Source organism: Macrotis lagotis, chromosome 5 (assembly GCF_037893015.1).
Source record: "Macrotis lagotis isolate mMagLag1 chromosome 5, bilby.v1.9.chrom.fasta, whole genome shotgun sequence".
Classification (NCBI taxonomy): Eukaryota; Metazoa; Chordata; class Mammalia; order Peramelemorphia; family Peramelidae; genus Macrotis; species Macrotis lagotis.
In genome coordinates this window covers 151,134,652-151,278,830 of record NC_133662.1, presented here as the reverse complement: position 1 = coordinate 151,278,830, position 144,179 = coordinate 151,134,652, and positions in this window count along the sequence as shown.

Sequence of the window (144,179 nt, the reverse complement as noted above, 5' to 3'; positions counted from 1 at the left end):
AGTATGACCCACTCATAGGTCATCATTAAAATAAGTTCAAGTGCCCTAGGTTCTAGTTCTAATTCGGGTTCATTCATGGAGAATGTTTTTTCAATTGCTATTTCAATTTTTTCTCTCTTCCCAACTAGCAAATATACTTTGTTACTTAGGAAATCTTGTGCAAGTTGAGGTACTCAATTTATGTTTTATAGAAATTACAATGGCCTGCAAACATCATTTTGTAAAGGAGTCAAGCAAAGAAGTCACCTGGTGGCTGCTGGATTAATTAAACTTTAAGGTTAAACTCCAGCCACAGGCTAATGTTCAATGCTAGAGAAACACATTCTCACTTGTTAGTATATTGAACAAATATTGATCTTCATTCCTAAGATTTAATTCATTGAAATTTTGATAAAGTAGGGTATATAGCATTGCCATTTTCCAATCCAATTCAATCCAATAAACCATTATGAACTGTCCAAAATGTGTCAGGTCCTAAAATAAGACTAGGGATTTAGTTGACAAAAAGACAATCTCTGCTCTCAAACAGTTTACAATATTAAGTGGGAGACAACTAATGAGATGAAATAGAAAAGCTTTGGTGGAAGGTTGAAGGAGGTAAGAATGAGATAATAAGTAACTTCTTCTCCCATATAGTTGAAACTGGGCAGAATAGTACAGGAAAAGTGAAGTATGCTGAGATAGTCCAGTTTCTGCCTGCTGTAAAAGAAGGCTTTGGGAAGAGTTTGATGTCCACCAATCTCTAATCAAAGGAGAGAGGAGACTAAGGGGAAGTGATGATAATTAGGGTTTGAGTTAGTGGCATGAATTTATCCTGGGAGAGGCATTCTGTGGAGTAAAATACAGTGAGGATAGTAGATGCAAAGTGCAATGAGCTCTCTCCTGTTCTATCCCTTAAAAAAAGCTTTTAATAAGCATTTTTAATATGTAGCTAAATCAAAGAAATTCTAGAGATTTAATCAACCATAGCCAGCTTGTCAGTTGTAAGAATTCTTTTTTTTCTGATTCAGGATATTTCCATGACAAGGTCCAGGTTCTCCCAGGATCTTTGAAAACTTTATCTACTATTCCAGGACACTGAAATGGCAACTTGAAAAATCAGAAAGTTTTAATCTAGATATAGCCTTCAAGATCAAATTCATAAATGTGAACTAAATCTGCCATTCAAATTTGCAGGGAATTCTTGGAAATGTAACTTCATCAAGTTAGAGCTGTAAAGGAATCAGAGCAATCTAGTCTAGCAACATCACTTTACAGATGGGGAAATTGAGATAAAGAGAGATAAAAGGACTTGCCTAAGGTCACATAGGCAATAACTGAAGGAGGAAGGATTTGAACTCAAGGTCTCTAACTCTAATTTCACTGCTTTTTCCACTGTATCACACCACCTTTAATATTACAGAATTCATGTATGTGGAATCTTTGTTTCACATATATTATATATATATATATATGTATATATGTATGTATGTATTTTATAATACATGTAGAAAAGTATAAATCATTCCACCCATTGGCAATTTGTTGATATTTTAGAGTTGTCTAGTAGAACAAAAGTTTAAATAACTTACCTATATTTCAGGTGACTCTCAAAAGAATATTTTCTTGACTCCGAATACTATATATCTCTATAGGTGTATAACTACAATTATAAATATAGGTACCTATACATTTAGAAATAGACATAAATAGCTCACTTTAAACCTTTAATTTTCAATTTTTACAACATTTTAGATTTTCATTTTATTTTTTTTTTTGCTGTTGTAAATAGTGAAGCATAGAGACACTCACTTAGCTGCCTTACATTGCAGAGCTGGTAGAAGTCACAAGGAGATCCATTTTCATTGCTATCTGCCAAATAGAATATAGATGATATTATGTAATTTGATTCATAGTGTCTTAATTATAGGATATAAAATGTACTGTAAATGGGCCTTTCGCCAAAATACATTTTATGTGGTATTGCAATGAATAGAGACTTCAAAATGAAACAAATGTTTAGTTGGCATGCAGGTCATATTTGGTGAGAGGCACTGTTGTCTAATGAGTAATACAATAAAATGGAAGTCCAAAACTTGGGGTATATTTTACTTGTGTTACTGTCTTCCTGTGAGATCTTAGGAAAGTCACTTAATCTCTCAGTGCTTGTCTTTTCTCACTATTAAGTGGAGAGGGTGTACTTGTTTAAATTGAGTCCATCGAGTGTTTTAGTGGTTTTAATTATACTAGTCTATATGTTGTATTAAGCTCCTTGGGGGTAAATGAAAGACAAAAGCAAAACAATGGTATTATTGCTCCTACTTGTATGTGAGTGTGTGTGTGTGTGTGTGTCTGTGTGTCTGTGTGTGTGTCTGTGTGTGTGTGTGTGTGTGTGTCTATTATTAGCATTAGTATTATTTGGGAAACATTTTTTACAATGACAGATTTGTGCAAAAGGGAGCTGTTATTTACTTGACATAATAACTTATACTTATACTGAAATTTTTGCTTTTATGTTAAGGCATATACCCACATAAACACAACTTTTTCCTGTAATTTTCAGATTCTTTGAATTTTATTGAATTATTTAAGTAGAAAAATTCCATTTTTCCTTAATCTCTGGGAATACCTTATTGAAAACTCCTGTCTCACATTTCCCTCTTCAATGATAAATTGTCAAGTACAAACATATTGTAAGAGATCCTTAAATGCCAAATATTTTTATTGTAAGGTAGAAAGGTAAGGGAAAAAAGAAATAGACAAAACCTCCTTTGAAATTATGTTTTCCTGTGAAGTTGACTGATGATACAATCATACCTTTGAGTGAGAGAGGATTGGTATTCTAGAGCACAATGCACTGAACACCTTATTAGTTCAGGCAAATAGTTAGATTGCAAAGGGTTGAGGTTAGACCCAAACTCTGGGTTTTGGTTTCTTTATAGTTTTACTCTGTGTTAGATCTCCTAATTTGCCTCATTATCAAGATGGATCATAATTAAATTTAACTGCTGAGGTTTTGAAGCATGTTATTTATTTGGAATAGATGACCTTTTGCTGTTTTCCCTTTTAACATTTCTTTTTTATTTCTCCAAATGAAATATAATTAATGTTGCAACTCAGAAGAAATTTAACTAGCCCAGGTAAGAGATAAGTATGAAAAGGATCTTTGAGACATATATTACATTAAATCAAGATTAAATTAGAGTTTTTATAGTTTCAGCCACACCATCTTTGGTAGAAAGAAATAACAGGAAGATATGACTTGCTTGCAAACCCCTTGGACTTAATATAATTTAAAACATATATGATAAGGAGTATGAAAGGTAAGGTGGCAAAGTGTCTAGAGGTCCAGCCCTGGAGACAGGAAGGTCTGAGTTCCCATTGTGCTTTTAACATAAACTAGCTTTCTGACCTGGGGAAAGTGACTTTAACCTAACAGTGCCCCAAGAATTCTTGAAGACTATAAATTATAGATGATCTACAACCATGGGGGGGGAAGTTTTTACAGTAAATTCTCAAAATAATAAAATCAAAGGCTTGTACCATAGATAAGATGTCATTGGGTATTTGTCAACAAGGATATGAGTAAATAAAAAAGGGTTAAAAGATAAATTTGGAAGAGAATACCTACCAGCAGTTCCCCTAACACCACGAGAATTAAATATGAAATCTTCTAGGAGGGGATTGTTTTGAACAAGATGCTCTAATCTCCTGACTCTGAAAACTTTTACTTACTTCAGTTTATTCCTGGAATGTTTTCCCTTCTTTTTCTCCTGTATTCTCTTATAAACTTTAAGTCACAACTCAAATCCCTCCTTATATGCAAGAAACCTTTGCCAATCCCACTGAATTGGAATATTTTTCATCTTTTGATTATAATAAACTTGTCTTGTAGAGAACTTGCTTGTACATATTTGTTTGCATGACGCCTTCCGTTTTAGAATTTTAGCTCCATGAGACATAAACTATCTTTCATCTTTTTGTATACCCAGTGCATTGATTTATTATTTTGTTGTTTTTTAGTCATCTCCAACTTTCCTTGTCTCATTTTGTAGTTTTCTTGGCAAAGATGCTGGAGTGTTTGCTATTTCCTTCTCCAGCTCATTTTCCAGATGAGAAAATTGAGGCAAACAGGGTTAAGTGACTCATCCAAGTTCACAAAGCTAGCAAGTGTCTGAGATCAGATTTAACTTAGGTTTTCCTAACTCCATGTCTTGTACTCCATATACCCCAACACTGCCTGCCATCTAGCACACAGTTTATGATTAATAAATATTTGTTGGTTGATTATTTTCTTATAGTCTGATTCTTTGCATGTATATCTTATTTTTTCCTACTAGATTAAAAAGTCATTGAGGATATTATAGCAAATAATCAATGAATAAGCATTTAAGAGATCATTGCGGGGGCAGCTAGGTGGCGCAGTGGATAGAGCACCGGCCCTGGAATCAGGAGTACCTGAGTTCAAATCCGGGTTCAGACATCTAATGATTACCTAGCTATGTGGCCTTGGGCAAGCCTCTTAACCCCACTGCCTTACAAAAAACTAAAAAGAGAGAGAGAGAGAGAGAGAGAGACAGAGAGAGAGACAGAGACAGAGACAGAGAGAGAGACAGAGATCATTGTCTTCTAAGAATAGATCAAAGTGTAACAGTCCTCACTCTCAAAGAGGTTATATACTAGTGCATGTGCATACATATATATATATATATATATATATATATATATATATATATATATATATATAAAAGCATGATATATATGATGAATGAAGATCAGATGATTATCAGATAGTTTAGAAAGGGAGTATTGTGTCTAAGAGGATTAGGGAATGCTTCACATTATTCTAGTTTATTTTTCTGTACTGCAAGTCTCCAAATAGCATCTCCTGCATAGCTAGCAGGTCAAATACATATATGTTTTATATATATGCATAGACACATCTGTGTTTATATGTATCAGTATGTGTATATACTGGTGTGTGTACATACATATAGACATATAACATGTGTTTGTTCTTTACTTGTTCCAAGTAAAAAATTCTCTTATAATAAAAATAGCTAACATTTATGTAGTTTGTATTATTTTTCAAGCACTGTACTAAGCACTTTATAATTATCATATCTCATCCTCTCAACAACCCTGTGAAATAAGTGCTATTATTTACTTTTGAGGAAATTGAAACAAACCTATTTAAGTGACTTGCCCAGGTGACACCGTAAATGTCTGAAGTTGGGTTTTAATTTAGGTCTTCATGACACCAGACCTGGCACTCTATTGACTGTGCCACCTAATTGACCTCATGACAATTTCAGTTTCTTTCTTTGATATTTCATTTTCTATGGAAAAACCATTCATGATTTTATTTTTTAACATTTATTTTTTTAATTATTTGTTTATATATAAACAAATACATATGTATATATAAACAAATATTTTAATTCTAATATTAAAAATTTGAATACAAAACTTTCTTCCTCCCTCCTACTCTAAGAAAGTAATTGCATTTCTGAAAGATTCAAGAAAAAAATAGAAAAGTTTAAGTTGAATAGAAGAAAGTTATAAATATAAGTACATACATACATACATACATACATGGAAGTAGGATAAATACAGAGATTAAGTATCTGCTTATTGGGAGCAAATATAATGTTAACCAAAGGATAGATGTGATTATAAAAGATAAAATGTGTGTCTTTGATTATATGGCATTAAAAACTTCTGCATAAAAAATAGTTCTTCTAGAACAAGTAAAAATATCTTTGTATCACATTTAAATTATAAAGATTTGGCACCAAAGGTATAACACAATTATTTCATAAAAGATGAAAAGTTATTATCCAAACCATATAATGTTGGAAAATAAGGAGAAAATTAGCAGAATTGCAAGTTATTGGCAACTACAAGGGCAGAACCAACAAGGCAGAGTAAAGGAAGGAAATGACTGAGCTGTCCCAAATTCTCCTCCCTTTAAAATGATAACTCAAAATCAATTCTGGAGTGGCAAAACCAAGAAAAAAGGATGGGATGAAAAATTTTTCAGCCCAAGTCAGCTTAGAAAGTTGGCAGGAAAGATTTCTCTGGACTGAGAGTTGATGGTAGAAAACAGCTTGACCAGTCAGAAGGCTCTGAAGGTGACCAAAACTCTCACTCCACAGAAGGTAATAGATTTTATAACTAACTGGTCAAAAGAAAATTACAATGGAAAATTTGAAGTCATTGAATGCAGAACTCTGTTGCATTGTAGATATAAGTATCCATGAGGTCGGGTCACAGACTAACAGGAGCACTAAGACATTAGAAATCACAGCCACAGGGGATGAAATGAATTTATCCATAACATGGAAGACGATAGCAAAAACCATAATCCTACAATATGCTATTTACAAGAAACACATGAAGCAGACAGAGATTTGCAGGGAGTAAGGTAAGAACTGGAGTAAAATTGATTGTGCTTTAACTGAAATAAAAAATATATCAGGAGTAACAAGCATGATCTCAGACAAAACAAAAATAAAAAGGACTATTAAAACATACCATAGACAATGAAATATTATAAACATGTATGCAAATTATTAAAGGAAAGGTTAAATCAATAAAAAGAGGAAATAGATCAGAAAATTATGCTACTGGGGGCCCTCAACTTTTCCCTCTAAGAATTAGATATATCTAATTAAAAAACAAAGAAAAAAGTTAAGAATATGAATATAGTTTTAGCAAAGATATATTTATATACATATATATATATATAGTCTGAAGAAGGTATATATAGTAAACTTCTGAAGAAAACTGAATGGGAAAATAAAAGATTATCTTTTATTCTAAGCATTTCATGGAACCTATACAAAAATTGACCGTGTGTTCTGGCATAAAAACCTCATGACATGGTTCAGAAAAGTAGAAATATTAAATGCATTCTTTCCGGATCATAATGAAATAAAAAAAAGAAATAATCTAATCCTAAAGAAACGAGTGGGTAAAAGAACAAATCATAGAAACAATAAATAATCTCATTAAAGAAAATGAAAACATTGAATTAAAATACAAAATTGGCGGGGGATGTAGCCAAAACAGTAATTAGAGAAAAAAACATATCATTACATGCTTACATCAACAAAATATAGAACTGATCAAAAATAGGCATTCATCTAAAAAAACTGGAAAAAAATTTAATTTTCCAATTAAGCACCAAATTAGAAATCCTGAAAAATCAAAGGAGGAATTAATAAAATTGAAAGATCATAAAACTAATAAATTAAAATGGTGTCTAGTTTTGTGAAAAAAAGCAATAAAAATAGAACAATGATGAATTTTATTTAAAAATGAAAAGTAAAATTAGAACAATACAAAAGGGAAAATCATGAATTTACCACCAACAAAGAGGAAATTAAAATTATATTTAGGAGACATTTTGCCAAAGTATATTCCAAAAAATCTAAGTGAAATGACTTAATATTTATATATGATACTACTTGCCCAGCTTAACAGAAGAGTAAACATAATACTTAAATAATATCAGCTTAGAAAATGAAATTGAACAAGGCATTATTAAGTTCACAAAGATTAAGTCCCCCAAGACTAGTTGTATTAACATATATACTTTAATCTAATATTTAAAGAATAATTAATTCCAATACTCTAAACTGTGAAAAATTAGATAGGCTTACCAAATTTCTTTTATGACATAAATATAGTGATTATACCAAATCAGAAAAAGAAAAAAATAAAGAAAAGATTTTGCCACAATTTGCTAATATATACACATTTACTTATCTATATAATATATAACATATATAATAGTATAAATGGAAATTTTTGAATAAAATACTATCAGAAGAATTATATAAATAAATCATAAATATTATACACTGACTCTGGAGGAGAGCATGAGATTGATAACTTCACAATTTTTGCCTCACTAAAAAACAAATTTACAGAAAAATTAGATATCCCCCTCTTGAAGTCATTGATCTTTTTTCTAGAATGAAGGATCAACAAGTGAAATACAAATCAAAACGACCATGAAGTTTCACCTCAAAGTTCGAGAATTGGCAAATATAGCAATAGAAGGGTTTAGTCAAAATTGGAGAATTAGTGGGATATAAATCAGTACAACTGGTGATGCACAGGAGTTAGTTCAAACTAGCTCCCAAGAGCTGATTGCTTAATTTTCAATCTGAGAGTTTACATCTTAGAAAATAGCAAAAATGCAACCAAGATCTTGATTTATTGTTTTGATGATTTGTTGATTTAAGAAACTTATGGAGTATACATTACTAATACATATTAATGTTACAAGAATATCAAGAGTGCTCCTGCCCTGGCCCATATTTGATTGTTGATCATTTGCCAACACACTACTGAGTATAGCAAATATAGAAATTTGCAAATAAAATAACTAAGATGTTCCTATCCTTTGACCCAGAAGTATATCATTCCAAGAAGAACACTGATAAAATAAAAGTCTGAAATACTGGCAACACTTTTTTATTATAGGAAAGAATTAGACGCAAAATAGATATGAGATATTTGGAAAATAACTAAGGAAATTGTGATAACATAAATAAATTAGGACATTTTAGGATTTTATAATAAATGATACTATGAAAAATGCAAATAAGTATGGAAAGATTTATAAGAACTATAAGCAGGGACAAATAAATAAAAAGCACCAAGATCACAACAATGTGAATAAAAAGAGCAAACACAAAATAATCAAAAGTGAATTTTGCTAAAAATAAAAGATGTTTATAAAGAAGAGCTATGAGAATGCAATCCTATTCTACTATTTTCAAGACAGAGAGGATCATAGATGCGTAAGAAAAAAAAGATACTTTGATCATTTTGGCAATGTATTAATGCATTTCTGATCAATTATTTAATCAGAATAATCAGAATTAATTAAAATGAGATTATGAGTATCTTGGAAGAGGAAGTTTCAGTTAAATAATGAGTCCTGAACATAGTTTAGAAGTTAGTGAGAGGAGAGTTAACAAATATAGATCAGTTTTTCTCTTTTAAATAAATATTTAACCAACAACTATTTTATCTCCCTTCCAACCTGATGAAAAGGAAGAGAAAACAACCCTATGTCACAATTTTTTACATTCAAACAAAAAATACCATATTGTACAGGCTGCAAAATGGATGTCTTATTCTGAAACTTGAGTTCAATTTTTTTAAAATTTAATTGTATTGTTCTAATTCCATGGCAAAATTCATGTTTAACATATTTCCATGTTATGAAAGTCATAATCATGATATAAAAGAGGAATTAGAACTATGGAAAAAGAAAAAAAAATAATAAAGGGAAAACAAATTAGAAGTTTTAAAAAATGAACATATTATACTTTGCTCTACATTCAGACTCCATAATTTTTCCTCTGGAAAAGTGAATGGCTTTGTCCAGAAAAGGTCTCTCAAGATTGTCCTTGATCATTGAATTGGTGAGAGGAGTGGCATCTATCACAGCTAATCATCTCGCACAGTTGATAATGTGTACAATACATTCTTGGTTCTGCTCACTTCACTCAGCATCAGTTCACACAATTCTTTTCATGCTTTTCTAAAATTCAGTGGCACATGATTTCTTACAGAACAGTACATAACTAGATATGAAAATTGCATCTCAGTTGTCTGCATTCCTTCTAATCTTACCTGTATTGGTTCCTTCTCCTCTCTCCATAGATTCAAATGATAGAGTAGTTCTTGTTCTCTTAATTGGTCTATGATATCAGTCTTTATGGCTAAATCTTGTATCCATTTCAACCTCATTTTGGTATAAGTTGTGAGATGTTGGTCTATGTCTAATTTTTGCCATACTATTTCACAGTTTTTCCATCAGTTTTTATCAAATACTGAGTACCCCAGAAACTAGTGTTTTGGGGTTTATTAGATAGTAGAATACTATAGTACGTAACTACGGTTTCTTCTGTACCTAATCCACTGATCCATTACTCTATTTCTTAGTCAGTATGGGACAATTTTGTGGACTGGTTTTATATAATATACTTTTAGATCTGTTACAGGTAGATCACCTTCCTTTGCATTTTTTTCATGAATTCCCTTATATTCTTGACATCTTGTTGCTCCAGATTAATTTTTGTTACTATTTTTCTTGCTCTGTAAAATATTTTTCAGTAATTTGAGTGGTATAGCATTAAATAAGTAAATTTGGGTAGAATTATCATTTTAATTATATTGGCTTGAGCAATTGGCATTTTCCCCACTTGTTTAGATCTAAATTTATTTGCATAAAAATTATCTTGAAATTGTTGTCATATAGTTTCTGGGTTTGCCTTGGGAGGTAAATTCTCTAGTATTTTATGTTGCCTACATTTATTTTAAATGTAATTTCTCTATCTCTTGTCTTTGGACTGTACTATTGACATAGAGAAATACTAATGATTTATATAGGCTTATTTTATATCCTGATACTTTGTTAAAGTTGTTAATTGTTTCAAGTATTTTTTCAGTTGATTTTATAGGATTTCCTAAGTTTACCATCATATCTTCTGAAAAGAGTGAAAACTTAGTTTTCTCATTGCCTATTTTAATTCCTTTTATTTATTTTTCTTCTCATTGATATAGCTAACATTTCTAATATAATATTGAATAGTGGTCAAAATGTGCAGCCTTGTTCCCCCCGACCTTACTGTAAATGGTGCTAGTTTATTCATATTACATACCATGATTGATGATGATTTTAGTTCAATATTGCTTATCATTTTAAGGACAAATCCATTTATTCCTATGCTGTCTAGTGTTTTTAGGGTGTTTTTTTGCAAGTCAAACGGGATTGGGATAAAGTGGCTTGCCCAAGGCCACACAACTAGGTAATTATTAAGTGTCTGAGAAAGGACTTGAACCCAGGTACTCCTGATTCCAGGGCCGATGCTTTTATCCACTACACCACCTAGCCGCCCTTGCTGTCTAGTGTTTTTAACAGGAATGGTTGCTGTTTTTTATTAAAGACTTTTTCAGCATCTATTTAGATAATCATGTGATTTCTGCTCTATTATTTTATTGATATGGTCAATTGTGTTGATAATTTTCCAAATATTGAACCATCCCTACTTGGTATAAATTCCACCTGATCATGGTATATTACCTTGGTAATAACTTGTAATATTTACTTTGCATCAATATTCATTAGGGTGATTGGTATGTAATTTTCTTTGTCTGGTTTGACTTTGTGTGGCTTAGAGATGTCAACACCATCTTGATATCATAAAAGGAATTTGGCATAATTACTTCTTCATTTATTCCCTAAGAGTTTTCATTTTCTTCTATTTTTTTAAATCTTTTGTTGTTGTTTGAAAGAGTCTTGGTGTCTCGTAGAATCATTAATTTCCATTTGTGTAATTTTAATTTTTAGGGTTTTATTTACTTTGCTTAGCCTTTCTGTTTCCTTTACCAAAAGATTACTTTTGGGTGCTATATTCTTTTTCCAATTGGTCATTTTTACTTTTAAAGGAGTTGATTTTTTTGGTCAATTTTTCATAATTCTGCATGGCTCACATTTCTTTTCTCCATTTTTTCTTCTTCCTCTCTTTGATGGTTTTTAAAATCCTTTTTTAGCTCTCCCAAGAGGTAGTGGATTTAAGACCAATTCATTAACTCCTTTGAAGATTCACAAGTAGGCATTTTGTCACTGTTTTCCTCTTCTGAGATGACATTTTTATCTTTCCAATCAGTATAGTATCTTTCCATGGTTAGCACTCTTCTTGGTTTTCTTTGCTCATTTTCATAGTTGAGCTTTCCTCCTGGAGCACAGGGACTATAGTATCAAACTTTTTATCCTGATGCCAGGATCTGGTCCCTGGCTTATCTCTTGCCAAAGCATTGACTATACAGAGATTTGTTTCTTCTCCTATGCCAAAATTTGACTATGAAGTGGTTTGTTCCCAGTTCAGTCTGTTGCACCAACATTCCCAGGTTCGACTCTGACTTCCAAGTTGGGGTTGGGACGCTCAATGCTAGACTGCTGCCATGTTGGCTTGTTGAGCCTGGGTTTGAACTGCATTGTATATAAGAATATTCTGCTACCTTTCCAGATTTCCTGCTTATGATGGACAATTTTTCCTTTATACCCAGAAGAGGCAGGCCTTTACTGAAGTATCTCCATGATGTCTTGAGATGAGAACTTGTTTCACACTTTGTTTTGCTATTGTTGAGATCTGTAGAAGTTTTATTTAAAATGTTTCAGGAAAAGTTCTAGGAGCTTCCTCCTTCCCTGCTGCCATCTTGGCTCTGCCCTAGAAGTCTTATCACATTTCAGTTTCAGTAAATAGGTAGTACATTACAGCAAAAATACTGTAAAATCATTGTTGATATATATATTTCATTTATTAGAGTTCCCCATTATCACAAAGTTGTTTGTCTGGGACAACTAAGTAGCAAAGTGGATAGAATACCAGCCTAGAGTCAACAGGAACTGAGTTCAAATCCAGCCTCAGACATTTAATAATTACTTAGCTGTGTGACCTTGGGCAAACCATTTAACCCCATTGCCTTGCAAAAAAGAAACCAAAAGAAGTTATATGTCTTTACAATGTTGTTATCATTATATAAATTTTCTTCCAGATTATGTTTAATTCTATTTTATTCTATACATACCAACTTCCCACTTTTCTTTGAACCCATTGTTTTCATCATTTCTTTTGTCACAATATTATTCCATTACATTTATACCATAATTTGTCCAGCTATTCCTCAATTGATGGATACCCCATTAATTCCCAGTTTTTTCTACCCTAAAATGGTTTCTATAAATATTTTTTTGTATATAATGTTTCCTTTAAACCTTCATCACTCTTGAAATATACGAATAGTAGAGGTGTCATGGAGAAACTGTATATATGGCTTAGTGTTTGGACATAGTTCTACATTATTTTTCCAGAATGTTAGAATTCAAAACTCTATAAAGAGAACATTAATGTTTTATCATAGCCCCTCAAATTTTTCTTCATCATCTCTTTTTTTATTTTGTCAATGTAATAGGTGTAATATGGAACCTCAAAATCACCCTTATTTGCATTTCTTTGTTATTAATGATTTGGAGACTGTTTAAAGTGACTTTCTCAAAGAGTTTAGCCATAAAGAAGATAAATACAAGATTATAGTAAAGGAAAGAATTTTTAAGCATAAAGGAGACATGGTTGTATATGTTGTCAAAAGAGTAACTTGTAGATAGGAAATAAAGGAAGATTCACAAGATTGGGGTGATAATAGATGCAATTTTCTTGAGAAATTTAAAAAAAGAAGATTTCTAGAAAAATGGGAACAAGAATATTTGTATAAAAGGGTTGCTTTGGTAAGATGAAGCTCAGAAATAAGAAACAATGGAGGAAATATTTTTTGATCTCCCTATCTTGCGGCTTCCTTTATTATATTTTCTTAGTTATTTTGTAGCTGCCTTAATGTTTTACTGATGCATATTCTGACCAGATCAGTCCCTTACTTAATAAAATTCAGTGTTTTATGGGAAACTTATGGGAACAATTAGAAATTCTTGTTTCACTTTTAAGATTTTCATAACCTAACACCCTTCCTATCTTCCAGTCTTCTTAAACATTATCCAACTCCATATACTTTCAGAGGATTCTAGCCTTTTTGTGTTCAGCATCTAAAGTATTTTTATCTTCCCTTTCATTCTTTTACAGTGACTCTCCTCTATTTCTCCTTACATTTATTTCTGGGAATTTCTGTTTTATTTTATTTTTCAAGACTCAACTCAAGAATGACCTTCTACTTTTCTTTGCTTGTCTTCTATACTACTAATATTCTCCCATTCAAAACTATCTCTAACTTGAGGTACAGTTGTTAAATCGCTGGATATGGAGTCAAGAAGACCCTAAGTCAAAACCAAATTCAGATATTTACTAGTTATGTGACTATAGAAAAGTCATTTAACTTCTACCTCATTTTCCTCACAATGGAAGTAATAATACATCCCTATTTCACAGAATTATTGTGAGGATAACAATTGGAAAGTACATTGCATTCTATATCAATCAAACTACCAAATAACTACTTTACCAAACTAGAACAAAATAGTAATAAAATTCATTTGGAGCCAGAAAAGGGCAAGAATAGCAAGGGAACTGATGGAAAAGAATGTAAAGGAAGGTGGCCTAGCTCTATCAGATCTAAAACTATACTATAATGCAGTATTCATCAAAACTGCCTGGAACTGGTTAAAAAATAGAATAATGGATCAGTAGATTAGGATAGGTTTAAAAGAAACTGCACTAGATGATTACAGCATTTGAGAAAACCAAAGACATCAGCCTCTGGGATAAAACTCACAAATTCCTGACAAAATTTTGGGAAAACTGGAAAATGGTATGTCAAAAGCTAGGCATAGATCCACATCTCATACCCATTACCAAAATAAGGCAAAATGGGTATAGGTTTTAGACATAAAGAGTGATGCCATAGATAAATTAATAAACCAAAAAATATTTGTCTGATCTATGGATAAGGGATAAATTTATTAACAAATAAGAAGTAGAGCACATTATAAACTGCAAAATAAATGGTTTTGACTATATTAAATTAAAAAGGTTTGGCACTAATAAAATCAATGCTGCCAAAATTAGAAGAAAAGCAGAAATCTGGGGAAAAATCTTCACGACCAGGAGTTCTGATAAAGGTCTCATTTCTAAAATATATAGAGAATTGCATCAAATTTATAAGGACACAAGTCATTCCCCAATTGATAAATGGTCAAAGGATATGAACAGACAGTTTTCAAATGAAGAAATTAAAGTTAGATATATATATATATATATATATATATATATAAAATCATATGAAAGAAAAATGTTCAAATCATTATTGATTAAAGAAATTCAAATTAAAACAACAATGAGATATCACCATACTTACCAGATTGGCAAAGATGAGAAAAAGGGAAGATGATCAGTGTTGGAGAGGTTGTGGGAGGATTGGGACATTAATGAATTGCTGATGGAATCATGAAATGATCCAACCATTCTGGAGAGCAATATGGAACTATGCCCAAAGAGAAATAAAACTGTTCTTACTATTTGACCCAGCAATTCTAATTCTGTCTCTATATCCTGAAGAAATTATTAAAAATGGGAAAAGTCATAGATGTTCCAAAATATTCATAGTAGCTCTTTTTGTAGTGGCAAAGAAATGGAAATTGAGGGCATGCCCATCATTTGAGGAATGGCTAAATAACTTATGGTACATGAATACTATGAAATATTATTGCTCTATAAGAAAACATAAATGGTCAGACTCTAAAAGAGCATGGAATAACTTAGAGTATCTGATGTTGAATGGTAGGAGCAGAACCAGGAGAATAATATTTTCTTATTGACCTGGGAGCTCTGAAATTTGGCTATATTCCTGCCAGTTTGAAATGTCTTTCAAGAGGTGATCAGTGGATTCTTTCCATTTCTATTTTTCCTCTGCTTCAAGAATATTAGGGAAGTTTTCCTTAATTTCTTGAAATATGATATCTTGGAGCAACTAGGTGGTGCAGTGTATAGAGCACTGGCTTTGGAGTCAGGAGGACCTAAGTCCGAATCTAGCTTCAGACACTTAATAATTACCTAGCTGTGTGACTTTGTACAAGTCACTTAACACCATTGCCTTGCTAAAAAAAAACAAAAAGAAACAAAGGAAGGAAGGAAGGAAGGAAGGAAGGAAGGAAGGAAGGAAGAAGGGAGGGAGGGAGGGAGGGAGGGAGGAAGGAAGGAAGGAAGGAAGGAAGGAAGGAAGGAAGGAAGGAAGGAAGGAAGGAAGAGAGACAGAGAGAGACAGAGAGAGAGGAGGAAAGAGAAATATGATATGTAGGTTATTTTTTTTTTGATCAGGTAGTTTTTTAAATTATCTCTCCTGGATCCAATTTTGTTTCTGACTTCTTTACTTGATTTTCAAAATCCGTTTTTGAATTTTTCATGGCCTGTGATCAATTCACATTTTTCTTGGAGACTTTGGCTATACAAACTTTGACTTTGTTATCTTTTTCTGAATGTGTATTTTGATCTTCCCTATCACCATAGTAACTATGATCAGATTTTTTTTTCTTTTCTTTTGTGGTTTGCTCATTTCCTAAGCTTATGACTTGATTTTAACTTTTTGAAAACGTAGGGCTCTGTTTCCAGGGAGGAGAATGCACTGTTCAAAGTTTTTAGGGTTTTTTTGAAATATTTTTCAGAGAGATTTCTAAGGGCCTGCTAGTTTTCAGTTCTTCTAAGGTCTTCTTCTAAGCAGTTATTTACTACATTCCCAACCTCTGCTCTAATCCATGGGTGACCACAAATACCCCTTTCTGCCCTCCAACTATGAGGGTGCCTGCTCTAGGGCAACAAAGGTTGTTGTGCCAACATTTGTCCTCTTTCTGGGACTGTGAGCTGGGACTAAGACCCAGATCAGAATGTGGGCAATGCAACAGAGTCCTGCCTTAGTGATAGCAAAGAGACCAATGCAATCTCAATCTGACCCCCTTACCATCTGTGGACTGAGAGTTCTGGGATAATTGATTGACTCTAGGACTGCTCCTGGTCTGTTGGGTTTGGGTCTGTGCTGGACAGGCCCCTGGACCATGCTGCACTCTCACCCCAATGCTGCAGACTTTTCTTGCTGAATTTCTAAGTTATCCTTGGAAGTCTCTGGGCTGAGAATTCTGGAAACCATCACTATTTCCACTGTTGCCCCAGTCTACCTACTATCTGTTCCTGGAATGTTGAGTCCAGTTCATTTCATGCTGACCCACAGTCCTCTGCATTCCTCTCTTACCCAGGTGCAACAGACAGCTGTCCTGGATCAGAGAATTATTTCACTCTGTTAATTTTGTGGGTTCCACCACTAGAATTTCTTTAGTCATTATTTAAAAGTATTTGAAGTAATTTGGGACAGAATTTGGGGAACCCTGACTTTACTCTGCCACCTTGGTTCTGGCCTTCCATTTTACCACTTTTAGAGAGGGAATATTGACTTCAGAATCAAAGCAAAAACAAACTTGGGAACCTCACACACACACACACACACACACAAATATAACATTTTGAGTATTATTTTCCTTTGTAATATTCAATCTTTGGAGACAGGAGAGGGATTAGGTTTATAGATTAATTCAGTTCCTATATATGACATGATCCTACCATAACCCAAGTACAAAGTTCCCCTGGACTTATCTAGGTTTCTCTGTTGAGCAATAGACATCATCTTATATGAGGCTGTCATGTCTGTAACTCAACCGACTGCTCTTTTAACTAAAAAACACAAACAAAACAGATCAAAATCCCAAATTATATCTTTAAGCCTAAAAGTACATGAGTCAGATTGGGGGCAGGGCCCTTGTACATAGGGCAGTATGTGGAGCATAAACTTTGGTCAAAATTCCTTGAATGCCACCAGACATAAAAGACTGTCCTAGTCAACTGGTTTTAGAAATATAGATTATTCCTAATTCAGAATCACTGTTTCTGTGTAGAACAACAGACCTTGCTGCCCTAGAGCAAGACCCTCATAGTTGGATGGCAGAAAGGGGTATTTGTGGTAGTCCATGGATCAGAGCAGAATTCTCCTTAGAAGAACTCAGAAGAGCTGAAAACCAGCAGACCCCTAGAAATATCTCTGAAAGTTATATTCTTCAAGAATATCACTCATGTAGCACATCATTTCCTTCCTCTAGAAGAAATTTTGAGTCATTACTTTCATCCCCTTATATTTTGGTAATGCTAAACACATAAAAATGTTTCTCAGTGGATTCTGGTTAGAAAAAAAAAATCACATACTTAGCATTCCAGCCTAAGCCTTAGCAAAATTCACCATAAGGAGAATCTATTTATTTAACTTAAATCCTGCCTGTTGTAAGTTAAATTCTTATGATCTTGTTTTGTCCTATGAGTAAAAAGTGAACACTAGTGAAAACTCTTTCTGTGTATCTGTCTCTGTCTCTCTCTCTGTCTCTCTTTTTATGTCTCTGGGTATCGCCATCTCTCTGTCTCTGTCCCACCCCACCCCATTCTTTTTGACTCTGTCTCTATCTATCTCTCTGTCTGTCTCTGTCTCTGTCTCTGTCTCTGTCTCTCTCCCTCTCTCTCTCTCTCTCTCCCTCTGTCTCTCAACTCCTTTTCATTAGTTACCTCCTTGAAACAAGCTATACCTCAAAACCTGCTGAAAACAATAACAAGAATTATCTCCTGATCCCCAAATTCTTGCAAACAAAGAAATCCAAAGACTCCAGGCAGAAATTTAATTCAATTCAACAGACATCAATTAACCAATGTTCTTCTAAGATACAGATGCATAGGAAACAAAAATTTAAAAATTACTTGCTTTCTTTAAGAAGCTTTCATTCAGACTCTGATTATGTCTTTGTATTTTAACTATTGCATTAGTTTTGGTCAAATAATCTAGTCTCTTGGTCACTATACATATTGACCCTCTTTGTGTCTTCATTGTTTATTATATTTTTGTTACTTTGTCAAAATGTTTCAATGGAAATGGGAACTCCTATAAAAAGAAATCACAAGCTAAAAAAAGTCATATTTTTGTTAGCTGAAGAGCTGTTTATATAGTTCTTTTAGGTTTAACAATATTATATTCATAGAAATATATACCCCATTCATTCACCAAGTTTTTATTGAGTATCCACTATGTGTCTGTGTGGGAAATACAATGGCAAAACTTAAGCAGTTCCTGTCTTCAAGGAACTTCCAATACATTAGAGAAATATTAGAATATATACATGTGTGCATGTGCATGTGTGTACATTCAAATACATGAGCTTGAAAATATATAGACATATACATGAACATAGATACATAGAGATGATATGAAGATATGTACTTGCATAATACATACATATATATAATGAGAGAGAAAACTTCATAACAACCATATGAGGCATATTATAGCCATTATTTCCATTTTATATAACTAAGATTCTTAATGGCTAAGTGACTTGTCTATGCTCATACATCTCATATTAGCAGTGGGATTTGAACTTAGCTCCCTTTTAATTCCAAGATGCTTTCCACTCTGTCATGAAGCTTCCCAAAAGAACAAAACTAAAGGCGAAAGATATTTTGCTACACGAACATAAAAATACATAGTAACTGAAGTATCTTGCTAGGACACCAAGAGGCTGCTAGGTGTTTCAGCGAATAGAAAGGTAGGTGAAAAATCAAGAATATTTGAGTCTGGATACTACCTCAAATACATATAAGCTGTGTGATCCTGGACAAGTCAACCAACTTCTCTGAATTTGTTTCACCATAGGTAAAATGAGATAATTTAGTATTTACATCACAGACTTGTTATGATGATCAAAGGTCAAATATATGTAAAGTGCTTTGCAAATCCTAAAATACTGCTTAAATGTTAGTAATTATGATATTCATAATTAGATTAATATTAGGGTCCTGGACTTGGAGAAAAGAAATCCTGAATCATATGTTACCCTTCTTTTACCCTTAACTTATGTCTGATTCAATTTCCTTATAGTAAACTGTACCTTGCTCCATTGGTTGTTACAAGGACAAAAAGATAATACTTGTAACACAATTTTCAAATGCTAAAGTACTGTAAAAATATTAGTTATTATTATTAGTTGTAAGCAATAGTGTCTCAATAGGCACACTTTGACCTGATTCTGTGAACATTTCCACCAATGGTGCTGATGCAACCCATCCACATCTCATCCTATATTACATTTGCCTGTATCTTTCCATTAATGCTTCAGAGTGGATTTACACAATGCACTAACAGCCTTCCAAGACTTTTAATATTTCATCAATATAAGTGGAATACTCAGGTTGCCCATTTATTATTCCTCACTCTGACTACATCACTAGCCCCCTCATTTTTTGAGTCATGGATGTCCTAGAGGGTGTCTTTTAGGCCCCTTCTTGGGTGTAAGTCATCATTAATAACACACCAGAGCCTGCTGACACCCACTGTGAAACTTTACATTGCCCTTTGGGTCCCTGATAATTTGCATTCTTTGGAGAACATGCTGTGCCATGATTCACAGCCATTATCAAATCATCAGGGAAATCAGTTGCTTCTAGAATCTAAAAATTTTTCAGTTAAAAAAACTCTTAGCCCAACTTCTCCAAGTTCAAAGTCAATACACTAGTAGTTGCCCAATTATTCCAAACTCTTTAGAAAATGGAATAAATGGAATTAAGCTACAGAAATATTACCTCCTATGTTCCTGCTTGTATCATTCACCTCTTTCTGCATTACATGCTTGAAAAATTTTAAGTGATAAAAATATGCATGCATATTTTATACATTGAATACTTTTAAGCATGTAGTGATGATGATGATGATGATGATGTTGGTGGTGATGGTGGAAGTGAACATAATGATCTTCATATGGTGTTCACTTTGTGCCAAGAATTGGGCTAAACATATAATTTTTATTGCATTTGATCCTTATAATGGCTCTGGAATGCAGGCACTATTATTATCCCCATTTTAGAGAGGAAGAAATGAGGGAAATGGGGGTCATGTGACTTGCTTTCACAATTAGGAAGTATTTGAATTCAGTACTTCCTGACTCCAAGTTCAATGCTTTATCCTCTGTGCCACCTATATGTATTTAAGTACACATATATAGATGCATTAGATACATACACATACATATTTCTATTTAAATTCATCTATGTATGTATGTATACAAATTCATGTTTGTAATTAAATCCCTAGATCTTCTATTGTCAATTTAGCCTCTAATATCAAATGTTGTCAGACTAGATTTAGAGTACTATATCCAGTTTATAGCATAACATTTAAAAAGTTTAACTAGACATGCTCTAGAAAAGAAGGACTAATATACTGAACAAACAAAAATTCATGCAATATAAAGATTGATCAAAGAAACAGGAAATTTAATTTAGAGAAGAGAATATTTTAAAAAGGGCCATTATCACATTCCCTTTTCAGGTGTTTATATGGAAGAGTAATTATATTTGATTGACTTTCTCTTTCCTAGCAATCCTCAAACAATGACTAAGGAAACCCTTATCTAGTATTCTCAATAGATATTTCTTGCTCTGACATAAATGTATTTGGTTGTCTGGGAGGTAGGTCCCTTCCAACCCTGAGATTCTTTGATTGTTTCTTCTTAAACTAGAGGCAGAAGTTTGCTGTGTATAAAAGTTTGTCCTGGATTCCCACCCCCCCACCCCCCACCCCCTGCCATCATGCCACTACTCCTCCAGTCAGTATAGAAATACTAATGACTTCCTGATGGCTCATTCTCTTCTGCTTCACTTGATTCCAGTCACCTATTGATAGCCATTTCCCCATATCCACACTAGTATACTGGTTTCTCTATTTTGTTCTCCCATGATCCATTATTCAAAAGAAATCCATTGTTCTTGACTATTGTCTAATGGCTTCAAATCTTAGAGATTGCTGATGACTTAAAATTTCAATTCATCAGGTTTCTAATTAGTTATTAAGTCCCAGCAATCTTACCAAGCCCACCCAAGTACATTGCCTACAATTTCCTATTATAGACTCTTTTGTAAGGACATATTTAACCTTTGATAGTCTGAATTTTGGTAACACAAGATTATATATCCATTTAATAGCTTCTAGTTAGGTTTATGGTAGGCTGTATCAATAACATTGCTCAGCTATTTTCCCCAAACACAATCTCTGATATTTCTCAAACATATATTTCACTAATAAAAGATATTGGCAAATAAAATCAGATAATAAGAATTGAATCTAGCACACTTTGGACATTGGAGTCCAAAAGAATTGAGTTCAAATCTAGCCCCAGACATTTACAAGCTATGTAACCATAAATAAGTCACTTTACCTTTGCCTGTCTCAATTTCATCAATTGAAAAATGGAGGTAATAGTAAGAAATACCTCCCAGGATCACTTATGAGGGTAAAGTGAGACAATATTGCAAAGTGCTTTGCTAAACTTAAAGGTCTATCTAAATGCTAGTTATGATGTTTTGGTTGTTGGTTTGTTGTTGAGTAATTCTACCTCCCTGAAGTCCTCAATTGTAAAAGGACACAGACTATATACTGAAAGAGTGTTTGTCTATGTATAGTCATTCTTCTCAGAAGGACCAAAACTACAAAGAACAGACATTGAAAATAAATTACAGAGCATTTATACAAGCATTGATTTGGAACTTAAGAAACATCAACTGGGTGGAGAACTTTTAAGTCATAAAGAGTGTACAAGGACCACTTGTGAATCTTTACTGGAAAGACTTCAATACTGATGTATTCAACAAGATTGGGGGGGACGGAGCCAAGATGGGGACAAGAAGGGATCGAGTCTTAGGAGCTCTCTGATAAAACTCATCAGCTAAGGACTCTAACTAAACTTTTGAGAGACAGAACCCACAAAGGGACCCAGTGAAGTAGTTCTCCTACTCAAGGTAACCTGGAAAAGAGCAGAAAGGCTCTGCTCCCCAGGGTCGGAGGGGCAGCCGCCAGAGAGGTGTCCCGCCAGAGACAAAGAACTTCAGCCTCCAGGAGGCAGCCCCAGGGCGCTGGGAGTCTCAGCTCACAGCAGCTGGGGAGTTTCCTGAGCTGCACCCCGAGGAGCACCGGGCACAAAGTGAGGGAACAGCGGGGGACCTCTGCCAGAGTGAGCATGTGGAGCCCAGCCCTCGGGGCACACAGGGAGCAGCTTGGTCTTTCTGGAGCCCAGAGCCAGAAACAGAAGCAGGCGGAGCCAGTAAGCAGGAGCCCCCAGGGCATGAGACCATTGAGCTGAGGGAGGGGAGTGAAGAGAGACTGCCTAGCTCTGTCCTCTGCCCCTGGAACAGAACTCTGGGGCTCTGACCACATTCAGATCCTGATCCCAGTCTAGGCCCCCCCACATAGAACAGCAGGCCCCCCCACCTCAGCCCTGTGGCAGAGGGGGGCGCTTGTGATCATTCACAGACCAGGAGGGAGGACAGAACCTTACACATTGAGACACTTGTGGGAGTATCCCAAAAGCTCAGGAAGCACCCCAAACCAGGCCCAGGCTGGGAAAAATGAGCAAGCAGAGAAACAAAAGGAAGACTATTGAGAAATATTTTGCAAATAAGCCCAGGAAAGATCAAAATACTCAGTCTGAAGATGAGGAAGCACAAGCTCCTGCATCTAAAGACTCCAAGAAAAACAGAAATTGGGCTCAGGCTATGACAGAGCTCAGAAAAGACTTTGAAAATCAAATGAGGGAGTTGGAAGACAAACTGGGAAAAGAAAGGAGAGAGATGCAGGAAAAACATGAAAAGGAAGTCAGCAGCTTAGTCAAGGAAATCCAAAAAAATGCTGAAGAAAATAGCATGCTAAAAACCAGCTTAGGTCAAATGGATAAAACAGTTCAAAAAAGTTATTGAGGAGAAGAATGCTTTAAAAAGCAAAATTGGCCAGATGGAAAAAGAGATAAGAAAACTCTCTGAGGAGAACAAATCCTTCAGACAAACAATAGAATTCAGGGAGATTGATGAATTTACCAGAAATCAGGAATCAATACTTCAAAACAAAAAAATGAAAAATTAGAAGAAAATGTGAAATATCTTATTGAAAAAACAACTGATATGGAAAACAGACTTAGGAAAGATAATTTAAAAATTATTGGAATACCTGAAAGTCATGATCAGGAAAAGAGCCTTGATATCATTTTCAAAGAATTACTACAGGAAAATTGCCCTGATATTCTAGAAGCAGAGGAAAAATAGAAATGGAGAGAATCCACCGATCCCCCAGAGAAAGAGATCCCAAAAAACCAACCCCTAGGAATATTATAGCCAAGTTCCAGAACTCCCAAGTCAAAGAGAAAATATTACAAGCAGCCAGAAGGACACAGTTCAAATATCGTGGAGCTGCAGTCAGGATCACACAGGACTTAGCAGCAACTACACTGGAAGCTCGTAGGGCTTGGAATACAATATACTGGAAGGCAAAAGAGCTTAGAATGCAGTCAAGAATGAACTACCCAGCAAGGCTGAATGTCCTCTTCCAGGGAAAAAGATGGACTTTCAATGAACCAGGAGAATTTCAAAGGTTCCTTTTGGAATGGCCAGAGCTGAACAGAAGGTTTGATCTTCAGATACAGGACTCAGGTGAAGCATGGAGACTAGAGGAGAAGGGGAAAATATGAGGGACTTAATGATGATGAACTGCATATTTTCCTGCACAGAAAAATAACACTGATAATACTCATATGAACCTTCTCAGTTAATAGAGCAGGTAGAGAGAGCTTTTATAGTTGAAGCACAGGAGAAAGCTGAATTCGAAGATAAAATATGGTGTAAAAATGGAGTCAACAGAAAAAAAAAGGGAAATGGAATGGGAGAAAGAAAAAGGAGAGGGGGAATAGTCCACGATATTTCACATAAGATTTTTTTATTACAATGAGCTATGGCAATGATATGGAAGGGGGGAAGCAAGGGGGAATGAGGGAAACTTTGCTCTCATTAGAGATGGCTAGGAGAGGAAACAGCATATATATTCAATGGGGTATAGACATCTGGAGTAAGAAGGAGGGGGGTAGCAGGGGGAAGGGGTGGGGATGTGAATAAAGGAGGAGAGGATGGACCATAGGGGGAGAGTGGACAGATATAACACATTTTCTTTCTTACTTCATGCAAGAGGCTGGGATTGGAAGGCCTGGCCAGGACCATAGGGCCAGGTGGGTTCTGGGCCTAAGGGGTGGTATGGGGGCTCAGGGCTTCTTGGCCCCAGCACCAGGGATCTGTCTGCTGAGCCAGTCAATGACCCTACAACAGATTCATAGTGAAAGGAGAGAGAAAATAGAGTATATGGTAGTGGAGAAATAAGAAAGGAGGGAGTTGCGATCAGGAATGGCAATGGTGGAAAAATATGGAAGTAACTTCTGTGATGGACTTATCATAAAGAATGAGATCCACCCCTGACAGAGTTGTTGATGTTGGAACAAAGACTCAAGCACATTTTTTGTTATTATTATTTGGGGGAGGGTGCAGGGCAAGTGGGGCTTGATGGCCTACCTGAGGCCACATAGTAGGGTGATCTTTGGGTGTCTGGGGCCGTATTTGGACCGGAGTGCTCCTGGCTCAAGGGCCAATACTCTGTCTGCCACCCAGCCACCCCTACTATCATTACTATTTTATTTTATTTTGGGTCTTTTTTTTTTTTCTTCTTTTTGGTTTTTGCAGGGCAGTGGGGATCGGGTGGCTTGCATGTTACATGGCTGGGTGATGGTTGGGTTTACGATGCCAGATATGGGCTCGGGTGCTCGTGGCTCCAGGGCTGGTGCTTTGTCCATTGCCCCACCTGGCCATACCTACAATTATTACTATTATTTTTTTTTAATTTTAATTTTTTTTCTCTCCCCTTTACTTTTTTCGCCCAAGCAAGTCTATCTATATTCATGGGGGAGGAGGGGTATTTTGTTTACTTGTAATCAAGAATATTTTATTAATGTAAAAAAAACATTTGTACAAAATGAGAATAAAAATAAATTTAAAAAATACTGATGTATTCAAAACAAAAAATATAATAGAAAATCAGAGAATTGAAGATGAGGAATAAATGAGATGATAGATAATGTTGAAAGTAACAGCAGTTTAAAAGTCTGTCAGGCTAATATCATAAGTTCTTCTTTGCTAATAAAGAATGGTCATGCCAGCTTCCATGTAAAGGGACTAGTTATGGTGAAGGTCTCTAGGTGAGTCATCCATTTTAATAACGGGTTTATTAGTAATGATTAATAATAATGGATTTAATAATGCTATGATATTTTTCAAGAACAAATGTTTTTTAACATATTTGAACAGGAACTTTAAAACAGGTCACGAGGTATATAAGCACTAGATGAAACTGACAACAGCTGTAGTAAATCTTTATTGAATATTAATTTTAGAAAAAATATTAACCTAATATATTAATGTTTGGTGCAAAAAATATAGGGGTATAAAGAGAGATTTCAAATACTTGGTCAGATTTTTAAGAATCTTATGAATTAATGATCATTCCTGGGAAATTTTCTAAGAATAAATTTCTATTTCCATGATTGTTTTCTATTGCCTTGAATTTATTTTAAAATTGGATGTTTTGTAATAGGAATAACTATAAAAATAATAATAATCTCATGTTAGAATTTAATATAGTAAAGTTGAACAGCAAGCATTCTAGTGAGGACTGAAGTAAATTACTTTCAGAGACTTTGTAAACAATTCTTTTCAAATATGGAAAGATTAAAATCTCAAAGTGTCTAATAATGAGAGGCTTTTTGTTTATTTAATTCCCTTCCTTTTTTCTTTGCAAGTGAGCAAAGGAGAATTTATACAAAGTAAGAGGGAAACTCTCTGGAGATCACATTTTGCAGAATAAAAATGACTATTTGGTAATATTTTCTTCAATTTGTAAGCTTTTTCTAAAACAACAAACATTATTATGCACATGAGTATACAATAAATAATGAGGTATTAAGATGGAAATCTCATATTTTTATAAAATCAATGTAAATTACTGAAACTAGAAAAATTATAAACTTAGATTCAGAAGGTCAGACCTTAGACCAACTCTGTTATGGACTGCCAATTACACATTTCATTTGCCTTTCCCTCTCTCATGTCAAAATAAGATCAATGAATCTAGCACTACTACCATCACAAAATGCTATTCATGGAATCATGCAAATGTGATATTATTTACTATAATTTAATTAACAAATTTTATTAAAATAACTCAATACCAATTTCCATATCCAATACTTAAATGTTAGAGTTATTCTCAGATTTATTATTCAGTCAATGAGAATTTATTAAAATTAATAAATACTGCCTATATTCTAGGAACTATACTAAGCACTAAGGGTAAAAAAAAGTCAAAACCATGGTGTCTACTCTCAAAGATTTCACATTATACTGAGAGGGATAATAATAGCATATGAGCCCAATAAATATATATATATATATATATATATATATATATATGTGTGTGTGTGTGTGTGTGTGTGTGTGTGTGTGTGTGTGTGTGTATACAGTTGTATACAATTGTATCTTATATATAAATACAAGATATACTTTTATCAACTGTAGGTTACCTCAAAACTTTAAATATATGTATATATATGTATATATGTGTGTGTATATATATAATATCTATATATATATATATATATATATATATATATATATATGTATATATATTGAAGAAACTAGATGGCACAATTACTAGAACTAATTCTCTCTTGGAGTCAGGAAGATCTGATATCAAAATCTGCCTTCTTTCTGATCCTGGGCAAATCTTTTTGGTAGGGGAGGTGGATGGAAAGCATTCTTTATTCTAAGTCCATTAGAGAAATTGCTTAAATATTTTTTTCCCACAGTTGCTATTGTTAGTTGCAATTCCCTCCATTCCACTGCCCCATTTATTCTATTCTTTCTTTTACCCTATCCCTCCTCAAAAAGAGAAATACCCTCTCCCAAGATCTTCCCTCTCTTCTATTACATACAACCCCCTCTCCTTTCTCCCATCCCTTTCTTCTCCTATTTTCTTCTAGGTTAAAAGATAGATTTCTATACCCAATTGAGTATGTATGTTATTTCCTCTGAGCCACTTCCAATGAAAGTGAAGGCTTACTCATTTCTGCTCATCAACCCCCTTTTCACTCCATTACAGAAATTTTTCCTTGCCTCTTTAATGTGAAATAATTTAAAATATTTTAGCTCTCTTTTCCCTTTCTCCCAGTACATTCCTTGCTTGCCCATTAACTACATCTTTTTACTATATTATGGCTTTAAATTCAACTCTCACTAGTGCCTTTTCTATATGTATTCCTTCTAACTGTGCTAATAAATGAGAAGCTTCAAGGAATCATCAATACCCTTACCATCCACCCTTCTCTATGCATCACCTGAGTCCTGTACATATAGATCAAACTTTCTATTCAGCTCTGGCTATTTCATCAGGAAAATCTGAAAGTCCCTTATTTCATTGAATGTGCATCTTTTCCCCTGAAAGAGTATGTTCATTTTTGCTAGATAGTTGATTTTGGTTGAAATCCAAGCTCTTTTGCCTTCCACAATATCATACCCCAAGTCCTTCAAGCCCATAATGTAAAAGCTGCTAAATCTTGTGTCAACCTGACTGTAGCTCTATAATATTTGAATTGTTTCTTTCCAACTCTTTATAATATTTTCTCTTTAACTTGGGAGTTTTCATTTTGGCATTTCTTTCAGATGGTAATCCTTGGATTATTTCAATTTCTAGGATATCAGGACAATTTTCCTGGAGAATTTCTTGAAAAAATGAAGTCCAGGCTCTTGTTTTTGGTCATGATTTTCAGGTGTCGATTAATTTTTAAATTATCTCTCCTGGATCTGTTTTCCAGTCAGTTGTTTTTCCAGTGGGATATTTCACATTTTCTTCTAGTTTTTCATTCTTTTGCTTTTGCTTTATTGTTTCTTGATTGCTCAAAAGTCATCAGCTTCCCTTAGATCCATTCTTCATTTGAAAGAATTATTTTCTCCAAAGAGCTTTTGTATCTCCTGTTCCATCTTCCCAATTCATCTTTTAAAGACATTCTCCACATTTTGAACAGTTTTTTCTATTTAGTCCAAACTAGTTTTTAAGATGTCATTTTCTTCAGCATTTTTTATATTTCCTTTACCAAGATGCTGACTTGGTTTTCATTATTTTCCTGTATCAGTCTCATTTCTCTTCCCAATATTTCCTCTACCTACCTTACTCCATTTTCAAAATCATTTTTGTGCTCTCCCATAGGCTGAGACCAATTCATTTTTACTTTGAGAATTTGGATTCAGAAACTTTGACTTTGTTATCTTCTGAATGTGTATTTTGGTCTTCCATATGATCACCTATTGGATTATTTTCTGTTGTTTGCTCATTTTCCTAGCTTATGACTTGATTTTAATTCTTTTTTTTAAGGAGGGGCTCTGCTTCCAGAGTGGAAGTAGTATCCCAAAATTTTGAGGACTTTTGTAGCTGTTTGTAGCTGGGATATTCCCCAGGGACCTCAATTCCTCCAAGGTCTTATGAGAGACTCTGACCACTCTTCTGGTTTGTGCTCTGGTCCTCTCTTCCCTGGAACCTTGAAGAAAGTCCCTACTTTGTTATGGAAAGTTCCTTTGCATAGTTCTGGACCCCAAGACTGCAACCAAGATCTGAATATGTACAAAGCAACAGAGTCCTGCCTCAGAGAGAGCAGAGAGACATCTGCCATCTTCCCAGACCCCCTTCCATAAGTGAACTGAGCATTCCAGAAAAAACTGCAGGTTGGCTCCCCCGCCAGGTGCTTCCCCAGCCCTGCTACTGGTCCCCAGGGAATGTGATTGCCCCCGAGACCTGCTCTGTATTGGGTTCCATTCTCATTCTGGTGTGACAGGGTATTCCCACTGCCCTTCCTAATTGTCTTTGGCAATCCTTGGGCTGAGAAGTCTCAAAACTGCTGCATCTTCCACAGACCCAGGCACCCTATGGTCTGTTTCTGGATGATTGGAGTTAATTTGCTCTGGTCCAGATTGCATTATTTGACCCATTCTAACCCTGGTGTAGCAGATCTTTTCCATGGATCTTACAAGTTGTCTTGGGCTGTAGAGTTGCTTCACTCAGTCTTTTTGTGGGTTCTGCTACTCTAAAATTTGACTAGCTTTCATTATCTAAAGGTATTTCAAGTGGTTTGGGAAGAGAGGGTTTGGGACATCTTGCCTTTAGTCTGCCATCTTGGCTCTTCCCTACTCCTGGGAAAATCTTAACCCTTCTCAGATTGTTTCCTCAGGGATAAAATGGTGGTAGTAATATTTACCTTACTGATTGTTGAGTGGATCAGATAAGATAACATTTAGATTTTGGGGTATATATGGTTTTTTTGGTAGCATCTTTATTTTTTTTCATCCATATACTCTTGTGCATTTTTAAATTACAAAATTTCTTTCCATCCTCCCTTCCAACATCCCTCCCCTCAGTGACAAACAGGTTAGCATTGTATATGTATATTTTTGATAAAGATGTTTACAGATTAGTCATTTTTGGCATGAGTAATTAGGATTAATCTTAAGATATACATAAGAGATAATTTTAAAAAGTGTTCATCAAATTTTGAAGGGCTGTTTTTGTTTTGTTTTGTTTTGTTTTTCTTCCTTTGGATGGGAATAACATTGTTCATAGCCAGTCTACTAAGGCTGTCCTAGCTGTCTGAGCTGCTGAGAGGACCTTCTTCCATCAAGGCTGATCATCTCACAATGTTGTTTTTAATGTGTACATTGTTCTTTTGGTTCTGTTCCCTTTGCTCAGCATTAGATTGGTAACTCATTCCATGAGTCTCTAAAGTTCAATCATTCATCCTTTCTTATGGAATAATAATTTTCCACATTATTCATATTTCATAACTTGTTTAGCCATTCCTCAATTGATGAACACTGGGTAAAACTTAAAGAGCTATATAATATCTATTATTACACTTATTTTCACTTAAAAAGATTTACTATATGATACATATGTAGGGGCAATTTAATTAATAATGCAAAATGCAACCAACTCCTTTTTAAGTCAACGATCATCAGGAATAGTGGCCTCTCTGAATTTATCTATCATTTTCTAGGTTTCTCTCTTAAGCAAGCATTCATATCCCACCCCTCCCCTCCCCCCATACACACTGTTGCTAAGTTGATAGACTAAAAATTTTATATAATTCATAATTAATGGTACTAACCAAAGCAATAAGCTTATCAGGAATTATCTTAGATACTGGACTCATGAATAAAATTATGCAACTTATTATATTTTAATGGATATCTAGGTGATGCAGTGTATTGAGCACCAATTCCAGAATCAGAAGGACATAACTTCAAATTCAGCCTCAGATAATTGACACATTAGCTGTATGGCCAAATAACTTGGGCAAGTTACTTAACCCTAATTGCCTCATATCCAGGGCCATAGCCAGTTGTCCTGAAAGGTAGCAAGGTGGCACTTTGAGTGAAATCAGGAAAACCAGAGTTCAAATCTGGCCTCAAGACCTTACTGTGTCATCTTGGGTAAGTCATTTAACCCTGTTTGTTTCAGTTTCCTTATTTGCAAAATGGACTGAGAAGGAAGTGGTAAACTGTCTAGAGACATGATTGAAATATAAGAATAACCATATATATAAAATTTAAGCAGTGTAATTTTTTTAAAGAATTGTGAGTGACAAGAGAAGGTTTCATGCAGGAAGTGGTCCTTGGTCTTATTTTTGGAAGAAATTAGGAGAATCTAAAAGACTGTTGTTGAAAAAGGAGTTCTTTCTAGGCACAAGGGACTACCAGTGCAAAGATATAGCAATAGGAAATGGAGAATCTTGTATGAGAAATCATGTCTTCCCCAATTGATAAATGGTCAAAAATATGAACAAATAGTATTCAAATGAAGAAATTAAAGCTATATATATAATCATATAAAATGCTCAAAATAGTTATTGATTAGAGAAATACAAAATAAAACAATGAGGTACCATCTCACACCCATCAGATTGGTCAAGATGAGAAAAAGATAAAATGATTAATGTTGAAGAGGTTGTGGGAGAATTGGGATATTGATGCATTGCTGTGGAATTGTGACCTTTCTGGAGAGCAATATGGAATTATGTCCAACAAGCAATAAAATTGTGCATACCCTTTGACCCAGAAATTCCAGTTCTAGGTCTATATACAGAAGAAATTATAGAAAAATGGAAAAGTCCTACATGTTCCAAAATATTCATAGCTGCCCTTTTTGTAGTGGCAAAGAATTGAAAATTGAAGGGATGCCCATCAATTGGGGAATGGCTAAATAAGTTGTGATACATGAATACTATGGAATATTATTGTTCTATAAGAAACCATAAATGATCGGACTCTAGAGAAGCATTGAATGACTTACTAGATCTGATGCTGAGCTAAGAGAGTAGAACCAAGAGAACTATGTAAACATCAACAATAACAGTATGAGATGAACAACTTTGATGAAAGCAGCTGCTCTTAGCAGTCCTTTGAGCCAGAACAACTGGATTAGATTGACTATGGATCATGATATCCCCATGCTGAGGAAAACAAAACAAAACAAAACTCACAAAAAACCCAACCCTTCAGAATCTGATGAACACTTTATAAAAAATTATCTTTAATGTATCTCTTTCCCTTAATCCTAATCCCTTATGTTGAAAATTACATATTTATCAAAATATGTATGTACAATATTAACCTGACTGTTCACTGCTGAGGGAAGGATGGTGGGAAGGGAGGGTGAAAGATTTTGTGACTTAAAAAATATATATGTGTGTGTGTGTGTGTGTGTGTGTGTGTGTGTGTATCTATGAAAATAAGTATACTTTTAAAAAAGAGAAAAATAAATCAAGTTAGATCAGAAATGTATATGTCAAAATTCCTGAATGTCATCCTATTCATTTCAAAGACTTTATCCATAAAAGTGATTACCAGAGAAGCTGATATTCAAATCATTGTGTTTAAGGGACATGTCCTTTTATCACTGCTTAGCTTCTGATGTAGCAAAGAAATGTCTTACATAGAAGGAGAAGCAATAAGAAAACAAAATAGGAAAAAACCTCATTTCTAGAAAGTATGAAAATGGACTAAATAGCAAGTGAGCTGAACATAAAATCTATGCTAGTAAATAGACTGTTGAATTGAAAAGATTTCTGATTTAAAGGAGCATTTTATAGAGAAACTAAATAGCATATTCTAAACAGAAATAAAAAACCCTCATTTTTTCATAATATTTTGTACATTAAGGGATTCTATTTTTTAAAGTTATTTTTGTAAGGACATTAGCATTTAATTTCCTTAAAAAGTGAAGAACACTGCCTTTTCCTAGTCATTCAAAACACCTAAAATTCATAAAGTTTTATATGTGTGTATTCATCCTACATCCAAATAAGAATTAAATGGGACAATCAATAATATTGAAAATTTTTTTTTGATATTTTAGCACTCACCCTAGCATGTATCTATTGACACTAGACAGACAAAATAATCAGATCTTGATTATATGGAAACTGTTGTTGTTTGTCTTTTTTTTTCTCACAGAGGATAAAGGAAGGTAATGTCTTGATTTATAAGTGAATTGGTTTTAAGTAAGATAAGGCTATGCAAAGATTCCAGTCTCACTCTCTCCTCCAGAATCATACAGTAAAAAGTCATAGACCAGGACCAAAAGAGATGGCCCTAGGTACAGTAGGAGACTGGTCTTTTTAAAATAAGAGAGTTCCCAGGTCAAAGTTTGTCTGAAGTTAGATACATTTAGTGCTCTAGCTGGTATCCTCTTTTTTAGCAAACTTTCTATTGAGTGTTGAATTTTATACAATATAAATATATTTGAAGGAACATATTGTTAATGGGAGTTTTATAAAAATCTAAAAAGTTTATAATTTTTTAAAAATAAAAACATATTTAATTATTTTACTTTATTTTGTCCCAAATAAACCACATAGTACTGAATTGGGGAGAGGGAAATATGCATTTTTGTGGAATCCAGTTGTTCATAAATATCTGAATTCTACAATCAAGGTCAAATAAGTTCCAAGGAGAACTGAAGGAAAATATTTCAGAGCAAAGAAACCCAATTACTGTTACATTCTTTGTTTTTTTTATGATGGGGAGGAGTTAACTAAAGAAAATTTAAGAATAATTTTTTCTAATCCCCTTCTTCTAAAGATAAACTTGATTTTATAATCTATTGTTTCCTACCGGTTTCATCTGTAATGAGATAAAACCAATGACCAATTTTGAATTTTCAAAAAGTAAATATACACTTCTCTGATTTCATTCTAAGTAGTTGATCTAAGCAGGTGTGTTGCAAGGAGGGCAACCATTTCCCCAGATACTGCTGTCAAGTATTTCCTCTGTCTTTAAACATGAAAAAAAGAAAAGAAAGAAAAATAAATAAACCAAGAGCATGTTTTTAAACGTGGCTTTCTTTTTATCCTTATGTAAGCTTCTGGGGTGGGGACTAACTCCCTGGGAACACTTAAATATTAAATAAACATGCTGATAGGGTTCTTTTTTGTTAAGTATATGGGGGGGGTTAAGTTTAATTTTAAACATTGGATTTAAAATGGGATTGATTTGTGTACTAATGGTGTAATTTCCAGGTATTTGTTCTAATACAAAAACAGCATTTGAAATGACTACTATTCTGCAGTAACTTCATAGATAATTAGAAGAGAATCTCACTAATGCACACTAATGAAAGGAAGAGCTATCACAGATTAGCAGTGAAAATATCAGGGTCAGCATCATCAGATGTAGTTTGCTTATTTCTGTAAATATATGCAGTTTCCTTCATTTGTAACAGCCCAAAGCTCCTTCAAATGCATAATACTCTAGTATATAAGATAAAATAAAAGTCTTCCTAACACAAGCTGCCAACAAAGTGCTCTACTATGAAACCTGTATTAGGAAGTAAGATTTAAAACCTTTAGTTCTGAGGAACCGATTAGAGTGCTTCTTGAACCCTGAAGTGTGTGAGAATTAAGCAACATGAGAAAAAGCCAGGTGCTGAGAAAATCCCACCCAGGTTAAGTATCCTTGTTTTTCTGACCTTGCCCTAAATTTCACCCAGAAATAATATATTATTATTTTGCCAGAGTAACAAGCCTTAGAGTCTAAACACATACTAAATACTAAAATACTAAATAGCCACAAGATCTTGAACAAGTCACTTCCCCCTTCTTAGCCTTAATTTCTTCATATTCATAGAGTAGTTATAAAATGTTGAAGCCAGGCATAATAGAGTTTTAAAATAAAAACCCTAGTTCTAGATTTGAATTTGAGTTTTGATAGTTTTGTACTCTGGGATAACAGGTAAGTCACCTAACTGTTCAGAATCTTAGTTCCTCATCTATAACAAAAGAGGGTTGGAATAGATGACCTCAAAATTCCTTCCCAGGTCTAAATCTATGATCCTATTATCCTAGAAGTCATTTAAACTCTCAGAACCACAGCTTCTTTATCCTTAAAATGAGGAGGTTGGACTATGATTATCTCTGAAGGTAACTTCTAGTCCTTAATCCCATAAATACTGTAATGTATGTAAAACATTCTATAGCCATAAAGCTTTGTTCAAATGAGAGTTATTGTTACAATGATCTGGTATTTCAGGTCATATCACAGTGGTAGGTTCAGTAAGATAGTACTTCAGAAACAGCAAGTCAGTGTATGAAAATTCAAAGACCAATTTGATGGTGACTGCCTGAATAAGGCTTCAGAAAACAGAATGCAATTTCACAATAAGAAGTTAGACTGAGTTGCTAAAGCCAAAATATTGTTCCTTCCTTTCAAGAGATTATATTCTTGGGCTATAATATGGATTTTGGAGAATTATAGCATCACAAAAGTTAGAAGGGACTCCAGAGATGAACTGATCCAAATTCTTCCTTTAGCAAATGAGGAAACTGAGATCCCTAGATTCGAAACAATTTGCCTAAATAGTTACTTTTTTATGATATTCTTGGTTTTAAAGGTAAATCTTTTTCACTCAATTTAGGAATCTGAGTTTGAATCATAATGAGAATTTAAGATTACCAAACATAGAAGCCTAGGATTGCCTCAAGACTTGTTTTTGTTTTGTTGGTTTTTACTTTGTGTTTGTGTGTGTATGTGTATGTGTGTGTGTGTGTGTGTGTGTGTGTGTGTGTGTGTGTGTTTGTGTGACAAAGAGAGACAGAGAGATAGATAAATGAATCCATTTTGCAGGTGGTTTAAGTCTAAGGATCCCATCTCATAATAGTGTTTTAAACTGCATAAAATAAATAACATAGAATTCCAAAGGAAAACTATTAAAATATAATTATTGCATTTTTGCAAGTGAAGCTCACAGATTCCAGGTAAAGAACCCTTAGTTAGGGGATAATTTTATATGTGGTAAGGGAGATCTGGATATAATCTCATCCTCCAGCATACTCTACTTTTGTGATCACTTGCACACTGTCCCTCACTCTCTTTAAAGATAGAAATGGTAAAAATGCCATCAGTCCTGATCCCACAGAGTTGTTGAAAATAACATATGAAATAAGAGTTTACATGGATGTCAGCTATTACAGAAAACAGGGCAGCTGTATGGCACACTTGTTAAGCACTGATCTTGGAGTCAGGAAGAAGGGAGTTCAAATCTGACCTCAGACATTTGATGTTTACTATGTGACCTTTGGCAAGTCTCTTAATCCTAATTGCCTCACATCTCCAGTCATCCTGATTCATATCTAACCACTGAACCCAGATGGCTCTGGAGGAGAAAGTGAGGCTGGTGACTTAACATAGAACCCCCCCTATTCTTAACCAATTCATGTGCTTCTCATGCCATCACCTCCCTGATGTCATGGTCTCTTTTGAAAAATGAAGGAAAATATTATTTTATTATTATTATTATTATAGATAAAAGTAATTAGTCAATTTTCAGTACTGGAAATGGCTATATTATGAACTAAAACACATCATACAAAGTTCCTTATTTATTACATATAATAATTTTATAATATTGTGATATATCAAAATCATAATATACTTATATATGTATATACACATATATATAAACTTCTTATGAATATATATATATATATATATTCACATGAAGTTTTTCCTTATAGAGCATAAACTCCTGAGGGACAGACTGTCTCTTTATATCCTAATATAATCTTACACATGACAGGCATTTAATAAATGCTTTCTGCCTTACTGATTGATTGGGTCTATTATAGTATTCCCTTAACCAGTTTTGGTGTTTTCTATGAACTGTACTTGACTAGCAAGGAAGAATCAACAATAACATACTGCAATAGCAGCTGGTCAATCAGAAAGGAAATAATACTCACTACAAGTCCTTTGCAGCAAAATCAGCATGCAAAACATATATCGCAATAGAACTTTCCAGCCACTCCTACAGAATCGGTTAAAATAGATCAATCAATCAATTAATCAAAAAGTATTTATTGAATCCCTAATAAGTTCTATACAGTATGATTTTTAAGAAATGAAAATCCCTAACCTTAAGGAACTTATTTTCTATTGTAAGACCCTATATGCACATAAGTTAATAATATACATATATATATATATATATATATATATATATATATATATATACAAGATAAATATATAAATATAAAAGTTTTTGTTTGGGGGGGGTAAAGAGGGAGCAGCTGAACAGACCAGAAAAACCTTCATGAAGAAGGTGTCATTTAAGATGAATTTTGAAGAAAACAAGAAATTCTAAGACATATACATAAAGTAGGGATCTATTCCTGTTGTGAGAAATAGTCAATGAAAAAACTAAGGAAAAGGGAGGGATAATTTGCGATGTAAAAAGCAAGAAGCCTACTTTTCCTAGACTATAGAGTGCAGAAAAGGATCTAAAATATAAAATTGGAAATATAGTATGGGAGTCAAATTATGATGGTCTTTAAAAGCTAAACATAGGAGCTTAAGTGTGATCCTCCAGGCAAGAGGGTATCATCAGAGATTATTGAATACATTTATGAACTGGTCACAACTTCTTTAGGAAAATCACTTTGGCAGCTGTGAATAGAAAATTTAGAAAGAGATGAGATTGTGTATAGAAAAAGCAAATAGGATATTAGTTTAAGAATGCAGATAAGAGGGGCAGCTAGGTGGCACAGTGGAGAGCACAGGCCCTGGAGTCAGGAGTACTTGAGTTCAAATCTGGTCTCAGACACTTAATAATTACCTAGTTGTGTAGCCTTGGGCAAGCCACTTAACCCCATTTGCCTTGCAAAAACCTAAAAACGAAAAAAAAAAGAATGTAGATAAGAAGGAATGAGACAGAATAAAATGGAAATAATAGGTATTGTAGTTAGGAAAAATAGGTTTTACAAAACAGTTGTATGTAAGGAGAAAGAGATTGAGTTTTCAATAATTACTTCTAGTTTATAACCCTGATTGAATGCAAGCATGATAGTGCCATCAAGATTAAAGGGGAAATTTTAAAGGGAGGTAGTCTTTGAAAGAAAGATAATGAGTACATTTTGGATATATCTATGGAATATTGTTTGAAATATACAAGATGTGGTTAGAGATACACACCTGTGGCTCAGGAGAAAATTTGAAGATACATACAGAGAAAATGAGTAAATCCCATTGTACCTGAAGAAATCACTGAGGGAAAGAACAAAAATAAAGAACTAGAACAAACATGACCCAAGAAAGAAACTTGGGGCTTTCCCCACAGGCATCCCACCTTGTGATTTGGAAGATTAATCTGAAAGTAGGAAAAACTAAAACTAAAAGCAGTATCATGAAAATTCATAGAAGAGAAAAAAATGTGGAAAAAAAGATGAACAACAATCCACTATGCTGCAGAGTTGAATGATGAGGACTGAGAAAAGGCCAATGAGGATTAAGAGATTATCACTGACTTTGTAGAGATGGGACAGAGATAGCTTTTTGCCCCAAAGGACATTATCTGTGAAAATGAGGAGAGAAGGAAGGACACATTGATGATAAAATGGTAGGGTCTAATAAAGTTTTTTTTTTTAATTGAGTAGATTATAGGCAGCAAGAGATAAACTAAAACAAGTAATGAAGGCCAAAGTAACATTTTGGTGGAAAAAAGCAAAGCTTCAAATGGTATTATATAACAGTGAAATAAGAGGGAAATAAGAGGGTGCTTCATTGGACAAAATGAAGTATTGTGGAAATAGGAAAAACATGACCAGAAGGCATAGACTTGTAGATAGTGTCAAATTCAATTGATACTGCATTAATCTACCAACAAAAGGAGAGACATTAGAGAGAGTGGTAAGAACATTGGTCTCAAATTTATATTTTCAGTTATACATATAGATGGTAACTTATTATTATTCATAGAATCATTCTTTGAAACAAAGAACAAAGAATGGTGAGATTATGCAATATATTCAGCTCTTCAAATTCACCATTTCACAATTCAACAAATGCCATTCTAAAAAAGGTCATTTTTCCTTGGTGAAAATTTTTTTTTAATTTCATTTATTGAAGGTTAGATGTTTAAAGTACCATATTTCCCCAAGTATAGGACACAACTTAATTTGGGGGCATGAAATTTGAAAAAAAAAGTATTACATAAAATTATTGAACTCAAGTTTTATTCATCATGAAATTCAAGGCTTCTGTTCATAGCATTCAGGCATCTTTTGGGCAAGCCTTGTGCATGGACACATGCTTAGTCCATTTTGTTTCATGAACCTGAAGCACCAGTTGTGTCCTCCTTTGAAATCAGTAACTTCTTACTCATCAATAATTCTTCTGGCCTCATGCTGAAGCGTCTTTGTGGAAACAGGAATTTGAATAGTCTTTTGCTCTTCAATCCATAGCTTCAATTCCCTCTCTAAAATCATTTTGCTGACCTTCTCATGGACTTCTTCTGCCCTGTCATTTTCAGTAGGGCTTCTTCTTCCAATAGCCAGTCTCAGATTGTTTTCTCTGTTGAAGGAAGAGCAAACTTATGCTTAGCAGTGCGATTTCCGTTGACTTCTGCAAAACTGGATCACTTTTAACTTGAACTCAGCACTATATGAAAATATTTTCTGAGTCATTTCTGGGCAGAAGGTGGCAAAATGAAATCTAACATACCAGCAACAAATGTGTAACAATGAGCACAAAGACAACAAGGGAGAAAAAGTGGGAAATTCAAGTAAAAATATCTACAGCCACTGTATAAGATGCTCCTACTTTTTAGACCCCAAATTTTTGGGAAAGAATAAATCTTATACATGGGGAAATATGGTATAACATTTACCAAAAAAACCTAAGATGTTTCAAATTTTATTAAAATGTATTACAAAAGATATATCTATATGACAACACTGTGATCACTCATAAACTGAATCAAGTAATGAGTTAGCTGTTTTATTGATACAATGTCAAACAAAGCAGTTTGGAGAAATCTGTTTTTTTCTTATGTGTATGCATATGTGTGTTTGCTTGTGTGTATTAAGATGACATATTTGAGGGAGGATAGAATTATAATATTGCTAAACCAATCACTAATATTGGTATCTTGGTGAAACAACTACAATCTTAAGGTTCTCATTTCAAATGAAAACCATAATGACATAAGAATATTGTTGAATCTGAAAAAAAAATTTTATATCACTATTTGTGCATTTATTCCCCATAAGCAAAACCCGATCAATTGACTGATAAGACAGTTCATTTAGAGAGAGTATTCAGAAAATACCAAGGGGTCACATGAGAGCCTGTGAAATTTTAATATATATTCCAAGATGTCTATTACTAATATAAAAACTAATTTATTTATACTTGTGATAAGAATAGTAAACATTATAATCCATTAGAAATTATTTATACTAGATCTGAGATATTGGCTAAGACGAAAAAATTGAGACAAATAGCAGCATGTCATAGTTATGTAGGGGAAAGAGTCTGGGATTTGGAGTCAGAGGAGAGTGCCTCAAGTCTGACTCTATTCCCCACTTCCACTTAGTATGAATTTGAATGTCTTAACTGTCTTAAGTCTTATTTTCCTCATTTGAAATAAATGAGATTATATTATCAGACCTTGAAGAGCCCTTCCAGCTCTCAATCTATAATCTTATCCTATGAACTGAATTCTACTTGAATTAGGATTTGTTTATCACAATCCCATTTAAAATTCTGAATAGTTCTAAATGTGTCTCTAACCTTATGTGACATTGCCTAGCCCATTGACATTTTTCTCTAGTCTCTTCTTCAAATAACATTGGCTTTATGTTGCATTCTGGCTACCTATAGACTCAATATTTTGGTTTTCACTTTTGAGTTTAAGCCCTGTATTTCATCTCTTTACTTTTTCCTCAATTAAAATCTACCTTATACCCCATTCCCTCAGGCTCCCGATCTATCCTAGCTAATATGATAAATTAATTCATGCTAACATTTTAATAACTTATAATGGCTTAATGTATCCATTTTTGCAGATAAATTTGCATTTTAACAGAGGCCTTCAATGCCTTAAGCCAAAGAAATGAAAGATGGTGGGAATTTTGGAACTGTGGAAGATCAGTAAAGAAGGTATTGAGGCCAATGGGACTTTATAACAACCCTTAACCCAGAGCATTCATAGGAAAAACAGATATCCAGAAGCTATACTGTACACCACTAGCCTGCATCCTTTCTAAGGCATATTTATTCTAACATGAAACAAATAAATCCTCAGACTGGTTGGTTTAGTTTAGTTTAGTTATCAGCTTCCACTATGATGTCATAAACACTTGCACTCTCACTGAACCTCAGACCCTGACAGAAACTACATTTTATACATCATCCTTGGGAATCATGCTCTCTATTTAATCTTAAGTATAGAAGAAATCTGCCACTGGAGCATTTTTTTAGTTTTTTTTTTTAATTTTTGCAAGGCAAATGGGGTTAAGTGGCTTGCCCAAGGCCACATAGCTAGGAAATTATTAAATGTCTGAGCCCGGATTTGAACCCAGGTACTCCTGACTCCAAGGCTAGTGCTTTATCCACTATGCCACCTAGCTGCCCACACTGGAGCATTTTCAAGCAAATCTTTGGAAGACAAAAACCTCAAACATTACTGCTTTTCTAACTTCATAGTAGGTTGTTCCTAGGTAGCATTTTTTTAAATATAGGAAAGGTTTAAGTATTAAATGAAATGAGCTTTTCCTGTGAGATAAGTTAACTCTAAATAATCAAATTGGCTGAGTAGAAAAAAATGGATACATTCTACCATCTTCTGGTCCTGAAGACATTCTAGCTGAGGTAAAATTAGTGATATATAAACTTGTAGAATTATTTTTTCCTCATGTTTAGAGAGATAACAACTGCAGAGATTTTTAGCTCTGGGAAAATTCAATCATGATTCTGTCTCCCCATTTTGGTATTTAACCTTTACCCAGGGCAACAGCTAGGAAATAGCCTAAACAATAGCACTCTTGCATGTATTTTTTCTCTTATATGGAAAATGATGAAAATAAAAGAATAACTACTTTCTATTGGTGTACCCACATGGAATTATTAAGCCAGTAGTAATCAGATTCTATCTTGAAATGTTTAAATAAATTGTTTGGCAAACAAAAAAAAAAAAATTCTGAGAGATTTCTTCTACCTTCAATATCCAAACAAAAGGTATATTATTTTGTGCCCTTCCTCTTAGGATACTATAAAATGTTGCTGTATAATATTTAGACCAAAAAAGATAATTCAAGTGAGGTAGCTTTCTATTCGCAAGATGTGCTGAAGATTCCAAGAAATATGTAGGTTTCTTTGAGGGCCTTTCACATTATAGACATCCTCTTTTTTGTTCAACCACCTTAGAAATCTAACCTATTAGTCCAATTTCATTTTGATATGTTTTGGGCCACATGGGTGCAGGAGTTAGTAACATGTGCTTGATTTTTCTACCTTGGAAGACAGCTTGTTGCCATTTTATTAAGGATTTTTGTCTTGATCATATAGGTATTTCTTTTTTGCCCCTATTTAGTTTCCTTTATAACAATAACAGTAAATATATATGAATAGATACTATTCATATATATTTACTGTTTTATATACACACACACACACACACACACACATATATATATATATATATATATATATATATATATATATATATAATCACATACAAAGCCAGTAGCCATGGTGATCTTAGCATATGTCATATTGTACATTCATTTCTTTAGTCCAGAAATGTTTCATTGTTAGCTCCTTATGACCAATCTCTGTCTCTTTGTTTCCTAGGCTGTATTCAAGATGTAGGTAAAACCCCACCCTCTATAAAAAAATATTTTGAAATCTCCCTTTAATTCCAGGATTATTTCAAAATTATCTTATATATATATATATATATATATATATATATATATATATATATAGAGCGTGCTAGAATTTATTTTTCTACATATTGACTCCCCCGTCAGATTATGAACTCCTTGATAGCAGAAACTGGTTTTTTTTATCATTCTTTTTCTCCCCTGCTCTCCTGCATAGTGCCTTGTAGATTAATAGATAGTTGCTTAATAAATATTCATTTATAAGAATCTGACTTACTTTTATGCTGTTCATTCAAATTACTATTGTCATTCCATGTATTCTTCTCCTTTGCTAGTAGTAGTAGGAATAGTAATAATAATAATAAAATAATAATAATTATTATTATGTATATTTACATTGTGCTTAGCACTTTAAAGCAATAATATATTTAATATTCAGAGCAACCTTGGAAGATAGAGATGATTGACAACACTTGATTGACCCTCAATAATATTGTTATCCCCATTTTACATTTAAGAAAAATGAGGCGAAAAGAGATTAAGTGCCATGTTCAGTGCTACATAGCTAGTGTCTGAATCCACATTTAAATTCAGATTTTCCTGACTCTAGTCTTCACATGCTATCCACATCACTGTTTAAGTGCCCTATCTATATATATGTCCTGGAATATTAAGCTGATGCTTCATAAATGCTTATTTACTGATTGATTTCTTCTTTGTTAGATCAAATGAATTTCATATTTTGCATCATTTCTTATATTCTATATTTCTTGCACTATAACATCACTATATTCTTATATACTTTGTTCAATGATCTTCTAACTGATGCATGTTCACATGTTTTCCTACTAAAGAAAATCTTACTGTGAATATGTGGGGATAGATGGTTCCTTTCTTTCTGCTTTTGATCTCTATGAGGTATATACCATTTGGTGGATTTACTGAATCAATGATATATAGAATTCATGGATTTACCTTATTTTGGACTTGACCTCTTCTCTCTAATTTCAATATATTTGCATGTGTGCAATTCATATTTAATATTTATAGTAAAATTTATCTATTTTATCATTTATTCTTTTATTTAAGTATTATAATTTAAAACCTTTTTAGGTCTCTTTTGTCTATGAATTGATCTTTTACACATGCCTGTGAGAAGTAGTACATTTTGGTCATATACATGTTTGGTTCATTTGTTTTTATGACCTCTTAAACTGAGATCTGGATTTTGCTTTGCTTTTCTGTTCCATTAATCTAGATGTTTTTTTTTAAATGAACAATAAAGTTTGATGATTATTGATTTATAATATAATTTGAGATTTTGTTAATATACTATGCCCGCTTTTCTTATAGGTTTTTATGTTTCCACTGTATTCTGGATCTTTTTTTATGAAAATGGATTTTATAAGTTATCTATTTTACTAAAGTAATTCCTTAAGTCTTTGACAGTTTACCATTGAAAGTGATAAAGACTAAATATATTGCTTGAATGTTATTGGGAATTTCTTGAACAGGAAATTCTACAAATTCAGATTGAGATCTTCTCTGCAGAATATAATCTTAAAAACTTGCTTAAAGCACTGATAATTTAAGTGACTTTCCCAGAGTCACTAAGATTATACTTTATCAGATATAAGCTTTGAACTGAAGGATTCTTGATTCCAAGGCTAGATCTCTCACTACCATGCCATGTTTTCTCTTTTTATTGCCACTACTAAAGGGAAATTGAGGTAATCATGTCATTATATTGTACTGCCATGACTTAATCATAAAGAATTTATCTCTATGCAAAAATTTCTTTTTTTTTTTTTTTTTGGCAAGGCAATGGGATTAAATGACTTGCCCAAGTCACACAGCTAGGTAATTATTAAGTGTCTGAGACTGGATTTGAACTCAGGTCCTCCTGATTCCAGGGCTGGTGCTCTATCCACTGTGCCACCTAGCTTCCCCTATGCAAACATTTCTACAAAGAATGTTTTGAAGTTTTGCTAAATAAATTCTGAGCATGTCTGAGAGGGGGTTAACTCCCTCTTTGTAGGTTTTCTGAATGTAATTTCTTTTCCTATTCTTACACTGGTAAAAATTCCTCATAGGACATCCTTTTCAAAAATTACAACATATTTGGATACAATGGTAATTCTATAAACATATATTAATTATATACTATGTTATACATAAAACAGTACATATTTATTATTAATGTTAGTATAATAATAAAGTATAATGTATTTATATATAAATATATAGTTACTACTACAGTGCGCATATATAAGCATATATACCTACCCCCTCAATCAAATCCAGTTTATGTGCATCTCATGACATACCACCTCCCTGATGTCATGGACTTCTTCAAAAATGAAGGAATATTATTCTATACTTTCTACTAAAGTGCATATATGTGTGTGTGTGTATATAATTACTATCTATGTCTTTTGAATTTTAGTTAGAAATCAATGTTAGTATGAAATCTGGCACAGACATATAAGTGCATGTCTATGTCAAATATATATATATATATATATATATATATGTTTATACCAAATAAATGTATTTGTCTATGCCAAATTTCACATTTATTCCATGTGACTGTTAATTTTTATTAATAAAAGGATTTCAATGCCTATTCTTTTAGAATAGCTAGATATAGAATATATTTTGCTCAAGTCTTTTACTTTCATTCTGAATTTTATCTTTGTTTTTAAATTTTATTTCTTCTTTGCAAAAAAATAATGTATTTATTTCTTTATCCATTTTGAATTTTCTTTCGTTTTATTAGGAAGTTTAATCCATTCATAAGATTACAACTATTGTTTCTATTTTTCTTGTTTTTACATTATTCTTTACTTTTTCTTTTGAAATTCTTCCTATCACAGGCAAAATAACATCAGTGGTCTGTATCATCCTTGTATCCATTCCTTGCTAATCCAGATAACCAACATCTTGTCATGAGTAATATTCATTTGTGGTACTGTTTGGAAGAATTGGTTATTTACATCTTTTTCCTTTTTTATTAATTTTCCCTCCATGGGCTACAAATTTTATGTTCTATCTTTATTCTCTCTACATACCTCATGTAATACAGAACAATATGCAAAATTTATCTTTGTTTCCTTTGTTTCATTTATTTATTAGAATGTTTGCAGATAATGACCATACTTTTCTTCCTCAACTTTGCTTGTTTAATTTATTTTTTGAGGAACTTTATTTCAGTAAGTCACTCTTCCTGAGACTTCTATCCATGAAGTAGGCAATGAAGTATGGTGGAAGATGAAAGGTCTAGTTAAAATTATTTTCCTAACATTCATCTTTCTTCCCTTATAATGTCCTTATACTCCACCTCTGAATGTTTGTCTCCCTGTTCACCTTGGTGTCCAGGCTGTCACACTGCAGATCATCTCTCCTTCCCCTCTCTAGAGTCATATGTGAATCATGAAAAGTATTAATTAGAATTTGGAAAACATTTTTGGTTAATGCAGTTTTCTGAAAAAGAGCAGATTACTGAATGAAGTTTGTACCTATTTCCTCATTAAATGGTCCCACATCCCACATGACTGACCTCAGGGGCTCCATTTTTGCTTTGGCTCTATTAATTAACATTGATTTAACCGTGAAATTTGAGAAACTGGTGGAGGTAAGGAAGGAGAGGACAATCCAGCAATGAGGACATAAGTCTTGATTTGAGATGGTATGGTTTGTTTTATATTTACACTTTCATTATATGGTTTATTTGATATGATTATATATATATATATATATGCATTCATATAATTATATACATATTGTATATGCATATATATATATATATGTATATAAATGCATTCATATTTAGAACAGGACAAGTAACTTCACCTTCACCCAAGTACAGATTTCCTCATCAATCTAATGTATATTATCCCCAAAGTATCAGTGGGAGTGGGTTCAACTTTAATATAATGGATTAGGAGGCTATCATGTTTCTCACATATACAGGATTTTTATAACTTTCCCTTGCTCATGGATACTCCCTACTAGGCACAGAAATTCTGCTGGATGAATGACCCCCAGAACCACTTCACCACTCTACTCTCAATTGCATGAGCTAGCTCTCAAGTGAGTCTATACATAATATTTTTCCTATCAGAAATGTCTTACTTGGAGTTGGTTAGAACTTTGAGTTGTCTGACTCCACTCCCTTTCTGTCTCTGTCTATGATCATATCTCTTTCTGGATATTCAGATGGTTTGTTCCTTCTTTTATGCATCTTAACTGTGGCCTCCGATTATCTCTGTTTTTTAAAGACCATTTGGTGCATGGCAAATCTTTTGTCCAGGCAAATATCAGGCTTTCGTTTTCATAAAATCAAGGAATATTTTTTTCACATTTTTAAGGAGATACAGCACATAATCATTAATGCAATGCCTATTTATCTGTTACTTATTTTCTATGATTACATATTTTGCTGGGAGGATACATAAAGGACACCCCTCCCCTACAACTCCAAATATATATTGTCTTGGTTCACAGGATGTAAGCTCTTTAAAAATAATGCTTTTTTCCATTTACATTTGTTTCCTAAGTATTTGGGAAGTGTTTAACACGTAATAAGTTCTTTTTAAAAATTATTTTTTTAAATTTCTAAATTTGAATTTTAAATTTAAATTTAGAATTTAATTTTTTAAATTATTTATTTTTCCAAGCATATGTAAAGATAGTTTTCAACAATCATTTTTCATAAGGTATTGAGTTCCACATTTTTCTCCTTCTTTGCCTTCCCTCCCTCCTCTTCCAACAGAGAACAATATAATATGGGTTACACATGTATAACTGCATATAAGATTTTTTTTTTGCAAGGCAAATGGGGTTAAGTGGCTTGCCCAAGGCTACACAGCTAGGTAATTATTAAATGTCTGAGACCAGATTTGAACCCAGGTACTCCTGACTCCAAGGCCAGTGCTTTATCCACTACACCACCTAGCTGCCCCTACATAATAGATTCTTAAATGCTTATGGATTAATTATATACACTCTATGAATTCCTTTATTGAGTAATTGATAATATAGGGTCAATCTGTGATTATATTCTTCTAGGAAATGGTCACATGAGGAAACTCCCTCATGCAATGCAGGTTTTCATTTTCTTTGAAAGCTATGGTTTTAGAGAGTTGTTAGAGTAAATGTTAGAAATAGAACTTAAATTCAGGATTTCATTGCTCTAGGTCCAACTCAGAGTCTTATAAGTATCAAAGCAGATATTTCCATTATTTGTAATATAACTATGAATAATAAATTAATAATAGATAGAATTTATATGGTACCTGGTAGGTGCTATGAACTATGTAAAGCATTTTACAAATTTTGTTTCATTTGATTTCCACAATAATCCTGGAAGTTAGGTACTGGTAATATCCCAATTTTATTGATAGGAAAATAAGATAAATAGAGATTAAATATCTTGTCCAGGAGTCTATTATGTAACTAAAAAAGAGAAAGGGGTAAGAGGGTAGGGATCTTTGCCTACTAGTCCGCAAAGTATACTCATATTTATATTTAATGTGAAATTCTTATCAAATTCTCAAATAACTCAAAGATAAGAAGCATAGCTTACAGATATCTACATTATTAATTCCCTTGAGAGTAGAGATTATTTCATGTCCCAAGGTACCTTAAACTCCCCACATCCAAAATGGAAGTCATTATCTTTTCCCCAAAACCTTCCCAATTCCAATGTTGTTTATTGTTGAGAGTAGCACAATTCTCCAAATCACACAGGTTCACAACCTCAGTGTCATCCACAACTACTCACTCACACTCATACTGTGTATCCATTCTCTTGTCAAATACTGACATTTCTACCTTCACAATACCTCTCATGATTATGACTTCTCACATAGACATCACACTGGTTCAGGTCCTCATCATCCATGCTTAGACAATGAGAGTAGACTTGTAATTGCTCTCTGTGCCTCAGTTCTCTCTGTTCTAATCCATCCTCCAGTTAGCTGTCAAAGCAATTTTTCTGAAGCACAAGTTTGACTCTTACCTGTCCTTTTCAATAAACTCTAGTAACTCCATCTTAGCTCCATAATCAAATATAAATCCTGCTGTTTTGGTACATTAATCTTTTTTTACAACTTGGTTTCTTCCTAAGGATCCAGTGATCTTATATTTTATTGACTTTTATGTTACTTTTTAATCCAGCTATCTTTCTTCATAAATAGTAATTTGCCTTCTGACACTAAAACTTCTCACCTCCTACTAATCATGTCTAAATGCTAAAAATATTCTTCCTTTCACATCAGCTTTGAGGCTTCCTTGGCTTTCTTTAAGACTCCAAATCCAACTTTAGACAATCTTGGAGGACTCCCCTTACCCTTTATTTATTGTACCTTTCCCTCTTCTTAGCCTTAAAGCATTTTGTCTATGACTACTTTCCATTTCCACAGGACACGTATCTATTGTGTGTACAGAATTATGTGTATATACTCTCCCTGATCAGAAGGTGAACAGGGATGTTATTTCTTGCTTCTCTTTGTTATCTCTTTCATATAGCACAATGTCGAGCACATATTAACACTTAATAAATGTTTGTTTACTGAATAAGTAGTTAACTAGATGACTGACTGCTGACCTTAGATGTATATTTCTTGGATATAGCATCATGTCCTGTAAATAGTGTGTGCTTAATAAGCATTTATTACAAGTAATAACAAACACATTGGACGATAAAGAGAATTCATAAAGAGAGTAATAGCTTAAAATATTGAGCCAAACTAATAATGTAAAAATTAATGGAGACAAATATAATTGTTAGACGTAGATTTTAAAAATCCATCTGAAAAGTACAAGATGATAGAATTATGACCATGCTGGACTTCATTTAAAAACAACTATTTTGAATTTTTAGCAATGTAAAACTCAATATGCAACAAAAATAGTCACAAAAACATCTGATCTGATGGTGAATTAAGTTAAGTACAGCATGAAGAATTAGTCCAACTGTGTTCTGTCCTGGTCACACAACAGCTGGAGAATAATAATAGACTCCACATTTTAATAAATAATCAGGAAGATGGAGAAAATCCAAAGGAGAGTAATGAGAATGAGGATATTTAACCAAAGGAAGAAAAATCCAGAAGTGATATGATAACTGTAATTCTAATAACTGAGAAGTTGGATAAAATGTTTATTTTTTCTGTACAAGACAAAAGTAGGAATTTACTGAGCAAATTGGGGGAAAATTGATGTCAGAGAGGGAAAAAATTTTTCCTATAAATTAGAACTATTTGAAAAATGGAATGAACTTCCTAAGAAGGTAGAAGGATCCCTTTCCTAGACATTTATGCAAAGGCTATATGACCTTGTCAAGAATGTTGTAAAAGTGACCCTTGTTAACATAAAGTAAAGTTGACCTGGAAGACCTCTGAGGTCTTTCTATCTCTGAGATGCTGTGATTCTGTGAAATAGCTGTAAACAGACAGAACACATTTCCTTATGTGTCTCTCTCCTTAATTTTTTTCCTTTAGACTAAATACTGCCAGTGGTTACAATGTAGGCTTTTAGTCCATAGCCCCTCCATAATACAACCTTAGTCATATTTCTCAAGCATTATATTAATTTTTTATAGCAGAGCTTCATTACTGATTAATTCAGCTTCTGGTTCAATATGGCCCTCGGTGCTGTACTTATGTATAGATAATCAGTTATTCTTTAGCTTGCATGTATATAGAGCTTTTTATTCCTCTTTAAATAGGCTATTCTGCATTTATTCCTATTAAGCCTCATTCCATTTATTACTGACCATTTTTCCAAGTCCATTTTAAGTTGTAATCTTATCCTCCTAGGCAAAAACTATTACTCCCAACTTGATTTCTTCTACAAATTTAATAAGCAGTCCTTCTTCCATCATCCAAATCAATGTTGTAAATAAAAGTAAAATCAGACTAGAGATAAGTCCATGTGTAGCAATCACCCTGAGGTCAATATAGATAAATACTCTATATACAACCAAATAAACAGTTATTAATATAAAAATCCAAATTATATTTTCTATATTAAATCATGCCAAAAGAGATAAAAATCTATGGTGAGATAAAATCAGCACATGCCATTATTCTCTTTCCTCTGTGGGTCACTCACTCTGTCCTAAAAAGGAAATCGATTGGTTTTATATGATGTATTCTTCCAAGCATATGCTGATGGTTGATGTGCTTATAACGTATATTTCTTATAAAATCTACTTATTAATCTACTAGTATAGCAGAGATCATCACTGAGATTTTAGTGTTTTAGGGATAATGATGCACTTAAATTTTCAAACCCCTTACAGTTAAGATTTTTTAAATAAACCAAGTGTCTCCCCAAGCCTCCATTTAAAATGATGCCCAGGTCAGCTTTCTCTTTATTTTCCACCTAGTAAGCCCCTTTCTATTTCTTCCTGGGGTTTCTCAAACTTTTTCAGTTTTCTTTTATGTGTTGTTTTTCTGTATTAGATTGTGATCTTCTTGAGGGCAGGAGGAATCTTTCATTTTTATATTTTTATCCCCAGAACTCAGCTCAATACCTGAAATTTTTTTGTTGTTGCTGCTTAAGTTGTTTCAGTTGTGTCTCACTCATCCTGACCCATTTGAAGTTTTCTCATCTAAGATGTACTGCTTTTCTATGTCTTTCTCCAGGTCTTAGTTCTAAAAGATGAGAAACTGAGAAAAGCAGGATTAAGTAACTTGCCCAGTATCACACAGCTAATGTGTGTCTGAGAAAAGATTTGAACTCAGAAAGATGAGGTTTCCTGACTTAAGGCCCAGCACACTATCTATTGCTTCCCTAATGTGGAATATAGGAGATATTTAATAAATATTAAAGACTAAATGTCATCACTACTGTAAACATGTGATGATATTTCTGTACTTTTCTGATAATTTTCTTAGTCTTAACACTGATATTATAAGAGGTAGCACTTGAAACATGTTTGGTAAGGATATTTCTAGAAAAGAGGCAGCTATGTGGCACAATGAATAGAGTGGCAGTCCTGTAGTCAGGAAGACTCAAATTTGACCTCAGACGTTTTCTAGCTGTGTGACCTTGGGCACATTTGTAAAACAAGCTGAAGAAGAAAATGGCAAACCACTCCAGTATCTTTCCTAATAAAACCCCAAATGAAGAGTCAGACACAACTAAAACCACTGAATAACAAGAAGAAAGTGTGTGTGTCACAAAATGAAAACTCACCTGCAAACGTAGAATAGATGAGTTCAAGGCCTTGACTTGACTCACACTAACTATGAACTCTCAGTAAGTCACAACAGCTGAGTGCCCCAGTTAACCCTATGAATTATAGAACAGTTGATGCTATTCCTTATTACATGAAGTTTCTTAAAGAGTGCTGATGACATTGATAAAAAATCACAAAACTAATATAAAAAACTATATATGATTAATTATAAATAATGACATATAGATATTCACATGTATAGTATACAAACATTTCTGTAATATGTATAAAGCATCTACAAACATAGATGAGGGGTTCTCTGACCGCTGTCACTGAGTACATATTCTAAGTCAAAGATTGTTAACCTTTTCTGCATCATGGACTCCATTGGTATTCTAAAGAAACCTGTGAACCACTTCTCAATATATAAATGTAATTTTTGTTACAAGTAAATCAAAAATCTCCTCAAATCTATTTTTGAATGCCTGGATTCTAGAATAATATCCTTAGGAAATATTTCCAATTTAGTAGGACAAGCAATTATTTGCAATGAGATTATAAAGCCTTTAAGAACCCATGGTCATTTCAATATAGGAATGAATTAGAGCCAGTTCAGGTGATTGTTAAATATTTCAGTGTAAATATTTACACCTTTGAAATTAACAAACATAGCTATGTTGGTTATCTTGAATTAAGGAAATAATGAAGAAAAATGCTAATGCAGATTAAACTTAAAAATTGTATCACAGGAACATTTTTTTTATTGATGTTCGCTAAAAATTTCCTAGCATACTTCTTCTTCTATATTAGAATAAAACATCTTTGAAGTTTGTCCACAAATTAATCAACTTAAACAACAAAAAGGAGGGCTAGGAGGACACTGCCTATATAGTGCATAATGTAAAATAGGATTCATGGGTTTTTTTAAACACTTCTTTTTTTTTTAAATACTTCCAAATATTACTCTCCAAACTTTCTTGCTTATTTGTACTTATTTATAAACTTTCTTGTTTTCTATTCTATTCAGTAAAAATATATTTTAATGATTCTTTTTTTTGGCATTACTGTTACTAAAAACACCTCTCCTTCCCCCCTTCTTCCAATAAGAAGAGGAAAAAGAAAACATGCAAGTAAAGGTATTCAGATAAAATGAATCCAAAAATAGCCAGATCAAAAAAAAAATAATTCTATCTTCCTACACCTTAAGTTCCTCTTCAAAATAGGGATAGCATGCTACATCTTAGCTACTCTGGTCATATGGATGGTCATTGAATTGATCAGAATTCAAAGGTATTATACTATAAAATGATGTTTCCTTATCTAAATTGTTCTCCTGAATTTTTTCTTTCTCTTCAAGTCACATAAGGATTTTCTCTACCATATCATAGCTATTCATCCTGGAGTTTCAACCTCAGCTCTGGAATTCACATTTTGAAAACATCCTATCCTGTTCTTTTCCACTGATTAGATGACTTCCTCATCAACAACAAGAACAAAACCTTTTTATTTAAGGAGGAGGGTGCTCAGACCATCCATTTCCCCTTCCTATAGCAGGGGTGGGGAATCTTTTTTTTCTGCCAAGGGCTATTGGAATATTTATAGCATCCTTTGTAGGCGATATATGGTCAAACATTTAATTAATTCAACCCTATCAAGCTACTAGATTTATTGAATTTTGAGTTCCCACTTGAGATTGCCGTGGCAATACCAATCGATACAGCCATACACCAGAGTTTCCTCACCCCTTTTACAGCTTGAAATCAAACAATTTTTTCCATGTCTCTGCCAAACTTTTGTGCCAAAATATCCTTTAATATTTCTCTTAACATAGATTTGCATTCCTAGAGTCTAGCAAAGTACTTGACATGTAGAAGGCACTTAAAAAATATTAGTTGATCAGTTGACTGGATCTTTTCACCTCACTTTGTCTTACTTAGTATTTTTTCCCATTGTTTCAGGTATGATTAAATTTATTTATTTATTTATTTTCAGCAATATGTACATGTATATTTTTTAAGTTACAAAATTTCCTTCCACCCTCCCTTCCCACCCTGCTCCCTTCAGCAGGGAACAGTCAGGTTAGCATTGTACATAGATATTTTGATAAACATGTCTACAGATTAGTCAGTTTTGGTATGAAGAATTAAGATTAAGGGAAAGAGATACATAAGAGATAAGCATCAGATTCTGAAGGGTTGTTTTTTTGTGAGTTTTGTTTTGTTTTTCTTCCTCTGGATGGGAATAATATAGTCCATAGCCAGTCTAATTGTTCTAGCTCAATGGACTGCTGAGAATTGTCTTAGTTCATATTAACTGAGTATGAAGGTGTGGTACTCTCTTATGGATCAGAAATTATATTTGCATTTTTTAAAATTGTAATCTCTTCCCTGATAGATACTTTTAGTATTTTTCAATTATTTTTTTCTTTTTAGACCTATTTGTAAGAACTGAAAATTTATTGTGCTTGCAAAAATTCCCTCCTTTTTAACCCCCTCACTATCCCCATTCTTGCACTCCTGAGTTCAATCTATTTCTACACCAAACTTCTTTGTGTTGTGTGTGTGTGTGTGTTTGTCAAATATTCTTTTATTCATTACATGTAATTGTGGGTTCATCTGATGCCTGCTCTCACTTTCTCCATTTTTGTATACTCTTCTCATTTTTTCTGTCTCCAGTACAGGGTCAAATTTAGGAAAGAATATTACAACAGGAAGAGAAGCAACAGTAGAATCATATGTTCATAGTTTTATGTCAAGCCTAGTGAGAAGAATAGACCACTCATGCTAGCTATCTTTCATACTGAGAAGCTACAGTGACCTTGCTTACTATCTCAGATGTAGGCAGGAAAAAAAAAGAGAGAAGGGCTTATTTTATCAGTTAGTCAACTAACATTTATTAAATAGCTATTATGATCTAGGTGCTGTGGCAAATACTATGCTGGTAGCGTTTGAGTGCACTCTCAGTTACAGATCAGTAGTCCATCAAAAGTCCATTGCTCTTCAAAAGCCTAAAAAGACTTACTTGAATTGGTGTTGAGTGAAGTGAACAGAACTAGAACATTATACATGTTAAAACAACATTGTATGATGAGCAACTGTGATAGCCTTAGCTCTCCTCTGCAGTACATTAATCAAAAACAATTTTAAAGGACTTGTTTTGGAAAAAAATGTAGAATCTGAATGCAGTTCAAAACCCTTTTTTTTTTAATTTTAAAAATGTGTTTTATACTTCATATTTTTCCCTCTCATGTCTTTCTCCCTTTGGTTCTGATTATTCTTTCACTATATGAAGAATATGAAAATAGATTCAGCATAGTTATACATGTTTAATCTATATCAGATTACTCACTGTCAGGGGGAAGCAAAGGGAAGAAAGTGTGGAATGCAAAATCGTATAAAAATGAATGTTGTAAACTATCTTTGCATGTAGTTGAAAAAATACACAAATTCTTATTAAATAAAAAAATAGGGGCAGCTAGGTGGTGGGGCAGCTAGGTGGCACAGTGGATACAGCACCAGCCCCGGAGTCAGGAGTACCTGAGTTCAAATGTGTCTTCAAACACTTAATAATTACCTAGTTGTATGGCCTTGGGCAAGCCACTTAACCCCATTGCCTTGCAAAAACTAAAAAATTAAAAAACAAAAAATAAATTAAAAAATAAATAAATAAATAAATGAAAAATAACATTAAATCTGATAAGAAATACTTAGCAGGTATATTGCAGAAAAGAAAACTAGAAAGACTTAAATGAACTGATGCTGAGTGAAATGAGCAAAACCAGGAGAATATTGTACATTTTAACAACAATTTTGTGCAATAATCAACTATAATGAACAAAACAGTGATCAAAGACAATTCTAAAATAATTGAAAATGTCATCCAAATCCAGAGAGAAAACTGGAATCTGAATGCAGATCAAAGCATATTATTTTCACTTTTTAAAATTTCTTTTGTTTTTTTTTTAAAGTCCATTCCTTTGCTATAGTGAATGGATTGAAAATCCTGTACATGCTCTCAATTGAAAAGCATAGTCTATCTATTCTAAGCCATCAGTCATCTAAATCAATAGCCTTCATTGACTAGTCCCCCCATTACATCTATCTCAGTGAAGTAGAGAGAATTAGCATGTTGATGAAATTTCAGATACTTGAAATAATAAGGCAAAGGTATATGCCTCTATCTATGCTTACATACCTTAAGGATCTAGAACTTTGCCAATGTGTTCCTCTACCAATATGAATTTCAATGCTTCTATAACTCATTAATACATAAACTTGGAAAGTTATTATGGCTACAAAAGAAGACACCCTATTGTTTCATTTAATTTATACTGGTCTTGCACAAGAGTTTAGAACTGAAACTATATTAAAAATATTCCAGTAATAGTTGCCAAAATTTGTATCCAATTGACAAAGCCTTTAAGAAAGTAGGATTAGTTCCAGATCTAAATGATTCATGAAAAGGGACCTTATAGGAGGATTTTTTTTTTAGTTGTGTAATTTCATCTATATAAAGACTTCCTGGTAAGGAAACTTCAATCATTGATGTAGGTTGGCAGCTCTTTTGCAATTTATAATCTTTGGGGGCTGATGTCCAAATCATTAAATGAATTATACTTTGATTAAAAGATTTGCTTATGATCACATTCTAACTTCTATGTATCAGGACCAGGACTTGAACTCAAGTTGTACTGACTCCATAAAGGCTACGCTCTATCTGCTGTGCCATATTATGTCTCTAGTCTACTGTTGTCTATTCATACTGTATTCTATTTGGGGCAGGTTGAGGAGAGGTATTACTGAAGCTCTAATTTCATAGGTATAGGAACATGTAAAACTAAACTCTCATGATTCATGTAGGTAGATCCTTATAAAATTGCCTGGGAGATGGAAAGTAACTCTCCCACCGGCATTCAAACAGGATATTTCAGAGGAAATACCAGAGTATCATTCTTCTAACACTTAGGCCAGCACCTTAGCAAATCTTTTAATCAAAGTATAATTCATTTAATGACTTAGATCTACAATCTCACATTATTGCTGCTACATAGTATTATATGAATATCCATATATTCACATATATTCATGTTAAATATAAATCTGCTTATCCAGTGTATATTATACACATACAAGTATATGTAGTCCCACATATCTTTTTTTTATAATTTTTTTTTATTTATTTGAAGCAATGGGTTTAAAAGTGACTTGTCCAAGGTCACACACCTAAGCAACTATCAAGTATCTGAATGCAGATTTGAACTCAGGTCCTCCTGACTCCAGGGCTGGTGCTTTATCCACTGTACCACCTAGCTCCCCCATTCTCACATAAATCCTGACCAAATTCATCAGGCAATTCTAATGTCATGTTCATATCAAAGGTATCCTTCTTTAGCTGAGATGAGTGGCTTGAAAGGGGATTTTTGAGAAAGCTAGGGCCAGACATAAGAGAACAAAGTTAGACTGCTTCTTTTTGATTCTTGGGAAAAGCATCTTCATTTAAAATTATTCTAATCCAGAGCAAAATGAAAATAATAATATATTACATAGAACCACAAGTATCCAATGTGCAATGGTATAACTGAGAACGTTATGTGAACTCATCACTAGACCTAGATCCTTCATGTGTATGAAATACAATGAGGGTATGTGAACATGAGAACTACTCAGTATGATTTGGGGTGACCTAGATGTTATAATCCAGATGTTATAAATCCTTTGAAAGAAAGGGGACTCAGTAGCTCTGCCTAATTAAAGACAATGTCATCATTCAAGATGTTCCCATGAACAATCAGAAGAATGTCAAGTAATGCATTAACCCTTATTAATGATCTAAAAATAAGCATAGGAAATTAATACTCTAAAGAGGATGCAAAGGTCATAGGAGATGACAGTCCCCCCCAAAAAATATGAATTTTTAAAAAACTACTTTCACAATATTCATTTTTTTCAGCATCTTCACCAGATGTAACAAACACAGTTTCTCAAGTTGATAAATATACTTTGGGGGATGGGGGTGGGGGAATTAAGGTCTTATTTTGCATAAAGGAGTAATTTTATACCATTTTGAAATTGAGTGAATTAAGGAGTTATAGACAATTGTTAAACCACGAAAATAATCATAAAAAAAAAGAATGGATGGAAGAAGAGATCCTTGCAACAGACCCATGTTAATTACCCTTGCAGCTGGGAGATCAATTTGCATATAGAGTCTTTGAAGCCTGTCAGGTATGAATTGAACCACTGAACTGCTACGTTTGATAATCCAGCTTTCTAAAGCTTTTCCCCCCTCTGAAGATGTTATGTTTCACTGTATCAGTCTTTTTCTATGTGAAAGTACTGACTCCTAAATAATTTGCTCCTGTGTATTTTATGTTTATGACTTGCAAAAGAATAGATAGCAAAACAATCTCATAAAAGCATGAATGTCATTGATTAATTTTAAAAAATATATCCAAATAACAAGAGATTTAGGTTTAGTGACAGTAAAGCATAGAATTTAAAATGCAAGTCTCCTAAAGAGATGGATGGTTTACAGATTTCTAGTAGGATAACATGTTTTTCTGTTTAGTTTTCTTATATTAATTCAGACAGAGATAGGAGCAGTGGTGGTTCATTGTACTTAGCAATAATCAAAGCTCATTGGAGTATTGTGTCCAATTCTGGGTTTCACATTGTCAGAGGGAATTCAGAGATAGTTTAGAGGGAAGCCACAGATTGATTAAAGGATTATAGAGTAAAACCTTGGAGGACAGACTAAAGAATAAATTGTTTGCCTGAAAGAAGTTTGAGAGGTGATTTGTAATAGTCTTCAAATATATGTAGGGTCTTTAGAGAAAAATGTCCATTTAGTCTCAGTCTGCTTATGTTAGAACAAAGGAAGCAGGCTTATGTTTTAAGTCAGTGCCAGTAAACAAATGGAAAAATTCCTGATCTCAAGGGGTTCAGGACTCTTCCTCCTTCCCAGAAGGCATGAAATTACCCACTTCTTCCGACCCAATTAAATTGTACCCTTCTTTTATTTTTAAATAAATTTATATTGATGTTTTATTTTGACATTGGCAAAATTTCTCCTTGTATCTCTCCCTCTCCTTCTCCCAGATTGCTATCACACATAAACAAAGAAGGTATTTTACATAAAATATAAATTAAAATAGGAAGAAGGAAAAAAATAGCAAATTAAAACAACAAAAAAAGTCTGAAAACGTATTCAATGTTCTGTTCTTGTGGACCTATCACATCTGCAAAAGAATGAACTGGGAATGCATGTTTTCTCATATCTCATTTTTTGTCATGTTTGCTCTTTGTAATTTCACAACATTCATTTTTTCATTGTTTTGTGGTTATTGTTCTTTCCATTTGCATTATAGTTATTGTATTAAAAACTTCCTTGGCTATGCTTACTTCAATATCTAACAGTGCATGTAAATATTTTCTTGTCTATATTCACCAAGTTTATAATTTATTTTAATCAAGTCATATCATTTACTTTCATGTTTCATGATGTTTTTAGTCATTCCCCAACATTAGGCAAAATAAAAATTATTTTCCTAATCTATTATTACCATGGAAAGTGATGCTATGAATATTTTGATGCATAATGAATGATACTTCCATCTTATCAATGATCTTCTTGATATATATATATATATATATATATATATATATATATATATATAAAATAGGTATAGTAAGAGAATCTCTGAGTAAAAAGATAATGGCTATTTTAGTAATTTTCAAAATGTTTTTACATAATTTCTTTGTATAATTCCAAATTAAGATTTTTTTATATTGTTATCATCTATCTACACTGTTTCCTTTTTGCCCAGAATTTCTATAACAATTATTACTTTTAAGAGTCACAGGAATGCTTAATTCATTTTTAAAAGATTTAATGATTTTATATGTTCATGCTTTAAGCTATATCAATCCTTGCTTATTGCCATCGCTGTAGTACATATTTTTCTTATATGTAAATGATTGCAACAATTTGATAACTGCTCTCTCTGTTTCCCATCTACCTCTGATCCACTCCATTCAGATAAAATTTTTAAAAACATTTTACACATGTTGACATGTTACCTTTAACAGGATAAATTCTAAAACCATCAGTTTGACTTTTAAAATCTTCCAGAATCTATTCCTTTGTCTGTTTCTCCAGCCTTATTTTTTTTATTTCTTTCCAACATGACTCCAGACAAATTAGTTTGAGTGAACTAATTTTCCATCAATTATGCATGTACATTGCTATCTCCACATTGTTGACTATGCCATTTGCTCTTAATGAGGAGTTTGCTTTATTTTTAATCGGTTTCTTTAAGTGCTATCCTTTCTTGAAACTTGGTTCAAATCTCACCAAAGATAACTGTTCTGCTTGGTCCTGAACTAAGCAACAGCAATACAAATAGCCATAGGATATTCTCCATCCTCTCAAGAAGACTTTATATTTTATTTGAAGACATAAGACACAAATGCAAAAAAAAAAAATGTGCTATCAAAAGAAAGTGTGTTTTCAAAAAGATTGTTAAATTCTTGGAAATAAGTAAACATTATTTACAAAACATAGAAAACATAGAGTTGCATATGTGGTAGTTTATATAATACTTATATAAATACTTATTGAGTGGAACTAACAAAACATTTAAGAGGTCAAAAAGACGCTCTTAATTATGAGGTTTTTAAAGGTAAAGCATAATCTCAGCATTGAATTATTTGGAGTCCATAATTACTGAGGATAGATCTTGGATTCTTGACCAAAAAGGATTTTTTCCAGGATTGTATTTCTCAGGCCTACATCCAGCCTTTCACTGTTATTATTCATGTTTTGAAGTGAACCAATGGCATCAAGAAGGTGAAGTCTTGACCTGCAGATGAATTGGATTTATAGTGAGGCAGAACTGTGCAAAGATATCAGTCCCAATCTCTTCTCCAGAGTCATCAGAGTCCATTGGCAAGATATCAGTAACACCATTGTCCGTGCCCAGGATGCAGTGGGAGACCTTGGTCTTTTTAAGCTAAGGTCCTCCCCAGGTCTCAGTTGTTTGAGGCAACACTCATTCAATAATTAAAGGTTAGATATGGAAAAGGAATAAGCTGCTTTCTTTTTAGGTCTGAAAATTGCATTGTCATGGGGCAGCTAAGTGGCACAGTAACTAGAGCACCAGCCCTGGAATCAGGAGGACCTGAGTTCAAATCTGACCTCAGACACTTAGTAATTACCTAGCTGTGTGGCCTTGGGCATGCCACTTAACCCCATCGCCTTGCAAAAAAAATTACATTGCCATTTTTGTGAAAAATGTTATGATTTGGGGCAAACAACTTCTATTTTTTTCTACCTCTTCTTGTTCATCTATATGACTTCTAAGTTTTCCTTCCTTAACCCTAAGAGAAGGTAGAGGTAAATAGACATTTTGATCTTCTTCATTAAATTTTATGATTTATGTGGGCCACCTACAGGTTGTGGTTGACCCTTCCAGTAGTAGAAAAAACAGTAACTTTCAGGCCATTAACCTTCCAGTAGTAGAAAAACAGTAACTTTCAGGCCATTAACCATATATCTCCTGTCTCAATATAGATTTTTGAAGACTGAGTTCCAAATACATCAGAAAGTCAAGAGACAGAACATCCGAGGGAAAACTGGGTTAAATCTAAGGGATTTGATAGAGGCAAGTCAAAGAAGTTAATTCAAATCCCTGATAGTTTAGAAAACAAAATGTTTTCACAGTGCCTTTCTCATTTTATGCATTTGTAAAATATTTGTCAAATTGAATTTTGGAAGATCATCATGTGAATTGATATTGACAGGAGAAGTGAAAAAAATTCTAAATTCTAAAAATTGGAAAAATTCTAAGGAACTACTTTATACCTATTGGATTGGCTAATCGGTCAGAAAAAGAAATGACAAATGTTGGAGGGGATGTTGGGAAAATGAAACATTAATACACTGTTGGAGGAGTTTTAAAATTGTTGTGAAATTCGTAGAGCAATTTGGAACTATGTCCAAAGGCCTATAAAACCATACCTACCCTTTGACCTAACAATGCCACTACCAGAAAAGATGGAAAACAAGAAGGAAAAGGACCTAATGTATAGGAAATATTTATAACATCTCTTTTCTGGTGGCAAGGAACTGGAAATTGAGGGGATGTCCATCAATTGGGGAATGACTGAACAAACTGTTGTATGAGATTAAGATGAAATGCTATAAGATTGTCTTCTGGGGCAGAGCCAAGATGAAGGTGTGAAGCTAACATCCACCCAGATCCGTTCCCTACCAAAGATAAATGAAACCTCTATTCTGACATTTAAGCTACACATCCCACAAAGAAAAAGAAAAGATTCAAAGAAATTTTTAGCAGTAGACATTGCAGAGGATCATCTGTGAAAGTCTGTCTCTCTTTGGGGAAAAAGGGGAAGGAAAGTCCAGGATGCCAGAGAGCAGGGAAAGCCAGCAGGAGGATCTTAGCCACAGTGCAGTCCAGGTCCTGACAGCCTGACAATAGCAGAGGTCCTGGCAGTTAGATAGCAAGTCAACAAGGAGGACCCCAACCCCAAACAAAGTCTGACTCTTGGAAACACTAAGGAAAAAACAGGACTTGGATTGGGAACAAGACACTACTAAGTTGGAACCTGAACATAAAGGAGGAAACAAACCTCTGCAAAGGTAAGACCTAGACTACATAGGGAATATCTTGGCAACGGACAAGTCAGAGATCAGACCCCAGCCCCAGGGGGAAAAAAAAAACCCTTGGCTTTATACTCCCTTCTTCCCCAGGAGCAGAGTTAAAACAACAATGAGCAAAAAAGCTAAAAGATGAAATGTTATTCTATTATAAATGATGAACAAGATACTCTCAGTAAAAATTTTGCATGAACAGATGCAATGATTGGCAGTGAATGACTTACCTTTTCTCAGCAATGCTGTGGACCAAGAGAATTCTGACAAACTTATGATAAAGGATACTTTCCATCCTGAAGACAGAACTAATGATGTCTGAATTCAGATAGAAGCATATTTTTTTTAATTTTATTTTTTGCCTTTTTGGGGGGTTTATGTTTACTTTTACAATATGACTATTGTAATAATGTTTTTCATAACACATTTTTAACCTGTATCCTGTAACTTGTTTTCTCAATGAGGGGTATTGGGAAGGTGTGTTTTTTTTTCTGACACCAAAACAAGATGCCATATAAAAAGTAATGGTTTTCAAGCAGTAAAAATGACAGTCATGACTTTCAAGATTTTTCTTTCTGCTCATTTTGTAAGTAGTTCAAGAAAGGAATTATACAGAATCATTCCCCATGGTCAAAAGACAAATTTTCAGGGTACTCAATGGTTCCCCAATTCTGCAAAGTGCTTATTAAAAGTATATATCTGCATGCTTTGGGGATTTACATTTTATTAAATATAGATATGTATGAGGGCATGTAACTAGGGAGTCAGAGTAAGCCTAAGGAAAGGACCGTAGAGTGAAGGGATTGAAATTGTGAACCTTGTTTTGAGAAGATAGTCAAGAAGTTTATCTTTGACCTCTACATTGTAATTTCAGGTGTTCCTTTAAAGGCAAGCCTACAACAGAATTACACATGTATTAGAAGCTTAAATCTCCATCTTTGCAGGAGGAACAAAAACCAACATTTTTTTTCTTCCCACCACAGCTTTGAGCATATCATATCATAATGTATATAAAACTGAAAAAGAAAGTTTAGTATGAGAGAAAATTAATTTTTTTTTCTCCTTTGCTCCTCAATCAAGATAGTAACTATCTAATGGGTGTTCAGTAAGATGATATATGTCACAAGAGGCTCCTCTGACTTTGAGGGTGGACTGCTCTGCAGTAGCAAAAAATTCCCTGACTCCATCCCCCTTCTTTACTACTCATGGCAACTCACCTTCATTTAGAGGGCAGTCTGCTCTGGAAGGAGCATCATCTCTGAAACTCTCCTATCTTTTTTCTCTTCTTTTCTACTTTTGCTGTCTGTTACTAATGTTGCTTGTCCTTCTATGAATGAACTAATCAGCTCTGGGGGAGCATGATTCCCCAAACTCTCCCAACCTCTTCTTAATTCTACTGAAACTCACTATCTTGCTCCTTTCTCCAAAGAACTACATGTGAGATTTATAGTAATTTGGAAACTGTTCACAGAACCTTTGAATTAACGTCTTGTTTTATTTCTCTTTTTTTTTTGCAAGGCAATGGGATTAAGTGACTTGCCCAAGGTCACACAGCTAGGTACTTATTAAATGTCTGAGGTAGAATTTGACCTCAGGTCCTCCTGATTCCAGGGCTGGTGCTCTATCTACTGCACCACCTAGCTACCCCTTCTATGTCTGTTCTTGCCCTCCTGAGTCTGAGAATTGCTGAATTTTTCACCCCAAAAACAAACCTAATCTTTAAGCTCCTTTTTCCAAAAACTTCACTTCTTCCCATTTTCATAAAAGCAGTCAAAGACAGGACAGATGCTCTCATTCTCTGGAAGGTGAGAAATGCCCTCTTTTTCCCCCTCTAAGCCAGAGATTAGGAGAAGAAATGCACAATGGGAATTTTGTGGGAATCTGAATAGTCAAAGCAGGTGGGAGGCTATACCAGGGGCTATTCAGTTCCCCCATTGAGCATGTTCTTCAAGGGCAAACAGGTTTTTGTGGGTGTTTTTGCACAGTGTGTGACACCCAGTGGGATCTGGCTCTCCACTAGAGGTAGAAGACCTGCCTTAGGACTATGAGTTATTCTGTTGAAGGTTTATTTTGGGGAGGTCCCTATTCCTGCTTAAATAAGGACATTGTTAGAATTAGAACTCTATGGTAAAGTCTTATTCTATACCAAAGACTAGGCTGTGTTTTATCTGTTTATGGTGTTATTGTGTCTCTGTTTTTTGATTAACTAGTTTGGCTGTCTGTTATCTGAATTGTGCAATCTCCCTTCCACACCTCTGACCTGGGAAGTTGGGGAAACATGTCTCTGCCTCTAAAATCATGTTGGTCAGTGTGGCTGCCTCTGTATTTTGATCTCTTTCATGTACTCTCCCTTTTCTCCCTTCTGGCATGAGGAATTGAGGAGATGTTGCTGCACATTTTGTGTTTCTATGAGCTATCGGGTTGTTATTTAGCTAAGATTCACAACTCGATCTCCTCACATTCCATTCCACTAAATTGAAAGTGACTTTACTCAACCCACTCTCTAACTCCACTCTGCCTCTGTCTCTAGGACATTTGACCCTGAACCACTCCCACAAAAAAGGATGTGGGTATGTTGAATTTATTTAACTTGGGTATTTTGTAATTTTGCTATGGGTTTCTCAGTGAGCCCAGAAATGACATTTATGCATTTTTATGACAGTATAGGCCACTGTTGTCAACTAGGCCAATGTGTCTCCTAGAAGTTTTTAGTTACTGGAAATCAGAGATTGCGAGATTGAAGTTTCTTAGAGGAAAATTCCCCTGGGTTGGGAAAAAAATAGGGATTTAATTTCTAAAAAAGCCTTTAAAAGACTATTTGTAAAATTACATTTTTGAGTGTTTGGTAGTTTAAAATGAAAGCTGAAGAGTAATAGAGTAGGAGCCAAGATGGTGGCAGAAGAGCCTCTCCTAGGTGCTCTCTTCAAAATATTTCAAAAATCTTAAAATTATGACTCTAACTAAATTTTTGAGAGACAGACCCCACAAAAAGATCCAGTGAGTCAATTCTCCAGGCCAAGGTAACCTGGAAAATAGTGGAAAAACTCGATTCCATAGTGTTAGAGGGGCAGCCTACCAGAGTGAAGAAGTTTCGGCCTCTCTGGAACAGCCCCCAGGCACCTGGGAGCCATGGCTCTCAGCAGCAGAAGCAGTTTCCTGATATACACCCAAGGGAGCACCAGGCACAACTTGGAGGATCAGCAGGGAGACCTCTGCCAGAGCGAGCTGGAAGCCCAGGCCCTCAGGGCGGTTGTGGGAGTCAGCATGCCCAGGTCCAGGAAATAGAAGCAGGTGCCAGCAATCAGGAGCCTCCAGGCAACTGCCCCCTGAGTGCTTAGCCCACTGAAGGTAGGGGAGTGGAAAGAGACTTCTGAGGTTTGTCCTCTGTCCTTGGAACAGGACTCTAGGGTTCTGATCACATTCAGATCCTGCTGGAAGTCTATGCACCACTATAGAACAGGGACCCCCACCCTGCCCTGTGGCAAAGGGGTGCCCTTGTGGTCATTCACAGACCAGGAAAGAAGTCAGAGTCTCACACACTGGGAGGGGTGTCCCAATAATACTCAAAAGCTCAAGAAGCACTCCAAAACCAGGCACAGGCTGGGGAAATGAGTAAACAGAGAAAAAAGAACTGGACCATTGACAAATACTTTGTCTATGATCCCAAGGAGGATCATAATACTCAATCTGAACATGAGGAAGTACAAACTTTTGAATCTAAAGATTACAAGAAAAAAGGAAGTTGGGTTCAGGTTATGATAGAGCTAAAAAAAGATATTGAAAATCAAGTAAGGGAGATAGAAGAAAAATAGGAAAAAGAAATGAAAAAGATGCAGGAAAAAACATGAAAACAAAGTGAGCAACTTAGTCAAGAGATTCAAAGGAATGTTGAAGAAAATAATGTTAAAAACCAGCTTAGGTGAAATGGAGAAAACAGTTCAAAAAGTTATTGAGGAAAAGAATGCTTTAAAAAGCAGAATTGGCCAGATGGAAAAGGAGATAAGAAAGCTCTCTGAAGAAAACAAATGTTTCAGAAGTAGAATTGAGCTAAAGGAAGCTGATCACTTCATAAGAAATCAAGATACAATACTTCAGCACCAAAAAAATGAAAAATTAGAAGAAAATGTAAAACATCTTATTGATAAAACAACTGATCTGGAAAACAGATTCAGAAAAGATAATTTAAAAATTATTCGGATACCTGAAAGTCATGATCAAGAAAAGAGTCTTGACCGTATTTTTTAAAGAATTCCTACAAGAAAATTGCCCAGATATCCTAGAAGCAGAGGGCAAAATAGAAATTTAGAGAATCCACAAATCTCTCCCAGAAAGAAATCCAAAAATAAAAACAAGCCACAGGAATATTATAGTGCAAGTTCCAGAACTCCAGAGGTGGAATAGGCTAAGATACTTCATAAAAAAATATTTTTTTTTGCAGTGATATACAAGGGTGGAAGGTAAGGAGGAATGAGGGAACCTTCACTCCTATTAGAAATGGCTCAGAGAGGAAACAGCATACACACTCAATAGGGTATAGGCATCTGGAGTAAGGAGAAGAGAAAGGGGACAGGGGGAAGAAGGGGGGGTGTGGGTGATGGAGGAGAGGGCAGATCATGGGAGACAATAGTCAGATATAAGGCATTATCTTTTTTACTTTTTGCAGCATGCTGGGTTTGAGTGGCCTGTTCGGGACCACAAGACCAGGTGCTTACTGGGTCTCTCTGGGGTGGTATGTGGGCTTGGGGGCCTCTTGGCTCCAGGGCTGGTGCTTTGATTGCTGTGCCACTTGACTTACTTATAGTACATTTTGGAAGAGGGATAGGGTGAAGGGAGAAAGAGAATATAGTATAAGGTAGTGGGGAGGAATGGATGGAGGGAGTTATAGTCAGCTGTGTCAACTATGGAAAAGTATGGAAGTGGCTTCTGAGATGGACTTATGATGAAGAATGCGATCCACCTGAGACAGAGAAGATGGTATCAGAACACAGACACATTTTTTTCTTCTTTCTTTTACTTTATTTCTCATGAGGTTCTATATTTTTGTGAGGGAAGGGGTATTATGATTGCTCTTACAAGAATATTTTAGCAATATATAAAGAAATGTGGAGTTTGAACAGAGACCAAAGACTATTACTTTTAGGATATGATTTCTCTCTCATCATATTCACCTTGGATCAATGCATACCATGGAAACAATGCAAGAACTAGGACTGCCTTCTGAGGGGGGGAGGGGGAAGCAAGATTGGGGAAAAGGTTGTGGAATTCAAAATAAAGAAATTTAAAAAAGAAAAAAAAAAGAAGAGTAATAGAATATGCGTTTTATCTGAGACGTTCCCCATGGAGCCCAGGAACCTTAGCATTTTAAGGAGGCAAAATGAAAGTCTCCATTTGGAGACAGTATCTTAGAGTTTCAAGGAAATCAAAATGGAAGTCAATATGTGTCTAAACTTCCTTTTGCTATGAAAGTGTGATTTATTTAAAGCTATTTTTTAATGTTAAAACCTAAAATTCATATTTGCTTAGTGATTTGTTCTTTATATCAAGACAAACAAACTTGAAAAGGAAGAAAATTTTAAATGAAATTTTGCACATATGTTTGAACTGGTAAACTTTTTTACATATTGCAATTCTGTGAGAAGAATAACTGTATCTAGCCCTAAACTATTCTTGGTGAAATTTACCATTTGGGGTAAAAAGCCTTTGGGACTATAATTAGATTTTATTTTGAGGTCTGAATTCTGTTGGATCATTAAGTCAATAATCCACCATTGTCATAAACCACTCAGAATTCTTAGAGGTGGAAGTTGGGGTGGGGAGCCCAAGGCAGGATCCCTCTGGCTAATTTTCCTATTATGTTCCTTTGAAAAATGAATGTTCCCCACCTACTTATTTCCTGACTGACTTTGAGATGGTATTGTTACTGCATGATTGATTGTCAGTTGTAATTCTTACCTGAAATCAAACAGAGGATTGGATATTTTATCCTGCTGTATATACATCAACTCATCAAAGGTTATTTTGATGTAATAATGTCCCAGTTTATTCCTGCCCACATTCAGAACAGGCAGTCAATAGGAGATAAGGGTGCAAATACATTATGCTCTTCTACTTTTCCCCTACATACTGAAAAGACCTGAATTGGGAAACTGCTTACAAGATGTTGAGATTTTTATTCTGTTTGCTTGTATTGCTATTTTTTCTCAGCTCCCTCTTCAGGGACTCCTGGTTTTTCTCCTTCCTGTCCCCTATCTGAACCTGGGAGCCAGAGTTTAATATTTCTTGTAAGGTTTATTTCCTCCAGAGTGCAGGTGATATATCTCATTCTAGTGTCCCAAGTAGAATATCCTGTACCAGAATGTGGTAGCATGTGCCTCTTGGATCCTGGATTCTGCCTCAGATGATTCTTGGATTTACCCTGATTCCTCCTCAAATGGACCTGCTAGGCAGGGATAGCTCTTTGCTCCATCTCTCAAATAAACTTAGTTCTAAATTGAGTGGAGAATGAAGTAAGGGAAATGTTGGACAGAGAAATATTTTATAGTTATTAATCAATACCTTCTACACTGACCATGTGTCCCTCCTCCCCACATTGTTAGAGTTTTGAGAAAGGTCAATGAAGTTTTAGTAAAGTACCAAACCCTACCCAGGCAAAAGACAAACCTCTATCAACAAAACAAAGGATCCCTGCCTTAGTCTGAAAGGATTAAGTCTTTGACCTACCTACATAATTCTCTTTAGCTAATCTCTACTCTTCAAACTACCTGCCCCCACCTATGTTTTCTTAAAAGCTCAACTCACTTCTCAGATAAGCTGCTTCTCTATTTTTGGAGGGTAGACATCCCCCACCCTTTTACCCTTCTTTACTACTTATCTTTTCTATTACTTATGCTACTTCTCCTGCTGGGAAGCTCACCCATTCTGGCCTAGCCATAATCCCCAAACTCTCCTGTCCTCTTCTATTGAAACTCAGTAACCTTGCTCCTTCCTCAAAGAACCTAACCAATGAACTTTTGTAGTATATATAAACTAGCAGTATATATATATAAACTGTAGAGTTTTCTTACCCTCTTAAGTCTCAGAGTTGCTGAGTTCTTCACCCCAAAATGAATCTCATCTTTAAGACCCTTTCCCCCAAAACTCCCATCTTCACAAATACTTTTTATTAATTTTTATACTAAAGAGATTCATGAGCAAATGTTATGGCTATACAAATAGATAAGAAAAGTTTTAAATATAAGGAAAATTTGGGCATAAATTCATAAATCCCATATTTCATAAGTGAATTTTAATAAAACTGAAGCATCTACAAAAAATCAAATTAATACAACTAAAAATATCATGAGTAGAAATGAAGTAGGAAAAAATATATTTTCTGACAAATTTGTTATTTTGTTGAATTTGCCATCTTTTTTGAGTTTTAAAAGATTTTAAACTTAAATAAATATAAGAAAAGGAAAAAATATTTGCATATAAACAGCAGAACACGAAAGGATTCAATATAGAGTAATAAATTTCTGTTTCGGGAAAACATATATAAAAAAACAATACATTGAATCTAAGCTGCCCTTCTTTACTTCCTTGTCACTTTTCTTTTGTTGTTTGCTGTGCATTTTTTTTCCTTTATTTTTTCCCTTCCCCCAAGAAGGCTACAATTAAGCACACACACACACACACACACACACACACACACACACACACACACAAACACACACACTATATCTGCATACATACATAAACATGGACACATATATGTATTATGTATATATGTAAATATAGACACACAAATGAATATATAATCAATAGACATACATGTATACATATGTAAAACTATACTATGTTTATTTTTACTCGTCCTCTGTTTTTCTGAAGGTACATTGCATCTGCCTTCGCAATTCCAAGATTTTCCATTGTTTTTCCTAAGTTCACTAAATCATCATTTCCTACATTATAAAATATTCTAACCTTATACTATATAGCTATTTTAAATTTTCTAAAATATTATTGATATGACTGATGTAGTTTCATTTAAGAGAAATTAAATCTATTTTAATCTATTTCAGTTTTAAGTTTGTCTGACATCATGATTATTACCCCTGCTTTTTTCATCTAAAAAATTCTACTCCTGAATTTCATTTTATTTTTGTATTTCTCTTGTTTTATAGCATTTCCTAAAAAGCATTTTATAGCAGTTTCCTAAAAAATGTTATTGAATTCAAATTTTTAAATTGCTGTTTCCATTTTATGAGTGAATGTATCCTCTTCACGTTCTAAGCTAAAATTACTTACTGTTTATTTTTCTCCTTCCTATTTTCCTCAATAGCCTTCTAACCCTATTCCTATCCTTCCTTACTCCTTTGGTTTACTTTTACCTCCTACCTTGCCCTCCTATTCCTTAACCTTCCCCCTCAAAGAACCTCTCCTTACCTTCTTTCCTCATGCTATTCCCTGGCTCCTTTATTGTTTCTATCTGAACTTAGAATACTTTATAACCTTTCAAATATATATGTTGTTCCCTCTTTATTCCATTCCCATTAAATTACACATGATCTATACTCCCTTATTCTACTCCCTCACCATCTTATTTCTTTATAAATTTAGAAGCCATTTATATGCTTCTAAATTATGCATTATCTCTTTAACCCAGATATGATGTGAGTAGTGTTCCCTCTACATTCCTTCCTCATCCTTGCCCCCCTCCCTATCCCTTATGCTCTTACTTCTTTCTGAATTTAGAAGGCTTTTATAATCTTCTAAATACACATATACACACCAACATGAAGACCTTTTTCACCCATTTCTGCTAAGAATGGGATTCTAGAAGTACTAGCCCTTCTCCCATCTAATTTCTCTGTATCAGTTCTTTCTCTCACATCCCATTTGTCTAATTAAACTTTTTACCTTTTCCTACCTCATTTTGCTTTTTTAATCACATCATCCATTGAGAAACAATCTTCAAAAACAGAAGTTCTGATAAAGGTCTCATTTCTCAGGGCAGCTAGGTGGCTCAGTGGATAGAACACCCACACTGGAGTCATGAGGACCTGAGTTCAAATCTGGCCTAAGACAATAATTACCTAGCTCTGTGACCTTGGACAAGTCACTTAACCTCATTGCCTTTCAAAAACCTAAAAGAAAGGTCTCATTTCTAAAATATATAGAGAATTGCTTCAAATTTATAAGGTCACAAGTCTGGTCAAAGGATATGAAACAGTTTTCAAATGAAGAAATTAAAGCTATATATATAATCATATGAAAAAATGCTACAAATCATTATTGATTAGAGAAATGGAAATTAAAACAATAATGAGGTATCATCTTACACCTATTAGATTAGCCAAGATGAGAAAAAAGGAAGGTGATCAATGATGGAGAGGTAGTGGGAGAATTGGGACATTGATGCATTGTTGGTGGAGTTGAGAATGGACCCGACCATTCTGGAGAGCAATATGGAACTATGCACAAAGAGTAATAAAACTGTTCATTCCCTTTGACCCAGAAATTCTAATTCTAGATCTATATCCAGAAGAAATTGTTAAATATGGGAAAAGTCCTACATGTTGCAAAATATTCATAGCATCTCTTTTTGTAGAGGCAAAGAATGGAAAATTGAGGGGATGCCCACCTATTGGGGAATGGCTGAACAAGTTGTTGTACATGAGTACTATGGAATACTATTGTTCTATAAGAAACCATAAATGGTCAGACTCTAGGGAAGCATGTAATGACTTATGGGATCTGATGCTGAGTGAAGGGAGCAGAACCAAGAGAACAATGTACATATTAACAACATTGTGAGATGAACAACTTCAATGGAAGCAGCTCCTCTCAGCTGTCCAGAGAGCTAGGACAACTCTATTTGACTGGTTATGGACTATATTATCCCCAACCAGAGGAAGAAAAGCAAAACAAAAGAAAACACACACACACACACACACACACACACACACACACACACACACACAAAACAACCCTTCTGAATCTGATGAACAATTTATAAAAAATTATCTCATGTATCTCTTTCCTTTAATCCTCATGCCAGAAATTACTAGTTTGAAACATGTTTAACAAAATATGTATGTAAAATGTTAACCTGACGGTTCCCTGCTGATGGGGGGGGTGAAGAGGGAGGGTGGAGGGAAATTTTGTAACTTGGAAATATCTGCATATGGATGAAAATAAATTAATAATTAATAATTTATAATAAAAATAATTAATTAAAAAAAGAATCACATCATCCTCAGCTGTATACCAGTCTTTATTTCTAATTACCCAATTACCACTGACAATTTCAGGCAAGTGGTTTATATTTCTACATATAAAGTCCTTATTGAGTCCCTTGTAATTAGTCTTTGAAGTTTGCTGTATTTTTCTCTTGGATCTCATCTGTCAAATTTCCTATTGAGTTTTGATCTTTTTACAAGAAAATCATGAAAGTCTGTCAATTCATTGAATGTCCATTTTTTTATTTAGAATTATAATTAAATTTGATAATTTCAGCTATAATGCCAGTTGATTTTCAATAAATAGTTTTCTAAGACCTGCAGTCTTTTAGTGTAGCTGCTGATATGACATATGTAATTCTTTTGGGGGGGGGGGGTTGCAAGGCAGTGGGGTTAAGTGACTTGCCCAAGGTCACACACCTAGGTAGTTATTAAGTGTCTGAGATCAGATTTGAACTCAGGTACTCCTGACTACAGGTCCGGTGCTCTATCCAGTGCAAGACCTAGTCACCCCGAAATATGTAATTCTTAATTGTGACTGTGCCACATATTTGAATTATTTTTTGTTGTTGTTGTTTGGATTTTCTCTTGAAACTTGGGGTTTCAGATATTGAGCATAAGTTTTTTTCCTAAGATTTCTTTCAGGTAGTGACTGGTAAATTTTTTTTTATATTTTTGCCTATTGTTCTAATACTTCAGGACTTTTTTCTTTAATTATGTTTTGTATTATTGTATCAAATTTTTTTAATTGTAGTTTTCAGATAGTTCCAATTATTCTTATCTTTTCTGTTTTTAATCTATTCTCTAGATCAGGTGTTTTTCTTATGAGGTGTTTCACAAATTCCTCTATTTTGTTTTTTATTCTTCACATTTTGTTTTATTTTTGGTCTCATGACTTTACTAAGTTCCCTTGCTCAGTTTTAATTTTCAAAGTGCCAGATTCTTCCGTAAGATTCTGGATTTCCTTTTTCTGGACTTTCTTTTCATAATCTTCTGGTTTTTCTTCATTGTTTTTTTCGGTTCAAAATTTCCCTCAATTTCTTATTTTTATTTTTGAAAAACTTTCTTGAGTTCTATGAATTTTTTGGACAAGTGATCATTTGATGTTACTCTTTGGCATAGGAGAAGCTTTTTTTTTTTGGTTCCAAAAATGAACCCAGGTCTTCTCTCTATTTTCATAGTAACTGTTTATGATTATTAGGTATTTTCTCCTTTGCCTGATCATTATTTTTAGCAGTTTGCTATTATAATCACTTCTAGTCTGAGTTGTGGAGGGATGGTGCCTCTGACCTCAGGTCCTTCTTACTATGTGGTATATGGGTCAGAAAATGTAAAACTCAGCTCTTCTTTACATGCCCAAAACCAGAAGCACCCCTGCCCATTCTGCTTCTGTACTCACCCCTGGGCTGCTAGTTCTTTCTTACCTCACACTGTGCCTTGGCAGCAGAGCTGGCCCTTTCATCCCTTGTCAGCAGCAGTTTCGTCAGTCTTCCCCTGCTCAGACTCTGGACTCCACCACCCCCCATTTTCCAGGAGGTGAAAATCCCTGTGACTGAGGCAAAGTCTATCTTCCCAACCAACTGTCCTCAGGACTCACTGCTTGCTGTTTCAGTGGAGCTAGCCTGGAAGTGTATATACATCAATCTGACCAAACTTTCCTGGGATCTTTCTTGGGATCTTATCCAGTTGTTGAAGAGGACCACTATTCTGTCTGAAACCTTGGTTAGTTTTACCATTCTATATTCACCCTGAGACACTTTTCTTTCTTGTTTATGGAGGAAATCTGGAGAGCTTGGAATTTTCTGACCTCTATACCATATTCCCAGAATCCTCTGAATCTGCAATATTTATTTTTATTTTTTCAAAAAACAAAAATGCCTTTTATTTTATTCTTCCAACATGCTTTGGTAGTTTTTCAATATTCATCAATTGCAAATTTCTAAGTTACACATTTTTCTACCTTCCCTCATCCTTCCCTTTGGTGGCAAACAGTGTAATAAAAGTTATGCATGTACATTTCTGCTTAAGATATTTACATATTAGTCACTTCGTGTAAGAGGAATTAGGACTAAGGAAAAGGAAAGAAAATTGTGAGATAGAAGAAAAACCATGCTTCAAAAAGTAATAGTATACATTAGATTCTGTGGTTTTATTTTTTGGGTTTTTTTTTCTCTGTTGTTGTGGAGGGCATTGTCCATAACAGATCTCTCAGGGTTGTCCTTTTTCTCTGAAATACTGAGAGGAGTAGTGTCCATCATAGTTGATAAACTCACAATATTGTTGTTAATGTGTATAATGTTCTCTTGGTTCTATTCCCTTCACTCATCATCAGTTCATACAATTCTTTCTATGCTTCTCTAAAGTCTGACCACACATGTTTTTTTTTAAAGAACAATGATATTCCATAACATTCTTATTACATATTTTACTCAGTCATTCCACAATGATTAGGCATCCCTTCAATTTCCAGCTCTTTGCCAATAGAAAAAGAGATGCTATGAATATTTTAGAACATGTGGAACTTTTCCCAGTTTATTTCTTTTGAATATAGGCTTAGTATTGGTATTGTGGAGTCAAGGATATGATCAATTTTATTACTCTTTATTTATAGTTACAGATTGTTTCTTTTTTAAAAAGTATATTAAGATCATATGTTACACTGTGAAGCTTTAAAAACAAATCTACATACTCCTGTATTATTTGTAAAATGGTGTTAATTTAAACATCACAATGACAGAATCTACTAATAATTATAACAGCTAACATTTACGAAATGCTTTAAAGTTTGCAAAGTACCTGACATATATTATCACCTATGATTTAATGATTCTTTTCCCCTTTTGCCTTGAGAAATATTGGCACTCAAGGTTTTTCTCAAACTATTTTATCATAAATCTCTCAGAACGATTCTAATTTCAAAACACACTAAAGTAAGTCAGCATTCCTAGGACATGTTCTGTATTTCCTTATTTCTACAGCAGCACCTACGTTAGTTTTTATTTCTGATAAAACTCTCCTCTCTCTCTCTCTCTCTCATATAAATCTATCACTCTCATTCAATAATCCAAAGACCCCCAATCTTTTAAGACTCTTACCATTTCAAATGTGATTTCATCAATTTAGTCTCTTCTTATCCCCTCAGATAGAGAGGATCTCTTTCCTGTGTGAATCCCAAGAGTTAATTTCATTTCCTATACACAAAGTATCTTCCAAGTCTAGAATTGGAATAGTTTCTCTCTTCCTCTTCAGTTCTTAGAATTTCTTGTTCCTTTCAATGCTCAATTTTTGCACTAACTACATATGTCTACTTTCCAATCTATTTTTATACCAGGTTTTTTATCATTTAACTTCTTAACCTTCCTGCTGATTATATGGTATATGTTTTGGATAGCCTAGGATACTCAATCTTTAGACTTGGATATATAGAACTTTTGCATTCCCCCCCTCAACTTCTTCTCCTCTCTTATTATAGGGCTAGAGGATAGAATAATAAATTCCCTCACAGCCTTCCTTTATAGAAGACAGAGAAATTAGACTTCCAGCTTATTTCATGTTCCATTTATAACTTTTTTTGGTTAGGGAACAAGATATCCCTAGTGTTCTTGACTCCTTTTCAGCTTCCTTTTCTATGTTATCTTCCCTCATTAGATTGAAAAGCTCCTTGAGGGCAGGAACTGTTTTTTTTCTTTTTCTTATTTATTTTTCAAGTGTTTACTACAGTGACTAAGCATAGTAAAAATTTAATAAATCTTTGATGAATTGAATTAAATTTGTATAGAATCATATATAATAAGCAAATTGGCATGGTGGATAAAGAGTAGATGCCTCTAAGACAGGAAAACCTAAGTTTGGGGCTTGTTTTTGATACCTCTTGTTTAACCCTGGACTAATAATCAATTTCTCAGGGTTCTAGGAAACTTTCTAAAATTAAAAGCTGCAGAGATAATATTGATCTTAATTACTTGAGAAAATTTCCTTTGTAATTCAAATTACTTGTGTCAATAGATATAGATATGTATGTATATATGTATATTTTTGAATGTATGATATTGTATGCTATTTCCTTCTTTGGAATGTAAATCATTTGAGGGTAGGAGTTATTTTATATATTTTTGTGTATTCCTAAAATATTACCTGTACCTAAGAGGTTTTTTTAATATATACTTGTTGATTCTTAATTGAATAATTTATCTATACATTTCTAACATCATTTACTATATTTAGCTTTGGAAAAATAGTTATTTGTGTATTTGTTTTGTGCCTCCACTAGATTGTTGTCCACTTCTTGAATTCAGGGACTATATATTATATATTTGCATTTCTCCAACAGTTCCTAGCATTGTGTTTTGTTCATATTCACCTACTCAGTCAATATATGTTAGTTAAATTGAATTCTTACCAGGCACATTGTCTTACTCATGCTCTTTTAAACCTGGATGAATAAATTCAGTACTATATTCAGGCTCTAGTACAGAAAAAAGATATAATTTTAATGCTCTTTTATGAGATAAATATCTAGTCTGAAAAATGTTCATTTAATGATCACATACTCAATAATTATATACCTATTCTCACAGTCAATAAAACTATCCCAATCTAAATTCAACTATAGATAGCTTTAACATGAAATCATGACAATTCAAATAAGCTTCCTTTGTATTATCTTAAACTCTGAGATTTAATGGTATCATACATTTCTTGATCTAATTCAAAGAAGGTAACATACAAAGCAAGCCTTTTTATAACTGGGAAACAAAGTTTATATCATGGAACTGTTGTCTTAATAAAGACGAGGAGAAAAGGTAATTACCAGTGTTGAATACAATTAAAATGTAATTTAAATGCAATTTAAGCAGAAGGGTTTTACATAAAACTTCTTTGCTTATATATCCCTAACACGCTCATTTTATTCATTGAGACATAGAAATAAACTGAATGGATATAAAGTAAGATTGTGGTACCATGGAAATAACACTCACTTTGGAATTTGAAGACCCAGATTCAAGTCTTTGAGGTGCTACTAATAAGCTACATGATCCTAAGCAAGCCTGATTCCAGGCACCCTGGTTCCTCAGAGTTTCTTTGCAGGGCTGACTGGCTGCAACAGTTAACCTGAATCCTGGCTCCAAAGTCAACATGACTGGCACTCCTGAGTCCAATGGCAATTTCCAACTAACACTTTAAAAGGCCCATTTCATGGAACTATAGCATAAAAAAAGAGAGTAGGGGGAAAAAATAGTGGCCTCCCTTTCTCAATTCATTTCATAACCTACGTGTGGAAAAATTGCATGTGATCTTCATCCCTGATAAGTAGCAGGAAACTGCCATTCAGGAAAAAGAAAGAGATTGTGCCAGTATAGTAGCATTTAAAGATATAGCCTCTTCTGACTGGGTAGCTATTTGAAGGGGGCTACTTCTACTCATGTGCTGGAAAACAGACAGGGAGAAGAACATCTCCCAGGAGCAATATGCTTGCATGTTAAAATATGTGGACATATGTAAAGCAAGTCTTCTTGCAAACGTATCTCCCCCAAAGCCCCATTTGTAGCTGAAAATGACCTGATAATACTGCTGAGTCTATGGTTTTTCTAAATAGAATAGTGCCTACAACATAGTAGGTACCTAATAAATGTTTATTGACTATTGACTGACAGTTTTACTAGGTCAATATTTCTCCTATCACTCTGAGTGGGTGTTTATTTATACAGGAAGGAATCTTAAAATTATTGCCTCTAGGAATCCAGCAGACAAGTCAACATCTAAAAAGATAAACAGAATCATTTTGTAAATATTGGTATTTTTTCAAACACAACTTGAAGGTAAATTTCCACTAACTAAAAGGGCTTGCCAGTGACTGAAAGATGCCTTAAGCATCTTTTTAAAGATTTTTGAAAGAAAGAACAAAATATATATATATATATATATATATATATATATATATATAATGTATACAATATATATATATATATATAATTATGAGGCTTGTCAGCCCCCCCACAAAAATGCTTGAAAAAAATGTCATTGATTCATTATACTCAAATTTCATTGGAATTGTGACCTTTTCCTTTTAGATTCACTCATTTATAAGATAAATAAATAATTTTTAAGATAAATTTTTTTTGTCAGTTGTTGTTAACAGATCTATTGCAACAACATGTTACAGAGAAAATCACTTCTAGCTCCTAATTTAGGTATAATATCGGGGAGTCCCTCTCTTAGTTCTAATCTCAGAAATAGCAACAAAAATCATAATTGTATATGTAATTGGGTGCATAGCCAAATGAGCTTGAGCCAATATGCCTTTTCTAATGGGTCGTCAGTACAACACATGGAAATTTGGTGAAGTTTTGTTGTCTATAAATGACCATAGCACTGTTTCTATAGGATGACAAAATATTCTGTTTGGCTGGGTCACGAAAGAATTGATGATGCTGGAGAGGCAGAGCTAGACGTGAATGTCCATACAAAAGGTCCAAAAGGATGATATCTTACTGTTTGCTCTACTAACTCTCAAATAGCCAGATTTCTAAGAGCTGCTAGTTCAGGTGAGGGTTAGTGACTGCCTCATCTCACCACCCAACTGTCAGATCCTAAATACATGATTCCTATTCTTTCTCAATCTTAGGTAAATAAACATCCAAAGAAACAGTGGACCAAATTTCAACTCCAGATACTTCAAAAAGACAGAGAAGTCATCAAAAGTTATTTTTAACAACCTGAGTTGTAGCAGAAATGCTGGGAGCCATTTGGTACCTGCATCCATTTGGGAGCTAGTTTTGATGAATTATCATTGTGATCTAACTCAGTACTGAATTGACCTTTCAACTCAGAAATCTTTTCCTAAAAGAATAGCTCAGAAGGGAGTTTATTGGGGACTCTGAAAAAGAGGAAAATAGCTCCCAAGTCCAGAATCCATGAAGGAAACTCAACTCCATGTGTTCTTTTAAATCTATAACACTGGAATGATGCTTCTATTTTGCGGTTATTATTTCCTGGGACCCTATAGGAGTGTGTATCCACAAAAGGAAAATAATGTCCCTGGCCCTCATTGATTTGTTGTTTCATTAAACATATATTTTACAGGGTTCTCTAGTATGCATAATTTTTTCATATACTCTATCTCATCTGAGCCTTATAAAAACTTGTTGATTTATTTAACCATATTATTGTTTCTGTTTCACAGTCAAGTAAACTAAATAACAGAGAGTTTAGGGGTTTGTCCATTAAAATTTTCTTTGAAATGATAGCTAGAACTCAAAACTGAGTTTCCAATTTCAGTCACTCCCTCTTAATAGCCACTAATGATATCAGAACCCATCCTGGCATAGGACTTTTTGGGTAAAATAGAAAATATTACCATTAATAGTGTAGAATAAATAGGTTCTGTGTTGAGAGACTGTTTTGTTTTGCATATACTATGAGACATTGCTTTTACAGAAATCTAATATGAATGTTGCACAAAAATACATATCATATACCAAATCCCAGAATAATGTTTAATAAACTTCTCCTTGAAGATTTCATAGGAATACAGATTTAAAATGCAAAATGACCTTAGATATCTAAACATTAAAAACAAGTTGAATAATAGCTGCACACATGAAAGTAATGAATTAAAAAGAATAGGCCAAATATCCTTCACCTGGCTTAGTAATTGCTGATAATAACACTTAATAACTACCAACCCTGTGAGTTGAGAAAATAAGGAAATATACCTCTTGGAGAAGCATTTAATCTCCCTGATCTTTATATAGCATCACTTTCTGATATAGCATCCCAACGAACCACTTTCAAACTTGATATTGTTTTTCTAACAATGAAATGACTAGAGCTAAAAAGAAAATACAGATGTGGTATGGCAAAAGTTTTAAAAAAAGGTAATTTTACTGAAACACAGGTTAAGATTGTGTCAATTTGCTACTTAATGAAATCTAGTGGCTCTTAATGACCTCTGTAAATATGTGTGTATATTTATATAAATAAACATATATACCCACCCACACACACATAAATAAAAATACATGAACCTTACTCTCAAAGAACTTTATAGGGTGAAATTTTCATATTGTACAAAATCAAAAGATATTAATAAAAATTTTTACTTTTTAAATAAAGGCCTTTATATCTAGCCCTAACCTACTCATCTAAAATCATATTTTATTTCCCCCTCACATATTCTTGTTCTTCATCACATGCATATTACCTTCCTGACTGTTTAGTTATTCATTATTTAACCCTTAATAATAAAAAAAAATGCTCCCTACTTAGATCTGCCACTTATAACTGCTTACGTTCTTTAAGACTTGAGTCAAGTGAGACTTCTGGCCAAGATAAGCCAGGAACCGTTTAAGTCTGAAAGACCCATACCGTGAGCTCCCATGTCTTCAGCAGAGTCCCAGTATTTCCAGCTGGCCCCCATCCCCCCAACTCCTCACCTTGGTTTCTGAGGGAGGACATGACTTTTTCCAGGCCAAACTCAGACACATACCAGGTGTTAGCACTTTGCCCTAAAGGCCCAGGTGTTGGGGGCAGATATCCCCCAGCTCTGATGGCTGATTAAATTGACTAACATCTCAGCCAGAGAGCCCAGCCCAGATTGTAGGAGGACAGCACAGATCCTTCCCCAGGTTTAGGGAATGGGCCAATAACCAACAATACAGACAATCCAGAAAAAGCTTCTGGCATCCCTTAATGACTGACCCACTGAGTAATCCCCAAGAGTTCCTAAGCCCGGTGAGCAGGGTCATTAGGTCCAGTCCAGAAAGACTTCTTTTTTTTTAGGTTGTTTATTTTTTCTTTGGTTTTGGTTTTTTGCAAGGCAATGGGGTTAAGTGGCTTGCCCAAGGCCACACAGCTAGGTAATTATTAAGTGTCTGAGGCCGGATTTGAACTCAGGTACTCCTGATTCCAGGGCTGGTGCTTTGTTCACTGCGCCCCCTAGCTGCACCCCCAAAAAGACTCCTTAAAAGAGATCAGAAGAGAATTTAAAAGCGAAATGGAAAAACTGAGAAAGGAAATGTAGGAGAAAGTGAACATTATGCAAGAAAAAAAAATCAACATCTTAACAACAATAAAAAAACAGATCATTTGAAAATGCATTTAGGCAAATGGAAAAGGATAAAAATTCCTTCAAAAATAACATTGACCAATTGGAAAAGAGGGTGCAAAAAGGTAAATGAAGAAAACTTTTCTCTAAAAAGAAGACTGGAATCTGTGGAAACCAATGACTTCATTAGACACCAAGAATCTGTTAAATAAAATCAAAAACATGAAAAAAATAGAAGAAAATGTAAAATTCCTCATCAGCCAAACAACTGACCTGGAAAATAGTTCCAGAAGTGACAATTTAGAAATCATAGGACTTCTTGAAAAGGTTGAAGAAAAGAAAAAATCCTGGACTCCATACGTCAGGATATAGTGAAGGTGAATTGACCTGCTATCCTGAAACCAGAGGGCAAAATAGCCTTTGGAAGAATACATAGATGCCCTCCTGATAGTGATCCCAAAATGAAAACACTAAGGAATACTATGGCCAAACTTTAGAATTATCAGATCAAAGAGAAAATCCTGTAAGTGTCCAGAAAGAAACAACCCAAATACCAAGGAGTCACAGCAGGATTATACAAGTACCTGGCTGCATCAACCTTAAGGGATTGAAGAGCCAGGGATATGATATTCCAGAGAGCAAGGGAATTTGCATTGCAGCCAGAATTCACTATCCAGCAAAACTGAGCCTTCCCTTCCAGGGGAAAACATAGACATTTAATGAAATAGGAAAATTTCAATTTTCCTGATTAAAAGACCAGAGCTAAACAGAAATTTTGATCTTCAAACAGGAGACTCAAGAGATACATGAAAATGTAAACAGGGGAAAAGAAAAAAAAATTGTCCAATATGATGAAACTGGCTGTATTCCCACATGGGAAGAAGATTCTCATAACTCTTGAGAACTATAACTTTGTTAGAGGGAATATACCTAGCCAGAAGTAATGGATACTCATGAGTTGTCTGTGACTCTGATGGAATGATTTTAAAATAATATCTCCTTAAAAAGGGGGAGACAATAACAAGACAAGAGGAAAGGGGAGATTGAATGGGTATAAATTATATAACATGAAGAGGTAGAAAGGATCTATTCCAATAGAGGGGAAGAAGGATGGAAGTGAGAATCATCTGAATCTTACTTTCATCAGATTTGTCTCAAAGAGGGATTAATGTACACATTCAGTTAAGTTTAGAAACTTATCTTACCTTTCAAATATTAAGAGGGGAATGGGGACGGGTGGAGGAAAGGAGAAACTGACAGAAGGAAAGGAAGGAAGAATGGTAAATGGAAAGGGGAAAGAAAGGGGGGGGTTGGATATAAGGGGCAATACACTGAAGGAAATGGTATTCAAAAGCAAAATACTGGGGAATAGCAATAAGGAGAAAAAAAGGGAAAAATGCAAACAGAGGGAAGATAGCATGGAAGACAATAAAGAGTTAGTAATTATAATTTTGAATGTGAATGGGATGAATTCTCCCATAAAGCAGAAGGGGAATAGCAGAGTGAATTAAAAACCAGAATCCTACAATATGCTACTTGCAAGAAATGCATTTGAAGCAAAGAGATACATATACAGAGAAATGATAAAAGTCATAGACAGGAAAATTCTATTGGTTGGAGACCTCAACCATCCTCTATCAGAAGTAGATAAATCTAACCATAAAATAAACAAGAATGAAGTTAAAGAATTAAATAGAATGTCAGAAATCTTAAACATGACAGAGCTTTAGAGAAAATTGAATGGGGATAGAAAGGAATAAATCTTTTTTTTTTCTGTAGAACATGACACCAACACAAAAATTGAGCATGTACTAGGGCATGAAAGTAAAAAATAACTTTGAAGATTTAGAAAAAATTATAAGTAAATTCATATGGAGAAACAAAAAGTTGAGAATCTCTAGGGATTCAATGAAAAAAAGTGCAAAAGAAGGTGCCTTATTCCCTACAAGATCTAAAATTATATTATAAAGCATCAGTCATCAAAACTGTCTGGTATTGGCTAAAAAGTAGAGAGGTGGAGCAATGCAATAGACTAGGTACAATAACAGGAAATGATTATAGTCATCTGCTATTTGAGAAACCCAAAGAGTTCAAGTGTTCGGATAAAAACTGTTAGGAAAATTGAAAGTTAGTATGGCAGAAACTTGGATTAGACCAACACCTCACCCTCTGTACCAAGATAAGATCAAAATGGATATAGGATTTAAACATAAAAAACAATAATATAAGCAAATTAGGAGAACAAGGAATAGTTTACTGTCAGATATATGGAAAGGGAAGCAGTTTATGACCAAGGAAGAGATGGAGAACATCATTAAAAACAAATGATAATTTTGATTGCATTAAATTGAAAACCTTTGCACAAACAAAACCACTATAACCAAGATCAAAAGAAATGTAGTAAATTGGGAAACAATTCTTATGACTAGTATTTCTGACAAAGGACTCATTTCTAAGCTATATAGAGAACTGAGTCATTAAATAACAAACAAGTCATTCTCCAACTGACAAATGAACAAAGGACATACAAAGGCAATTTACAGATGATGAAATAAAAGCAATCCATAGTGATATGAAAAATTGCTTTAAATCACAACTTATTAGAGAAATGCAAATGAAAACCTTTCTGGGGTATCACCTCACACCTCTGAGATTGGCCAATATGACCAGAAAGGACAATGAGCAATGTTGGAAGGGATGTGGGAAATCTGGGATACTAATACATTGTTGCTGGAGCTGTGAACTCATCCAACCTTTCTGGAGAGCAATTTGGAATTATGCCCAAAGGGCAACCAAAATGTGCATACCCTTTGATCCAGCAATACCACTACTTGGTCTATACCCTGAAGGGATTATGAAAAAGGCTAAAAAAATCACTTGTACAAAAATATTCATTAGCAGCCCTTTTTGTGGTGGCAAAAAAATGGAAATTAAGTGAATGTCCTTCATTTGGGGAATGGCTTAACAAACTGTGGTATGTGTATATGATAGAATACTATTGTTCTATTATAAACCAAGAGAGGTGGGAATTCAAGGAAGCCTGGAAGGACTTGCATGAACTGATTCTTAGTGAAATGAGTAGACCCAAAAGAACATTGTACACCCTAACAGCAACATGGTCAACCTTAATGGACTTGGTCATCCCATCAATGCAACAATCCGGCACAATTTTGGAATGGAGAATAACATCTTTATCCAGAGAAAGAATTTGAAGAAAGACTAAAGACTATTATCTTTAATTTAAAAAAATCAAAACCATTATCTTATTATGTAATCTTGCTATCTCATTTTTTTTTCCTTAAGGATATGTTTTCTCTCACGTCACATTCAACTTAATTCAGTTTTACCATAGAAACAATGTGAAGACTGACTACCTTCTGTGGGAGATGGGGGAAGGGAAGCAAGATTAGGGGAAAAATTGTAAAATTCAAAATAAATTAAAAGAGAACATGATATCTTCACAAAAATTGACCATGTACTAGGGCGTAAAAACCCATAATCAAAGGCAAAAAGGTAAAAATATTGAATACATGCTTTTCAAAACATAATACATTAAAAATCACAGGTGATAAAGGACCATGGATAGAAAGGTCTAAAATTCATGGAAAACTATATAACTTCATTTTAAACAATGGGTGAATCAAATAACAAATCATAGTAATAATCAATGATTTCATCTAAGACAATGACAATAATGAGATGACATACCAAAATTTATGGAATATAGCCAAAGCAGTTATTAGGTGATATATCACATCTTGAAATGCTTATATGAATAAAATAAATAGAGAAAAATCAAAGAACTGAACATGCAACTAAAAAAGTTAGAGAAAGAACAAATTAAAAATCCTTAGTTAAATATCTATTAGAAATTCTAAAATTAAAGTAGAAATTAATAAAATCAAAAACAAGAAAACTATTGAACTAATAAATAAAACCAAGTTGGTTTTAATGAAAAAAAACAATAAAATAGATAAAGCTCTAAGAAAGAAAATCAAATTACTAGTGTCAAAAATGAAAAAGGTGAATTCACCACCAATGTGGAGGAAATTCAAGTAATAATTCAGAACTATTTTGCCCAATTAAATGCCAAGAAATTTGATAATCTAAGCGAAATGGATGAATATTTACAAAAATATAAATTGCTCATGGTAAATGAAGAGGAAATCATAATTGTAAATGTGAATGGGATAAACTTTGCCATAGAATAGAAATGAATAGCAGAATGGATCAAAAAACTAGAATCTTACAATATGTTGTTTATAAGAAACATACCTGAAGCAGAAAGATATGCATAGAGTAAAAGGAATGAACTGGAGCCGAATCTGTTATGCTTCAGCTGAAGTTAAAAAAAAATGGGTATTAATCCTGATCTCAGGCAAGTAAATGCAAAAATACACCTAATTAAAAGGCATAAGGAAGGAAATTACATCTTGCTAAAATGTACCATAGACAATAAAAGACTACTATCGATATTAAATTTTGTCTATCAAGTGATATAGTAACCATATTCTTAAATGAGAAATTCAGTAAGTTATGGGAAGAAGCATACAGCAAAATCACACTAAAAGGACTCAAATGTTTTCACCTCAAAGTTCAATAAATTCAATCAAAAGGGAAACAAGAAAGACACAAAGAAGACAAATATTTGTTTTAAATCAGATATGACATAACGGAATATAAACTCAATGGAAACAAGAATGAATATACCATTTTTCTCAGCAGGATATGGCAAGTGCACAAAATTGACTATCAATTAAGACAAAAACAAAATCAAATTTAGAAAGATATAGAAATAAAATGTATTCTTTTCACAGGTCATAATGAATTAAAAATATTGAAAAGGTCAATGGCAAAACAGATTAAAATTAATTAGAAATTATATAATTTAATCTGAAAGAATGAGTGAGTCAAAGAACAAATCAGACACAACCAATAATTTTGTTAGAGTGACAACAATGACACAACATCCCAAAATTTGTGGAATGCAGCCAAAGCAGTACAAATGGAAAATTATGTTTCTCTAAATTCTTGCAGCAAAAAAAAGGAAAAAAAAACAGCTCAATGGACATACAGCTAAAAATAATTGGAAAAAATAAATAAGATATCACTATTTGAGTTCCAAATTGAAAATCCTGGAAATCAAAAATGAGATTGATAAAATTGAAAGTTTAAAAATGAGCAAATAAATTAAATCTAGATGTTAGTTTTATGAAAAAAATAAAGTAATAATCAGCATAAGATATCCACATAGATGATGGGCACTGTTAAATGACCAAAAACTTAGCATCATGAGATAGAAATAGAAAGTCCATTTAAAATCATTGTAAACAATACAAAAAATTGGGGAGTCTACCTGCTAAGGTAAATCCAGTAACTACATGAGCACAATTACAAAACATGATTTAGTCAAATAAAGCCAGGGCTAAACAATTAGAAAAATACCAATGACAATGCTATCTAAACTAATTTATTAATTCGGTGCCATACCAATCAAACTACCAAAAATTATTTGATAGGCAGTTTTCAGATGAACAAATCAAAACTACAAACATAGAAGTGCTCTAAATCATATTTTATTACATATATGCAAATTATAACACTCTGAAGTTTCAACTCATATCTATCAGACCGACAAATATGAATAAAAAGTAATAATATATGATAAATTTTGGAGAGAATGTGGTATGTATTATTGGTAAAACTGTGAACTAATCCAACCATTCTGTAGAACAATTTGTTTCTGAAAAGGCAACCAAACTATACATAACCTTCGATCCAGCAATGCTACTAGGTTTGCATACCAAAGAAAACATAAAAAAGTGAAAAGGACATAAAAGTACAAAAGTATTTATAGCACTCCTTTTTGGTGTTAGGAAAATATTGAAAATTGACAGGATGCCCATCAACTGGGGAATGACTGAAAAAGTTGTGATATGTGAAATGATTAACAGGCAGATTTCAGAAAAACCTAGAGCTGATGCAGAGTAAAATGAGAAGAAATGGGGAAATGATATAAATAATAAAAGCAATACAGTATGATAGTCAACTATGAATGACTAAGCTCTTCTCAGCAACACAATGATCCAAAACAAATACAAAGGGTATCCAGATAACGCACTCTGATGTAGATAGAAATGTATTTTTCCATTTATTTTATTTTTTATATTTTACGCTTCTTTCACCATTATGAATAATACGGAAATATGTTTTACATTACAACATATGTATCAGCTATATTAGAAATGGGGTAATTGTTATTCATACTCTTCTGCCTTCTATTAATTTTCACAAGAGCCAGAGTAGATCCTCTTAACTCTTGAATTCCCTCCTTTTGGCAGTTTAAATGATATACACGAGAGGGACATTTTTGCCTACATTTTTGGAAGAGGGAGGAGAGGTAGGGAGGGAGAAAAATTTGTAACTCAAAATCTTGTAAAAAAAAATGAATGCTAAAGATCATCCGGGCAGGGTTTTGGGGATAATATTTTGAAAAGGAATGGTTGGAACCTTCCAGAAGAGACTATATAAAGAAAGAAATGAACCTAGTCAATCACCTATAATTAAGGGCTAGGAAGAGGAAAAGAAATCTCTAAGAAAATAAAAAGAAAGATTAGAAAGGTCAGAGAACCACTATAATTTGTCATTCTAAGAAATCAAGGAAGAAAGGTTTTCAGGGAGGGACTAGTCAATAATTTCAAGTACAAAAGGGAAGTCCATACCTCCAAAAAGAGATTCTGCATGGAAAATTAAAGGAGGAGCTGTAGAAGGCAAAATAATGAGAGAAAAACATGAGCTATACTTGAACTGTGGTATCTTTTAGAATGAAAAATCCTGTAAACATCAGCAGACTTAGCTCTGCCTTTAGGCTAGAAACTTAGTTTTACAAATGATGATACTCAGACTGTGAGCACCTTTCAAAGGTCATTTTTCAAGGCTGATCACAAGCAGCCCAATTATAAAGGAATTGATCTTTTTTTAACTTATTCTTAAATTTTTTATTTCCCTCCTTACTTAATTCAATCTTCTTTCAAATGAATGAATCATCAGGACATAATGTGAACATTCAATCACAATTGGAGATAGTGTTGTATTATTGGGATGGACCTAAGAGAATTATGGAGGAATAAAGTTAGCTAAGATCAAATTGAATTGTCTTAACTCAATTTCTAAGGTATGTTTATTGTACATTTGGGTTCAGGAGGCTTAAAAAGCAAATTTTTTACATCAAACTCAAGACAATGTTTCTTTCTCTAGTCTGTAGTTTCAATCAAAATGGTAACAAATTTAAAATCATTTTTTTAATTATTCACCACTGGAAAACTTCATTTTCTTAAATAACAGTTGGCAGACTAAAATGATAAGGTAATACAGTCAAAACTCTTTGAATTTCAGGTTTGTTTGCTCTGACTGTTTTGGTGGAGTCTATTTCTGGTGATGTTTTTCTTTTGGTGGTATGGGGAGAGTCCAGGGAAGAGAAGTTTTGTTCATTGCTTTCTCAATTTACTTTCTTTTATTTTTCTGAGTAGAAAGTGGGAAAGAATAAGACCCGGGAGATCAGCCCCCAACCAGAGCTTCTCTCACATTCAATTTTGGGGATTTTCGTCTTTGGCATCTCAGCATCTCCTACCCCACCCCCTCAGCTTAGAAATGTCTGACTGCACATTTGCCAAAGGGGTTTTTACTATGGTAACCTTCAGGCCTATACAAAGAACATAGTCAAAATAAATAGCTCCCTTTAAATGTCATTATACAGAGTAAAATTCTATGTGGTGTATTAATAGGCCTCCCACAGCTAAATCCTAGCACACCACTTTGAAAAATGCCCCCCTCGTGTATATCACTTAAACTGCCAAAAGTGAGGGAATTCAAGAGTTAAGAGGGTCCACTCTGGCTCTTGTGAAAATTAATAGAAGGCAGAAGAGTATGAATTAACAAATGAGAAATAAGTGAGTTTTGTTTTAAAATGTATTTTGCATTTTTATCCTTCCTAATGTTATTTTAATGTGTAAAGGCTGATGAGATGGCCAGCCTTTTTCTTTGTCATTTAATTTGATAATTTTTTAATTTAATAAATCTTTACCGTGTGGAGAAATCAAGTCTGTCATGAAGAAAGGATAATAACAGTTATATATTTATTTTGTCACCAGAAATAATAATAATGATTATGATAACTGTAACTGATAAAAATGACAATAGCATCCTAAAAAAAGATTTACCTATGCTTTGTGTGTTCACAGCATGTAATTCACCATGTATAGATATATCAGATTTTTTTAGGGCTTATTAAAGAATATGCTAATTTAAAAAAGTTATTAAGGAATTAGTCAAACCACCTAATAGACCTCTAGAGACACTCTGATTCATGAAAAGAGTAAGTATATCTCTAGAATAGGATTGATGTACAGCTGGAAATCTTTATGAAAATATTGTAGAGCATAGAATAGGTCTTTATTAAACCTACTTATTTGTTCTTGATTTTTTTCAAGAGAAAATGAATTAACCATTTTTTTTATTTTCTCTCTGTATTGAGCCTTAGGCAACTTCTTTTAATACAAACACTGACTCACTAGGATAGCTGAGAAGCTTCCCCATCCATATCATATAAAAAAAAGACATTGAGGATAATCAGAGCAGGAAATAATCAGTCTACTTAGGGTAGTACAGCTCTTGAGGTCTTTATGTCTCCCTCTCCAGCTTCTACTCTCCCTCCTCATCATATCCTCTTGCCTGGACACTCCAGTGCTCTTTCCAAATGGCCCGCAAAAACATTGAACAAGAGAAATAAGAAATCAAACCTGTGACACCTCTTATGAAATTGAATATTTTGTTTTTTGTTTTTGTTTTCCAAAAATGATCATAAATCTTTCTGTTCCATCTGAGTGTAGATTTCCTATCCTCTTCCCGTGGTGTAATCCAAACAAGGTTCAGAATGTCAAATCATGAGCTACTATTTCTTCTTTAAGTTTTGACAATGAAAAATTGTTATCTTTTTTACTATTTGCTATGACCAGTCCTCTCCAGAACTCAAAAGATATTGAGAACCCTAGATGTATATTCATGTCCAGAATTTTAAACTAAATGTGGTATCAATATTTACTGACCATAATTGTTGACAAGTGTCTTGTCTAGTAAGTGTGCTTATATGTGTATTTTGTATGTGCATGTAATTAACGCTGGTGAAATTTAAGACTAGCAAACCTTGTTTGCTCTTAAAACTATCTCATCTGTTCCACATTCAGAAGAAAAACAAGCACTTCACTTCCACAAGGAATGAAAACCAATTAAATTATATTCAACAAACATATTAAACATTATTTTTATCCTGAATTTTATAAAAAAAGGTAAATGTTCCTGTACACAAAGTAGAAATAGAAAGATTGGTATCTGTGCAAAACTATGGATGTCTACTACATTTAGCTTGCCTTTTAAACATGTTTCTTCCACAGCACATCTGTTTCATACTGAAATTTCTTTCTTAAACTTAAAAACTATTTTCTTTTAAATTTTGTAAAGTTTATGGTTAACTCTTATTTTTATATCCCATCAAATGTCTATCTGTTCAAAAAGGTTCTTCTAGTTTTCTCAGAAACCATTTCTTTATTACTTATGTTAAATAATATTTCACTGCATTCAAATGCCATGATTTTTCAGCCATTCATCAATTGATGCACAATCTTTATATTTTTCAGACTTTTCTATAACAAAGTTATGACAAATATTTTTTGAACATTTGGCTCTCTTTCCTCTGCATTTTAGTCTTTGATGAATAGGCATCATCAAAAGGGTTTCTGTGGTTTAATGATTTCTGAGACATTGCTTCAAATTACTTTTCAAAATAACAGGAACAACTGACAGTTCCACCAAATGTACATTATATTGTCTTCCTGTAACCACTCTACCAATTGTCACATCCTTTTTTTCATCTTTCCTGATCTGATAGTTCTGTGGTAGACTTTAACAATTTTTTGAGCTTACATTTTTATAATTATTAGTGAACAGAAGAATGTTTTCATATTGCTGTCTTATTACTTTAGAATTTTTTGTTTTTAGAGAATTACCTATGTATATACTTTGACCAATTTTCTATTATAGAATGACCATCATTCTTTTGCACTTGAAACAGTCCTTTTTATAACTCAGAGACTGTTGCCACAACTTTACAGATTATGTTTCCCTTAAAATTGTAATTGTATTGGTTTTGTGTAGTTTTCCAACTTTAATCAAAATTTTCCATTTTATTTTATGTTTGTGTCTGTCCTTTGGTTGTCTCAAACCCTTTCTTCCTTTATCTATGGTTCAAAGACTTGTTCTTCCTTGCCCCTACAAATTGATTATAATATGAACCTTTAAATATAAAGCCAGATATCCTTGAGGCATGTTGTGAAGATCTTGGTCAAAAATCAAGTATCCCTACTCCAAGAATTAAGGTTTTAGGACCTACAAGGGATATACTATGACCATTTGTTTTTGTATGTTAGGGGTCTTGTATGTTCTTGTCATTAACTTTTCTAAATTTCAATCAATATCAAATCAGTTTGATGATTCTGCTTTGTAATATAGTATACCCTGAAATAAATTAATAATAGTTCTTTCCTTCCTTCATATTTTTCATTATTTCACCTAAAAATCTTCACCCTTTATTCTTCAACATAATTTTAAAAAAGTTTTCTATTTCTCTAAAATAAACCTTCTCTAATTTTATTTTTACATGCAATTTAATTTAGGGAGTATTATCATTTTTATAATACTGGCACAGTCCAACCAAGAGCAATTAATATCTCTTCACTTATTAAATCTGTCTCTATTTTGTAAGGTATGCTTTGTTGTTACTATATATAATTCACATTTATCTTAATAAGGGATCTTAATATTTTTTAAAATACTGTGGCTATTTTGAATGACATTTCTCTTCTAATTTCATATTTCTGACTTTTGTTATTAATATACAAAAAAGACTGGTGATTTGAGGTGATGAATTTTATATGCTATCATTTTTCTCAAGTTGTTAATTATTTCAATTAATAGCTGATTCTGTAGAACTCTTTGTGGAACAGAATGTAAACTGCAAAAAAAAAGATCATTTTGTGTCTTTCATGCCTATATTTATTCTCTCAATTTATTTGTCTTAGCTAATTGCTAGTGTTAGAATTTTTAAGTATTATGTCAAAAAATAAAAATAATGATTATGTACATTTTTGCACAATTAGACTTTGATTAGGTATTTTTATATACTTCATTCCTCTTGAGAATAGATAAAGTAAATTGGATCTAGCATAGTTTCACTAGAATTGTTCATCTAAAAATCAGAGAATAACTTGTAAATTCGATGTTTAATTTCTTTTATTTCTCATTCATGTCATTTCCATGCTATTTAGATTCCTCAGGAAAAAAGTACTTTGAAAGCATTATTTATTTTATAGAAAAACTACAAAAAATCTCTGTTAAAAATAGATGGCTAATAATTAAACTTTTAGTTTATTCCTTCAACTTAATCTGCAAACAGTTTTAGCTTTGGCCTTAGCTTACATATGTTTGTAATTATACACATTAAAAAAATAAATTTTGTATTCAATAGACCCAGTGTTTCTCACTCATGGGAATAAATCTGGATCCCCATATGCTTTAACATGGTGTGTTTGTATGTGTGTGTGTGTGTGTGTGTGTGTGTGTGTGTGTGTGTGTGAGAGGGGGGGGAGGGGGGAATAAAGCATTTTGCATGGCTTGAAGAGCCTTTTTGCCCAACTGAATCAGAGATTAAGCTTGTATTCCTCTTTGAAGCATTTACTTGTGCCTTGGAGGCATCTCAGAAACTGTAGCATGTATACAGCTGAATTAGTAAAACTCAGAAAAGCTGTCCTCTTCATTATACATTGGCTACTCATTCATTTCAAAATTCAGGAAAGTCCCAGATGCCATTTGAAAATCTACACACAGCCTGGGTTCTAGAGATTTCAGTTAGTCCTAGAGCAACAACAGCATAGTACAAATGTGACCCAAAGTTCCACAGATTATTTCTTCACTGTTCACAATTATACATAAGCTACTTTTTTTTCTAAATTTGGGGGCAGAGTCACCCTAAAGAAACCAGATGGTACCATAATGGAAATGAAACAGTGGCAGTTTTGAAGACAGAGGACAGCTTTAATCCAGGCTCCAACATTTCCTAGTTGTACATCTCTAGACAGGTCAATACATCTCACCAATTCCTTCTTTCTATTGATCATTTCCAATTTATCCTGTATAGACCTTGTTTGCACAAAGTTGGTTTTTGTTGTTGTTGTTGTTGTCTCTACTATTTGACTGATCTCCTTGATCAGGAAATGTTTTTCCATTTTTATACCACTGGCACTTATCTGGCAAATACTGGGTGCCTAAAATGATTATTGATAGACTGGAACTTCAGTGATTCCTCATCTGTAAAATGAGGATAATAGACACTATTTATATGACAAGATTATTGTGGAGATTAGATAGATATATGCATAAAAATTACCACCTAATTTTTTCTTTTTTCAAAAAGATTTTTTGTTTTGTTTTGTTTGTAAGGTTTTTGCAAGGCAAATGGACTTAAGTGGCTTTCCCAAGGCCACACAGCTAGGTAATTATTAAGTGTCTGAGACCAGATTTGAACCCAGGTACTCCTGACTACAAGGCCAGTGCTTTATCCACTATGCCACCTAGCCGCCCCTCAAAAAGATTTTAAAAGTTATTTTAATTTTTTTAAAAAGCACTTTAAATAAAACATCTTATTCTAAAGTAAATATTAAAAAGCCTATACTATAGGCATTTTTGATAAATTATCCTATATTGTTATGTGATTTATGTGGAAGTACAGTATAATATATAGAGTATTAGAGTCAGAAAGACCTGTTTTCAATTCATGCTCCTGATATTACCTCTGTGTCAATGGGAAAATCACTTAACACCCCAGTGCTTCAGGCAAAACTCCAAAACAATAAATTTCTAAGAAGCATCTACTCCATATAAGAGCTTTGACTTGTTATATCCAGTTTTCCAAATTAATGATGGTATGGGTTAAAACCAGAAATTTTATAAAATAATATATATATATATATATCTTATTATAATATAATATATAAAATAAAATATATTTTAAATCCAATGGTAAAGGTTAAAACCAGTAAATTATATATTTTAGGATCATAGTTCCATATATTAAAAGTAAGGACTGTTTGAGGTCATCAAGACCTCAAATAAATCAAGACCTCTAATAAAAGGGAATGTATAAAGAAAATCAGGGTGAAGGAAGTGAAATAAACTTTCCAAAGTCCACCATGAAGAAAATTGCAGTGCTAGGATTAGAACTCAGCTCTTCTGACCCTAAATACAGCATTTTCCCCATTATATTATTTTAGATCCATGTCTATTAACCAAAAGCAGAGGGTTTTTTTTTTAGAAGGTAGGGCATAATTTAATTTCCTTATTCAGACAAAGGATGAAATAATGGCAAATGAGCTGGAGTTAATAAAATTATCATTGGTTGTCTTTTAGTCAGTTTTACTAGGCTGTTAATTCAAGAGTCCAGTAACTGGTGATGAAGCCTTTTCCTATAAAGATAAACCACACTAATAGCTTCAGGTTTCCATTACTTACCCCCAAATTCATCAGTGACTATTAATCTCTATTTTTTTTCTAAATGATAGAAATAATGGCAAAATGGTGTCTCCTATCACTGCATCATTGCTACAAAATCAAGGTACCATATGTCTCTGAAGGCTGCAAAACACTGTAAGTATCTGAACATGTATTTTGCAGATATTTATGAGGACCATTTATCAAGAGCTAGAAAATGGGAAGGAGTCTCTGGAGATCCTACATTTTATTGGGAAGTTCTTTTTACCCATTAAGTGTTTTTATATTCTGGCTTGGGGAATTATAACAGCAATACAATGGCCTTGACTTCAGCAGGAATCGGTAGCTTAACAGTCTGTCCTTAAGTAACCCATCATGATTAAAAGGTTAGGTACATCTGCCAATAGTATTTCTCAGCTCCAGTTCACATTAAGAGAACCTGCAGCTGGATCAGCTTAAACTGATATAACATACGTGCCTTCTGTGCTTTGTGTACAGGATGTCGAGAGAGAGAACATTTGAAGGGGGGGGGAGAAGGATGCATATCCCACAGCTGATTCATACAAGATCTTCCCAAAGACTATCCTCTCTTTATACGTGGACTGTTCCAGCATAGTAATTTAATGACCAGCTTAATAAATATCATTTAACGAAAAATACTTAGCAACCATGACTATACCTTTTCTGATTTTTTTTGGAAATCATATATCTTTGATAGCTTTTTTTTTCAAATTTCAAATTTTAGAAACTTCCATTAACTGAAATCATTCATCTGATACATTATTTTCAAGGTTTCTAGGGTTTCAGACTTGTCTGAAGCCAGACCTGAAAATCTAGATGCAACAAAGGACCAAGGTGATAATAAAAGGGAATAGATTGAACCTTTTCCAAATCTTTCACATTCTTAACAACACTAGTATATTCTAAATTACTTGGTCCCTTTGATGGGTTTTCTAAAATAATAAACATGTTTCCAAAAGAAAATCAGACTTGCAGCTGAGGAATTGGAAAATAAAATTTATCCATAATGGCCTTTCATGGAATGTCTTTCTTCATGTGAAAGCAGTCTTTTTACTTTTTTTATGTGAGATCTAAAAGCAATAATGAAGTAAGACGATAATATTAACTTCCCTTATCAAGAGGTGAGCCTGTTGCTCTCTGGGAACCATAAATATCAAAGGCCTTAGAAATAATGTTGTTTTTTTAAAAATTAATGGAACAAAGAAAACTGTAGCTTACTACACAAAATCATTTTGTTAATTAAAAAAATTAAAATTCACGGTTTAGTCACTCAGATCTACTGGGAAATTTGCATGCTGTTTAATTAGACTCAGGGAAAAAATCTGAATATCATCAGCTTCCACTGTGAAAAGAGGCAAGCTGCTGCCCAACCTCTAACCTAAGGAAAAGCCATGGACACATTGCTTAATACAAGTATTCTGTACTATTACTGGAACCAAACTTGTCCCTTTGCCCCCCCCCAATTCACAACAATCATAGGGCCCCTAAATAAGAGTGCAAATAAGATAGGTTCAATCCACCAAATTGTATTCACCAATAAATCAATCTGTAATAATGCCAAAAATGCAACGGATATTCCTTCTGTAAATTGATAGGGAGGGAAAAATATCTGTATGCTTTGTCTTATGTTCTTGAAGATGGGAAATAGGGAAATAGATTGGTGTTGTTTGCAATCAGGGTCATTTATCAGAATTAAAATCCTGGAATCACAGAGCTGAAAGAATCCTCAGGAGGTCATCTGGTCCAGCCCCCTCCCTATTAATCAAAAGGAAACACAGCATATGTCCCAACATGTACTATTATTTGTAATTTGAAATTGACACAATATGGATTTCTGGGTGCCATGGACAAATTACCTTCCTCTTTTATTGCCTTAGTGTCCCCATCTGTAAAATGAAGCCCATAATGGCTATCATCTCACTGCCTCAAAGAGATGCTGTAAGGTGAGCTGAGCTCCTTAGGGGTAAAAATGTATAATATATAAGAAAGCAAACTAATTTCTTGACCAGTAGCATTCAAAAAGTTCCTTTCAAAAAGCTGTCACAAAATAGGCAAGTATATGAAAAAGGGAATTGTGCAATGTAGGGAAACAGCCCGGGTGGTAATATTCTCATCAGCATATCGTTATCTATTTCTGATCCATCCCTGGAGATGTTGCTTTTGTCAAGCTCCCATGTCCCTAATGTCAGGGCATTCAGCAGCATACCAAATTTCCCTTTGCAAACTCATAGTTCAGTGTGGCATCTATCATTGAGGAACTGGGGGTGGGGAAGTAGGATTTAAAACATAGATTAGCCAGTAATTAGCAGAAAAAAGAGATACTTCCCTAATATGAAACACAGGCTCTTGTAACTAGCATAGAACATGACTTTCCAAATGACGGCTTTGATTCTCTGTCTGATTATGCAACTCCCCTCCTCACCTCAAAAAATTGCCATGACAATAGACGAGTATCACTTGCCAGTGAGCATCAAAGCTGACAGTGTCACCCCAGAGCAGGTGAGATTGTTTCCATTTTTTTCTAGGCTCCCTGATGAGTAAGAACAGGAACAACTCTTAGGCTGACTATGGCTCAATCAACTCTGTGATCTGTCTAGGAAAAAAAAATACTTAAAGAAATAGAGCTTCTCCCTTTTATAATGTTGAGTCTTAAATCTTAGTTTTAGAAGTTAACTACGATCATTTGAACTGTTCAAAAATGGGGAAAATATAGTTGAATCATATTTCCAACAACAGAGAAGGGAGTGAAATGAGGGTCCTAAGAATTGTCAGAATAAAGACAGAAGCAACAAACTACTACCATTCTCTCTTTCCTCTGACTCTGATAACTCAGATTTACTCAATATTAGATAATAATAAGAAGAAGAAATTCAAAACCATCACTTAATGAATCAGTGGGCCAATTGTTATTAAGACTCATTTTCTTTAGCTAACTCAGTATTACTGTATGTGTGTGTGTGTGTGTGTGTACCACTGAGCAATTTAAATATTACAGTTTCCATTTTATGAATAGGGACTGAAATGGCCAAGTTGAATTATAACAAAGCCAGTATCATCAGAGAAGAAATTATTGGGAATACTATTTTTCCCTCAAAGCATATTTTAGATTGGATTAACTAACTTTATGTTTAGCCTGAGGAATTCCAATAAACCAAAAGGAGTCAGTGAGTAGTATTAACTGGTAATACCTCCTAGAAAGAGGAAACCTTCAATTCTCCTTCCTTTCAGTTTCCATACTCATTCTTTGAACACAATGTTGGAACAGTGTTCTTCAGAAAACCTTCCAAATAATATTTAAGAATTGGTGTACAGGGTGGCTAGGGGGGGTAATGGATAAAGCACTGGCCCTGAAGTCAGGAGTACCTGGGTTCAAATCTGGTCTCAAACACTTAATAATTACCTATCTGTGTCCTTGGGCAAGCCACTTAACCCCGTTTGCCTTGCAAAAACCTTAAAAAAAAGAGAGAATTGGAGTACCAAAACACACAAAGGATTTATGAAACTATAAAAAAATTTACATCAATAATAGAAGCCTGAATTGGTTGAAGAGATTTTAAGACCATAGTCCTAGAAAGTAAATGGACCTCAGAAGTTGTTTGATCTAACCCCTTCACTTTACAAATAAAGATGCTCAGTTCTAATAATGCTAAGTGTCTCCAGTCAGAATGGTGTTCATTGAATGAGAATGGTTGCCCAAATTCCAAAGTTGAAGACTGAGTCATCCCAAAATGATAAAAATGAAATGACTGATAAAATCTTTAAATTTGGACATTTTTTCATATGGCTATAGGTAATCTGAATTTCCTTCCATGGACATATACTTATTTTTGTCAGTTGTGTAGTGTCTTATATATGTAATTCAATTCCTTTTACCTTAGCATTAGATTTTAATTCATAACATGTATTTGGAAAATATCAAAAATAAATTTTTGAATTAAGGACTTTAAATTGATTAGACAAAAGTCTGCCAGGTTAGTTTCTTTTTTTGCCTTTTTTATATATACCAGTCTACTGAAAGAAATCTTTTTTTTAACTAAACACACACACACACAGACACAGACACAGACACACACACACACACACACACACACACACACACACACACAAACACACAGACAAATTGTTCTTTTGGTTCTCCTAAAGAATTTTATTATGTTTTGCAGTTCTTTTGGATAATCTGTTGAGTAAAAAGTTGATTAATAAAAAACTGAAAAAGAAAATTTAAGTAATGTCATCATATTATTATGTTGCTTTGGCCTAATCAAGAGCAAGTAGTATATATCATTGATAATTAGGCAGTTTTTATTTCCATAAATAGTGTCTTATAGTTATGTTTCTATAATTCTCATGAATAGATCTATGTACCTATGTATCCCGGTGTCTATGTATTGACTCCCAAATATATTATATATTAGATATCAAATATTTATTTTAAATGAAATTTATCTTACTCTTCAACCTGAGTGTTTCTAGTATTTTTCAGAAATACTAATTTTTGTGTGAATTTATTTTAAATACTAGAATTTTATGAAGATAATTCTACAATTAATTATTAGTTGACTAAGGTTTTCTAAGTATACTATCATATCTCCCAAAATTATTTTTCTGTGCCATGCTTGTTCCTTCATTTTCTTTTCTTGTCTTATAACTATAGTTAACATTTTATTAAAAAGAAATAATGAAAATATTCATCTGCTTCACATCTAATCTTATTGGAAAGAATAATAATTTATCACTATTACAAATAATTCTTTTTTCAATATACTGTGAGATTTTTTGTAATAGGAACAGATTCATTAGCCATGGAGTCAGGAGGACCTAAATTAAAATCCAGCCTCAGAATTTAAGAATTACCAAACTGCGTGACCTTGAGCAAGTCACTTAATACCATTACCTTGTAAATAACAAAAAATAAAAAGTAAAATAGGAACTGATTATGTTTTAACTTTCTTTGAATTCACAGCACTTTGCACATTACTAGACATAATCAGTACTTAATACATATTTTTGAAGATATACATAAATATTTACATATAAATATGTAGCATGCACATATATGTAATGTAAATATGCATATATGTTTTATTTTAAAAATCCATTAATTCTTATGGGTTTTTTAATTTTTAAAAAGGAAAAAGTGCTTTTTATTCATCATTATTTTTTGAATCTATAGCTATATAATACTTGTTTATAATTAATAAATTAATTAAACTTATAATTTCCAAATCTAAATTCCTTGAATAAATTTAATTTGTTAGTAGTAGGTATCTTTGTACTATATTGCAACCTATTAATATTTAAAACCTTTGAATCAATATTCATTCAAAATATTTGTCTCTAATTTTCTTTTTTTCAGTTTTCATTTTTCTTGATTTAAGTATCAAATTCAAATGAGATCCGGAAGGAATTTAGTAAGAAACTAATATTTTGTTATTTTAAATTATTTTTACATAATATTGAAATTATTTTTTTCTTTAACTATTTTACAGAATTCACTTGTGAATACACCTTGTTTTAGAATTTTTTTCTCCTTTGGGACTTCACTTATGGCTTATTTGATTTCTTTTTTATTAGCCTGAGCTGCTGATATTTCTCATTCTACTAAAGCTCAGTATTTTTATATTTTTAAATTTTACATTTTTTATTTTACATTTACAATTTTACACTGGAAAAAATCGTGTCTAATAATATTCTCAATTTCTCCATTAGTTGTGAATTTTTATATTCCACTTTTGCTAATGTTAATTTTTCTTCTTTGTTGCTTTTTGAATCAAATCATCTCCTCAAAAAAACCAATCAGCCTCTACTTTTATTTATTAATTCTTTTGTTTTTTCTTTCAACTTTGTTGGTCATTTCCTTCATTTTCAGAATCTATCTTGGGTTTAATTGGGGAGCAGATTAATTGGATAATTTTCTTTTTGTATTTTGTTTCATGCTTTATTGAATCACCTTTTTTCTATTGCTCACTCTGTCTTTGTCTCTCTGTCTTTTTCTATTTATTTTTTAATGAAATCCCTTAAATTACTTTTTTCCCTTAGGTATGTTTTGATTTCACCTGCAAAATAGTGGTAATTCTTTCTTGCCATTATCTTCAATGAAATTAGCTATCATTTTTATGATTTTGTCTTTGTTCTATCATTTTTTAATATTATGTAACTTAATTTTGCTGCAGGTCAATAGTTAATATTATTTTGATGCACTGTGGTCTGCAAAAGATTCATTAACATTTTTTCAGAATTTCATGCGCTAATACATGGATAAATTTCATACATAGGTGAAGAATATGTGTGCTTCTTTTTATTCCCATTCAATAATCACCAGATTCTTATGGTATCTAAATTTTCTAAGATTCTATTTAGATTTTGAATTTCTTTGTTATTTTTAGATAGGTTTATGTAGATACAAAATGAAATATCTATCTGGATAAAATGGTCACTCACTAATATAATTTTAATATTTCTCCCAGTAATTACTTTTTTCTTGATTTTTGTATTTGTATTACAAAATTCCTATTCAGCTCCGTTCTTTTTTATCATTAATGTTCAAAAGTTCTCTATTTCAATGAGGTACTTTTTAATTTGCCTTATCACTAAGTCTAAGTTCTCATTTGTTCCTAAATCCATACCAAATTAAGGATCTTTTTCTCCTGGAATCAATTAAACTCCCTTTTTATTCTTTTAAGAAATAACCCCTGGAATTAAAGGAATTTTCATCAGCTAATTACTTCTCTAATTGCTCGATGGATCCTTTTCTTTTGTACTGTGTGAGAAAGGCAGGAAGGTGAAGCCGTCAGTATGGTAATCAAATTATTGTGCAATGATGGGAGAGATCTAAACTATATCATTTTTTTTCTACTCCATTACCTTTGTCCTCAGCATTATTTCTGGGAAAAAGTTGCGACAAAAAATATATATGCCTATGGGGGTGGCTAGGTGGCGTAGTGGATAAAGCACCGGCCCTGGAGTCAGGAGTACCTGGGTTCAAATCCAGTCTCAGACACTTAGTGATTACCTAGCCGTGTGGCCTCGGGAAAGCCACTTAACCCTATTGCCTTGCAAAAAACCTAAAAAAAAAAAAATGCCCCAAATTTAGAAATGGGTAAGCAAGGTATAGTATATGCTTTTTCATCATTGCTACCTTGTGTGCTCAATGAACTAAATTTACTCCCCCCCCCAAAAAAGGTATATTAATGTAATCAAATATATAAATAATGGTAATATAGTTGTGATATGAGTAATAGATATGTGCATATGCATTAAGTGATGTATTATAGAGAAGTCAACAAATAAGATAATGCATACAACTATGTAAAATGGAGATTATATTACAAGGTGACCGAAACAGATAATATAAAATAAATAATATTGGCATTATGCGACCAGAATTAGAAATTAGAAAGCTTAAAAATAGAAAATTGCATGTCTATCATACTTATGTAATTGGGTACATTTTTCTTAAATGCCATTGGAGTAGCTAGACACTACATTAGTAAATATTGTTAGACTAGAAATTAAGATGATCTGAGGATCATTAGGAGGATTGACTTCAGATGCCTATTAAATCTGACCTTATTCACTTACTAATTATGTGACCCTGGGCAAGTCACTAAACCTTTGTTTGCATCAATTTCTTCAGTTACAAAGGAAGGATAGTAGTAGGATTTATCTCACAGAAATTATGTGAGGATCAAATGAGATAATATTTGCAAAATACTTAGCAACATCCCTACCATACAGTAGATACTACTTAAATGCAAGTTATAAAATATTAAAGTACTGTGCAAGTCATAAAAAGCTACATAAATGTTAACTATATATATATATATATATCCACATTTATTCATATCTGTATAGATTTATAAACATATGAATGTGCTAAACAAGGGTGCTATATAAAAATATATATGCTTATATGGTATATGTATCTATATAGGCTATGCATATACATATATAAATGGTAATACTAATATAATTATTTTGGATCAATGCACTCGGACATGGGATAGATTGGAGGTAGGGTATGATCTTTAAGTGATTAATCAGAAGTCTACATTGGGTCAAGAACAATTTTGCAATTAAAGTCATGTTTTCTTGGAGTTTTCTAAAAAGTGTAGCCTTCTTGATCTTATTTTTTCATACATCTTATTTATTTCTGAGTTATCAAACATTTACTTTTAAATAACTGTTGTTATTATATTCAGTTTGAGATCATTTTAACTGACTTACCTCAAACAGCTGCAAAATTATATCATGCCAGATGTTATAACTATAGAACTAAATGCAAATCATTAGTTTCTATTTTGTGACACAAATCAAAACTCAGGTTCTTAATTCTCTTACCTTGATGATTCTGATCCCTGTGTATTGGGTGCCCTATCGTCTAGAAACTGTTTTTCTAAAATGTTCTCTCCTTTCTCTAGAGTTTTTGGTCTTTCCCTCTTAATGTTTTCAGAATAAACCATCAGATAATCCATCAATCAATCAATCTTTTTTTCCTCCTCTTCATTCTCTCTTCTCCCTTTCCCACCTTCCTTCATTTCCTTATTCCCCAATTCCAATAATTATTTAAATATTTTGAGCAGTATCAATGTTTTACTCTATAGCCATATATTCTTCAATAAGTCCTCCTTCAGGATATAAAATATGACTCACCAAAGTTCAGTCTATGAAGCATCTTCATATTCTAATTTTGTTCTTTTATGGGATTATAAACTAAAAAAGATAAATTCCCTTCAACTATAAAATGATCTTTCATTATAATAAAACTTTGGAACTAATAGATCTTCATGTGATTTTGTCCTTGATTAGTTTTGACTATGAATGAAGATAAGAAATGTCGGGTTGACTTTTAATGGTATATAGATAGATATATAGATATATAGATATATAGATATATTAGATATTATTTTTCAACTTCTAGGGACAAAAGAAGATATTGTTGATATTGTTATGAGAGTAGCTATTGAAGAATGTGTAAGCTATTTAACAATCAGAGATGACAGGCAAGCGTCAGCAATAGGATAGATATAGCCCAAGATATCTAATCCAGTTAAAAATAAGGAATGTTGAATACACAATTATTGTACATGGCTTCCCCTCTCTCTTTTCAATGGCAATTTAAAAATTGATTTCTTGTGATGAAGAAGGTCTGAAAGATGCAGTTGGTGGTTTTAAATGATTTTTGATAATACATGAAGCCCACAGTGATAGCTAAATTTGAAGGAAAAAAAGTAAAATAACTTGATTGTAACTGATAGGACCTATGATTATATCCTCTTATAGGTTATCAGTCACTTATAAAACATACCCAAAAGATGAAGCTACTGATATTAGGAAGCCAGTTCTATTTCACAGTCTCCTTTTGGAAGTAATCACATCAAAACTGAACCAACCCAAGGTCAGGAGGTGTGTAAATATTACAAGGGCATCTCAAACAGAACTATGGACAGGGAGTGATTACTTTTAATACCTACCTATTGGAACTCAAAAATCAATTGCCTTAGTTACTATTTGTTTTTATCCAAGTAAATCAATTGCTAAAAGTTCATTTCAACCATTTTTGAAACAGTTTTGGTCCCTGTCCTTCTATTCCAATGCCAACCTTACTTGTTCACCTCCTACCTCCACCCCCAACACAAATAGACCATAAGTGAATCAGAGCCTTTGAGTATTTGTCAAAAATAAGATGCAGTATTTTACTGAGTCACCTTGAACCTGCACTGGCAGATTGACTCACAGTCAGACTTTATGCTTTATAGTTTGTTGGGCAGATTTCCATCTGCATGACTGGATTAAATATAAGAATACCTCCACTATAGTCACTGTTTCTCAGCATTACTGGACTATTTTGATGCCCTTATTTTAACCTTCATCTATAAAAATCAAGTTTTACTAGACTATGCATCTTCTAGTAAATTGATGTTATTTTTTTTTCGTGTGTGTGTGTGTGTGTGTGTGTGTGTGTGTGTGTGTGTGTGTGTGTGTTTCTCCATCACTCAGGAGAAAAGAAAAGTCACAGCCCAAGTTTGAACAGCAAGTGCCTTTGACTTATTGCTGTGATTACTCTAATTGCTCATCTACTTAGTGGGAGGTTGCAGGAAGCTGTTTGGGAGTAATCAAGCTGAGATGGGCCCTTCTATTTATAAGAGTCCTGAAAATTGTTACTCCCCCAAAAGAATTTAATTGCATTTTTCCCTTAAAAATAAATTGTATTCTCCCCTATCACCTGACCCTTAACTAACCTCCTCTTTATTTTCTAATTAACTATAAATTAAAAGTCTACTCTATGTTTTAAAAAATTTAAACCCAAATCTTATAATATTTATTAAGTTGAAATCAAAGGCAAACCTTTAAAATATCTTTAAAAATTCCTGATTATTTTTATATTTCAATTGTCCTGAGGAAAAATCTTCTGTATATATTCAATTTTCTATATCATCTATGGGTGAGTGATTACTTTTCATTGATACTTATTTATCTTAGTTACCATTCAATTAACTCAGTTAAGTTTATATGAGAGTATATTAATTCTTAAAAATTAATTCCTTCTTTTTTTGGATTTTCATAACAAATATCCTTTCCCACTTCCAAAATGATATTTTTTCAAAGTAAAATATCAGTATCTATATCAGAATTATTCAATCATTAAATTAGTCAACAAGTAATTAATGAGCATGTGTGTTCCAGGGATTCTGTTGAACTCTGATAGTTTCAAAGATACAAAGAAGACAATCCATAATCTTATACATTCCATCAGAGAAGGCAATACGAATATATGAACACATATACAGATTTGTGTATATTGTAACAAAAGCAAAAAAAAGATAATTTTTGCTGGATAGCCCTATCACTTGAGTGTCCAGGACAGGTTTAATACATGTAAGTGGTGCTTAAGCTGCATCTTGAAGGAAGAAAGAAATGAAGGAGAACATATTGAAAGGTCTTAGCTAAGATGGTAGTGTAATGGATTTATGCTGTTGGTTTGAGGAACGAAGAGAAGATTTAAAATTACTTCTGGAAGAAAAAAAGATTACTTGCTACAATGAAGGAAAAAGGAAATAAAGAATGCATGATTTTCAAGGTTTAATTTCTCAATGCTGTAGAAGAACTGAATAAAATTTTAAACCTATTATCTCAGTGACTGAGGAGGTATAGAAGAAAGGTACAGGGAATAATGTTGCTACATTTGTTTTTTCCATCTTTGAATTAAAAAAAACATTTTATAAGCAATAAATGTTAAACAGTTAAATGGAACTGGAGTGATAGTCACTAATCCTTTAACAGAAGAGAAAAATAGTCAATGATGGTTCATAAACCCTATAGGGTAGTCTAAAATTTTGTAAGATGACCTAATAGGCCTGGTTATGAAAGAATGAGAACAAAGTCTACATTCTACATAAACAAAACCAAGAGGAAAATTTGTTGTTCTTGTTGCTTTCTGTTGTTTCTGTTGTTGGTGGTGAGACATTCCAGTCAAGTCTAATGCCTCAGAATCTCATTTGGGGTTTTCTTTACAAAGATACAAGAGTTATTTGACATTTCCTTCTCTAACTCATTTTCTAGATGAGAAAACTGAGGCAAACAGAATTAAGTGGCTTGTCCAGGATCATATAAACTAGTAAATGTTTGAGTTCAAATTTGAAATTAAGGAAGTGGAATCTTCTCACCTCCAGACCCAGGACTATCTTCTGTTCAATCTCTGAGTCCAGAAGTCTATTTAAAAAGTGATCATTTGTAATTTAAAAAAACATATTTTGGAAACAATCATATTTTGACTTGTATTATAGTTAAATGCTTCTCCAGTAAAAGAATATAAATTTCTTGAGGGTGGGGATTATGTTATTCTATCTATCTATCTATCTATCTATCTATCTATCTATCTATCTATCTATCTATCTCTCTATCTATATCTATCTATCTATCTATATCTATCTATCTATCTATCTATCTATCTATCTATCTATCTATCTATCTATCTATCTATCTATATATATCATGTCACCAAAAATACAGTTAGTGTTTTCAGTCTATTCTAATGTTTTATGATGTCAGTTGAGTCTTTCTTGGCAAAGATTTGCCATTTCCTTCTTCAGTTCATTTTACAGATGAGGAAATTTAAGGCAAATAGGGTTAAAGTAACTTTCTCTGGGTCATAAAGTGTCTAAGGCTGGATTTGAATTCAATTTCTTCCAATTCCAGATCTAACGTTATAACTACAGCACCATCCAGCTGCCTCAATTAATATCTTTCATTCAATGAAAATGAAACTATATTGAAACAATTAGTGCAGGTTAACTACTATCATCTTAAGGGGATAGAAAACTATTAAGTTTTATGGAACAAATTTTCTAGAGACTGTTTCTATGCAGTCTCCTAAGAACGGCCTTAGGGGAATTTAGGCCGTACAGTGTGTAGAGAACCTGAGAATTAGGAAGACGTGAGTTCAAATGCAACCTGAGGAAGTTATTAGCTGTGTCCTGTGCAATTCACTTGATCCTAATTGACTCCAAAGAAAGAAGGATTTTAATATATTTTTTAAATATATATATATATTTTTTTCCAACTATATGTAAAGATAATTTTCAATAATCATTTTTATAAGGTTTCAAGTACCATATTTTTTACTCCCTCCACTCCCTCCCCTCTTGCTTTGACAGAGGGTAATCTATTGTAGGTTATGTGTATGTATATATATATGTATATATATATATATATATATATATATATATATATATATATATATAACTATATTAAGTTCATTTCCATTTTAATCATATTTTGAGGAATAATAAGAACAATAAGTGAAAAAACAATAAGAAGATAAAAATTATAAAACATAAAACAAGGTTGAAAAATTGGAAAATAGTAATCTTTGGTCTACATCCAGACTTCATAGTTACCACTCTGGATATAGATAGTATTTTCCATCACAAGTCTTTCAGAATTGTCTTTGTTTCTTTATACTACTGAGATGCACAAGTTCAATATCGTTGATCATCACACACTGTTACTGTTAATATGTACAATGTTCTTCTGGTTCAGCTCACTTCACACAGCATGAGTTCAAGCTAGTCATTCCAGGCTTTCCTTAAATCCCCACCCCTCCTCATGATTTCTTTCAGAACAATAGAACTCTATTATATTAATATGCCACAATTTGTTCAGCTATTCCCCAATTGATGAGTATGCTCTCAATTTCCAATTCTTTGCATTATGTAAAAAGTTGCTAAAATATATTTGTACATGTGGGTTTTTTATCCTTTCTGGTGAATTTTTTGGGATACAGACCTAGTAAGTGGTATTGATGGATCAAAGGATAGGTATAGTTTTATTTCCCTTTAGGTGTAGTTCCAAATTATTCTCCATAAAGGTTGAATCAATTCACAATTGCACCAAAAATGCATTTTGTTGAGATGGCTAGGCAGTGCAGTGGATAGAGTACTAGTCCTAGGGTCAGGAGTACCTGAGTTCAAATTCAGCCTCAGACATGTAATAATTACCTAGCTGTGTGGCCTTGGGCAAGCCACTTGACCCCACTTGCCTTGCAAAAAAAAAAAAAAACCTAAATAAAGCATAATTGTCTCAGTTTTCCCACATCCCCTACAACATGAATCATGTTCCTTTTTTTTGTCATATTGGCCAATCTGATAAGTGTGAGATGATACTTCAGAGCCATTTGTGTTAATTTGCATTTATAAAAAACAGTAATGATTTAGAGTATTTTTCATATGACTATGGATAGCTTTAATTTCTTCATTCAAAATTACCTATATATAGCCTTTTACCATTTATTGAGTAATGACTTATATTCTTATAAATTTAATTCAGTTCTCTATATATTTTAGAAATGAATTCTTTATCAGAAACACTAGTTGTAAAGATTGTTTTGCAATATACTGCATCTTAGTTGCATTGTTTTTAGATGTGAAAAACCTTTTTAATTCAATATAATCAAAATTATTCATTTTGCATTTTATAATACTCTTTATCTCTTCTTTGGTCATAAACTGCTCCTTTTTCCAAAGACCTGAGAGATAAACTCTTCCTTGTTTCATAACTGGTATAACCTTTTATGCCTAAATCATTTACCCATTTCCATCTTATCTTGGTATGGAGTGTGAGATGTTGGTCTATGCCAAATTTCCACCTTACTCTTTTGCCATTTTTCCAGTAGTTTTTGTTAAAGAATGAGTTCTTATACCAGAAGCTAGAATCTTTGGGGTTTTCAAATAGGAGAATACTATAGTCATTTACTTCTGTTTCTTTTGCACCTAATCTATTCCACTGATCCATTACTTTCTTTCTTAGACAGCACCAGTTTTGATGACTTCTACTTTATAATATAATTTTATACCTGGGATAGATAGACCAACATCCTTTGCAATCTTTTCCATTAATTCCCTGGATATTCTTGACCTTTTGTTCTCATTATGGATTTTGTTACTATTTCTTTCTAATTCAATAAAGTAGTTTTTGTCAGGTCTGAGCCTGAATAAGTAATTTAATTTAGGTAGAATTGTCATTTTATGCTATATTGGCTCACTCTACCTAGAGTAATTGTCAGTTATTCAATTATTTAGATACGATTTTATTTGTGTGAATGCAATTGTTTTCATATAGTTTCTGAGTTTGTCTTGGAAAGTAAACTCCCAAGTATCTTATGTTGTCTAAAGATATCTTTCTATTTCTATCTCTTGCCCTTGGATTTTTTGTCCATATATAGAAATGCTGATGATTTATGTGGATTTATTTTATATCCTGCAAATTTTCCAAAATTGCTAATTGTTTCAATTTAGTTGTTTAGTTGTTTTTCTAGAATTCTCTAAATATACCATCATAGCATCTTCAAAGAGTAAGAATTTTATTCTTCATTGCCTATTCTAATTTCTTTTATTTCTTTTTCTCTTATTGCTAAAATTAAATTTCTAATGCAATATTGAATAAAAGTAGAGATAATGGGCACCTTTTTTCCATCTTGGATCTTATTGTAAATGTTTCTAGCTTATCCCCATTACATATGATGATTACTGATGGTTTTAGATAGATACTGCATATCATTTTAAGAAAAACTTAATTAATTCCCATGCCCTAGTGCGTGTTAATAGGAATGGGTAATATATTTTTCAAAAACTTTTTCATCAACTATTGCAACAATCATTTGATTTATGCTACATATGTTGTTGATATGGTCAATTATGCTGATAGGTTTCCTAATATTGAATCAACCTTACATTCCTGGTATAAATACTACCAAATCATAGTGTATTATCCTAATGATTGCTTGCTCTAATTACTTTGCAAATATTTATTTAAAAGTTTTACAGCAATATTCCCTAGGAAAATTGTTCTGTGATTTTCTTTCTCAGTTTTGACTCTCCTTGGTTTATGTTTTCTACTTTATAATGGTGTCATAGAAGGAATTAGGCAGAACTCCACCTATTTTTTCAAACAGTTTATATAGAATTGGAATAAATCATTCCTTAAATGTTTGGTAGAATTCACTTGTGAATCCATCTGACCCTGGAGATTTTCTCTTGGGGAGTTCATTGATGACTTGTCCAACTTCTTTTTCTGAAATGGAGTTATTTAAATATTTTCCCTCTGTTAATCTGAGTAATTTATATTTTAATAACTATTCATCTACTTCACTTAGATCACCAAATTTGTTGGCATAAAATTGGGCAAAATAAGTCCAAATTATTACTTTAATTTCTTCCTCATTGGTGGTGAATTTATTCTGTTGATTTTTGATAAGGATAATTTGGTTTTCTTTCGTATTTTAATCAAATTAACCAAAGGTTTGTCTATTTTATTGTATTTTTTTTCTTAAAAGCAACTCTTTGTTTTATTTATAAGTTCAATAATTTTCTTTATTTTGATTTTGTTAATCTCTCCTTTGATTTTCAGGATTTCTAGTTTGGTATATAATTAGGGATTTTAAAATTTGTTCTTTATCTAGTTTTTTGTTGCATGAAAAATCCTCTTTCTCTGTTTTATTAATGTAACATTTAGAGATAAAAAAATTTCTCCTAATCACTACTTTGACTGTATCCCACAAGTTTTGGTATGTTGTATTATTTCTATGATTTGTTATCTGTTATTATATTCAGTTTGAGATCATTTTAACTGACTTACCTCAAACAGCTGCAAAATTATATCATGCCAGATGTTATAACTATAGAACTAAATGCAAATCATTAGTTTCTATTTTGTGACACAAATCAAAACTCAGGTTCTTAATTCTCTTACCTTGATGATTCTGATCCCTGTGTATTGGGTGCCCTATCGTCTAGAAACTGTTTTTCTAAAATGTTCTCTCCTTTCTCTAGAGTTTTTGGTCTTTCCCTCTTAATGTTTTCAGAATAAACCATCAGATAATCCATCAATCAATCAATCTTTTTTTCCTCCTCTTCATTCTCTCTTCTCCCCTTTCCCACCTTCCTTCATTTCCTTATTCCCCAATTCCAATAATTATTTAAATATTTTGAGCAGTATCAATGTTTTTACTCTATAGCCATATATTCTTCAATAAGTCCTCCTTCAGGATATAAAATATGACTCACCAAAGTTCAGTCTATGAAGCATCTTCATATTCTAATTTTGTTCTTTTATGGGATTATAAACTAAAAAAGATAAATTCCCTTCAACTATAAAATGATCTTTCATTATAATAAAACTTTGGAACTAATAGATCTTCATGTGATTTTGTCCTTGATTAGTTTTGACTATGAATGAAGATAAGAAATGTCGGGTTGACTTTTAATGGTATATAGATAGATATATAGATATATAGATATATAGATATATTAGATATTATTTTTCAACTTCTAGGGACAAAAGAAGATTATTGTTGATATTGTTATGAGAGTAGCTATTGAAGAATGTGTAAGCTATTTAACAATCAGAGATGACAGGCAAGCGTCAGCAATAGGATAGATATAGCCCAAGATATCTAATCCAGTTAAAAATAAGGAATGTTGAATACACAATTATTGTACATGGCTTCCCCTCTCTCTTTTCAATGGCAATTTAAAAATTGATTTCTTGTGATGAAGAAGGTCTGAAAGATGCAGTTGGTGGTTTTTAAATGATTTTTGATAATACATGAAGCCCACAGTGATAGCTAAATTTGAAGGAAAAAAAGTAAAATAACTTGATTGTAACTGATAGGACCTATGATTATATCCTCTTATAGGTTATCAGTCACTTATAAAACATACCCAAAAGATGAAGCTACTGATATTAGGAAGCCAGTTCTATTTCACAGTCTCCTTTTGGAAGTAATCACATCAAAACTGAACCAACCCAAGGTCAGGAGGTGTGTAAATATTACAAGGGCATCTCAAACAGAACTATGGACAGGGAGTGATTACTTTTAATACCTACCTATTGGAAACTCAAAAATCAATTGCCTTAGTTACTATTGTTTTTATCCAAGTAAATCAATTGCTAAAAGTTCATTTCAACCATTTTTGAAACAGTTTTTGGTCCCTGTCCTTCTATTCCAATGCCAACCTTACTTGTTCACCTCCTACCTCCACCCCCAACACAAATAGACCATAAGTGAATCAGAGCCTTTGAGTATTTGTCAAAAATAAGATGCAGTATTTTACTGAGTCACCTTGAACCTGCACTGGCAGATTGACTCACAGTCAGACTTTATGCTTTATAGTTTGTTGGGCAGATTTCCATCTGCATGACTGGATTAAATATAAGAATACCTCCACTATAGTCACTGTTTCTCAGCATTACTGGACTATTTTGATGCCCTTATTTTAACCTTCATCTATAAAAATCAAGTTTTACTAGACTATGCATCTTCTAGTAAATTGATGTTATTTTTTTTCGTGTGTGTGTGTGTGTGTGTGTGTGTGTGTGTGTGTGTGTGTGTGTGTGTTTCTCCATCACTCAGGAGAAAAGAAAAGTCACAGCCCAAGTTTGAACAGCAAGTGCCTTTGACTTATTGCTGTGATTACTCTAATTGCTCATCTACTTAGTGGGAGTTGCAGGAAGCTGTTTGGGAGTAATCAAGCTGAGATGGGCCCTTCTATTTATAAGAGTCCTGAAAATTGTTACTCCCCCAAAAGAATTTAATTGCATTTTTCCCTTAAAAATAAATTGTATTCTCCCCTATCACCTGACCCTTAACTAACCTCCTCTTTATTTTCTAATTAACTATAAATTAAAAGTCTACTCTATGTTTTAAAAAATTTAAACCCAAATCTTATAATATTTATTAAGTTGAAATCAAAGGCAAACCTTTAAAATATCTTTAAAAATTCCTGATTATTTTTATATTTCAATTGTCCTGAGGAAAAATCTTCTGTATATATTCAATTTTCTATATCATCTATGGGTGAGTGATTACTTTCATTGATACTTATTTATCTTAGTTACCATTCAATTAACTCAGTTAAGTTTATATGAGAGTATATTAATTCTTAAAAATTAATTCCTTCTTTTTTTGGATTTTCATAACAAATATCCTTTCCCACTTCCAAAATGATATTTTTTTCAAAGTAAAATATCAGTATCTATATCAGAATTATTCAATCATTAAATTAGTCAACAAGTAATTAATGAGCATGTGTGTTCCAGGGATTCTGTTGAACTCTGATAGTTTCAAAGATACAAAGAAGACAATCCATAATCTTATACATTCCATCAGAGAAGGCAATACGAATATATGAACACATATACAGATTTGTGTATATGTAACAAAAGCAAAAAAAAGATAATTTTTGCTGGATAGCCCTATCACTTGAGTGTCCAGGACAGGTTTAATACATGTAAGTGGTGCTTAAGCTGCATCTTGAAGGAAGAAAGAAATGAAGGAGAACATATTGAAAGGTCTTAGCTAAGATGGTAGTGTAATGGATTTATGCTGTTGGTTTGAGGAACGAAGAGAAGATTTAAAATTACTTCTGGAAGAAAAAAAGATTACTTGCTACAATGAAGGAAAAAGGAAATAAAGAATGCATGATTTTCAAGGTTTAATTTCTCAATGCTGTAGAAGAACTGAATAAAATTTTAAACCTATTATCTCAGTGACTGAGGAGGTATAGAAGAAAGGTACAGGGAATAATGTTTGCTACATTTGTTTTTTTCCATCTTTGAATTAAAAAAAACATTTTATAAGCAATAAATGTTAAACAGTTAAATGGAACTGGAGTGATAGTCACTAATCCTTTAACAGAAGAGAAAAATAGTCAATGATGGTTCATAAACCCTATAGGGTAGTCTAAAATTTGTAAGATGACCTAATAGGCCTGGTTATGAAAGAATGAGAACAAAGTCTACATTCTACATAACAAAACCAAGAGGAAAATTTGTTGTTCTTGTTGCTTTCTGTTGTTTCTGTTGTTGGTGGTGAGACATTCCAGTCAAGTCTAATGCCTCAGAATCTCATTTGGGGTTTTCTTTACAAAGATACAAGAGTTATTTGACATTTCCTTCTCTAACTCATTTTCTAGATGAGAAAACTGAGGCAAACAGAATTAAGTGGCTTGTCCAGGATCATATAAACTAGTAAATGTTTGAGTTCAAATTTGAAATTAAGGAAGTGGAATCTTCTCACCTCCAGACCCAGGACTATCTTCTGTTCAATCTCTGAGTCCAGAAGTCTATTTAAAAAGTGATCATTTGTAATTTAAAAAAACATATTTGGAAACAATCATATTTTGACTTGTATTATAGTTAAATGCTTCTCCAGTAAAAGAATATAAATTTCTTGAGGGTGGGGATTATGTTATTCTATCTATCTATCTATCTATCTATCTATCTATCTATCTATCTATCTATCTATCTCTCTATCTATATCTATCTATCTATCTATATCTATCTATCTATCTATCTATCTATCTATCTATCTATCTATCTATCTATCTATCTATCTATATATATCATGTCACCAAAATACAGTTAGTGTTTTCAGTCTATTCTAATGTTTTTATGATGTCAGTTGAGTCTTTCTTGGCAAAGATTTGCCATTTCCTTCTTCAGTTCATTTTACAGATGAGGAAATTTAAGGCAAATAGGGTTAAAGTAACTTTCTCTGGGTCATAAAGTGTCTAAGGCTGGATTTGAATTCAATTTCTTCCAATTCCAGATCTAACGTTATAACTACAGCACCATCCAGCTGCCTCAATTAATATCTTTCATTCAATGAAAATGAAACTATATTGAAACAATTAGTGCAGGTTAACTACTATCATCTTAAGGGGATAGAAAACTATTAAGTTTTATGGAACAAATTTTCTAGAGACTGTTTCTATGCAGTCTCCTAAGAACGGCCTTAGGGGAATTTAGGCCGTACAGTGTGTAGAGAACCTGAGAATTAGGAAGACGTGAGTTCAAATGCAACCTGAGGAAGTTATTAGCTGTGTCCTGTGCAATTCACTTGATCCTAATTGACTCCAAAGAAAGAAGGATTTTAATATATTTTTTAAATATATATATATATTTTTTTCCAACTATATGTAAAGATAATTTTCAATAATCATTTTTATAAGGTTTCAAGTACCATATTTTTTACTCCCTCCACTCCCTCCCCTCTTGCTTTGACAGAGGGTAATCTATTGTAGGTTATGTGTATGTATATATATATGTATATATATATATATATATATATATAATATATATATATATATATATATAACTATATTAAGTTCATTTCCATTTTAATCATATTTTGAGGAATAATAAGAACAATAAGTGAAAAAACAATAAGAAGATAAAAATTATAAAACATAAAACAAGGTTGAAAAATTGGAAAATAGTAATCTTTGGTCTACATCCAGACTTCATAGTTACCACTCTGGATATAGATAGTATTTTCCATCACAAGTCTTTCAGAATTGTCTTTGTTTCTTTATACTACTGAGATGCACAAGTTCAATATCGTTGATCATCACACACTGTTACTGTTAATATGTACAATGTTCTTCTGGTTCAGCTCACTTCACACAGCATGAGTTCAAGCTAGTCATTCCAGGCTTTCCTTAAATCCCCACCCCTCCTCATGATTTCTTTCAGAACAATAGAACTCTATTATATTAATATGCCACAATTTGTTCAGCTATTCCCCAATTGATGAGTATGCTCTCAATTTCCAATTCTTTGCATTATGTAAAAAGTTGCTAAAATATATTTGTACATGTGGGTTTTTTATCCTTTCTGGTGAATTTTTTGGGATACAGACCTAGTAAGTGGTATTGATGGATCAAAGGATAGGTATAGTTTTATTTCCCTTTAGGTGTAGTTCCAAATTATTCTCCATAAGGTTGAATCAATTCACAATTGCACCAAAAATGCATTTTGTTGAGATGGCTAGGCAGTGCAGTGGATAGAGTACTAGTCCTAGGGTCAGGAGTACCTGAGTTCAAATTCAGCCTCAGACATGTAATAATTACCTAGCTGTGTGGCCTTGGGCAAGCCACTTGACCCCACTTGCCTTGCAAAAAAAAAAAAAAACCTAAATAAAGCATAATTGTCTCAGTTTTCCCACATTTTTCTCCTTTGGGACTTCACTTATGGCTTATTTGATTTCTTTTTTATTAGCCTGAGCTGCTGATATTTCTCATTCTACTAAAGCTCAGTATTTTTATATTTTTAAATTTTACATTTTTTATTTTAAATTTACAATTTTACACTGGAAAAAATCGTGTCTAATAATATTCTCAATTTCTCCATTAGTTGTGAATTTTTATATTCCACTTTTGCTAATGTTAATTTTTCTTCTTTGTTGCTTTTTGAATCAAATTATCTCCTCAAAAAAACCAATCAGCCTCTACTTTTATTTATTAATTCTTTTGTTTTTTCTTTCAACTTTGTTGGTCATTTCCTTCATTTTCAGAATCTATCTTGGGTTTAATTGGGGAGCAGATTAATTGGATAATTTTCTTTTTGTATTTTGTTTCATGCTTTATTGAATCACCTTTTTTCTATTGCTCACTCTGTCTTTGTCTCTCTGTCTTTTTCTATTTATTTTTTAATGAAATCCCTTAAATTACTTTTTTCCCTTAGGTATGTTTTGATTTCACCTGCAAAATAGTGGTAATTCTTTCTTGCCATTATCTTCAATGAAATTAGCTATCATTTTTATGATTTTGTCTTTGTTCTATCATTTTTTAATATTATGTAACTTAATTTTGCTGCAGGTCAATAGTTAATATTATTTTGATGCACTGTGGTCTGCAAAAGATTCATTAACATTTTTTCAGAATTTCATGCGCTAATACATGGATAAATTTCATACATAGGTGAAGAATATGTGTGCTCCTTTTTATTCCCATTCAATAATCACCAGATTCTTATGGTATCTAAATTTTCTAAGATTCTATTTAGATTTTGAATTTCTTTGTTATTTTTAGATAGGTTTATGTAGATACAAAATGAAATATCTATCTGGATAAAATGGTCACTCACTAATATAATTTTAATATTTCTCCCAGTAATTACTTTCTTCTTGATTTTTGTATTTGTATTACAAAATTCCTATTCAGCTCCGTTCTTTTTTATCATTAATGTTCAAAAGTTCTCTATTTCAATGAGGTACTTTTTAATTTGCCTTATCACTAAGTCTAAGTTCTCATTTGTTCCTAAATCCATACCAAATTAAGGATCTTTTTCTCCTGGAATCAATTAAACTCCCTTTTTATTCTTTTAAGAAATAACCCCTGGAATTAAAGGAATTTTCATCAGCTAATTACTTCTCTAATTGCTCAATGGATCCTTTTCTTTTGTACTGTGTGAGAAAGGCAGGAAGGTGAAGCCGTCAGTATGGTAATCAAATTATTGTGCAATGATGGGAGAGATCTAAACTATATCATTTTTTTTCTACTCCATTACCTTTGTCCTCAGCATTATTTCTGGGAAAAAGTTGCGACAAAAAATATATATGCCCATGGGGGTGGCTAGGTGGCGTAGTGGATAAAGCACCGGCCCTGGAGTCAGGAGTACCTGGGTTCAAATCCAGTCTCAGACACTTAGTGATTACTTAGCCGTGTGGCCTCGGGAAAGCCACTTAACCCTATTGCCTTGCAAAAACCTAAAAAAAAAAAATGCCCCAAATTTAGAAATGGGTAAGCAAGGTATAGTATATGCTTTTTCATCATTGCTACCTTGTGTGCTCAATGAACTAAATTTACTCCCCCCCCAAAAAGGTATATTAATGTAATCAAATATATAAATAATGGTAATATAATTGTGATATGAGTAATAGATATGTGCATATGCATTAAGTGATGTATTATAGAGAAGTCAACAAATAAGATAATGCATACAACTATGTAAAATGGAGATTATATTACAAGGTGACTGAAACAGATAATATAAAATAAATAATATTGGCATTATGCAACCAGAATTAGAAATTAGAAAGCTTAAAAATAGAAAATTGCATGTCTATCATACTTATGTAATTGGGTACATTTTTCTTAAATGCCATTGGAGTAGCTAGACACTACATTAGTAAATATTGTTAGACTAGAAATTAAGATGATCTGAGGATCATTAGGATGATTGACTTCAGATGCCTATTAAATCTGACCTTATTCACTTACTAATTATGTGACCCTGGGCAAGTCACTAAACCTTTGTTTGCATCAATTTCTTCAGTTACAAAGGAAGGATAGTAGTAGGATTTATCTCACAGAAATTATGTGAGGATCAAATGAGATAATATTTGCAAAATACTTAGCAACATCCCTACCATACAGTAGATACTACTTAAATGCAAGTTATAAAATATTAAAGTACTGTGCAAGTCATAAAAAGCTACATAAATGTTAACTATATATATATATATATCCACATTTATTCATATCTGTATAGATTTATAAACATATGAATGTGCTAAACAAGGGTGCTATATAAAAATATATATGCTTATATGGTATATGTATCTATATAGGCTATGCATATACATATATAAATGGTAATACTAATATAATTATTTTGGATCAATGCACTCGGACATGGGATAGATTGGAGGTAGGGTATGATCTTTAAGTGATTAATCAGAAGTCTACATTGGGTCAAGAACAATTTTGCAATTAAAGTCATGTTTTCTTGGAGTTTTCTAAAAAGTGTAGCCTTCTTGATCTTATTTTTTCATACATCTTATTTATTTCTGAGTTATCAAACATTTACTTTTAAATAACTGTTGTTATTATATTCAGTTTGAGATCATTTTAACTGACTTACCTCAAACAGCTGCAAAATTATATCATGCCAGATGTTATAACTATAGAACTAAATGCAAATCATTAGTTTCTATTTTGTGACACAAATCAAAACTCAGGTTCTTAATTCTCTTACCTTGATGATTCTGATCCCTGTGTATTGGGTGCCCTATCGTCTAGAAACTTTTTTTCTAAAATGTTCTCTCCTTTCTCTAGAGTTTTTGGTCTTTCCCTCTTAATGTTTTCAGAATAAACCATCAGATAATCCATCAATCAATCAATCTTTTTTTCCTCCTCTTCATTCTCTCTTCTCCCTTTCCCACCTTCCTTCATTTCCTTATTCCCCAATTCCAATAATTATTTAAATATTTTGAGCAGTATCAATGTTTTACTCTATAGCCATATATTCTTCAATAAGTCCTCCTTCAGGATATAAAATATGACTCACCAAAGTTCAGTCTATGAAGCATCTTCATATTCTAATTTTGTTCTTTTATGGGATTATAAACTAAAAAAGATAAATTCCCTTCAACTATAAAATGATCTTTCATTATAATAAAACTTTGGAACTAATAGATCTTCATGTGATTTTGTCCTTGATTAGTTTGACTATGAATGAAGATAAGAAATGTCGGGTTGACTTTTAATGGCATATAGATATATAGATATATAGATAGATAGATAGATAGATAGATAGATAGATAGATAGATAGATAGATAGATAGATAGATAGATATATAGATATAGATATTATTTTTCAACTTCTAGGGACAAAAGAAGATATTGTTGATATTGTTATGAGAGTAGCTATTGAAGAATGTGTAAGCTATTTAACAATCAGAGATGACAGGCAAGCGTCAGCAATAGGATAGATATAGCCCAAGATATCTAATCCAGTTAAAAATAAGGAATGTTGAATACACAATTATTGTACATGGCTTCCCCTCTCTCTTTTCAATGGCAATTTAAAAATTGATTTCTCATGATGAAGAAGGTCTGAAAGATGCAGTTGGTGGTTTTAAATGATTTTTGATAATACATGAAGCCCACAGTGATAGCTAAATTTGAAGGAAAAAAAGTAAAATAACTTGATTGTAACTGATAGGACCTATGATTATATCCTCTTATAGGTTATCAGTCACTTATAAAACATACCCAAAAGATGAAGCTACTGATATTAGGAAGCCAGTTCTATTTCACAGTCTCCTTTTGGAAGTAATCACATCAAAACTGAACCAACCCAAGGTCAGGAGGTGTGTAAATATTACAAGGGCATCTCAAACAGAACTATGGACAGGGAGTGATTACTTTTAATACCTACCTATTGGAACTCAAAAATCAATTGCCTTAGTTACTATTTGTTTTTATCCAAGTAAATCAATTGCTAAAAGTTCATTTCAACCATTTTTGAAACAGTTTTGGTCCCTGTCCTTCTATTCCAATGCCAACCTTACTTGTTCACCTCCTACCTCCACCCCCAACACAAATAGACCATATGTGAATCAGAGCCTTTGAGTATTTGTCAAAAATAAGATGCAGTATTTTACTGAGTCACCTTGAACCTGCACTGGCAGATTGACTCACAGTCAGACTTTATGCTTTATAGTTTGTTGGGCAGATTTCCATCTGCATGACTGGATTAAATATAAGAATACCTCCACTATAGTCACTGTTCTCAGCATTACTGGACTATTTTGATGCCCTTATTTTAACCTTCATCTATAAAATCAAGTTTTACTAGACTATGCATCTTCTAGTAAATTGATGTTATTTTTTTTCGTGTGTGTGTGTGTGTGTGTGTGTGTGTGTGTGTGTGTGTGTGTGTGTGTGTGTTTCTCCATCACTCAGGAGAAAAGAAAAGTCACAGCCCAAGTTTGAACAGCAAGTGCCTTTGACTTATTGCTGTGATTACTCTAATTGCTCATCTACTTAGTGGGAGGTTGCAGGAAGCTGTTTGGGAGTAATCAAGCTGAGATGGGCCCTTCTATTTATAAGAGTCCTGAAAATTGTTACTCCCCCAAAAGAATTTAATTGCATTTTTCCCTTAAAAATAAATTGTATTCTCCCCTATCACCTGACCCTTAACTAACCTCCTCTTTATTTTCTAATTAACTATAAATTAAAAGTCTACTCTATGTTTTAAAAAATTTAAACCCAAATCTTATAATATTTATTAAGTTGAAATCAAAGGCAAACCTTTAAAATATCTTTAAAAATTCCTGATTATTTTTATATTTCAATTGTCCTGAGGAAAAATCTTCTGTATATATTCAATTTTCTATATCATCTATGGGTGAGTGATTACTTTTCATTGATACTTATTTATCTTAGTTACCATTCAATTAACTCAGTTAAGTTTATATGAGAGTATATTAATTCTTAAAAATTAATTCCTTCTTTTTTTGGATTTTCATAACAAATATCCTTTCCCACTTCCAAAATGATATTTTTTCAAAGTAAAATCAGTATCTATATCAGAATTATTCAATCATTAAATTAGTCAACAAGTAATTAATGAGCATGTGTGTTCCAGGGATTCTGTTGAACTCTGATAGTTTCAAAGATACAAAGAAGACAATCCATAATCTTATACATTCCATCAGAGAAGGCAATACGAATATATGAACACATATACAGATTTGTGTATATTGTAACAAAAGCAAAAAAAAAGATAATTTTTGCTGGATAGCCCTATCACTTGAGTGTCCAGGACAGGTTTAATACATGTAAGTGGTGCTTAAGCTGCATCTTGAAGGAAGAAAGAAATGAAGGAGAACACATTGAAAGGTCTTAGCTAAGATGGTAGTGTAATGGATTTATGCTGTTGGTTTGAGGAACGAAGAGAAGATTTAAAATTACTTCTGGAAGAAAAAAAGATTACTTGCTACAATGAAGGAAAAAGGAAATAAAGAATGCATGATTTTCAAGGTTTAATTTCTCAATGCTGTAGAAGAACTGAATAAAATTTTAAACCTATTATCTCAGTGACTGAGGAGGTATAGAAGAAAGGTACAGGGAATAATGTTGCTACATTTGTTTTTTCCATCTTTGAATTAAAAAAAACATTTTATAAGCAATAAATGTTAAACAGTTAAATGGAACTGGAGTGATAGTCACTAATCCTTTAACAGAAGAGAAAAATAGTCAATGATGGTTCATAAACCCTATAGGGTAGTCTAAAATTTTGTAAGATGACCTAATAGGCCTGGTTATGAAAGAATGAGAACAAAGTCTACATTCTACATAAACAAAACCAAGAGGAAAATTTGTTGTTCTTGTTGCTTTCTGTTGTTTCTGTTGTTGGTGGTGAGACATTCCAGTCAAGTCTAATGCCTCAGAATCTCATTTGGGGTTTTCTTTACAAAGATACAAGAGTTATTTGACATTTCCTTCTCTAACTCATTTTCTAGATGAGAAAACTGAGGCAAACAGAATTAAGTGGCTTGTCCAGGATCATATAAACTAGTAAATGTTTGAGTTCAAATTTGAAATTAAGGAAGTGGAATCTTCTCACCTCCAGACCCAGGACTATCTTCTGTTCAATCTCTGAGTCCAGAAGTCTATTTAAAAAGTGATCATTTGTAATTTAAAAAAACATATTTTGGAAACAATCATATTTTGACTTGTATTATAGTTAAATGCTTCTCCAGTAAAAGAATATAAATTTCTTGAGGGTGGGGATTATGTTATTCTATCTATCTATCTATCTATCTATCTATCTATCTATCTATCTATCTATATCTATCTATCTATCTATCTATATCTATCTATCTATCTATCTATCTATCTATCTATCTATCTATCTATCTATCTATATCTATCTATCTATCTATCTATCTATCTATCTATCTATCTATCTATCTATATATATCATGTCACCAAAAATACAGTTAGTGTTTTCAGTCTATTCTAATGTTTTATGATGTCAGTTGAGTCTTTCTTGGCAAAGATTTGCCATTTCCTTCTTCAGTTCATTTTACAGATGAGGAAATTTAAGGCAAATAGGGTTAAAGTAACTTTCTCTGGGTCATAAAGTGTCTAAGGCTGGATTTGAATTCAATTTCTTCCAATTCCAGATCTAACGTTATAACTACAGCACCATCCAGCTGCCTCAATTAATATCTTTCATTCAATGAAAATGAAACTATATTGAAACAATTAGTGCAGGTTAACTACTATCATCTTAAGGGGATAGAAAACAAATTTTCTAGAGACTGTTTCTATGCAGTCTCCTAAGAACGGCCTTAGGGGAATTTAGGCAGTACAGTGTGTAGAGAACCTGAGAATTAGGAAGAAGTGAGTTCAAATGCAACCTCAGGAAGTTATTGGCTGTGTCCTGTGCAATTCACTTGATCCTAATTGACTCCAAAGAAAGAAGGATTTTAATATATTTTTTAAATATATATATATATATATATATATATATATTTTTCCGACTATATGTAAAGATAATTTTCAATAATCATTTTTATAAGGTTTCAAGTACCATATTTTTTACTCCCTCCACTCCCTCCCCTCTTGCTTTGACAGAGGGTAATCTATTGTAGGTTATGTGTATGTATATATATATATATATATATATCTATATATATATATATATGTATATATATATATAACTATATTAAGTTCATTTCCATTTTAATCATATTTTGAGGAATAATAAGAACAATAAGTGAAAAAACAATAAGAAGATAAAAATTATAAAACATAAAACAAGGTTGAAAAATTGGAAAATAGTAATCTTTGGTCTACATTCAGACTTCATAGTTACCACTCTGGATATAGATAGTATTTTCCATCACAAGTCTTTCAGAATTGTCTTTGTTTCTTTATACTACTGAGATGCACAAGTTCAATATCGTTGATCATCACACACTGTTACTGTTAATATGTACAATGTTCTTCTGGTTCAGCTCACTTCACACAGCATGAGTTCAAGCTAGTCATTCCAGGCTTTCCTTAAATCCCCACCCCTCCTCATGATTTCTTTCAGAACAATAGAACTCTATTATATTAATATGCCACAATTTGTTCAGCTATTCCCCAATTGATGAGTATGCTCTCAATTTCCAATTCTTTGCATTATGTAAAAAGTTGCTAAAATATATTTGTACATGTGGGTTTTTTATCCTTTCTGGTGAATTTTTTGGGATACAGACCTAGTAAGTGGTATTGATGGATCAAAGGATAGGTATAGTTTTATTTCCCTTTAGGTGTAGTTCCAAATTATTCTCCATAAAGGTTGAATCAATTCACAATTGCACCAAAAATGCATTTTGTTGAGATGGCTAGGCAGTGCAGTGGATAGAGTACTAGTCCTAGGGTCAGGAGTACCTGAGTTCAAATTCAGCCTCAGACATGTAATAATTACCTAGCTGTGTGGCCTTGGGCAAGCCACTTGACCCCACTTGCCTTGCAAAAAAAAAAAACTAAATAAAGCATAATTGTCTCAGTTTTCCCACATCCCCTACAACATGAATCATGTTCCTTTTTTTTGTCATATTGGCCAATCTGATAAGTGTGAGATGATACTTCAGAGCCATTTGTGTTAATTTGCATTTATAAAAAACAGTAATGATTTAGAGTATTTTTCATATGACTATGGATAGCTTTAATTTCTTCATTCAAAATTACCTATATATAGCCTTTTACCATTTATTGAGTAATGACTTATATTCTTATAAATTTAATTCAGTTCTCTATATATTTTAGAAATGAATTCTTTATCAGAAACACTAGTTGTAAAGATTGTTTTGCAATATACTGCATCTTAGTTGCATTGTTTTTAGATGTGAAAAACCTTTTTAATTCAATATAATCAAAATTATTCATTTTGCATTTTATAATACTCTTTATCTCTTCTTTGGTCATAAACTGCTCCTTTTTCCAAAGACCTGAGAGATAAACTCTTCCTTGTTTCATAACTGGTATAACCTTTTATGCCTAAATCATTTACCCATTTCCATCTTATCTTGGTATGGAGTGTGAGATGTTGGTCTATGCCAAATTTCCACCTTACTCTTTTGCCATTTTTCCTGTAGTTTTTGTTAAAGAATGAGTTCTTATACCAGAAGCTAGAATCTTTGGGGTTTTCAAATAGGAGAATACTATAGTCATTTACTTCTGTTTCTTTTGCACCTAATCTATTCCACTGATCCATTACTTTCTTTCTTAGACAGCACCAGTTTTGATGACTTCTACTTTATAATATAATTTTATACCTGGGATAGATAGACCAACATCCTTTGCAATCTTTTCCATTAATTCCCTGGATATTCTTGACCTTTTGTTCTCATTATGGATTTTGTTACTATTTCTTTCTAATTCAATAAAGTAGTTTTTGTTAGAATGATTGGTCTGAGCCTGAATAAGTAATTTAATTTAGGTAGAATTGTCATTTTATGCTATATTGGCTCACTCTACCTAGAGTAATTGTCAGTTATTCAATTATTTAGATACGATTTTATTTGTGTGAATGCAATTGTTTTCATATAGTTTCTGAGTTTGTCTTGGAAAGTAAACTCCCAAGTATCTTATGTTGTCTAAAGATATCTTTCTATTTCTATCTCTTGCCCTTGGATTTTTTGTCCATATATAGAAATGCTGATGATTTATGTGGATTTATTTTATATCCTGCAAATTTTCCAAAATTGCTAATTGTTTCAATTTAGTTGTTTAGTTGTTTTTCTAGAATTCTCTAAATATACCATCATAGCATCTTCAAAGAGTAAGAATTTTATTCTTCATTGCCTATTCTAATTTCTTTTATTTCTTTTTCTCTTATTGCTAAAATTAAATTTCTAATGCAATATTGAATAAAAGTAGAGATAATGGGCACCTTTTTTCCATCTTGGATCTTATTGTAAATGTTTCTAGCTTATCCCCATTACATATGATGATTACTGATGGTTTTAGATAGATACTGCATATCATTTTAAGAAAAACTTAATTAATTCCCATGCCCTAGTGTGTGTTAATAGGAATGGGTAATATATTTTTCAAAAACTTTTTCATCAACTATTGCAACAATCATTTGATTTATGCTACATATGTTGTTGATATGGTCAATTATGCTGATAGGTTTCCTAATATTGAATCAACCTTACATTCCTGGTATAAATACTACCAAATCATAGTGTATTATCCTAATGATTGCTTGCTCTAATTACTTTGCAAATATTTATTTAAAAGTTTTACAGCAATATTCCCTAGGAAAATTGTTCTGTGATTTTCTTTCTCAGTTTTGACTCTCCTTGGTTTATGTTTTCTACTTTATAATGGTGTCATAGAAGGAATTAGGCAGAACTCCACCTATTTTTTCAAACAGTTTATATAGAATTGGAATAAATCATTCCTTAAATGTTTGGTAGAATTCACTTGTGAATCCATCTGACCCTGGAGATTTTCTCTTGGGGAGTTCATTGATGACTTGTCCAACTTCTTTTTTCTGAAATGGAGTTATTTAAATATTTTCCCTCTGTTAATCTGAGTAATTTATATTTTAATAACTATTCATCTACTTCACTTAGATCACCAAATTTGTTGGCATAAAATTGGGCAAAATAAGTCCAAATTATTACTTTAATTTCTTCCTCATTGGTGGTGAATTTAATCTGTTGATTTTTGATAAGGATAATTTGGTTTTCTTTCTTATTTTAATCAAATTAACCAAAGTTTTGTCTATTTTATTGTATTTTTTTCTTAAAAGCAACTCTTTGTTTTATTTATAAGTTCAATAATTTTCTTTATTTTGATTTTGTTAATCTCTCCTTTGATTTTCAGGATTTCTAGTTTGGTATATAATTAGGGATTTTAAAATTTGTTCTTTATCTAGTTTTTTGTTGCATGAAAAATCCTCTTTCTCTGTTTTATTAATGTAACATTTAGAGATAAAAAAAATTTCTCCTAATCACTACTTTGACTGTATCCCACAAGTTTTGGTATGTTGTATTATTTCTATGATTTGTTATCTGATCTACTCATTCTTTAAGATTAAGTTATTTAGTTTCCAATTAACTTTTAGTCTATTTTTCCATGGTCCTATATTATATGTTATTTTTATGGAATCATGATCTCAAAAGGATGTATTTAATATTTCTCCCTTTCTGCATTTGATTGTGAGGTTTTCTGCCCTAATACCTGTCAACTTTTATGTAGGTGCCATGTAACACAGAGAAAAAGGCATATTTCTTTCTATTCCTATTCAGTTTTCTCAGAGATCTATCATTTATAACTTTTCTAAAATTCTATTCACATCCTTAACTTTCTTCTTATTTACTTTGTGATTAAATTTATATAATTCTGAGAGAGAGAGGTCGAGGTCCTCCACCAGTAGAGTTTTGTTGCCTATGTCTTCTTATTATCCATTTAGTTTCTCCTCTAAGAATTTGGATATTGTACTACTTGGTACATATATTCAATATTAAATTATTTCATTGTCTATGGTAATAGGAAGATGAAATTTCCTTCTTTATTCCAATTAATGAGTTTGGATTTTATTTTTGTTTTGTCTGAGATCAGGATTGCTATCCCTTCTTTTTTTCACTACATTTGAAATATATTCTACTTCATTTTTTACCTTTAACTCTGTATGTATCTCTTAACTTGAAATGCATTTCTTGCAAAACATATATTGTAGGATTCTGGCTTTTAATCCATTCTGTTATCCACACATTTTTATGGGAGAACTCATCCCATTCATATCCGATTACAGCTACTAACTCTTTATTGCCCTCTATCCTATATCCCCTCTATTTGTACTTTTATTTTTCCTTTCACCCTATATCTCCTCACCAGTGTTTTGCTTCTGAACATCTTCTCCCTGAATCTGTCCCACTTATTTCTCTTTTTCCTTTCTCTATTTTACTTCTCTCCTCCTTTCTTCCCTCCATTCTATCAATCCCTCCTTCCTTTTTCTCAATTTTCCACTCATAATTCCTTGTGGAGTAACATAAATTTCTAAGCCCAATGGAGTATATACGTTATTATTTCTTTGAGCTAAATATGTTGAAAATAAGATTCTAGCAATTCTCCTCCCTCCCTCCCTTCTTTCCCTCTTCTGTAATAGATCCTTAGTGCCTCTTCATGTTTTTAATTTACCTCCATCCTGCCTCCCCTTTCCTCCCAGTACAATCCGTTTTTAAATATCTCATTATTTTTAAATCATTCTATCATACTCATCTTTTGCCAATACTTTCTAAGTATACTATCATTTATAGAGATATGCTTCTCAAGATTTATGAGTATAAAACTCTGATGTAGGAATGTAGTCAGTTTAATCTTATTGATTAGCATTTTTTCTTTTCTCCATTTACCTTTATATGTATCTCTTAAGTTTCATATTTGAAGATTGAATTTTCAGTTCAACTCTTTTTTTTCTTCCAGAAAAACTTGAAAGTCACCTATTTCATAAAATATTCATCTTTTCCCCTAAATGAGAATCCTGGATAATTGATTCTTGGTTGTAATTCAAGCTCCTTTACTCTGCAGAATATCATATTCCAGACCCTTCAATCCTTTAATATTGATGGTGCCAAATCTTGTGTAATTTACTGTGACTCCCTGGTGTTTGAAATGCTTCTTTCTTGTGTCAGCAGGATTTTCATTGATATGATAATTCTGAAATTTGGCTACAATATTCCTTGGCATTTTCATTTTGGGATTCTGTTCAGTAGGTGAATTCTTTCGATGACTATTTTCCCCTCTGTTTTTAGGATAACAGAGCAGTTTTCCTTGATAATTTCTTGAAGATGTTGCCCAGGTCCTTTCTTTTTGGTAATGTCTTTTAGGTAGTCCAATAATTCATAAATTATCTCTCCCAGATCTATTTTCCAAGGCTCTTGGGTTTTTTAATGAGTTATATCATATTTTCTTTTATTTTTTCCTTTTATTTTGCTTCAATGATTTTTTTAGATTTTTTTGCAAGGCAAATGGAGTTAAGTAGCTTGCCCAAGGCCACACAGCTAGGTGTTATTAAGTGTCTGAAGTCAGATTTGAACTCAGGTACTCCTGACTCCAGGAAGGACTGGTGCTCTATCCACTGTGGCACCTAGCTACCCCTTGAATGATTTTTAATGTCTCATATATTCATTAATCTCTACTTGCCTTATTATTCAAGGAATTTTTTTCTTCTAGCATCCTTTTGCATCACCTTTTCGATCTTTCAATTCTATTTTTAAAGGAACTGTTATCTTTTTCCATTTGTTCAATTACATTTTTAAGTGATTTATTTTCTTCAGTCAATTTTTGTCTTTTTTTGCATGATGTTGAATTTTTCTTTCTTGATTTTTAAAATTCTTTTTGAGCTCTTCAAATAAGTCTTTTTGGGCTGGAGACCAATACACATTTCCTTCTGGACTTCAAATATAGAACATTTTCTCCTGTCACCTTCTGTGAAAGTGTTTTGTCTGTCCTTACCTTCCAAGTACTTTACTATTGGCATGGTTTTTCTCTGACTCTTCATACTCATTTTGGAATCTGCTGTCTTAAACTTCTTATATTCAGGGAAGGGTCCAGTCACAGATCTTTTCATATAGAATACTAGCAGACTGTTCATTGTAATGGAGTCATCTAGAAACAGATCTTCCTCATTGAGAATGTCAGCAACCTATTCACTGGGCTGGGATCTTGTTTGTTGTGAATACGTGTGTCTAACTCACTGTGCTGGACTGTCAAGGCCAGTCATGCTGGCTGAAAAGGGACCCAGTATATCTGTGTTGGAACATTCCTAATTGTCCTGCTTTGTCATCGATCTGCTGAAATGCACCTGTCTGGTCCCCTCTATATCCCACCTGTGCTGGTTCCAGCTCCCTGTCCTGGGCTCCACTTCTTGCTCCTGGTCATTCTCCCTCTCCCTCTCCACTTGAGCTAAATCTTGCTGGAAAATGCTCCATTCTGTTCTTTTATGGGTTCTGGGTTCTGTCACTCCAAAATTCATTTAGAGGCTTGATTAATGTTGTTTCTCAAGGAAGTCTGGGAGAGATTAGGAAGTTCTTGGCTTCTCTCTGAATTCTATAGTTACACTTTTCTTAAATAAAGCTTTATTGTATTTTTAAAATGTAAAAAAAAGAAAAAAAAACTTTTGATAGTTCCATAACATAGAAAAGTAGTGGTCAATTTGACCCTCATAACCCAGATTGCTGATCCCTTTATTGACAAAAAAATTTCTATAGTATGATGAAAAGAACTATTAATTTGGAGACACATGATTAGGCTTCAAAGCCTGACTCTGGTCTTTGTTACTTGTTATTTAGGTTTTTTCGTTAGGCAAATGGGGTTAAGTGGCTTGCCCAAGGCCACACAACTAGGTAATTATTAAGTGTCTGAGACCAGATTTGAATCCAGGTACTCCTGACTTCAGGGCAGGTACTTTATCCACTATGCCAATCTAGCTGCCCCTCTTTGTTACTTTTTTAAAAAAATATTTATTTAAGGCAATGAGGTTAAGAGTGACTTGCCCAAGGTCACACAGCTAGTCAATTATTAAGTTTCTAAAGTAGAATTTGAACTCAGGTCCTCCTGAATCCAGGGCCAATGCTCTATCCACTTCGCTACCTAGATTCCCCCTCTTTGCTATTTTTATTATTGGGGGAAATAATAAAATCTGTGGAGCAGGAAAGATGTGGGGTTCAAATCCTTTCTAAGCTACTTTCTAACTATATAACCTTGGGCAAGTCACTTATCCTCTCTGACAATCTGTGAAATTGAGTGTGAAGGAACTGTTAGCTTCAAAACTTCCTTCAAACTTTGAATCTAGGTCCTATGATCTCTGAGTTTCCTCCTAGCTCAAAATATATGATCCTACTTGATAGAATACTTCAATATAATATTTCAGAGGAAAGAAGAAGTATCTTTTATACTTATGGATGAGTTTACTAGTCAATTCCCATTTGAAATGAGTTTTGGCTGTCATGAACATAGAGCTCATAAGAATAGATTGCAGGTTCTTTTTAGGAAGGGACTGTGTCTTGAAAAACTTTCCCCTGACACCATGAACTACCATTTACAGCAGTCTCAGAGCTGTGGGCACTTAGTAAATTTGACCTGTCTGATTGACTGTTCTATTTCTTTCTCTTTGCCCTTAACTAGTGTTCAATAAATCACATGAACTCCTATTGTTTTGGTCTTATAACAGTCAGGCAAAGACAAATATTCTCCTACCACTTAAACACTATTTTATGCTAAGATCACAGAGTTGTTGAGGTCTCTGGGTACTACAGTGATAGGCATTACATAAATATATAGATAGTTAGATAAATAGCACTGACAAACAACCATATATTATCTTTGTGTGAACACTGGAGTACTACAAATAAGCATTTCAAGAGATTTTATCCATTTTATAAAAAATCTTTTCTGAATCCAAAAATTTATTTCTGAATTTAAAATTAGACTATGGGGTCTCTTCTTATGCATATAAAGTGATCAACCCATAAGGTGAAAATATATGTTCTAAATACTAATGATTCCTAGGAAAATAGATTTAAAGCTAGAAGGAATCTTAGGAGCTATGGAATCCAGCCCCTTAGTTTTACAGAAAAGGATATTAGTTCAGAGAGGCAAGCCCTGGAGAAAGTATCTGACCTAAGATTTTCACTCAGGTTTCCTTGAGTCCTCCTCCATTATTTAATCACCATGACACACTGGGTAACTCATAGCATTCAATCAGGAAATCACTAAGTATTTACTAAGTATTTACTTAATGAACTGTCTTAGATATTAGGGATACAAAAAAAATGCAAAAACAGTCCCTTTCCCCAAGGATCTTATATTATAGTGGGAGAAACAAAATAAGCATATCTGAGATGTTTTACTTTTATAAAGTAAATTGATTGAGTAATATAAATTCAGTTATTTTTAACATGTTGTAACTAATTCTGTTTTAATTTTAATTTAGGGAAAGGTACTGCATATGTCATTTAAGTATAGCAGTTTTTTCTCAAAAATGATAGGCTCAGACAGATTTAAAGGACTCTAGAGATTATCTAGTCGGACTTCCACATTTTACAGATGAGAAAACTTAGGTCAGGGATATGAAATAGGTGAAGGTCATCAAGCTAGTTAGTGATAGACTGAGGGCTAGATCTTGGGTCTCCCATCTCATATTCACTTGAGTCTTCCACTCTATCCCATGACTATTGAAATAATGATCCTAGTCAACAAACTCTGTCTTTGAGACTGTGGAAGCAGTGTAGAAGACTTCATACATAATGTCTTGGGAAAATATTGTTAGCAAATTAGGTCAAGTATCAGGAAGACTAATAGAGCATCTCTACTTAAAGGATCTAGAGATGGTTATTTTAATAACCAAGGCAGGTAGATGGTCAGATTGGAAGTATTTGTATAGAGATCAAATGCAAGTCTTGTAATATCCCTTCATGGATAGACATGTGTTATAGATGCTAAGAATAGTACCCTGAAGACTTGGAGAACAATACTCACAAGTGAAAGATCTTAGCTTTGGCTTTATAAGATTGCAAGTTGTTGGGAGCCTAGTTATTTATATGTGATGAACAATTCTACATGTTGGCTTTGCAAGACCTGCTGGGTCTATTAGCATGTGACATAGACTGTAAAGGTATCATGATGTATATAAGCCATGAAAAATTCCACTGAGTGTCATTATCATGAGAAATACAGAGTCTAGCTGCTCTTGATAGTCAGTGATACTATTAACTGGCCTTCTGGAATTGTAGCAGGAGAAAATGTAGTCAACATGTTTTAACCTTCAGAGTTATTCAGACACATTCTGATCTTACCAAATGGGCTGATAAGAAGCAAAGTACAAACGTGGCATCAAACAGCTGTTTCCAAACAAACAATAGGAGGTGGGGCAGGGCTCAACTTTTTTTTTCTTTTTTTTTTTTAGATCATCAGTGCCTTTCAAGGCTAAGACATCAACAATTTTCCATTCCATAAAACATAAAAGAGTAGGCTTTTAAATGAATCAGAACTCAGAAAAAAAAATGGACAGAAAAGAAAGAAGGAGGGATAACTTAGATAATATGCTGTGAAACCACCTGAGTTAGGAATACTTATGTAGACATTAGATTATAGAGTATATTTCATTCTGATCCAAATTAAATTTTCATCTATAGAGAGTAGACTCAATAGCTTATAAGTGGTGATTCTTTCCTTAAAATATATAATAATTATTATATCTTTTCAATTTTTGTTTATAAAGAACCATAATCCATTTTCAGTATATATATATATATATATATATATATATATATATATATATATATATATATATATATATATATATGGGAGAGAAAGGAGGCTGACCAAACCATAGGGTTATATTGGAACTACATGAAGCGTGGGAGTGAGTGCAATAATTCCACAGCTCCCTACTTGGAAATGAGCCCAGTTTGGAGAAATAAAAATAGAAGTGTCTGAATACAACTGAAAAGCCCTGCCACATGGAAATAAAATGCCTGTTTTCTTCAGAGCTGTTTTCAGTCTTCAAAATTTCCAGATCCCACAAATTCTTATGAGAAGTATCTCTCTCTCTCTCTCTCTCTCTCTCTCTCTCTCTCTCTCTCTCTCTCTCTCTCTCTGTTTCTCTGTCTCTCTCTTTCTCTATCTCTATTTCCCTTTGTCTCTCTCTCTGTCTCTCTCATCTTTCTCTGTCTCTGTCTCTCTCTCTCTATCTCTCTGTCTCTCTCTTTCTGTATCTCTCTCATTGTCTCTCTGTCTTTCACATCTCTCTGTGTCTCTCTCTGTGTCTCTGTCTTTGTCTTTGTCTCTGTCTTTGTCTCTGTCTCTCTGTCTCTCTCTCTCTCTCTCTCTCTCTCTCTCTCTCTCTCTCTCTCTCTCTCTCTCTCTGTCTCTACCTCTCTCTCTCCTCACTTTTGTTTCCCTCCTTTCTTTCTCACTTTACAATTCTTTACTATCTTTTTATGTCTCTTCTGTTTTCTCTCTAATTCTTAATTTCACTTTCCCCATTGTTTACCTCTGGTAGCTCTTCTCTGATAGTAATAGGCATAGATATTTGAGCTGAAAATTAAATCTTACCTAGACTCAAGGTCACATTGATTTAAAAAAAATTCCTCCACAATGAGTAGTTTCCAAGCTGATTGTGTTCATTTTTTTCTAAAAAACTATTACACACAAAAGTTTCCAAATGTATTTAGCAACCTGTTTTTGATTTGCCCTCAGGATTTTATTTAGCATATTACTAGCATCAAGTATTCAAGGTGGAAGAACTGGAAATAGAAAACAGATTTGGGAAACCAAGGCCAACCGCTTGTGTAAGATATTAATAATGAAAATAATGATAATAGCATTTTCCAATTTTACTGCATTTTATGATTTATAAGGCTTTCAAAACAGCAATTGATTTAGGTCTAGATTGCAGCTTTGGATATGTTGCTTTCTAGCTATAAGTAACATTTTCCAATAGGCTCAGTTTCTTCATTGACAAAATCACCTTTGTTTCCCTTAAACTTGAATATTTTATGATTTTAACTTATCTCATCCCTTCATCTCAACATTATTCTGCTAAATTCTAATTCTGGTGATTCATAGTAACCTGGAGGTAGCTCAGGGGTCTCAAAGACTATGACATTAGACATACTAAGTCTGGTGAGCCCTATCAACTTAAAAGTATTTCAAGTACAATCTTAATGATAAACAATATAACTATTATTCAAAAATTAGCGTAGCCAGATTTAGAGAGGAACAAATTTGGCCATGGGGTGATGAATTTATCAAACAAAATAACATTCATTGGTATTCTATTATATGGTATAGGTGCTGGTTCTATATCACCACTAATCCTTGAAATCTCTTTTTTTTGAGTAGCATCTTTATTTTTTTCATCCATGTGCACATGTATATTTTTAAGTTACAAAATTTCCTTCTACCATTCCTTCCTACCCCCCTCCCCTCAGTGGTGAATTGTACATACATATTTTTAATAAACATGATTATAGATTAGTTATTTTTGGTATAAGGAATTAGGATTAAGGGAAAGAGATACACAAGAGATAACTTTTTAAAAATGTTCATCAGATTCTGAAGATTCTTTGTTTTGTTTTGTTTTTCTTCCTCTGGATGGGGATAGCATTGTCCATAGCTGGTCTAATACAGTTGGCTTAGCTCTCTGAACTGCTGAGTGAAAAACTTTCAATCAGTCAACTCCTAGGCATTATGAAGCACTATTATGTTCCAGGCACTGGAGATACCCAGACAAAAGTGAAACTGTCTCAATCCTCAAGAAATTTATATTCGGGTAAAAGCATCCTGTTAAATAGGTGGGGGGTGTGATATCATCATTATAGAGATAACAAAACTGAATTTTGAAGTGGTGAAATTATTTGCCTGACTTATAGGAACTTTAAGCAGCAGTACTGAGAATCAAAACTATGTGATAATGATCAGTCCATGATTCTTTCTTACTTTAAACCTACTGAAAGGGAAGCTTTACACTCTTCAGATATATCCCATCTGCTCCTTCCTCCATAGTTCATTGGTCTGGTGCCTGAAAGGACCCCATTTGGAGTCAAAGGAAACCTTGTGTTTAGGAGAAGTAGTAAGGGTGCAAAGCAGGAGAATCTAACTCACGGCATTTTAAACCTGTGTTTATCCAGAATTCATCGGTTTCATTTTTAACATATGTATATAGTTTCCACTACCACAAAACCTCACAAGTGTTTAGATCTTAGACTTGTAAACAGGTTTGATTTTCTTTTATTGAGCCTCTTCCTTCCTCACCCTTTATTGCAATCAGATGGTCCTAATTCCTTTTCATATACTTAGGGTAATGAAATATTTTGTCTGAATTAAGAATAATCATGTGTTCAAGAAGATCAATCCCAGAACAACAAAAAAGAGAATTGTTTTCAGCAGATCTATTTACAGTGCCTGAACAACTAGGGTTTAGATGAATAAATAAAAAGACCAGTAATTTTATTGAATTATATTGTTCAATTTCAATTGTGTCTCCTAACGTAAACAGCTCTGTGATTGATGTGTTATTGAATATTTGTGGAGTGTGTCTGTAATGAATGTGTTTATGAATGACCCTCTGAGAGTAAATCAATGTTAGAAAGAGACCTCTGTTGATTTGGAGTTTAGATGATTATAAATCAAATTTTAAAATGTCCAGATTCTAACTAACATTGCTTTCAAATTTAAGAGAAAAAAACAGAAAGAAGAACTTCAGAACTGTATCCATTTGAAGATTTAAAATAGGGATAAGGATATTCATTTTCCCTTTCTTATATCTTAACCATCATAAGATGTTCTTTTTGGGGATGACAAAAGGAAAGGCAAATCCTGTTTCCATGGAATAGTCTTTTTCCTGTTTATTTACAAGATAAAAAATAGAAATAGGGGGATTGAGAGAGAGAGAGAGAGAGAGAGAGAGATCAGAAATTTCATATGTATAGCAAAAATTTGTATGTATTTACATATTGTGCATATTTGTATGTGTGTATGTATATGTGGTAGTTTTATTGCATGGTAGGCAAAGTAAATATTTCAGAAGGGAAAATGCCATAAACTGGGTCCCAACTGAGAATCTATGAGATTAGATAACATACATACCTGTCATGAGAAAATATCTTTTGATTGGCCAAAAGAGTTTCTGTATTCTACATCATCATCCTAGGGATTCAACAAACTGATCATATGATCACTGAGCCAGCTAGGCTCATAGTGCTCAGAGACCTGTTGCACTACAATATTTAAATGTCTGTCCACTACTGTTAGAGTACTTAACTTTTGCATTAATTCCATTTTTTCCCTTCTTCCATCTGAGAAATGAAATCATCAAGTCAATAAATAATACCTGAGTATCTACTATATGCTAAAAGCTTAATGCAAGAAAGGTGAAAAAGCATTCTTGCAAATTAGGAAGATCAATTTGATAGTTAAATGAAAGTTGTATTTGAGTGGAGAGAGACTTGAAACAAAGGGACTAACCAACAGGCTTTTACAATACTCTAGGAGTGAAGTAATTAGAGCCTGGATCAGGTTGGTCACAATAACATAGGAGAAGAAGCGGGGCATATTTGAGATATACTACTAAAATAGAATTGACAACACCCAGCAACTGATTGGACATATGGCAGAAGATGTACCACTGAAAGGAAGCAATGAGGAGTCAAGGCTGACACCTAGTTTGTGATCCTGACTGACTGAGAGAATGGTGGCACCCTAAATAGTAAAAGAGAAATTTTAATAGGAAGATGTTTTTTTGGGGGGATATAATGAATTTAGTGTTGAACATGTTGAGTTTATGATGTCTAAAGCATTCAATTTGAAATGTCCATTAGTCAGTTGGAACTAGACATTTAGAGAAAAAGCCTCATCTTTATAGAGTAACCAAAAGTAGTTTACAAAAAGAGAAACCATCATTAGCAAACATTGCCTAGATTAAGTCCCAGCTGGGGAGATTAAGAATTACTCAGATAGATAGGAATAGAAACAGAAGAAGGCAAGGGAATGAATGTCTAGGGAGAAGAGAATGTTCTTGAAGAAGGTGATCAATAGTGGCAAAATCTGTGAGAAGTCAAGAAGATTGATAAAAGTATATTATATTTGGCAATTGAGAGATAATTATTAATTCTGGAGAGAACTGTTTTGATTGAGTTATTATAAAAGATGATCTCTAAGACTTCATCATCCTTTATGAGGCTATATTTCTATATATCTAGACACAAAATCTTTTTCAAGTTACAATCCTTCCTTTCTAATATCTGATCAAACATCTTCACTAGTACTTCAACTTAAATGTCTAAAATTAAACTAATGATTTTTTCCTTTCAAACCAGCTCAATCTCCTGACTTTCTAATTTATGTCAATAAATTGTTCTTAAACTGGCTCATTTCATTGAAACTATACGCATGCATTAAACTTTCATTGTATGCAGAAAAATGTTCTAGAAATTGATGAAAATTAAAGAATTAGAAAAGACATAGCCCCTGACCTTTTGGAGCTTACAAGCTAGGATACCACAGATAAAAAATAACTAAAGTACAAAATAATATAGAATGAGGGATAATCTAATTCAATCTATACTTAAACAAAAATCACATATATATGCATATATATATATATGTGTGTGTGTGTGCATGCATGTATATCCCCTCTCTATAACATGTTTACTGCTTCTATTTAAAGAAATCTAGTGATAGAGGTAGCACATTCCCTCTGGGAACAGATCTAATTATCAAGAAATTTTCCCTATATGAAGCATAAATATTCCTTTTTGCAACTTCCATCAATTTTTCCTACTTTTACCCTTTGGGGAAAAACAGAATCAGTATAATTCTTCTCCCAAAAGATTGTTCTAGAAGTACTAGAAAATTATTAGCCATGACTCTCTTAATGGAAGCTTGAATAATTTTGTATGGGGGGGTTGGATGCAATGTTATATTAATGACTTATTGAGTTTGAAAGTTTCTGAAACCCCCAGATCTTCTTCACAGGAGCCACTTTAAAGCCATGCCTGTATTATCCTGTATTTGTGAAGTTGCTATTTTAATTAAAGTCAAGTAAATATAGTAGACTCAAATCTGCAGCATTAAGATACTGAAACATATCTATAAAAGTCAAATATGTGAGCAACTGGGTGGCATGATGTATAGAGCACTGAATCTGGAGTCAGAAAGACCTGAATTCAAATGCATCCTCAAAAACTAACTAATTAATAGTATTGGTAAGTATTAAATATATTTGATACTATATATTAAATTTTAAGAGATTCAGCCCATAATTTTAACTTAATGATTTTTTTTGTTTTGTCATTAAATGTGTAGCTGTACATTTCCTCGATACCAACAGTGATTCTACCAAGAATAATTTTGATATTATTCAAGTCACTGATAAAAATATCAAATAATACAGGGCCCAGCAGAGATCACTGACATTCTCTCATGACCACTCTTCAAGAAAATATTGACTCATTGTGACAATCTTTGGTTCTAACAAAGGTCATGGTAAAGAACATTCTTAGTCAATTTCTCCCGTAGCATCTAATTCATAATTTTATAAATTAAACATGTAATAAATGTTTGTTAACCAAATGGATAAAATATTGCCATCAAGAAAACACCAACTTTTTCATAACAAAACTAGCAAGAGTTATATAAGTACTCAATATAAGCTTTTCAAATATAAATATATGATTAAATTAACACTTTACAATGCTCCAGAGGAAGACAAGTATGATAAGAATTCTAGAGATTATAACATGTGAGTAACAATTAAAATGATTTTTTTTTGAAAAGAGGAAACTGAGAAAACAGATATCTGCCTTCATAAAGTTGCTAATGTGAAAGGCATTTTAGAACTGGGTTTGTTGCCATAATGGTAGAAATAAGATCAGAGAACTCAAAAATATTTAGAAATATATTTTATTTGAAAATTCAAAAAAAGATCTTTCTTACAACTGTAACTGTCCAACAACAGACTAGGTTTCCATGAAATATTAAAGTCCCTTTCACTGGGAGTGTTCAGGCAGAGATGTGGGATTATCAGTAGTCAAGGTCATTATCTAAGGGTTTCTGCATTGGTTTGACTAGAATGACCTCTAAAGTACCTTTAATTCTAAGATTCTGTGATTCATTTTTCTCAGAAACACATAATACCCACTGATGTGAACCAGAAGCTACCCAATTATGCAATTAAAGTCTTAGAAAACACATCATGCTTCAGCTGGGTTTTTTCCACACGTGGATAACAACAGCCACAGCACAGCATTTCCAAGTAGAAATGATGATGGGAAGTTGGGAGGGAGAGAACAAGAGAAGGAAGAGAATACCAAGCAAAGCAATCTATTCCTCATTTGTAAAGTAGGCTTAATGGTAAGTTTGACAAGATTAATTTAATGATTACATTTTATTACCATCAAGAACTCAAACATCCTTACAGCCAAACAATTGACTGATAGGTATGAAGAATATAAACTCCCACTGTGCTTGTTATTTGTTGGCTTTAAAAAGAATTTGATTTCACAGAATAAAAGATCTTAAAAGCTTCCCTCCACCAAGTGTCTATCATGTGAATGTCAAAATCATCCAAGTTTCCTTGAAAGATCTAATAAAAGATTGCATTGATGAATCACACTCTGATCATTGATAGCAATCAAGTAATAAAATGGGGGATATGTAGTTCCCAAAGTTGTTTGTTATTCTCAAGAAATGGTACAGCAGAAAATCCAAATGGAAAACAGATTCCATGGATGGGGGGAAATGCTTCTTACCCTTCTTTTTGTGCATGACAGTGTTCTAATTACATCACACCCCTAAATGCTACAAATTCGCCTTCAGTAGATTGGATTTATAATCACTTGAAAGAATTCACTCTAACAAAGGAAAAGAAAACAGTGCATAGATGAAAAAATTATATTGTTCATCAGTACAAAACAAAGGAGTAGACACTGTTAGTAGTACATATCAATGAAGAGATACTGGGTTGACTATGAAATGAGAACCAAATGGAACAAAAGAGCAAAAAGCAAAAAAAAGATTGAATTATATGTAGGAAATAATGTTCTATTTTTTAATATCCCCCATGTTTCTTCTTGAAAAGAAATGTCAGGGCACAACCTTTTTTAACATCTATGTTGTTGGAGTGATGTAAGTCATAGAATACCACAACCATTAGGAAATTAATGTTATGATTGACACAAGATGATAAAGAGGCAAATTAAGTGTGGATAGACCACAATATATTACTACATTTAAAAAAAACAAGAGAAGGGGCTACATTCATGTTCTCTTCACCTGGCAAATGATTGCATCCTTTCTTCAACATGATATAGAAAATTCAATTCAACAAACATATAATTCCAACCATAGTATTAAGTTAAATCCACTGTCAGAAAGATAATCCTACTTTTCCCATTAAGAGTTTGCAATGAGGCCATATGGCATTGCTGCAGAGTTGCTATAAATAAATAACTGAGGAAAATGAACCAAAACATCCAAAAATCACATCACCAATTATGGTAACTCAAGTTCCACAACTCCATAAGGTTTCTTTGGAAAGAAGAATCAAGAAAAAAAAAGAATAGAATTGTTTGGTTTGAAAAAAGAAAAATAAGAACATTGATAATAAGAAGCTAAATTTTTTAATTTATTTTTTCTAACAACATGCAATGGTAGTTTTCACCAATCATTTTTTTTTCAAAAAGTTTGAATTTTATATTTTTTCACCCTCCTTCCCTTTTCCCCCTCCCTCTGACATAAAGCAATCTATATAGGCACTACATGTATAATTATGTTAAACATAGATCCACATTAATCATATAAAAGAAGAATCAAATCTAAACAGAAAAAAATAGAGAGAAAATAATGACATAATATAAACAGGTCTACTATCACAGTTGATCAGTATTAGTGTGAATAATGTTCTTTTGGTTCTGTTCATTTCATTCAGCATCAGTTTTTTTCCAAGTAAGTTTATCCGAGCTTTTCTGAAATTCCATCCCTCATGATTTCTTGTAGAACAATATGTGTTGCATCACAATCATCACAATTTGTTCAGTCATTCCTCAATTGATAGGTATCCCTTCAATTTCCAATTCTTTGTCACCAAGCAAAAGCTGCTTTGAAGATGTAATACTTGTGGGGTTTTTTTTTTTACTCTTTTTCATGATCTCTACATGATCTCTTTGAGATAAGAATTAGTATCAGTATTGCTGGATCAAAGAGTATGCAGAGTTTTATTGCCCTCTGGACATAATTAAAAATTGCTTTACAGAAGGTTGAAACATTTCACAATTCCACCAACAATGCATTAATGTCCCATTTTCCCCACATTCCCTCCAATATTGATCATTTTCCTTTTTAGTCAAGAAACTAAAATTTTAAGGAAGGAAGCAAAGAGGAAAGCAAAGAAAGTTGGGGGGCAAAAAGGAAGGAGGGAGGAAAGGGAGGAAGGAAGGAATTGTCTCATTAACTGATGTCTTTAAGTTGATTTAAAGGATGAAAAAATTCTCAGACATTGAGAGTAATATGTGCGGAGGAAATCTATCTGGATCTGAAGTTGCTTACTGATATAAAATTATTTCTCTTTAATTCCAGTATCCCTCAAGTGCTGTTATGTGTTAATAATTAAAGTCCAAAAATCATTTATAAAGTACCCTCTATTTAAAAGACACTGAATCATCTACTAGGTATATACTGATAAAACAAAATTAAAAAATCAAATTAAAAATAATCTGTGCCTATAAGGATAATATATTCTATTGAGGTTGTAGGGAAATCTTTCTTCCATCATTTCAACCATACGATTTGTAAATATAAGGTTCAAAGAATGAGTATAGTGTGTGTATGTGTGTGTGTGTGTGTGTGTGTGTGTGTGTGTGTGTGTGTGTGTGTAGATCTGGGTTTGGGGTGACTTTTTTCTGCCAAGAGCCATTGGGATATTTATAACATCATATATATTTAGTCAAACATTCAATTAATTCACCCCTAAAAAAGCTACAAAATTTGTTGAATTTTTTTAGCAATGACATACCAATATGTCCCCCAGGCTGGAGGTTCTCTGACCCTGGACTATGGATAGATACATAGATACATAGTTAATCTGAGGAAGGAGAAAACATAATAACTAAGAGATCAAAGACAACACTGCAATTTCTAGGCCATATATCCTTATAGACTCTAATTTTTCTGTTTTAAATTTTATTTTATTTTTCCAATTACATGCAAAGGTGGTTTACAACATTCATCCATTTGCAAGTTTATGAGTTCCACAATTTTTCCTCCATCCTCCCTTCTCTCCCCACTCCCCAGGGCAGCAAGAAATCTGGTAAAAATTGTACATGTTCAATCATATTTTACATATTTTCATATTAGTCATGTTATGATAGAGGAATAAGAAATAAGGGAAGTGAGGGAACCATGAGAAAGAAAAAAAACAAAAGAAGTTTTAAAAATGAACTTATGCTATGCTCTGCATTAAGACTTCATAGATTTTTCTCTGGATGTAGTTGGCATTTTTCACAACAGATGTCTCTGGATGGTCTTTGATCACTGAACTGCTTAGAGGAGCTTCAATCCATTATAGTTCATCATCTCACAGTGTTGTTGTTAATGTGTACAATGTAATCTTGATTCTGATCACTTCATTCAGCATCAGTTTATATAAATCTTTTCAGGTTTTTCTGATATCAATCTGCACATAATAGTTAACATTCATATTTCATAACATGTTCAGTCATTCACTCTAATTGTTAGACTTTCCTTCAATTTCCAATTCTTTGCCACTACAACAAGAGCTACTGTAAATATTTTTGTACATGTGTGACTTTTCCTTTTCTTAATGATAATTTTGGGATATAGACCTTTTAGTGGCATGGTTGGCTCAAAGATTACCTACTGTTTTATTGCCCTTTGAGCATGGTTCCTAATTATCCTCCAGAATGGATGGATTAGTTCATATCTTCAACAATAATGCATTAATGCCCCAATTTTCCCACAACCTCTCCAACATTGATCATATTCCTTTTATTGTCAAATTAGCCAATCTGATGGGTTTGAGATGTAGCCTCATAATTATTTTAATTTGCTTTTCTCTTTTCAATAA